Consider the following 144,179-nt stretch of genomic DNA (forward strand, 5'->3'; position numbering starts at 1 on the left):
TTAAATAAGCTTCCCAAATTGTTAACATCGCAAATAAGATGACATACATGTGTTGAGACTCTTAAAGTTTTATATATCAGTGTGAAATCTTAACATATAAAACACTTTCCTTATAAAATTTCTATCTTAATAAATTTAAAAATTATTTATTAGGATGAAAGATACAAACAAAATCATTTTAATCTGATGCAAAACCAGAAAACATGTTAGAAAAAAAATAAACTTAGATAATATAAAGACATAATGAATTAGCTCAGCTATTTTAAGTTATAGCACAACTCCTGATATGAAAGCAAATACTTCCTTGCATATTTAATGTCATTTTCTTGTACCCTAATTGTTTTTTCAATCTTTCACACCACTTTTCTTACCATAGGTACCCGGTGCTCCACCAGCTTATGAAAAAATTGATGCAGATCAGTTACCACCACCTTATTCACCATGATAGCAACAGACCTTAAACTTTGAGAACATTAATACAATTTCTTCATGCTCCCTCTTAATTCCCTGTACAAGCTTAACTTTCTTAAAGATAAAACAGTAATAAAAATCACATGCTTTCAAAAGCAACTGCTGAAAATTATTCCTGCATAGTTTACAGAACTAGTTCTTGAAATGCCTCAATAAAGCTGAACGTGCTTTTGTTTTAAGTTCTTCATTTCCTATGGTCAGATTAATTCACTGTGCTGAACTGTGGTCATCTTGCCTCCTTCACAGATCTACCAACAGTAAATACACACCATAAGCCAGATAGAAAGTGCTGGCAACTTTGTTTACATCTTCCCCACTTACTCCCCCTTTATTTTAAAAAAGACATAAATAAACTATTACCTAGAAAGTAATATACAAGAATCTGTCATAAAATGGAAGAAAATATTTGACTACATGTCCTATTGAAAAAAAAAAACAAATGATTTTCCCTACCAGCAGTTCTAAAAATTAACCTGCCCAAGGACGACTATATGTTACAGCAGTCTTGTACAGCAGCCTCACATCACTGGTGTCTGGAAAGAAACAATTCTTCATGAAACATAAAATAAGATACAGGCATTTTAATAATTTCTGCTCACAGGCCATATTATTTCACACCCGTCAGTGGGTATAAAGATGATCGCACTGGTGTCCTGGCAAGAAAGGAGAGCAATAACAGAAAACAAAGAGTTGTGATACATGTAAATTAAAGTACATTACTTTGGCAGCTATTGCTTACTTAGCGTTTAACTAAACAATTGCCAGATTATTACTTAATATTATACACAGATCAGCAAGTTTATAGCCAAGGCCTGATATCTTACAATAGGAGGCAGCTAAAACTGTACAATATTCATTAAACAGGAAAGCAGTTATAGAAAAAAACTATTTTAACAGAACAGTTATTAAATGCAATTAGTAAATAACCCAATTCATTCTCAGTAAATAAACAGGCAAACACAAACACCTTAATACAACAAAAGAGTTTTAAACACAAGTAAGCCTATGGTGATAATGATAGAGAATCACAGAATCATAGAATGGTTTGAGTTGGAAGGGACCTTAAGGATCACCCAGTTCCAATCCCCTGCCATCAGCAGGGACACCTCCCACCAGACCAGGTTGCTCAAAGCCCCATCCAGCCTGGCCTTGCACACCTCCAGGGATGGGGCATCCACAGCTTCTCTGGGCAGCCTGTGCCAGTGCCTCACCACCGTCTGAGTGAAAAATTTCCTCCTAACCTCTAATCTAAATCTCCCCTCTTTTAGTTTAAAACCTTTCCCCCTTGTCCTGTCATTATCCGACTGAACAAAATGTTGCTCTACATCTCTTTTTAGGCTATCTTTAAGAACTGAAAAGAAGCAATAAGGCCACCCAGAAGCCTTCCCTTCTTTAGGCTGAACATCCCCAGCTCTCCCAGAGTTTTTTCGTTGGGAGAGGTGCTCCAGCCCTCTGATCATTTTCATGGCCCCACTCTAACAGGTCCACATCCTTCATGTGCTGGGGGCCCCAGATCTGGATGCAGCACTCTGAGTGGGGCCTCACAGGGGCAGAGCAGAGGGGCAAAATCCCCTCCCTCACCCTGCTGCCCACTCCTCTGTTGATGCAGCCCAGGATGCAGTTGGCCTTCTGGGCTGCAAGTGCACACTGCTGGCTTGATGTTGAGCTTTTCATCCACCAGAAACCCCAAGTCCTTCTCTGCAGGGCTGCTCTCAATAACTTCTTCTCATAATAAGACATAGAGTTTTAGAAATGTTTCTTTTTTAATATTTTTATATAGATTAGTAAATTATATACTTGCTCAAAGGTAATAAATATCTGTAATTGCTGTGAAAGATTATACTCAATATATACAGATTTAGAGGATGGCTGCCAAACCATTAAAAAATACCAGTAAAGAACAGGGCAGAACTTAAAAGCAAGAGACTTGTAGCTGCCCAAGTTGCAGGCTGCAAGAACCAGCTGTTATGTACCCAAACTGTTATTGCACTGTTATTGCACGCAAACGCTCTGCACTTGCCCAAAGACAAGCTGAAATGTTCTAAGAAGTTTGTACCCTTATAGAGAAAGAGAAATATATAGAAACATCACAACTAGCAGAAATGGAGATTGTGGTATGGAGTTTTCAAATGTCCAGGAAAGACTTTCATGTGAGACGAATAGTTGCACAATGTTAGTAACAACTGGTCTCCAAAATTTGGATTTAGAATTCCCCTGATATGGTCATGCAGAGGGAGGGTGTAAAAGTCAAAAATCTACTGCTCCATGTGTTTTTATCCTCTTTGCAATCAGGCTGCAAACAAACCACCTGTAATACGACTATAATTCTCAACAAACACGGACTTTGTGCCAAAAGACAGAAGATATATACCACATACATCAGAGAGCTATGAGAAGAAAGCACTGAGGACATTCCCCAGGAAGCACTTGGTTTCTTAGAGTCTCACAAATCTATGGGGACAGGACGGGCATATGCAGCCGGTTGCCAGGACAATACAGGAATGTTCACCTCAGTAATCTCCATTGGCTTACTACCTGCTGCAGCTATTAACCATATTGCCTGTGACTTTTCAGTTAAGTAAAACATTGTCAACATATCTTGATTCATGTTTATGCCTAATATTGGTAAAAGATCCATCACTCTCTTGATATATGTCCATATATTTACACAACATACAACTTTTCCATTAAGGAACATGCTTTTTCTTGTCTTTAAAATAAGCAAACATTTTCACTTTGTACGTAAACGGAAAGGTTAGTGAGTTTGTCTGTGCTTCGGAGAAGCATTGTTTAATAAGATGTATATTTCTGTTGACTGCATACTGAACTGTGCAGCAAAGCTGGAAGAATGACTTGTTCACACCATTTCGTTAAATATATTTTTTGTCCAGTAGAACTGACAGGTGCTTCCAGTGTTGTCTGTTGGCCCTACTTCTGCACTGAACTTTACATACAGTAAAAAAGATCAACTAGTAGCAGTGCAAAAGTTAAACAAGATGTCTACAGCTACTGTCTAACAGTTAACATCCAGCCCTTGTGCGCTTTTTGGAATTGACCCTCTGTATTCCACACCCTTACACAATCATCTGATTTGACTGTAGTTTCTTTCCCCAGAAAATCCATGGCTCAAAGAAGGTTCAATTTCCAGCAAACGGAAAGAACTACTTCTCTTACTGCAAAATTGTAGTTCTTCAAGAAATTTTGTCCACATATGTGCCACTCTTGGGCCAGCGCAAAAGACGTTGCAAAAAACACTGGGGTAGCCGTGTCCCCAGGTGCCTGGTGCTCATGGCAAGTCTGAATCACCTCTCAAATTCCTTCATCAAATGAGACTTGGAGACTGCAGGTCCCCCCCCCTTTTTTTTTTTTAACAAAGAAAAAGGGCACAATGCAGAATCCACCAACAACACATGTTTAACTATTGACATCTAAGCCACAAGACACAGTTATTGACTTCTCTTGTTCCCCTGCAATAGTGATAGCAGGTGATAGCAATGCACTCCACTCTTTCTGTGCTCACAGGGCCCAAGAACTGCAACAGTGCTTGAGCATCAGATGTGCTCTCACATTTCTAAACCATTTTAGTGGTACAGCCCCTATCATGTGCCTAGACCACATGCTTTGTTTGTTCCTTCCCTGAGAGGTACACTGTATCAGTAAATGACATCATGGGACCACGAGTGATGGCCTAATACAAATACTTTAGCCTTTTACTACTAATTTTGACAGGTCTTTTCAACTCAGCTAGCTCTCATTTCAGGATGGGAGAAACAGACTGCTGTGCTGAACATCGTGTTCACTGTGTTCTTGCTTACGCAGAAAAGCAGCCTTCCTCCTTCCTGATTTATATTTGAATTTACCTTGTCATCATCAGCTGCGTTCTTGTAGCTATTTTGGAAAAGAACTCACTCACATTTGGTGGAGAGTATTTTTAAATGAAAGGTCTAATCCTTCAATATATGCCAGTTTACCATTTACCGTGGCAGAAATAATTGATTTCTGTTTCTGTATACCATCACTTATGTCCCACATAACTTCACTGACCCTCAGGAAAAAAATAAATAAAAACAGCTGCCCCTCCTAGACACAGAATCCCCCCTGCTCAAGCAGGGACATCCACAGCAGGCTGCCCACAACCACGCGCAGTCAGGTTTTGAAAATCTCCAGGTAGGGAGACTCCAAAACTCCTCTGGCCAACCTGTGCCAGTGCTCCATCACCAATACAGTACAGAAGTGTTTCCTGGTGTTTAGACAGAACCTGCTGGTGGTGCTTCCACTTTGCCAATGCAGCTAAGAATACCTTTAGCTTTCTTAGCAGCAAGGGCACCCTACTGGCTCATGTTCAGCTTGGTGTCCACCAGGAGTCCCAGATCCTTTTCTGCCAAGCTGCTTTCCAGCTGGGTTGCCCCCAGCATGTGCTGGTGCCTGGGTTTGTTCCTCCCCAGGTGCAGGTATCTGCACTTCTCCTTGTTGGACTTCATGAGATTCTTAGCCCACCTCTCCAGCCTGTTGAGGTCCCTCTGGGTGGCTGCACAGTCCTCTGGTGAATCTGCCACTCCCACCATGTTTTGTGTCACCAGCGAATTTACTGAGGGTGCACTCTACCCCATCATCTACATTACTAATGAAGATGCTAAACAAGACTGGACACAGTGTTGACCTTGCTCATACTTCAACAGCTTCTCCCTGAGGATCTTTTGGTGGACTGTGTCAAAGACCTTACTGAAGTCCAGGCTAACGCTTTTCAGTGCTAGATTTTCTGTCTAGAGTCATTTACAGCAGGAGATTTAGTCTTGTTGTTCATCTGGTAACCCTGTTTACAAAACTTTTAAACCAATTCAGAATTTTTGGTAAAACAGCAAAGTCATATAGTATGTGTGAATATTCCCTCAACTTTAATTTCCAATAGAGTCATCCTTGCAAGGATTAAAAGGATGCCTGTCTTGCAATAAGTTACTCATATTTGTGTATCTCCAGCAATCTTTTCCTGAACTCTTCTGGTGTCAGCACAGCTTAAGAAGGCTGTCTTTCTTACAGCACTGGTAATCCCCAGGATATGCACTCCATGTACGCTACATTTCTTGCTTTTGGCCTCACCAACAGAAGGGCAACAACAGTGTTTCACAGTCAACTCTTTTTTTAGAACTTGTGCTTTTTAGCAGGCATTCATATGCCTCTCCCACCATTGCTTTAGCTAAAGAAGCAGTTTTAGCTTTTTATGCCTACATTTTTTTTTCCTGCTCTGCTTCTCTGAATTACTACACACCTTTTGCCAGTCCCCAGTTCTCTGGCTGCAATGTCTATTTTTTCATGACACAGATCGATCCAGGTTAATTTCACATAATTTTGCTGGAATTACTGCTGGAGGCTATGTATGCATACTGGGGAAAATTAACTCATTCTTAATCTATTTGTGGTCCTTTCCACTAAGCATTCTCTACTGGGCACTACAGTGAGAGGATCCTGGGATAAATGCACAGCCCAAACCACATCTTTCACAAGGGCTGGGCTGCTGCACCAACCATGTCGCTGGTATTCCATGGAACAAAGTAAGAAACTCACGTTTAAGTGTGAGCTGTTCTTTGAACAAAATACTACAATTTTGCATCAAATTACTAGGCCAAAGAGGGAAAGAAAACTTTCTAGAAGGAGCTTTTACAGCTCCTTCCTATACTGTACTTTTCTCATGACTTGGGGAAGAGATAGTTGTCTAATCCGTTGCCAGATTTGAGTACTGAAGATCTCTCTCTCTCATAAATGCACGGGTTTGGAATCAAGATGAAATTCAAAGAAACACCAGCTGAAGAGTTTTGTTTGTTTGTTTTGGGGGATCTGAAATATCATTTTCATTTTGGGCCAATAAATGCAGACATCTAAGGAAAAATCTTTAGGACAAGCCTCTTCCATTTTTTGAGTCTCTCTATCAAAGATTATTCCAAGACCACTTTGCACTCTACAGGTAAAAACAGTATTTTGAGGGCATAACGTGTAATTGAATGGCAGGATACTGGCTAGACAAGCCTCAAACTATCATAATTTTAGTATTGACATGTTGCTGATGTGAATTCACAAGTCTGTTTTATTAAACAGATGTAAGCAGTTCCTTCTCCCCAGTAATTAAAAATTGTATGTTTATTATACTGCATAAACTGATACCATCACAATTCAGCTTTTCTTATCATTATAACCAAGACATCCTATGACTTCTTCATTATACCCAGTCATTAATCCTTCTTTGAAACTCTATTTTACTGCTGCAAGTTATAAAAAAGGGGAGTGAGGAACGATTGTGTCAACAGCAGCACATAAGTGGACAGGATCTCAATGTATATCTTGGCAGTAGGTGCCTATGGGCTACAGATAGCAAAAATATTCTGATATTGTACTTGTACATTTACTAGAAGGAACCAGTGTGAACAAGTAATTAGTGAAGAATCTTGTCTTCTTTTTATGACACCAATAGTGACAAGCAGAGTTCTAAAGCTTAAGGACAATCACAAAAATCAGTTACAGTGGCTCATTTCCTGCCTTGTTTTCTTGTACTTTTTATTTTCTATAAATACTACCTGTCAGTGCCACTCACATTCTTGAAAACAATTTAATTTTCCAATTCATTTTTCTTCTCTGGTAAAAAGCAATAATAGGGAAAAACAGAGCAATAATCTAGTTGTCTAATATTTACTTGTGGATAGTAAAAATAGTGGATAGTGGAACAGGAGTCAGGAAGAAATCTGTACTTCATTTTCACCATTTGCAAAAGGTGGAAAGTTATATTTATGCACATTTTAATATACTTTCTGTGTAATAAATTTCATCATAAGCAATATAATTAATTACATTTCCTTTACTTACCTTTTACATAACATTTCCATTTAATGTGTAGCTGAGACTGAAATAAAAGACACTGTAAGAACACCGCTTTCCTGCAGAGTTTCTGAACCAATCATATATGTAACAACGAAGTATTCTGTTTTCCAGATACCCTAGTGAGAAAAAGAGAGTTGTAAGCAAATTTAGTATTTTGAGAAAGGAAGAAAGATCTTCAAGATCTTAAAGATTATTTTATGTTTCAAGGCAAATATTTGAAATAGAACATAATCTGTCACATTTGTAAAAGCAGCCTCTTAACTCAAAAACTTTTATTTGGGTTCCAATGAATAGAGTGATCATGCACCTAATATACAGACTTAACTTTGTATTCTGTGTCCAAAAGCTTATGCACAAAAATCATTGGAGTCCAAAAATCATCGTGTTCTAAATCACTACAGAATTTAGCTTGTTCTACATTTTCAAAGGAGCTAAACCAAATGGAAGCAGGGACTACAGAGAGAGAGGAGAGCACCAGACTTGCATTGGTTTTAATAATCTCATTTAAACGTCATGTCTTCAAAATCATGTTTTGTAAGTGAGTGTAGTTTTATAGAATAAGCTAAATCTACTTTGACAATTAAGTGTGTTTGGTTTATAACTGGTATTTCTATGAAGAGGTCAGTACAGGACAGATTCATAGTGCTCCTGTATCTTTAGAAATGTGCACTATTCTAATCCCACATCTCAAGAGTAACTGAATTGACTATGCCTCTTTATTCTGGAAAAGAGACATCAAGAGACATGGCAAAGGTCCACATAAGCTGCACGGAAAAATTAATAAAGAGTGAAGGTTTATTGTCTCCCACTAGAAATACTACTAGCATCAAATGAAATTAGCTGCTGTCATGTTCAGAAACAAACTGATTATTTACACATTATGTGGAAAACTCTTTACCACAGGATGCTGTGGATGGTAATAGCTTATCTGTGTTTAGGCAGAATTCTAGCAAGGATCGATCAATTTCATCATGAAAAGTACATTGAGAGCCATTGAATAAAATTAAAAAAAAATAAAAAATAGAACAAAAACAAACAAACAAACAAAAGAAAACAAAAAACCACAACCAACCAACCAAAAAAACACATTTGGCTGAGGGAGAGATGCTGGGTCACAAATTATTGGATACTAGAAGAGTATTCAGGAAATATGTCACTAGCTGCTTGCCCTGTTATTATACTAATTTGGACTGCTCCAAAAGACATGATGCCGAGAAAAGATGGACCTTTACTTTGATCCAGCACCAACACTCTTAGTTGCCATCACTAAAGTCACGTTTGCTTAGGGTGGCTAGCCACCATGTTTCAATACAGAGCAAAAGAATTTTCATAAAACTGTAGAATGATCGAGGATGGAGAAGACCTTCCAGATCATCAAGCCCAACTGTCAACCTAAGCTGTCCCACCAAGTCCCATCGCTAAACCCTGTGCCACATCCACTTCTCTTAAATACCTCCAGGGACAGCAAGTTTCTCCAGGACAATACTGTGGGAAGCAGTGTCAAACACTTCACTAAGACCCAGGTAGACAACATCCACCGCCTTTCTGCTGGTAAATTATTGACAATGGCTTGGTGACCACTTCTACCAGCTCATTCAGTGGATGAATCCTGTCTGGCCCCACAGACTTAGGAATATTCAAAACGTAGGAGATCACTTACAGTTTCCCAGTTTCATCTCGCTCCTCATTTCCATCTTCCAAATCAGGGGGTTGGGTACCCTAAGAACAATTGGCCTTGCTAATGAACACTGAGGATCTTCCAGAAATATGATGTTACAGAAGACACAAGTTGCTTCACCTAAACCATCTTTGACAAAGTCTCTCTCTTCTCCATGGACTTCATGTGCAGCTGCAGAGAAAAGGCTACAAGAATTTTAGCCTTTGTGAGCACCTCTGCTGTTCTCTTTAAAGAAAACAGCCTCATTATAACAAACATTCATACTTTAATCAGCAATTATATGTTTACTTTAAAGCCAATTAGGACTACTACTGTTCTGCACTACCACAAAACATAAGCAAAAACAGCTATGAAACAATCTCTGTGGTGAATACCTTGATGCTGTGGCATCCCTTCAAATATCAACATTCAGTAATTTTCTGACCTACTTAAATGAGGCCTTTTTTTTTCTTCACTTGCTTATCAGGAGAATTTTTGCATTTACATTTCCCATTGAACTCCTACCTATATTACAGTCAAATCAGACTGGGTTTGAATGACTTGACAGTAACACACTCAGTTTCAAAAGACACTTCTGTGAATGCCAAGACTGGTGAAATTTAATTGCTTCTAGAAGCAGGATCTCTAGAAGAAAATGGCAGCACACACATGCATGGATAAGTATACATCAATACTTGGATTGAACAGTGAGGTAAAATGAATATAATTTTCTACTCAAAGCAAAGCAAAATTATTGTATAAATATGTCCATTTAATTAAAAATCAAAGATACCATCCAAAATATTGAAGGTCATAAATAAAAACAAAATTTTGTATGTAATACCTGAGTGTTTAAAGTGGTCTAAATGCAAGGCATTTTACAAGCTCTGAAAAGTTGGACATGTTTTCTTCACAGATTGATTTCTATATAATTTATTAGTTTATATATGTAAGTGAATGTCTTTTTTTCTTCAAGTAAAAAAGCACGCACTTCTGCTTTTTCATTGCCCTTGTGAATACAGTCTTCCTTTATACAGTTGTTTTTGTGCTGTAAGTAGCACAATGCACTTGGTACAGTGAAGAAATGATACATTCCAAATTTTCAATGGCTACTTACTTTTGTTTGAAAGAAAGTCTTCCTTTGACCAACATATATATTATCAGTGAAGAGTGCTGGGATGAGGAATTTTATTCACAAAAAAATGACTCAGATTCGTTTTTCACAAAATAAAGAATCATTCAAACCATTCAAAATACAGTAGCATCCATCTTTTTCCCAATAGTATTTGGAATCTGAATGTGTGCCCAACAGAGAATAAAAGTCCATGAAAATTCCAGAGTCAAACTTTGCATGTTGTAAGGTTTATACTTGTCAAATTAAAAAATATTTATTAAAAAATTACAAAACTTTATCAGACCATCTAGAAAATTTCTAACAAGTCAATAAGTAACTTGAGTTCTCTGCTCCTCAGTAAAGCTTTTTGTAACTTTGCTTTTCCTTAGAATGAATTATAGCAGACATCTTTCTATGACATTGGCACAGAAAAATGTCAGGCAAGACTTGTTTTTCCATCCAAACAGCCTGCAATAGTAGAACCTACTCTTAAGTTTTCCTAACAATGTAGGTATTCACTCTACTGCAAATGTAAGAGGAAAACAAACAAACTAACAACAACAAAAAACAACTCTAAGAGAAAAGAAAAATCTATGAAAGTCAGTCCTAAAGTTCTACCAGTGAAATATAAATAAAATGCATTGCTGGAATACATGGTTTTATAGTACCTCATCTGTCCATGAAGAAACTGCCACCCTCTAGCACCCTCCTCTGTTTAAAAACGAAAGTCACCTATAGCATTCAACTGTACAATGTTGTCATGTTTAAAAAGCCTTTGTAAACTCCAGCATGCAGACACCATTTGCAATTAGGCATTTTCAAAATAGATTACAGAATGCCTGTAATGACAAGTAGGTAAGGTGTATCAGAGAGCTTTTTCTAAAAAAAAGCAAACCTTCCCACACACACCCCAAAATGACAATTTCTGTCTTTCACAGCCCTGAGATAAGATGGAGATTGCTGATCCACAAAAGCATTTTTTTTTTTTTTTAATTAGTGCAGGATGGGAAGATACGTATGGAAGGTAGAAGCTTTTCTTACTGCTGTTTTCCTAGAACTCCAGTAAACTAGTGACCAAACCGCTTTTCAGAACAGTATGAAGGGCAGCTGACACAAAGAAAGTAAGCTGCAGTTTTATTCTTCTACCCAAGATGGGATCCAAACTGTGTACAGCAAATGGAGAGGGGAAGGAGAAAACTCAAAAGGATAAGGAGCAAAAGCTTAAGCCTCATCTTTATGAAAATCAGTCTAAGAACGCTGCTAAAGGCAGATATCTAATCCCCCCCCCTTTGGAGTCACAACAATTAGAAAGATAACTGACATTCACGAGTTCTGGAATCTTCCCTTCTAGTTTCCTAGTTTCTAAAAATAAACAAATAACACCCCCCCCCCCCCCCAAATAAAATAAAATCAAAAAATCCTGCATATACAAAAATATTTGGCCTCAGTCTGGCTTCCAAGCAATCAACAGAAAAAAAACAGCACTTCTAAAATTATCATCTTCGACAAAATAAGTGCTTCATGAAAGGAAACCTTTCTTTGTCCCACCAAAATCTCAAAAGTTAACAAAAAACTTCTCCATTTCTATATGCACTGCAGCAGGCACTTACGAACTCTGCTGATCTGCAGAGAACAACCCAAGGGTTTTATCAGACCAAAAGCTGAACCTTAGCCAACATATTGAACATAGTGCATAAAAAAGGAAAGTTTATGCAATAGGTGAACTATGCCCAAAGCATTTACACCTCCTTTAATGTGATGTTTTAGCATTGTCCTTTCATAAAGATTTGGACTAATGAAAAGCTAAAGAAAATATACATACCATCAAACCTGTTGAAAAAAAAATGGGTAGTTCGACTAGACTGAAGAAGACCCATGAATGTGCTTGTTACAGTTACCACATATATAAAAATTAACACAAGGTTGCAAAAAAGGCAATAATGAATTTTCAAGAGATGCAAGAGCTCAGTGTAAAACAAGGTAGTCTTGAACAGGAGACAGTGTGATTTAGGCTGGTGTCTGTGAAACCATTTCTAGCCTTACCCATTCACTGGAGACTTCAGGCAATTTAATCAAACATTTATCAGGAATGGATGAAGTATGGGCTATGCCTCTGTGCCTGGTGGATCAACAAGATGGCCTTCCTTCCAACTCCCACCAACCCATGTGAAATGCAAGCCACACAGAAGAGCAGAAGATATTAAATAATTTCATTTGACCACATTCCAAAAACTGAGATGCATCTGCATTAGGAAGATTTGACACACATATATATGTGTGTGTGTTCTGCCATGGTTTAACAGATAGACACATTTTAAACTATTGCCAACACAATGCAGTACAGCAACTTGATTTATTATATGCAGATTCTTCTGCATTGCTGCTAAACAGTACACTGGTCCAAAGTTACTAAAATACTTAAAAAACTATACATTATGTAAACAAAACATAAATAAGACAGCATAGTTCTTTGTACATACAGTTTAGTACAGATTGTTAGGAATTTGTGAATATGTACAATTCTATAACATAGACTGCATTTTTTACAATGCATAAATATTTTATACAGAAAAAAATCAAAAATAAATTTGACAAATAAAAAGAAGACACATACTGTCATAAACACACTGCCAAACAGTCCATACTGTAAGATGGAACATGTGCAAAAAGCTAGATTTTTCAAAAATGTTTAATGAAATCATTGGTCATTTCTGACCTTTTTACTAAACAACTCTCTGACAAACTAAATATATTTTTTCTTCTTATCCCCATAGGTAAACTGTAAAGAATTGTAATCTTGAGTAATTTTGAGTAATCAACTGTTTTGAACAATGTAAGAAATTATTCGACAGTTATAACTTCCAAAGTCAAGAATGCCCCGCAATTTCAAAGTGGCTCATTTGCTCTAAATTCAGGATGCAGCTTTGTCAGGTTTATCAAGGCAAGATGATTGAGATGTTGGGAAGACAGTGGTAGGATTTCTGCTTGTGGACACAACCACAGGGGGCAGTGATGAAGACATTGAAGAAACTTTTGATGCTGGAGTATTTATAGCATTCAGAATGGCTCCCTCTGGACTAACCAAGAGTTTTTTGATAGAAGTGTCCAAGTGAAACACTGAAGTGTTGCTTGGTAAATGAGAATTTGGAGGATGAACAGCAGAAACTACAGAAGATGGAGCTAGAACATTAGCTGGAGATTTTATCACTGAAGACACAGACAGTGTTGTTGTGGACAGTGGAGTACATGAACTAGCTGGAGTAGCTAATACCTGGGGTGTTGCATGAACAATGGGTAAAGCATCTGCAGACCCAAAAGAGTTCACAATTTTTGTAGAGTTTTTCAAAGGATGTTTTGATGTTTGCCAACTTAGTGAATTACCTGGTGCTAGCATGATTTTCGAGGTTATTGAATTAACAATTGGTATACCTTGAGCCTCTTGGCCATGGTTAATATTTAAAGGAGGAGTCTGTTTTGTATTGTAAGACAGAAGAAGAACATGGCTGCCAGCTCCAAGGCCTTGTGGTGGCACAACAAAACAAGTACCATTAATCATTATCTGAGTTCCGGGTGCCAAAGGCATACAGGTGTTAATGACTATTTTCTGTTGAATGCTAGGTTCATTTGGCTGACTTCCTGCCTTGCTCATTACAGCCGGTGAAGCTGCACACATCTGAATGGTGGAAGTGTAAGCATGACTTTGTTTCTCTATACTGAGAGGCACCTGCTGGCACTGTAGTGACGAAAACGTAGGAAAACTAATGACTTTACCTGTATTTGCAGATGCAGCGGTCAACACACTTTGAGGTTTATGAATACCTGCATTACTTGGCACAGCAGCTGAAACTCCAGGTGACTGGAACTGAAGTAGTGTGGGCAGCTGGCTTTTTGGTACTGGAGGAGGAGCTGAAACTGCTGCCAAACGAGGAATTGTATGTAACACTTTCTGTGGCGTGGCTACAGATCCAGACAAGCTAATGACTGGAAACTGCAAAGTAGGTGTTAAGTTTTGAGGAGATACCACTGGCTGAGTTGTTGAAATCAGCACAGATGAAGCAAGATGTCCTGTTTTCACAGTTGATATACCCACAGTATTTCCAATATTTGCTGTACACAGTCGATTACCCAGAATTGGCCTTATTCTTGAGGGATCGTTTCCACCAATTAAGACAGTAGGCCGTGTCCCAGAAGAAGTCCCACTTGGTGTTACTGAAACAGATTCTGTACATGCATTTGCTGTTGTTACTGAAAAGGAATTTGCAGCTTTTGCTGCAACACATACAGATTCATTAACTGACACAGCACTTTGACTCACAAAACTTGAACACACAGGAACCAAACTACTACTACTTGTCACAGATAAAGCCAAACCCATGCTCTTTTTGTCTTCTCCCTTAGAAATGGCAGAGTGCAATATATTAACTGGTGGAGTCTGCTGTGCATTGCCTTTAGTATTTACAATGGTTTGGCCTATATTTAGTCCAATTTTCACATCTTTTACTTGAGCAATAGTTGGTGATGAATGTATTCTTATTGGTGCGCCCATTGTAGTCGGGATCAGAACCAACTGTGGTTGCTCTGTGGTGTTATCAAAGGTTTTGCTGAGGGAAGAAGGAAGGTTATGTTTCAGAGACTCTGCAACTAGATTAGTAACTGATGGGCCATTGGGAATTTGAGTGTTAATGAAAACTAACTTCTGAGCACTAATACCAGTGGATGCTAGAGAAGGTATAACATTGACTCCTGATGCCCCACAGGGAGATAAAATAGGTGGGTTTGTGACTAAGGTAAGTTTCTGGACTGGAGTACCACTGATTAAATCCCCATTTGTTGCTGAACTAGAACTAGACTCATATTGTATAACAGAATTTGTTTTAGTTTTAGCATCACCTTGTTGCTGCATGGAAGAATTTGGAGTTATGATGGTGTTATTTTGTCCAACACTAGTCACACTAGCAGGACTTTTTGGAGTTGCTGATGTTGAACTGCTAGCTGATGAAATGCAGGACAAAGGACACACTTGGCTGGTGTTCTCTATTACTTGACCCAAAGTGCCCCCAACAGCAGGCTGCTGTACTGTGAATTTGACGTTTTTTTCCACTGCCTGGTTAAAATCAACTGGGAAAGATGGAATGTTAACAGAAGAAGCTGTTGGGGGGGTAAATCCAGAAATACACGTTTGTCCAAAATGTGGGAGACCAGATGTGGCTGTTGCTACAGATGGAAGAGTAGAAGATGGTAATGCTGTAGTTTTTGGCACCAAAAAGGCCTGAAATTGAGGTGCATATGTGAAAACTGAACTAGAAGATATACTAGTAGATGAAATCTGGTCTGGGTTTGTCTGTACTTTTACAATTCCTGTGTTTCCACATCGTGTTGTAACCAGAATAGACTGTGATTCTCTAATACACACAGTCTTCAATTCTTGCCTAGTTTCAAAGGATTCAGTTGTCTGCTGTGAGGCAAGACAATGCAAGGCAGAAGCAGTGTTTGTGGATGTACTTAATGTTGTTGCTGATATCAAAGACTGACTGCCTGTGGAAATAGTAGGTGAAGTCGAAGACACAGGGAATGTGGTAGTTGAAACTGTAGTCTTGATTTTGTCAGGTTCAGTTTGGCAAACCTTAACTGTTGATAATAAGTTACTTGCTGAAGTTATACCAGGCAACGTTTGTAGGCTGTTCTTGGGACCAGTCCCTTGTGATGAGTTGGTGGTATTCTTGTTAAAAATTGTATTTGGTGAGTGAGTGACAACATTTGCCGGTGCTGTTACCAGTACAGGTGTTAAAGAAACACTGACATTTGTCATTTCTGGTAAAGTTGCACAGTGCAGCTCAGAAGTCTTTTGTTGTAGTGAATTCATGCCCTTGGACACAATTTTTCCTTCTTTCTGTTGAATAAGAAAATTCTTAGGTAAAATAAGAACTTGTTGCATGACTTTTTCTCCAGTTTTAGGGTCAATCACGGGTTGCATTTGAATTTTCACAGAGCTGTTGTTAAGGTCTATTGGTACACAATGACCATTTGGCATTTTGTATACCACTTGTAAAGGAGTCTTTGAGTTGGTCTGACAGGGCAATGCTGGTTTTATCAGTGATGATTCAACAGGTGATAACACTGGCTTTTCAGAAGTAGATACATTTATGCCTGGTGAAGGTGACACCTGATTTGTTAAGGTCACTTTGTTCCCAATATTCTTGGCGATCAAGGCCTGGATGGGTTTGGTCCCTTTCAGAAAGCTTGATACCGATGTTGCAGGATCTGTCAAGGAAAATGATTCTGGAGGTGACCCTTCAAACTGTTTCAGCTCGGTCAAACAACTGTCTGTCTGTAGGCTACTTTCTGAACTCTGGACCGCAGCCTCACTAGTGCTTAGCTTAGCTTTCTTCCTTGGTGAAAGCTCATTAGTGCTTTGATCCAGACAACTGTTTTGCTTGGACTGTCGTTTAACAGATTTGGGCAGTGTCTTCTGTATCTCTTTAGAAGTTGATTCTTTTTTCAGAAGTCTGCTTTTTCCTGCAGGTAAATTCATCTCTAGTAGTTTCATTTCATCTGCAAGGATATTAAAACAGAAACAGTGTTTTACAAGTTTCCAATTGATATCTCTATACAACAATTTTATAGTGTTTAGCTGAAGGTAAAATGCTAGTTTGTAAGTGTAAGGCTATGGGGAAGCAGAATGTCTGCTCCTTTAAGGGTATCTGGTCAAGGACCTTTTTCAATGCAAAAAGGGGATAACAAGAAAAGAAGGAAGCCATAAACAAGAACATACAAGGACAGAAACCTGATCAGCATGGGGGAAAGTGAGGAAAACCAAACCTGGTCAGACGTTCTAATTGATGAGGGCACGTGAGAATTGATTCAGGCAAAGTTACTTAATCAGGGACCTGGCCAGTTGGGACACTAATGGAAAAAGGGGGTACCAGAAACAAAATATACAGAGGCACAGATCTAACAAAACAGACATGGAGACAATGACAAGAAACAGTCTCACTGGTCCCATCAACTGATGGGCTATCAAGAAACTACAAGTGCCACTTTCAGGAGAAAAAGGACTTTACAGACTTTGCAACTGGTCAGACTGTAAACCAGGGGGATCATGGACAGAGGGCTGGAGTGTGGGATTCAGTAGAGCTAGACAAAGTCATGAAGGGATATGCAAGGTAAGGGGCAGCTGCGAGTAACAAAGATGGGGTGGGGGTACAAGGGTGGGCAGAAAAGGGAGTAGAAGAGGCTCATAACTTGTAAAACAGGGCCAGTCAGTACTCTCTCTTTTGGCTGAGCGCTCTGTCTGGTCACCACAGTCAGTCTCACCTTCTTTTATCTTCTTATTAAATATTTTCCTAATGATCTCTCTGTGTAATCTCATACCCCATCCATGTGCGTCTGTGCTACAAGGAATGAGTGCTAGCTACTGGGAGACTTGTGTTTGTGAGTGAAATCTGGTGCCAGTACTAGCACCAAAACAGGGCAGTAGGTGCCCCTGACCCAGTGTCAACTACTGGGGTGGGTGGGGGCCTAAGCATCAGCAGCTGGAGGGGGCACAGTCCCCTGAACCTAGGAGGTGTTCTGCAGACTTTGTACCTGGAGTGCCAGCTACTGGGGACACTGGGGTGATAGACTGGGGGCTAACTACAGGAGTCACACTGTGGGTGTAGGCGCTCCTGGTCTGCAGTGCCAGCTACTGGAGCGAATGTGGTGGGTTGTCTCTGCCTCCAGCCAGTAGGGTGGGAATGGTGTGTGTGTCCTGAAACCAGCTACTGGGGGGCTGGTGTGAATGAGGGACTCAGCACTGCCAGCTGGAGAAGTAGTGTGGGTCACAGATAGTGTGCCTGCTGACAGCCTCTAGAAAAGAGGGCCCAAGGCTCTTAATCTTCCCCAGACTGGGTGTGTGTAGGGGTGTGCACATATAATTCACTGGCAAACTTCAGGCTGGACCAGCTGTAGAGCAAGGGAGCCTGAGGTCCCGGCTGGGGTATCAGGTGGGTGGACAGTTTGTGCTGGTACATCCAGGGGAATTTGCAAGTGTGGAGTGCCTGTGGGATGAGGGTGTGAGTGTTTTGTGTTTGCAGCAAGCATCAAGCTGGACGAGGCAGTGAGTAGCAGGGATATGTGAAGCAAGTAAGGGAGCACGGGATCTGGACAGGGGTACCAGGTGGACAGAGAGGGCCACACTAGTACTGAGAGGATCTGCACGTGCTTGTGAACCTAGAGCGTGTTGTGTGTGCACCTTCACCAGTGGATTTCTATCTCTACCAGCCAAAAAGGAACGTGGACTCAGCTGTGTGATTATGTTTTATGCAAGTCTTTAACATAGGTGCTGCTGAAGGCAGCACCTTCTCTGTGGCAGCCTGTGTGACAGGCTGTGTCACTGTCAGTGTTGTGTGCATATGCATCTCTCTCTCTGGGATGCATGCTCAGCTTCGCCACATGCTGAACCTGCTAAGGGACAGCAGTAGCTGCACCCCTCAGCCTGATCAGAGACCCCGGGCACCTGGGAATACTGAGCTGGGCTTCAGTGGCCTGGTAAGGACTCCTGGGCTGGGGTTGCTGAAGGAGGTGGCTCTGTTCCTAAACCTTATAAATAAGCATTTGTCGTGACAACTGTGAAGAGCAGTCTCTGAAGTGATGACTGTTAATCAGCCTTACTACATCTTTCACTTTTCTTTAAACAAATTGTTTCCAATTTAGCTTTATATTGGTTTTACATAGTGAAGTGTTGGCAGTGGGGGAGCTGCAGGGCTGGTTTAACAGAGAAAAGACCAGGGGCTGCCCCTGTGCCAAACACAATCGGATCCAGGTGGCTTCAAAATGGACCCATGGCAAGACACTACTGAGCCCATCAGCCAGGTTGGTGGCACCACTGGGAAAACGTATTTAAGAAAGGGTGAAAACTTTCGCATCAAAGTGTGTGAGAGAGAAGTGAGAAAACAATGTCTGAGAAACAACTGATCCTGCAGACACCAAGGTCAGAGAAGGAGGGGAAGGAGATGTTCCAGGCATGGAGCAGATATTTTCCTGCAGTCCATGGACAGGATCATGCTGGAGCAGATATCCACACTGCAGACCATGGAGAACCCTACACAACAGAAGGTGTACACGGCCTGAAAGAAGTCACAGGCTGTGGAGTGCCTACACTGGAGCAGGCCCCTCACAGGTACCGGGGGCTGTGGAAAACAATGATACTGGACCAGTCTTACTCTGAAGGAATGTAGCCTGTGGACCCACACTGGAGCAGTTCTTGAAGGACTGCTGCCTACGGCAACAACCCATGCTAGAGCTGGGGAAAGGTGTGAAGATGAAGGAGCAGCAGAGACAAACTGCTATGAATTGACCACAACCCCCATTCCCCACCCACCTCATGCCACTCAGTGCAAGGAGGAAGTGGAGGAGTTGGGAATGGTGTAAAGTTCAGCCTGGGTAGGGAGAAAGTGGTTTAGTTTTTGTCTTTGTTTCTGACCATCCTACTTGAATTGGCAATCAATTAAATTAATTTTCCCCACATTGAGTCTGTTTTGTGTGTGACACTAATTGGTAAATGATTTCCCTGCCTTTATCTCAACCAATCCTTATCTTTTCCCATCTTATTTTCTTCTCTGCCCTGCTAAGGACAGGGAATGAGAGGGCAGCTGGGTGGGTATCTGGTAGCCAGACAAGGTCAATCCACCACAAAATTAAATTCTAAGCAGGCACATTATGTGATCACAGAAATAATTAAGCATTAAAAATGGCGAAAGCTTGCATTAATCAGAACTCTCATATTGGTCATATTCTGCCCCCTTCTAGCCCACACCTGTCAGATGTATGTCTAAATCTATTTTAATATTAACAAAATGGTAGCTAACGTAAAAATTATGATGCAAGCTCACATGGAGAAATTCATTTCCTTAATCAGCTTGATTCAGCTCATGGATCAAGTTCAGGCTATCGAATTCCATTAAATGCTTACCATTGTCTGGGTGATCTTTTCTGGGAATTTCCACATGTTCTGCAGACTCTGAAGATTTACTGCTTACTATTGCAAAAGAATCTTTGCCAGCATCAACCTCACTTTCATCATTACTCCACAATTCTCTGGTAAATTTATCATGGTCTGGATGTCTTTTAAAGTCATCGTAGTCCTTCTTCAATCTAGACCTTGAAAGTAACAAAACTAACTTTACCAAAGAATACCACTTTCTTTTAACATTCTTTTGTTTGTATTTGCTGCCACAGAAGAAGTTGGTGTAGAACTAATTGCCTGTGCCCTTCAAAATTTTTCAGGGTAGCACTGCAAGTCTCTAAACCCCATAAATATGAAGTAACAGTAATATTTCTTTCCTCACCAAAAAAATGAATTGTATGCCATTAAGTCCTCTAACTATAAGCAAAAAGACTGAGTCAATTATGACTATCAATGTTGAACTGCGTTAATTTTCTGTTTCTTACTTCATTTTGCACTGTGACAAACGTATCTGTATGAACTTGAGTATTAGCTGTAACAAGTCTACTCCCTCCTCTGAAAACTGTGTCAACTAGAGAATTACGTAAATTTTGTTTTCTTGAATGCATCATGCTTCTGGCCCAGCTACGGGACCTTAATGTACCTTTCTCCTTCAAGAGGACTTCTTATTCTCTGGGCCATTAGAACAGCTGCCACTGTCATTTCCACAGGTTCACACTCCACTAAGAACGTGCATGTGATGGAATTGCACAGCTGCTTTACTCACTTGAACACTCTTCAGAAACACATCCATTTTATAGCACACTTATCTTGACCCTCCTAAACTGCTGCGTATTTGCATTGTCCCTTCTTCTATGCAATTGTTTAGATGAGATCGAGGGATATTTTAGCATACAAATACAGTGAACTGCATGATTCAGCTGGTGGTAACCAATAAAATATTCAGGAGGATTAATTAGCAAAAGAATAAGGTGATAGCAATTAGCACCCTGTGTGGAACAGAATCTAGAATCCAGTCTGGACCTAAACTCAAGCCTCTGTCACAGTAAGAATAAAACCTTAATTTTACCCATTCTTATAGGTTAAAAACATAATTTTTTGAACAGAGTGCAGCAATGACTAGCTGTCCCCAAAGGGATGGGAAGGGAGGAGCTGAGCTGAGTATTGAAGATGGTAGGGCAGAAGACTCACAATCCAGGACACCATCCTACTGCCCCCAAGTGGGGGTACAGGGCAGGCCTGGAGATGGTACCTGGTTTCAGCCAAGAGCCCAAATCAACAGGCAAGTTCCTGGTGATGAGGCAGGTCTGAGGTCAAGCTGGGAAGTCAATTCACAGCTTCAGGTCAGGATCAGATCCAGTGATGGCCACCAGGGTTAGACCCAGTCCAGTCATTGTTGGACCCAATGATGATGCAGGACTGAGCTCAGTCTGAGGGTCAGCCAAGATCTGCAAGACCCATAACCAGACAGGGGCAGTGCTGTAGCTGAGCTGGAAACTAACATTTCTATGGCAGAGGTTGAAGGCTGCATAATGACCTGAAGTTGGGGTCCTGGGCCCATGGGCATGTGATGTAGATGGAGACCCAGGTGAGGTTCATCAGGACCGGTAAGACCTATCTGTGTACTCTCAGCTTTGACACTCTCACTGAGCGAAAACAACCTTGAAGACTGTGTGAAGATGCAGTGTGGCGATACTTCATCAACTCTATCATTAGGATTTTGAGCTTTAAGTCTAGGTGTGGAAGAACTACAGAAGTACACTGGGGAACTACAGCAGGATACTAGGCAAACACTACTGTATTAACATGTATTAACATTTCTGAATGGGAATTTCCTTCATTTCTTTAGCAAAAGTTATGGCGTGATGCTAGTAAACAAATCCGATCAGTAGGTACCAGTGACTTTTCCTTTTAAACCTTGCTGCTATTCAAATACCATTCAACACTACACTCTACAATTTTGAAAGGAATAGAGTACCTCTCAGAAGGGGAAAAAAGCATTTCAGTCATAAAGAGTACTTCTATTAATTAAAGACAACAAAAAGGAAGAAAGGAAAACTCCAGACTCTTAATCCATATTGAGGCCTTGCAGTGCTGAAAAGAGCTCTGCCCAGCAATTGAAAACCTAGTAGGCCAACCTAGTAGGCTAATTGTGATTCAATTAGCAGAAGTCAGCTGGCTGACATGCCCCTTGGACACTACAACGGCAGCTAGAACTGTGATGCTGCTGCTGCTTACACTATCATAAGCAGTCTTCACTCAATTGCTTTTTCCCTTTCATGACACCGTTTTTTTAAAATTGTCGTTGGTACTGTACAGCTGTCTTGCAGCTGCTTAATGAACTAGAGTGAGACACTGATATAGAATCCCCCCATACATCTCTATCTCCCTTACACCCAGTTTGTAAAGACTGTTTTTCAGCTTGAGCTTTCCCTGGTGTAGTATGAATCTGTCCAAAAAGTTCTGTCACAGAAATGCCAAGGCTAGTATTGCTGCAGAAATTGTGGTTACAATACAGAGCTTACATATGAGAAATACAAGTTCACCTCACAAACTATCCTCTACTTGAAATGTATGCTTCTACCAGCACACATATATGCCAGACCTCAGCTAACAGTATGAGTAAAATCACCATCAACATGAGTAAAACCCCTCATATTAGGCCTACCTCATACACAGTACTTCTGTGAAGACACTTTACACTATGAAGCCACTTCCACAAGCGCCAGAGTTAATACACAAAAACTAGTACTAAGCAGAAAACCACTCTACAGCAGAATTTACATAAAGGATAATATACATAAAGGATAAACTAGAGAGCCACTATACTGGAAACTGAAATTCCTTCTACCAGTATACCTGTATCTTTCCAAAATGAGTCTGAATTGCTACAGACAGGGAGAACAGTGACAAAAATGAATAGAAACCCAAACAGAAAAGAATAGAAATGAGTAGAACTTGTACTTTGATCTATTGTTTAAAGTGAAGTGTTCGAAAATATCCTAAATTTCCTAATAAGGAAATAAGGTCTTTCATTCATGAATGATACCCATAAAGTGACCTACTAAGGAACCACCTCTTACTGTCATTGGTGTTATATGTTTTGTTTCTTTTTAATGTAATATATTTTATGATTTTCAGAATTAATTCTGCACCATGTAACTGTGTAAGTTGCTTCCTTCACACTCAACATATAAGCAGGAGCCTAACTTTATCTAAAATTCAACACACACTTATATTTACTCTTTCAGTGTCTATGTGGCAAAACGGACATATCCAGGGCAACACCTGTATGTCTGTAGGTCAACACCTATACCTACAACAGACAAGAGTGGCACCAATCTTCAATACCAAATGACATTATAAAATCAGTATCAGATCTCTCCAGGGCTTAGAATATGGGTGCTAGATCTCAAAGAATCTTCACTGCTATTAACACCTTTACTTATCTGTCTCCACTACACTGACAAATATAATTGTAGATGCATTCTAAATTCACAGGGATACAACCACGTTTTAAGAATTGACTTGAATTGCTTTGTGGAGAATTCAAAAGCAATCTATTTTGGTAGCTTTAGACAGTATGTAGTCAGACATAAAGTGTCATAAGAAGTCCTGGTCCAGTTATGTAGATACAGGTTTTCAGAATCTCTTAGCCAAATAAACAGCAATACAAATCCTAGCTGGATTGTGGTACAACTATTGAGATAGGCATACTTAAGGATTCTAGACCATTTTAGAGAAAAAAAAATATTAGGAGTTAAACTTTACTTAGAGACACTTAGTCTGGAACATAAAATAATCCTTTCATCTAAAGCATTGACAATGCTTCCCTCCTATCCTCAAAGTATATTCACTCAGTTTATTTGAGAAGTGAACTAATATTGATTAGCTTTGAAAAGATTCATTTTGTTCTGTTTCACATCCCATGCACTATTGTTAAAAAAAGAGCAGCTAATTACCTGTTCCTTTGAAATGCTTTCATTAGCTTTGGTTCCCATGGTAACAGTTCATTAAGCAGTCGTATCAACGTACCATGCAATTCCTTTACTGCTTGCTTCCGGTGGTACCATCTTCCCTGCAAACATAAACACAATTTATGTATCATTGCATTAGACTTGAATCTTGTTTTCTTGTATTAATCCTACAATAATCATGATACATGTTAATACAACATCGAAAGAAAACAACTGAAAGAAAATATTAGTGAGTTTCACTTAGTCTATCTACCCTTAGCATATGTAAGACGAACGAGTATTTCTACATTTTTTATGCTACAGAGAGATAATATACTAGTTAAGAAAGTAATACTGTAAAGATGTTAATTTTTTTATAGCCAAAACTTAAAATCGAAGCAGAATCTTACAAAACCACTAAGTTTTTTAATTAACTTATGCCGGTAACTAATATATGTAGTAGTCTATTTCATACAAAACATGTATTTACATTTTTAGTAGGTAGAAACCAAATTCTTACAGGAGATCCTAGAATAATTTCATTTAAAGTAAATGATACTATTTATATTATTATTTGCAAAAACAATTTACTACAACTTTCAGGGAGAAAAATCACAGTTTTTGCATTATAATTTTGTATTTTATTCAAAGTTTTAGATAAAAGTATTTTTAATAGAAATGTATTGCAAATTGGTTGTTTATGAAACAACAGACTATGGACAGCAATTTCCTATCTCTACAGCTTTAAGCTTTTAACTCATGTAATTAAAATTTATTTTCTTATCCAAATTGAAATATGTCATCTTATGATCTTCCATAAAGAATTGTTTGTTAAGTCTGGAAAGGCTGAATGAGGATAAAAGATAATGGGAAAAAAACAATCAGAGTGTATATACACAGCACTACCTTTGTTTTGCAAAACACAATACGGGAAAAAACCCCGCATAGTGGTCACAATATGGCAAAACATCTTTCTTATCAGTGTTAGATACATATCTGTTCCTCCTAAGTATTTTTTCCAAGTAGCAGTTCTCTGGTTTATTACATAAGCAAATGAACAATGCATATTTTGACATAAAAATTTCAATCCTGGATATGGGGAGAGCAGACTTGAGGCTGGTCAGGAAGCTGGTTACTAAGGTCCCCTGGGAAACTGCTTTTGAAGGCAGTGGGATCCAACAAGTTGGGGACCAACTGGGGTTGGTCACTTTTTAACAGCCATCTCTTAAGAGTACAGGAGCAGGCGATTCCAAAGTACTGGAAGTCAAGCAAGCAGGGCAGAAAGCTGGCTCAGCTAAGAGGGATCTTTTTCTAGAGCTTAGGTGGAAAAGGAAAGTGTACGGATATTGGAAGCAAGATCAAGTGACACAGGAGGACTACAGAGACACAGAGATGATGTTTGCTACTGTGGGGAGAAATTTGGTGCACCTGAAGTTCAACTGGAGTTGAAGTTGGTCAGTAGTGCAGGGGACAACAAAAATGGCTTTTTTAAGGTATGTTAACAGCAAAAGGATGACCAGAGATAGTACCAGCCCATACCGGATGAGGTTGGTCACCTCACAAATAGGGATGTAGGCAAGGCAGAGAGACACTTAATGCCTTTTTCACCTCTTCTTTAGCGCTGATGCTGAGCCCTAGGACCTCTGGAGCCCTGAGCTAGAGGACCATGACTGCAGAACAGTAAAATCCCAGCTAACTCTGAACTTCTGCAGGACTTGCTGCTCCAGCTGAATGCACCAAGTCTATGGGGCCCCATGGGATTCAACCCAGGGTACTCAAAGAGCTGGCTGATGTCATCACAAAATCTCTTTCAATCATTTCTCAATAGTCCTGGGAATCTGGAGAGGTCCCAGTTGACTGGAAGCTGGCAAGTGTGGTCCCGGTTTTTAAGAAGGGTAAGAAAAAAGATTCAGGTAATTACAGGCTTGTTAGTCTCAGTTCAGTGCCAGGTAAAATTCTGGAGATTATTCTAGGAGTTACTGAAAACACCTGAAAGACAATGCAGTCATTTCTCATAGCCAACACAGGTTCAAGGGGGAAAATTCTGTTTAACTAAATTTCCTTTTACAAGATCGCTCACTTAGTTGACCAATCGAAGCAGTAGACGTGATCTTTTTGGATTTCAGCAAAGCTTTTGATACTGTCTCTCACTGTATCCTTCTGGACAAACTGTCCAGCATACACCTAGACAATTACATAATGTGATGGATGAAAATTGGCTGACAGGTTGGGCTCCAATGAGTTACATCAGGCAGATGGACAGTCACTAGTGGGGTTCTGCAGGTCTCTGTTCTGGAGCCGTTTTTGTTTGTTTGTTTGTTTGCTTTCATGAATGATCTGGACACAGGACTCAAACGCATACTAAGTAAGTTCCAGATGATAATAAACTAGGACCTGTTGAGAGGCCTTGCAGAGAGATTTTGACAAATTAGAGTTGGGCAATCACCAAATGTATGAAACTTAAGAGCAAGTGCCAAATTCTGCACCTGTGCTGGGGCAATCCTTGATTATATACAGACTGGAGGATGAGAGGCCAGAGAACAGCCCCAATACAAGGGATCTAGGGGTTTTGGTCAATGGTAAAATGAATGTGAGTCAACTGGGGTGTATCAAGCACAGTACTGCTAACTGGTCAAGGGAAGTGATTGTCCTGCTCTACTCTGTGCTGGTGAAGCCTAACCTCAACTACAGTGTGCAATTTTGGGTGTCACAATTTAAGGTGGACGTAAAACTATTGGAGCATCCAGGAGTGTCCAAAGGAGGGCTACAAAGATGGTGAATGGTCCAGAGGGGAAGACCTGTGAGGAGTGGCTGAGGTCTCTTGGTTTGTTCAGCCCAGAGCAGAGCAGGCTGAGGGGAGGCCTCATGGTGGCCTGCAGCTCCCTCACGAGTGGAGCGGAGGGGCAGGCGCTGAGCTCTGCTCTCTGGGGACAGCGACAGGACCCGAGGGAACGTCATGGAGCTGGGACAGGGGAGGGTCAGGCTGGGGGTTAGGGAAAGGTTCTGCACCCAGAGGGTGGTCGGACACTGGGACAGGCTCCCCAGGGCAGTGGGCACAGCACCAAGCCTGCCGGAGGTCAAGAAGCATATGGACAATGATCCCAGATGTATGGTTTAATTTTTAGGTAGTCCATTTTAGACTTAATGATCTTTGTGGTTCCCTTACAACGCAGGACATTCTGTGATTTAGTGATATATGAACAGCTACAAAAAGAGATGTGGTATGCCATAGTACTTTTGCCATTCTAACTAATTCAGTGCATTTTACATAAATGAGGATTAATTACATCTGTTGACTTGTCAGAGATGTTAAGAAACTAAAGAGACTACAGTTCTCCAAGAAAAAGAAGCAAGACTTGGGAACCTATGTATTTGATACATATCTTCAGCTTTTGATAGAGTTCATATACTTAACAGCTTCCTGTGGTCCAGCACACAAAGAAACCTACGGCAGAAAAGGTTGGATGAAGCTCAACTTGTCTGCTGTCCAGCAGTCTGTAATAATGACTTTTCTATGGACTGTGGAATAATTCCTTTCTACAAATTTCAGCTGGTCTCTCCAATGTGCAGCAGGGCCAATGAGGCTGAATGCTTGTTTCAAGACCAAATATCTTATTTATAAGTAATCATTTATACGTTACACAGCAAAATGAACAGCTACTCCTTCAAATTCTTCAATTAAAATTTAAAAAATCAGAAGGTTTTAACTAGGAAATTATGCCACATTACCGCATAACAGTGCTGAGCCCACAGACAAGCCAGGAAACTGCTTTAATTTTCCCCACTTGTGGCCAGTCATATTTGCATATGTAATACACAGCAGCATAAAACCTGCCACTGAGCACTGCAACAGGAAATAGCCTTTGTGTATACTGCAGCCTACCAAAGGCAATCATTATCACCTCTTAACATTAGCAGTCAACAGAATTCATTGCTAATTTATGAGAATTATGTGCACAGATTTATCTTTCCTGTAAAGTATATAAAACATTTTACAGAGTTTTAAGTGATTGATTATATACTACATAGTATCAGTGGATTATGTCAAAACAAAAAATAAATTATATCATTACTGTCAGAATATAGAAATGCTGTACATGATCTGCTATAGCAAAGAATGGGATGTATGAAAAAAAAGTATTAAAATGACTACAGAGTAAAAACAACAAGACGTGAATTTCTAAGAAACTCATTTATTGTTAAATAAGATTTGGTTTACACAGGAAAAAAGCTGTATTTATGAGCCAGACAAATACTAGCTGAATCACTGAGTAAACTTTGAAGTGATACCTGTATCATGCATTGAATAGCCGGACACAAGTAGAAGGCTTAATCAAGAAAAGACCTCAGAACTTTACCGCCTTCATTATCACTTCAAGGAAAGATTTTTTTTTGCTTTCTTTCTTTTTTTTTTTTTTTTTAAACAGGTCACATTTCTCCTTGCTTGAAAGAAAAGGAAAAAAATACACACAATTCTAGTGATAGTTTTCTAATGAAAATTATTCTCCTCTACTTACCATCTCTAGAAAACTCGATTTGATTTCAACGATTTTTACGCAATTATGTAATTACATAATTACAAATTTGTAAATTATTTTCCTGTATTTCAACTACTCACTTTTTTACTGGGGTTTAGTAGTTGGCATTAAATCTAGTAGTGACAACATACACAAATTAGAATATCTTTTCCTCAGAAAGAATATCATTCCCTCAGAAACAGCCGAAGTGCAGAACATATAGGGGCCAAAAAGTTTGAAAAAAAAGTTCCTTATTTTTTCAATGACTGTAGTTCTGTTCAATCTGCTATTGTTCCTTAAATTTTAAAATATAAAAAGGGAAATAAAAGATGTCTACAAGCTTGAGACACATCACTACAAAATTTAGCATTACATTTGTTACGCAATTTAATTCTCCAATATAGTGTCCTGGTTTCAGCTGGGATAGAGTACATTTTCTTCATAGAAGCTGGTAAGGTGCTGTGTTTTGGATATATGATGAAAATAGTGGTGATAAAGCACTGATGTTTTAGATGTTGCAGGGCAGTGCTTACTGGAAAAAGGACTTTTCAGCTTCTCATGATGCCCTGCCAGCAAAGAGGTTGAGGCGACACAAACAGCTGGGAAGGGACACAGCCAGGACAGGTGACCCAAACCAGCCAAGGGAATATTCCATACCATATGACATCGTGATCAGCAATAAAACTGAGGGGAGTGGCCTGAGGGCAGGGCGCTACCATTGCTCAGGGACTGACTGGCTGAGCATCAGTTAGCTGGTGGTGAGCAGTTGCGTTGTATATCACTTATTTTGTGTATTCTTTTCTTTTTTTTCCTCTCCTCTTCCTTTCCTATTAAACTGCCCTTAACTCACGAGTTTTCTTTTTGTTTTTTTTTCCCATGCTTCTCTCCCTCTGGTGTGCATGAGTAAGTGAATGGTTGTGTGGTGCTTCGCTGCCTGCTGGGTTAAACTACAACACAAATCTTGTGATCTTCCAAGAAAAAAGCAAATCAATGATTGATGAAGCTATGACTTAGCTCCCTACTTCAGCAATATGTAGCAGCCTACTGTCTATACAACATAAACTTCCCTTTACAAATATTTATGTATAATTCAGGAAAACGGCCATAAATTGAAGCTTAGGAGGTTTAAGATGGACTTTAGAAAATGTATTTTTATCAGAAACCAATGGCATTAGAACAGGTTGTCCAGAAAAGCTGCTGAGTCACCATTCCTTCATGTTTTCAGAATTCAACTCAGCAGGCCCCAGTTGACTTACTGCAGCAATAGCAGTACTGCTGCTTCAAGGTCCATGAAATTTGAAGGTATCTCTTCTATCTAAGGTATCTCAGACTAGAGGATTTCTTAAGATGAAAGATAAAGCCTCTGAATATGAACTAATGTGCTAACAGGATCAACAGATGAATAGAATGCAGCATTGTGTTGCTTTCATGGTTCTGCTTGACTTTCTTGGAGTTGGACTTAATGATCACTGTGGGTCCCATCCAACTCAGGATATTCTACGATTCTATGATCTTAGGGGCAAAAAAGTTGCTTATCAGCACAGAACAGCCATGACCTTTCTACTCAGAGTAATCAAAATATAGTTGCCCATGAAAATCCATGGTGAGAGGTTTAGTCGAACAGCAGGGTTTACACAACTGAGTAGCTATTACAGCTCCATAGTTCAGTCCTCTCATCAATGAGGGTTAAGTAGAGATGGAGATCTGGACGTACTACCTTCCGGTGTATACGAACTTCAACAGCATTTTATTAGTACACATGGAATAAAAATACACAACTACCTCAACCCAAGACAGTCTTTATTGGAAAAAAGGTCTTTCATTATCAGTGAAAGGCTTGCTCTTAACACATATACAAAGGAGTTGTTCCCCTTCAATTTACTTGAGCTAATTGTAAGTTCAATAAGATTTTACTGCCTACACTCCAAACTGATTATTTATGCAGAAATATCCAGTAACTAACTTGGATGTGTGCAGAATTACATTCTTACATTGCTGGTAATTCACATTCCCAATAGCACAGCTTCTATACTGCTATTTGACTATCTGACTGCTAGTTACGGTCTTGTTTCAGGCAGTGATGAACAAACCACTATTTTTTATATGCAAACACAACATATGGTATTAACAACAAAGCAAATGAGATAAAAAGGCCTAGACTGAGGCCGAGTACAAAATGTTACCTGAAGTTGTGTTAAGCTACAACTAAATTTTAAAAATGCAAACACAACAAAACAAAAAAAAAATCAGAAATGTGTTGAATGTTTCTACATAAGCAAAGAGAGACATTCAACACATTCTCAACTGAAAACTTACCTTTTAAAATTAGGTTTCTGACATCCAGAGCAGCCAGGGAATGCTGACTCCACTCTCCGTGATGTCCCAACATACACTATTCTGGCATATTCATCATGGAACCCCAAAGCAGACTGGAGCCAGGATATTGGTATATGGGGTAAGGACTGAACTTCATAAGGGAGTTTTTGTTTCGTTTTTTAAATAAACACACACACACACAACCACAATATTATGCAGTTTTATAAGGTTTTCTTTAGTCTTTACTTTATATCCTGGGGATATAAAATAAAGAAATTAGAAATCTTATAAAACCATGCAATATTGTTGAAAAGGGGTGGTGGTGGAGGGAGAAAACTTACCTTACCCTTAATAGGCCTGCTCCATTCTGCAGCGGGGTTCTGTGGTATGTGTGACATCACCAGTCTACCGTTTTCTAGTGATGTCACACGGAGAGGGAGTTGATGATCTGCAGCTGCTTTGGACATCAGATACCTAAAGAAAAGAGATTAATAACTTTTTCAATTCAGAGATGGATTGATATTGAATGCTGTTATTAACCAACTTATGGGCCGACTACTAGAATTTCAGACACCTGAGTGGAAGCTTTGACTAAATAAGAATGAATGGTGAGATCACTCATACTATACAAACTCATCTATAATTGAATGTGCTTTCATTCTGAAAAAGCTTGGAGTTACTTTCTATAGTTGAAGTTCCTGCAAGCCAATAACTTGTATTTACCCTAAGCAATGTCATTCTGAATTTTTTATCTATCATCTGCTAACCTCTGATTTTATTAGAAAACTGGGATGGAGTCAGGAAGACTGACTGGTAGTAAATCATAAAGCAAATTCACTCATGACATCTCTTTATCAATTATCTTTTTGAGCATTTACATGTAACTAATTAAAAGACTGGTGCACACCTTATGTCAGCCCTCAAACTTTTGTGGCTTTTTTTTTTGGTAAGATTTCAGCTTGCACTTCCATGACATGAATCCAATCAAACCAAGCTATATCCTGAAATGGTATCCCAAACTCTTATTAAACATTGCAAACAAATGGACTGGCAAAAACAAACAAACAAAACCACCACCCCACCACAAAAACAACCAAAACAAAACAAAACAAAAGCCCACAACAACCCAAGAGCACAAAAATAAGTTTCTTGCTACAGGATGTGTCTTTATCTCATGATTTAGCTCATTACTATGAAATGACTCTTCAGACATTCAGCCATGTCCTAATTTTCTTTGGGCAAAATTACTACATGATTATCATTGCATCGATTATCTCCCACATTTAAAGCTATAAAACACAAAAATGCGTGATAACGTTTATTATCAGCATGTTCATAGAATCATAGACTGGTTTGGGTTGGAAGGGACCTTAAAGATCACCTAGTTCCAACCCACCTGCCATTGGCAGAGACGCCACCCACTAGATCAAATTGGCCAAGGCTCCATCTAGCCTGCCCTTAAACACCTCCAAAGTATGGGACATCCACAACATCTCTGGGCAACCTGTTCCAGTGCCTCACCACCCTTATAGTGAAGTATTTCCTCCTAATGTCTAATCTAAACCTATCCTCTTTTAGTTTAAGACCATTCCCCCTTGTCCAATCATTATCTACCTGAGTAAGGAGTCCTCCTCCATCTTTTTTATAAGACCCCTTTAAGTATTTATCTTACTATCTTTGCCAGACTAACTCAGAAGACAAATTATATACCACTGAACTGTCACATTTTGCTGTTAATTATAAGAACTTCAAGATATTAATTAACTTATACTTCTGTAACTCATGAAGAAATTGGATGTATGCAGTATCTTAAACTGTTTAAAAAAGCTGTTGTTCCTTTTAATTAATTATCTCATCTGACTTTCATATAGCTGAATTTTTCATCTTTCTTAACTCTGGAGATATATATATATATATATATATATATATATATATATTTCACTATTCTTCAACCAAACACCTTAAAATCAACTGTTTTATTTCAACTCTGTGTGCTGACAGGAATGCCTTGCATGCTTTTTCAAAATAACATACTAACTGACCAAAATCCAAAGCACTGTGAAATGTCCTGAATACACAGCAGTAACTCTATGATGAAAATGTTCCATATTAAATGTATGAGTATCTATTCATATCTTTGATGCAGAACTCACACCTTCACATCTAGAATTTTAAAACATATATGATAGAAGTGGCTTAGGTGAAGCATCTTAGCAAACATTTATTGGAGGACTAGCCTAGAAACTAGGAAAGGCATGAAAAATCAGGGGATGTTAAGAGAAAACAGCTGTGAAAAAATACACCTAATATAGGAAGCAAAAGAGGTACTGGAGAAGCTATGAAAAACTCAAGACTGAGACAAAAATATGGAAAGCTAATGAAATAAGCACAAGACAGAAATTGCGGAGAAGTAATTGTTGCAGGAAATCTTTCAAAATTTGAAGCCTATAAATGGCTATATTCCTTCATGGCAAGCAACTAATTAGCTGCTTGGATTTCCAAAAGCTCCACGTGCTCATTCTTGCCTCCGGAGTATAAGAAATAGCATAAACATAAATGTGAATTTCAAAACCTTATTTCAGACTCCAAATTCTATGTTTTGGAATCATAGCAGTATTTTTAAAGATGCAGACAAGCCAGAAAGAAGCAGTAACAGACTATTTGAAAGTGAGTAAAGTACCAATCAAGTTTTTAGGACAAAGAATGGAAAAAGAGTATGTTAGATATTTTGCAGAAGATGATGCATAGTGATACAGAACCTGGGATGAAATTAAAATATTATGTTTCAGCTGCAAGACTAGATCTATTAAAATTACGTTATTCCATTAAAGATTTAGGATAAGGATCTCCTCATCTAAAGTTTAAATCAAAAGCATACACAGATTTCTCAGACTGTATAATTATCTGTTTGCATGTATATTAATACTATGCAAACAAGTATAACAGAGAACTCCTTACATCCCGAATTGTCAAGCACAGTGCATATTTCACTGAGGAGGGAATAGAAGAATTGGGAGAAGGAAGTCCACCTCATGCTAACAAGTGAAGAAAATTTAACCCAGTACCAATGAATTTTCCACAGAACCCAAATGAGAATACACTGTATTTTTTTCCAGTTTACAATTTGTTAAGCTGGTGTCTGAATCACTGAAATATTAGTAAAAGCCGTAATCTATTTTTGGTGGTTGCATATGTTTCTGCCAAGCATTCTTGGGAATACTTGTTCAGTCTTTTTCAAACACAGTTCCCCTACCAAACATTTTCAAACAGATGGCAATATTGCCCATTTCTTTACTATAAACAGAGGAAGTATTTTAGAAACATATTTAGTAAATTAGCCATTTTGCATTATTTCTATCTTTTTTTTTTTAATTAATGTGTGGCAGTGAAAAAAAGTCAGTCTCTTCTCTTACTTTGGATACTTCCATTTCCTATGAACAAATTTAACAACAACAAAAAGACACTGTTCCATCATACTGCCCTGGAAGATATATCTACCCCTAAAAATAGACCAAGATGTTCACCTGCGTTGGGAAACACAGCTACCTAATTTAAACCTTCAGGAACAACATTAGAAAACAGCAAAATCCAAAACCTTTATGAAGGAGGTTTTTATCTTTCTTATTATTATGTCAAGAACATTAGAGTGTTACACACCTTTGCAAAACAGCAAAATTTTCAGTCCTTTTCCTACAAACCTTAGCTAGTAGTGAACTTGGCTAGCGTCCTTTGAATAGCTAACTCTCCTTCCCCTCACCTTTGTCTGACTTTTCCTGTAGGCAGAGTCTGGCTTCCTACTCTGGAACATATTGCCCTTTATCATTTTAACCTTGTGTACTTAACTTCAGGAATCCTGGGCTCCAGTCTCTCTTCTCCCTCCGCAGACATCTATGCAGTTACCAATCAGACTTGCATGCAATGATTCAAATCCAACGGCACTAACAACCAAGTCTTGCATTTCAATAAACAAAAAATCTTTGAATGTTTATGCTCTCTTCAGATGATCTAAGCTCTAACACAGACATAGGACAGTGTCTAGAGTTAACTAATCATGTCGCAACCCAGTTCATTTTACAACAAACATGCTTACTATAAAGTCAGGTTAAGAAATAACATCTGCAGAAAAGCCCCAAATTTACTATCTGATACAAGCATCTGCAATCCTGTCACAGCTTGATACTACACAATGGCAAGAAGAGATTAAAAAATACTCAAGTTCTGCTGTACTATACAACAGTTAAATACATACAACTGACTTACAGAATAGCTTAACAGTTTCATGCAAAAATGACTTTAGATGACTAAAGAAAGTGATGATGTGAATGGCAGTAAAGAAATTTCTATTCACTCTGAAACTCTCCCTCATTTTACCTGAAACAGCAGAAAACAACAAAAAAAAATTGATTAAAAATTTCAGACTCTTAGTTGTTATCTTGCATACTGATCAGGATAAAAGGTGCTACCTTGCATTTCTTAATCAATTTGCTAGTTAGAGCAAATGTCTAAAAGCTCCCATTCAAATGAACTGTCATGCTTATATATACAAATTCTCAGCAAACATGAAATAAAAATGGAGTAAAATGTCAAGAGAATGATTTTTAGCCAACTGACTAGTGATGACTTCCCCTGCATCTTACCTATGATAGTATTAGCAACAAAACATACAATTTTTATTAAAATCTAATTTTTCTTGTTGTAAATTTTCTTTTCATATTCATTCCATTTTTACTCTACTTTTTATTCATATTGCTTTAAACTGAAAGGACATCACTTTTCAAATGTGACACACAGAAACGTTAAGAAGCACAGCAAAACATACTTTTTAAAAATATGTGCAAGGTACATGAGTGTGCACACATACAAATACACAAAAATGAGTAAGACTTTTTTTAATTTAAAAAAATGGAAGTTCCTCACTTAAAACAAATTCCTTACTTCCTGACTCTTCATATATGCTGATTTGTAAAGGTTTCATTTGTTAACTGCCATTTTTCACTTGGCTTCTTTTTGGTTCCTATTAGCCTATCTCAGATTTTAGATCTTAGATTTCCTTTGAGGATATAAAATTTTCTACATAGCAAAATAAAATCAAGAACTTTAGCCTTCAGATTACACTGACAATTTTAAGGCAATCCATCAGGGGCTGGCCTACTGTAACTCCATAATTAAAAAACATAGTGCTCCATGATGTCAAATAGAGCAGTATCAGAGAACAGTTTACAAACTAGAAATCTAAGATACTATTCTGACAATACCCAGCACTCAATGCAATAGATGACAGATCCAAATTACAGTTATATTTCAGCAGCACACAAGGCAGGTACTATTTGAGTGCTGGCAGCTTTCTGACTCACTTCCATGATGTATGCTGCATTTGACCTTCTGATGAAAACTTTAAGACATTCTCTGAGAATCATGAATAACGAGGGGGAAAAATGAGATTTAGCACTGTGTACTTTCCTGTAAAGACAGACTGAAATAAAGACTAATATCTTCAGTAGTCAAAAAAGAAATTCTTTACAGCTACAATGACATAATTTCAGAAAATGGCGATACATTCTTTGCCCAGATTGCAGGAGGTGCCTTGTGGAAAGGTTCCATCCCTTTCAAAGGTACAAAGGAGACTTCACCTAAGGAGATGTCACCTCCTGAAGTCTCCTCTCGAGTCACAGTATGCCAACTTCCCTTTGGTTTTCCTTCTACAGTTCCTCACACAATGTATGTGCCAGGACACATGCTTTAGGACATGCACCAAAGCCAGAAGTCATTCTATATTAGACATTCTTGATGGAGCTACCCACCATCATTTTACAAAATGGTGCACAGGGATTAGATTTCCTCCACTTGATGCAAATCCCTCAATTCCCCTTTATGCGTCTCCAGCTTTCTTTTTTTCCATCTAAATACTCTATAAATAACAAATCTGCCTAACTTACTCTCTTCTCTCCATCTTGAAATTCATAAGGTGGTGAGGAGATGAATTATTTAGTAGCTGAATGGATAGAGAATTTTAGAGCAGATGATTGTACTATCAGCATGTCTCAGATGATTGTAATATCCCTGACAACTTCAGCTGCCACAAAAGAGCACTTCTCATGACAAAAGCAGTCCCATTTCTTTTGCTCCCAGATGCTCACTCTTGTCCTTACAGCAACCCTTCAAGCTGTGGCAGAAGACAAGCAGAGAGGTATTTGTGCAAATGCACAAGAAGTTGCTCTAGGAAAATGATCTGGGTTAAAACCACCTCACCAGCTGTAGAAAAGAATGTTTGGTTTATTGCACACTCGATCTCACCATGCAGCTGAACAAAGAATTTTGCTGCCCTCTCTTATGGAATGGCAGAGAAAACAGAAGCTGCCGGAGTGATGGAGAATAGGAACTATTTTTTGGCAGCAGTTTTTGCTTATGTCAGTTGAAAGCATGTGTGAAAATGCAGCCTCACATCTGAACTGTGGCTAGAGTTCAACAGGAGAGCAGTCTGGGAAGAAGTAATACTAAGACTGAATTTCAGTTTAGCATTAAAGAATTGAGGTCAAATTTCATTTTTTTCTCTAAACAGTTACTGCAAACTGGCACTAATGCAAATCTCATCATTGTTATAAAAAACTCAACAGTAACGAAGCAGAAGTGAAATGGATAAGTTCTATTCATAGCTAATTCAAAAGGTATTGCAGATGTACAACAGAGTAGTGAAAATTCTTGCAAATAGGTTTATTATTACACTGTTGTGGGAGGAATTGGTAGTAATGCCTACATTTAAAATTATCCATGTCTTTCCTTTACATAACCCTGTTCTAATTTGCTTTTAACTTGCCAAAGAAATTTGTTTGAGCTAAATATCTCTCATGTCATTTGCTGGCTGAAGATGATGTTCTGAAAAGTGTCAGATACGAGTCCAACTATCTACAAAAATGCCAGCAAACAGTATGTTTACTCATGTTAAAGAAGTCTTATAGTTCAGCTCTCTCATTATAGACTCCAGTACTTCCAAAATCTGGAAAAGGAATTCCTTTTATGTAGTCTAGAATGATTTCCTTGGAAACAAAGGACAGTTAGGACAAAGAAAAAGGTTGTATGTTAAAGTCTTAATGTAAATTAGAAAAGCTATAGTTTTAATACACATTAGTATTTACCATAAGCTTTAAAGATTTCTATGAGAGTTTAACTCAGTAACATGTGTTAACAAATACTATAACTGGTATTACCAAGAGAGCTAGTCATGAAGAAGATTCACCATGAAAAAAAAAAAGCCATCAAGACAGATACCATGAAGTAGTAAGAACACCACCATCTCCACCATCTTCAGTTCCAAACAAGAAAAGGCCATGAACAGCCTCAAAATTATCATCATTTATCATATTAAAATGAGCTTTCACATTAGGCCACATTTGCATTGTCAAATCAGTTTCACTTAATATGCGAGGCACTACAGAAAACTGAAAGAAATTGTGAATGCTTCTGGAACTGCCAGTGCCATTTGTGTCAGAGCTGACAGACTAAAGTCTGCCTCTCTTCTAAAGTTATCTAACTTAATTATGCATGGCATTACTGGCATCAAAAATGCAACTCTAATAACTTCCCTTGCAAAGTGAAACCACATTTTGTCTAGCCAAGTTTGCTAACTTATCTTTTTATTTGTATTTTTTAGAAGTATGCAATTTCCCAATGTTTTAAATCAATACTTCACTGTTTCTTTATGATCACTTCTTCAGCAATCAATCCTAGTCTTTATTCTTTATGTAGTACTTCTATATCACAAGTGTTTAAAGACCCAGAATCATAATCAGATAGAGCTATACAAGCACGAAGAAAGATTGTCCTTACCTCACAACTTCTGACCACTGATTGAGTTGTATCTCAACTCCCCCGTACTTGAGAGTTTGTCTGGTTTTTAAGATGGTGTGATTAGAACTAAACATAGTATTCCTGCTGAAGTCATGCAACTTATTTACATAATGACATTATCAGATTTCAGTTCAAAGAGCAATTATGACATATTTAGCATTTGTCTACCCTTGAAGAAGTCTTGGTATGGTTTTACTAGTACGAAAAGTCTCACCTATACTAGGATTATGGATATGCTGATGTGTACTCTCATTTTTGGCTTTTTCTTCTATTGTTGACATAGCTTTTCTGATAACCTCTTGACATTCTTATCTTAAAACCAATCTGCAATTTAGCAACTACAAAATAACTTCAAGTGTAGTCACAATATCCAACGAAAGAAAGATAACTATTATGTTAAGTGTCTTCACTGAAATTTCTCTTTCAGTGCCTCTCCTGTACTGCGTCTCTCTCCTGTATTTAAAAAATTAGAAAGAAAGGATGTTTCTGCATGAGACTAAGGATATTCACATAAATTACCATCCTAATTTCTAAAGTATAGAAAAAGCAACAATTTTGTCTACTACTGCTCATAGGAAAGACAGAAATGCCTGCCAAAGGTTTAATAAAGAAAACTGCAGTGAAAAAATCATTACTAACAAGAGTTGGCTGTACAGGGACATTTAAATGAGCACAATTTATGTATTTAAAGCCAGCCCGCACCTTGGGGAGAATCAGTGCCTCCTAATGAAACCCCAAACATAGTGGATTCTCTTTCTAATGGTTATTCTTTTAAGTTTTTCAGCTGCATATACTCTCAGGGTACGTCATGGAAAATTTCTATCTCAATATTGTATCTAAAGCCAGATAGCATGCTTTCCTGTACAACCTACTTGAATACAAAACATAAGCAAAGCCAAATTTCGTAACTTATTTGCAAAATAAAAGTTAGGAATCCTAATAAACATCTTGACAGTCACGGCACAAGAAGATCTGATCAGTCCTGCATAGACAGATAAGAGAACCCTGCCCTGTAATTGCCTGTTGGCAAGAGTTTGTTCTCAAGGAACATATTTAACAGAAATGAACTGCTCCTTCTAAGGTATTACCACTACTCACATTTTATTCTGGCAGTGAAAAGTGCAAACAATTAGTTATCGAATTTACTTATCAAAAGAACATTGTGAACAGTGCACTACACACAGAAAAAATGAAGATTATGGTCTCCAACCTTATGAGGTTTCATGCAATCACTGAAAAGGCATAAAATCTTCAATCGACAGGCCTCAGCAAATAACTGGCATAGTTTTATACTCATACAAGAGAAAACTTTTTATGTCACATACCGATTTCTTTTTAATGTCCTCCAGATCTTTGAGTTCATTCTCAATCTTTGTGATTAATTCCCTGAGTTCATCAAGATTAGTGCAAATAAGCTAAAAAACAAATGAACATAAACACTTGGTAATGTGGGACTTGGAAAATGCACAATGAAGTCAAATAAAATCTAAAAGCACATGCTATTACTTGGTGCCAACCATGTGATTTTTATTTTCTTATATTATTTAATGTAAAAAAAACAGGACCTCTTCAAATCTAAGAAAGTACTTCACTTCAGATATAAATTGTATTTCTGCATATGAGCTTCCATTCCAAAATGTAGGTATTTTCTCAAAACTGCAGTGAATGACACAAATTACCAAATTTATCTCAAGCATAGCAATGAGTCAGAACAGGCTTGAGTACCAAACAATAACCTGGTGAATTAATATGTGCTAGCTTTGGACTATGCTGTGGTTATAATATTATTGCACTTGTTACAACTTTTCTATGAACAGAACCTTGTATGTTTATATGAAGTATTCCAGAAAGAAAACCTATGTCTATCAAAACTCTTTTGTTTTAGCAAAGGTAGTATATTTAATGCACTGGAATTTCTTCTTACTCCTGTTCTTAGCAAACAGCTTTTTACATTTTTCCTTTCACAATATGGATGTTATTTGCTTGAACAAATTTTCAAAGAAGCACAAATGACCTTTAAGTTTTGGCTTACTGTCACTTAGGGAAATTACAGGCTTACTAACCTGGAAATGATTAAGCTATTAGATTCATTCGGGCCGCTGCATCTAAAGACTTTTCCACCCTTAGGTGGGAATGTTTTCATTACTATTGAAAACATGTTGAAGTAACTTTAGAAAAAAAAAATCAACTCCAAGTAGGAAAAAAAAACAAAACACAAGAAGCCCACAAATACACTCTTATGATAAAATTGCTATCATTTTTTTTATGCCAAATCAGTAATTCACAACAATACATCTTTACTTCAGTTGCACATGATGTTCTAGATTTGGAGTAAATTCATACAAAAAACACTAAGTTGTTTCATTATTTTAACACAGAACAGACAATTTCAGCAAAACAAATTTCAGAAGCCTCCAATATCATACATACAACTATTTGCATAGTATTTGTGTACATTTAAGAGCATTAGGGAAATGGAGCAACTTCAACTAAAAGTTTAGTGTTCACATTCATAAGTTCAAAACAGAGAATGAATAAGGAAATTTTCACTGTGTTGCTGTAGACAAAGTGTGTAAAAATTAACTTCCAGACCGTTTCGCTCTTGATCCAGAAAATATTATTGCTATGGGAAACTCTATGAGGTTCAATATTGCACGTCTGTTTTACATGTAAAGAAGTTCCAAGTACATAAATGTAAAAGAGAAGCCAAATAATGTTTTTTCTTCTCCCATCTGGCCTGCAAACAAACCTATGATACAGCATTATTATACAAAAATGTGCAAGTTTGTCACATCAAGCCCTTGACGTAACTCAAAAAAGCCATAGGTAGAGATTTCCCTTTACACAATTATAACCCACTCCTTTATAACCACATATAACTCCATATGTAACTGACAATTCAGTTTTTGAATTGTATTGTTGCTTTTTATTTTCTCACATCAAACGTGTTTAATTCAGTGATCAAAGACAAAGCAAGAACTATGAACCAAAGAAAGATACTATCCGTTTAATTCTGTACTTCATTTGCTAGAAGTGCATGAACTTCTCTCTAAAAGTTCATTTGTAGTAAGGCAAGAGTTTTTTAAGAAGGATGACTTCAGTATCACGTTAGTTGAATGCTTTCCTGGAAATACCAATTTTATCTTTACCATACAGCTTCCACATGTCATCGGACAATTCAGGTTGCCAAACTTGTCACAGGTCCTAGTCCTGTTTCTCATTTTCAGAACAGTCACTTGAGACATAAGAATCCGATTTGCAAAATTGTCAGTGTGTATCAGTCCAAATTACATCAACATAAAAAAAAAACACAAAGCAAATATATAAAAATTAGTTGTCTTGGGGCTGGTAGTGACAGGGAAGAGTAATCAAATCTATGTCTCAATTTGGCATCAGAACAGATGTACTTTAAGGCTAATACCTGCGTACCACTTATCCACTGGTAAAACAATGAAGGTAGCATCAGTTCAGATTACAGGATGTATTGTCAAAATGAGTTTAGCATCTGAAACACTCCAACACTATGCTGAAAAAACTACAAAAGCATTCAAGAAGAAATCTGTATCTGTTTATAAAAAGCAGGATTTGAGATAAGATATTAAGGATATACACTGCTTGGGAAGGAGCTATTTCTGAAAATTCTATCATTTGGCCAACATTTTTTACACAATGAAGCCAGCATTTTGAAGTAAAGATGAGAAGAACAGTGATTTAAGAGTGGAGTGTATTCCGTACGTAAAACAGAAGGGAATTAAAGCTACAAAGATAAGTAGTTTGGGAATTTCTCAAATTTTAGATAACTGGCCTAAAAATTCTAATGCACTTACGGTCAAATTTTCATCATAGAATCATAGAATAGTTTGGGTTGGAAGGGACCTTAAAGATCACCTAGTTCCAACCCACCTGCCATTGGCAGAGACGCCACCCACTAGATCCAATTGGCCAAGGCTCCATCTAGCCTGCCCTTAAACACCTCCAAGGAATGGGGCATCCACAACATCTCTGGGCAACCTGTTCCAGTTCCTCACCACCCTCTGAGTGAAGAATTTCCTCCTAATGTCTAGTCTAAATCTCCCCTCTTTTAGTTTAAAACCATTCCCCCTTGTTCTGTCATTATCTGACTGTGCAAAGAGTCACTCTCCATCTTTTTTATAAGTCCCTTTCAAGTACTGAAAGGTTGCAATGAGGTCACCCTGGAGCCTTTTCTTCTGTAGGCTGAACAGCCCCAGGTCTCTCAGCCTTTTAAGGATGCCATTAGGATGCCTCAGCCATTAGGATGTATTAAGATCAGTAAAATTATCAGGAATTTCTAAAATTGTGTTGAATAAGTAATAGCTTATTTCAGCCTTTACGTACTATCTTACTTCAACAAGCTTAGCTTATGACTTCATTTATTTTGCAATATATTGCAAGAGAAAAAACAATGCTTTTCAATTATTTACATCATTATTATTTTAGGCACAGAATTTCAAACTTTTTTTTTCTTTTGCATTACATCTACTGACTGTCAGTAAACACAATAAAAGAAAATTTTCTTTACATCATCTTGATATAGAATCTAGCAGGTATTTCTCATAATGAGACTCTAATATACGTTTCAGGGTTCTTTGCTTATGGTTGTTAACTGCATGAACTTAGCAATTCAATTTTCTGCAAGCAATACTCCCTTTGTAAATTGGTTTATATGTTTAAACAGGTTAAGTGAAAGTGAATGCAAAAAGAAAGGTATTGATGTTACAATCTAATATTCCTGTCACATTCTGATAGTTCACTGTCGTTTCACGCACTGCTCTTGAGGAACACGCGTTCTAATTATCTATCATGAGAAAAAGAATCTGAAGAGAAAAAAAACATTTCCATCATGACTTAAAGGGAGTGAAAAATTACTCCCTACTCTCTAAAACATTACACAGTGACTTAAAGACCTGAGTTGTCAGTATTTCCATAAATGTACAAGTCACGTACATCAGTCATGTACATGTTCACTATACACAGGCATTTTCAGATCAGGCATGGGACTTACTACATATGGGCTGAACTTTCACAGGTAATAAGCATTCTGTTTTTCAACTGAACACAGAGGAAGCTTCACATATTGAGTTTTCCAGTAAATTTTCAAATTCAGTGTTGAACTTCTCCCATTAGGATACAATCTCAGATCCTGGTAATCTCTCAAAGACCCTCACTGCTTCCTAGAACCCCAAGGAGGAAAGACAGGAATAAGAAATCTCTCCAGATTTTTCTAAGGCAAGACAAGCACTATTCCAACTTGGGACTCTCCAGTGATCCCTTAGAATTAATAAATGAATTTTGTCGTTGTAAAAAAAAAAATAATGGAATCTGCGGATCTATTCATAAATACACAGCTAGTGCACTCCCCTGGATCATGGATGCTCCCTCCTTGACCCTATTTAACCAGTTGGAACTTCAGCCAAGCTTTGTAAACATAGAACACTTCAGTGTGGTTTTGTGCCTAAATTCAGGTTTTCTGCATGATTTTAAGTTACTTTCCCATGAAACTGTTCTTTTCTTACCACAATTTCCGAGTGGAAAATATCTAGATACCTCCTTTTTGAGCTCTGTATTTAATATAGACCACTGCTGATGAAAGTTGAAACTGTTAGACACAGTTACAGAAAAGCCAAAGTGTTAGCCCAGTTCCCTGAAACGTGTTCCTTCTTTAGTTATGGTACACACAGGTCTATATAGCTACGTGTGTATACAGGGATGGGAAAAGACTGGGAGGAAACACTACTGGACATAAAGGTACTTTGTAACAGGGACAGAGGTAGAAAAAAAACCACCTTAGTATCCTTGCTGTACAGGAGTATAATTATTGTCATTTCTCTAAAACATTAACAAGAAACAGTAACTATAACCTTGTAAATCAGAATTTATTTTAAAAGAAGTGCAACAACATTAAAAATATTAACAAAATATTAAAAACAGCATACGTTTTGTGTGCTTTTATTTGGTAAAGAGAATTTAATTGACAACTGCTTTTTTAAGAACAGCCTTGAGCTAAAAACTTGGTATAAGGTCTGAAATTACATATAAGTAGGGAGTGATGTTCATTGATCTTCACTGATCTGTGCTTTCACTGTTTTGTCCATGACATTCAAACTATGAGAGAATAGACAATCTGTGTGATGTTTCCTCAAAAGGATGTTTAAAACTGGCATTATAAACGTTAGGATTATTAAACACACTTATATCCTAATTTTCTTTGTTGTTGTTAATAATCAATTTTAATGTACAACTTGGGTCATTTGGTCTCTGTGACTGCATATATTAAAAAATGTAATAAGATTCATTTTCTCAGATTTAATTTTTTATTTATTTTTTTTTCAGTTAAAGGATTTACACTAAGATGCGGGATCTATTCCTATGAAATAAAGTACAGTATGGCTTTTACTTTTTTCTCTTTCTTACATCTGTAGACTGCAGGCATGTAAAACCGCTTATAAATTTTCAAAAAGGTTTCATTTATTTGCTTTCTTCCTTAAAAGAGCTAACGTTTAGATATGAATTGCAACATCTTTTATGGTTATACCCTCCCTTGCATGTTTCACTGTAAAGACTTGTCTTATTAAATATTTAAAAATATAGTCTCATCTTCAAATATTTACATGATCTTATGAAGTTTGGCAATCTATGTATGCAAAGTATCAAGACACATGCTTTACGCTGCTCTAAAGGTTTTAGGAGTATTGCAAATAGAAATGTTTTAATATTTGCAAGTGTTTGTAACACAGTCATAATAGTCTTGCCTGTCCTCTTGAAAAAGGAAAGTTAAATGTTTGAAAAGTTCCCTAATAAGTTCCCCTGTCATACTGACAGATCTTACCTTCACCTAAACCAGATCTAAAGCCTAGATTTGATCAAAAGAGATGGGATTATTTTGTTAAATTTTAATTAACATTTTACATAGGTAAATGTAAAAATGTTAATTTTGCATTTAAATAGATACAGAAACACACACTTTACCTTGGTTAGACAAGAAGTTAGGTTAAGTTTTAGATAATGTTTTAGACGGGCTATTTAAATGCAATAGTTTAATAATGTAAAACCCATTTCTAACTTAACTATGTACATCCATGGCATGCAATAAATGTGCTGAGAAAAAGAGAAATTTTTAGACACTACCTACTTTTTGGAGTTCTCTGGAATGATTTTAGCCACTACCACAGATACACAGATGAAAGTCAGAATACATTTAAATATCAGTCCTTACTCAATATTGACTACTAACCAATTTTACCACCGGAAATTCTAGTAACTCCACCTGAAACACACTGTCATAATGGATGAAAATAATTTATTGTGAGGATTTTACAGAACAGTTGTAGCTTAATGAGATTCTATTGACTCAGAAAAGCACAGACTGCTTTCTGAAAAAAAAAAAGTTTTATTCTTAAAACCAAAGGAGAACTTCAATTCAAGCAAGTATGCATACATAAATGGTGACTTACAACTTACGTACTTTAATACTTCTGTTACAGTACCATAAAAAACACATTATTATAATTACCACTCTCTGCATAGTGCTCTCTGGTCTAAAGGTCATGTGCAGATAAGAGGTAAAAGTTACAAACAGGATGAACACATGAACATACAGATTTTTTTTCAAAGCCTTCAGTAAATTAAGCTAGAATTCAATTCAAGGATCACAATGAAACACCTCATTAAAAAAAACAAACAACAAAACAAACAAACAAAACAAAAAACAATGACAACACAAAAAAATAACACACACAATTTTATCCTGGGAAATTATATCTACCTTATAAATTCCATGAACAACTACTGGTTCTCCATGTTTTGTCCTGCATCATATTTATCTGGGATCTTAAACAATACTGTGAAACACTACGTAAGCTGCATATAATAAAAGATCCTGAAATATTTTCTATTTAGAAAATGTGAAATGCATGTTTAAAAACATTATTAAATTAAACCTTTTAATCTGGAAAAGGGAAATTTACCTTTGATTAGGATTTCCAAGTTGTGTAAGACAGTAAAGGACTTAATATATAGGCATTCAGCTTTCAAGAATTTAAAACAAAAATTAAAATCATTTACCTGAAATTCTGGTATGGCAGTCTTTGTGACACCTTTCCTCTTCTTTGTGATTGCTTTTTTAGATACCGATTTTTTTCCTTTTAAGATTAAAAGAGAAAAGCTTCATAATGCTGTTGTACTTCATTAATAAAACCAAATTACATACAGACTTTAAAGTTAAACTATAACTAACAGATGGCTGACGGTGAGTCACGTAAACATGACGAATCAGAACTAGACGCAGCAATAGCAAACATTAAACTACAAGTATCTGTGGGGAAGTCTTTTCCCAAAAAAAAATAAAATAAAGAAAAAGAACAAATCCATTACAATGCTCATAATACACCACCAACAAATTAAGGTAACACTGCAAGAAATTTAATTCACGGAATAAACATTCACTTCAGTGTTCTGGAACAAGCAAAATCCAGAAGTTATGCCACAAACTTAAGAAATATAGTATCTTACCTGCAAGGTATGTTCTCTGACACTGCAAAGTGAACTACATATTAGGGTCTGGGACCTCTTTATGTTACAGTAAAAAATACCCTCAAAGCGCAAGCAATATCTAGAAATAACTAAACCGATATGCTAGTTACCAACGAAATCGGATTACTGATATGGTTACTCTGGCAGTGGCAAAGCCTAAAGTTTTCAGAAAAAAACACCTTCCTACTAGGGTCCTTCCAACTTAGCTATGCTATATTATGCTGTATATGAATGTAACAACAAAAACTTCCTGAAGACAAAGCAAGTGGTCAACTGCCTAAAGTACCAGGATTAACAGATTACACACATTTCTCAAAACAAGCGGCTGCATCACCCAGTCTTATATAAACTCAAGATAACGGAGATTCTTATAGTTATTTCTACATTCCTATGGCAAACTTTGACCTATTCATTTAGATTAAAACCATCACCATGAGATTATGCCAGCACTCACATTCTGGAGTCCTAAGCAGTAATTAAAAACCTAAGGAGTCATACAAACTATGCTGATTTAATTGTCAAATAGAATCATCACAGACTACTTGCTTTAACACAAATAAAGTCAGATTTGGTATTTGTATTTATGAAAAACAGGCAAGGATTGCATTTTTTTCTAATAGACGCTTGCTTGTGTTTGCAAAGATGTGCGTACATACACACACACACAATTAAACATGTATAATTAAACAAAACACATTGAGAAATTCTTCATATCTCAAGATAAAAAATCAATCATTAACCAATATTGGGTGGAGGGGAGGAATCAAATTTTTATTTTCCACTTACTACATTGTGAGGTTTCCTGAACATTGTACCTGAATCTGAAATAAAACACTATTAAGACAGGGCACAGGGCTAGATGGACTGCTGGTATCAACCCTGATTTGAAACTCCATATACTGAACACGTAACAAAATTTAAAGAGCTCTCAACTACCAAAAATAAGTGATCACAGACTTCACATTACAGGAAAAATGATAAAAATAAAGAAACATGTTTTATTAAAACAATGACCCAAACATTTTGACAACATGAAAAAAATGAATTATCAACATTTTTGTTATATATTTTAAGGAATCAGCTGCATTCAAAACATATTTGCTATGATTAAGAATAATGCTGTTCATTAAATGAACTAAAGCAGACATCTAATACAAACTTTCTTGACAGACTGACTAAAAAAGAAGTCTGGACATATGGTGGTTACTTAACACCATAAAACAATGTTATCTGGCAAGAACATAAAGAAATAAAAACATGGGGCTGCCAGACCATCTTGCTTCGTCTTTAAAGAAAGAATTTTAATCTCAATAGGATTAAAATTAAAATGAAAATTTTATTTCAGTATTTTCAACATATTTTAAAACAAATATTTCATATTTTCAGCTTCAGGTGCTGTACGATGCAGTGTAGTTTGAAAAATGTAATGTAGATAACAGACACGTGTTCTCTCTTTGCCCCACCACTCCCTTCTGAAACAGCGGAAAAATGAAGAATTAATAACCAAAAGCTTAAGTAAATATTTCTTCCTTTGCAGCAACACCTGAAGTACATGCAGTAGGAAAGATATGGGGTAACAGACAGAACAAGAAGAATGGAAAAACTGATTAGAAGCACAAGAAAATTGAGCCCAATCTACAGTGTAATCTGAATCAAGGTTTAAAAAAAAAAAAAGTCTTCTTAGAAAAGAAAGGGGTAAAAAAAAAGAAATGAAATATAGCCCAATCTATGCATTATCAAAATATGGCTAATAGAATATATGTACCATAAGACCCACACAATTAGTTCCCTAGCTGACATCCTCTGTGAACTAATAATATACCTGTACAGTGTAGCACTGCAGTCTCATTCCCACTTTAAGACTACACACACACCAGATGTCCTATATCCTGTGCTACCACATATCACAAAACAAAAAAAAGAAAACACAACACGTATTTGCACTACTAGAGAGACTTAATATATATATAGCAAACTAACTTCGAGAAACTCATCTTCTACCTTAATAATGTCCTTGTAAAATAACATATTTAAATTCAAAAGAAGAAAAGTTATAGCAATAGTATTGATAAGCTCTTAAAAAAAAAAAAAAAAAGAGTAATCCCTGGTTTTCCTCATTCACCAAGTTCTTTTGCTCCAAAATAGAACAAAACACAACAAAGGTGATAAAGGAATGATTTAAAAAAACTTTTACTTAGTACTTCCTGGGATAAACTCACCTGTGTCCAGTTTCCAGACTAACTTTGGTACCTACAAGTAAGTGAATTTGAATACTTTTAAGTGGGAATGTCTTTTAATAAAATTATGAAGGATTAGATTTCTACGGTAAACATCTATTGAGATCTTGGAGTTTAGATTCTAAAATGACAAGCAGATGCGTTCAGCAAAAACAGCAATGGCAAGGGATGTCAGCCTCCACCAGCTGCCTAGTACTGGCCCTGTCACACAAAGCATGGCCATGCAAACACGTCAGCCCTACCTCCACAGAGCACAGTCACTAAGCTAAACCACCAGTCCTGTATGGAGAGTAAGGGGTTGAATAGGCACCCTGCGAGCGGCAATTTCTCAAACCACTCCACTGAAATCTGCTAGAGCTTTCTTGCCCATAAACCTAGGTAAAGAGACTGTTTAAAAGGGCTTAAATGACTCACTTCAACAAAAAAAGTAACGTTACCAAGAGCAACTAGATGTATTTTGAACCATAGCCCACTGTACCTTTCAGAGCATACTCAATGTACACATTTAATTGCTGAAAAAAATCAGAGCCAGAAAAACACAACAACAAAAAATAATAATCAAATAAATAAAAAATAAATCCTAATGAAGAAGCTGATATGCATCCTTTCTTCATGTTATTTGTACTGACCCAACATACCCTGCCTGTTTCCCATTTCTCAGTCTCCTGTTTTTACTAACTGTAATTTAGAAACCGTTCAACAATAGTTCTACACAGAGATAAAGTAGTCACAAAATAACAGAATGGTTGAGGCTGGAAGGGACCTCTGGAGGTCATCTGGTTCAACCTCCCCGGCTCAAGCACTGACACCAAGAGTGGGGTGCCCAGTACTGTGTCCAAGCAGATTTTGAAGATCTCCAAGGAGGGAGACTACACAGCCTCTCTGGCCAGTTCGTGCCACTGAATGTCCAGTCATTTCAGTACAAAAATTCTCATAGGGGAACAGAGGAACAGTAGCTCAATAAATAGATTTCTATCTTTAGAGGTCTTCAAGACATAGCTAGACAAAGTCACAGCTGACATGATCTGGCATCTGTGACAGTAGTACTTTAAACAAGGAACCAGACTACGTGACCTCCAGAGGTTCCTTCCAACCAACTTTTCTATGCCCGTGGCTCTTTAAAAGAGTGCCTGGCAGGGTATACGTACATTAGTAACAAATGCATAGCAATCAGTAACTCAAGGAAACACTACACAGATGGAACATAAATCAGACAATGCTTTCACCCAATCTATTTGTTTACGCTTCTCCTCCCTAATCACATAAGAATGAAATGATAACACTCTCCATCAAAATAAATCAAGAGTTTCCCAAACCAAAACAAGAAGACTGAAGAAGATGATGATCTTGAAATACTGAGGAGGTCTTGTTCTTCAGTAGTTGCAACTACATAAAGGAAGTTACTGTTACACCTACCATCTGGAGGCACTAACAATGGCCTCCCATTCCAATCGTTACAAGTTATTTTTTGTGTGGTAGAGAAATACTTATTTGGACAAGTACTCAATAAATGTTTTATAAAGATTGATAATTAGATATTAGTGTATTCTTATTCCTGTTTCTGTTACATGGCAGTACTTGTAATGAAGATTAACACTGTACTGCACTTTTTTTTTTTATATAAAGTTCAATTTCAATTTCACCTCGAGTGCTGTGTTCAGTTTTGGGCCCCTCGCTACAAGAAGGACATCAAGGTGCTCGAGCGAGTCCAGAGAAGGGCAACGAAGCTGGTGAGGGGTCTGGAGAACAAGTCTTAAGAGGAGCAGCTGAGGGAGCTGGGGTTGTTCAGCCTGGAGAGGAGGAGGCTCAGGGGCGACCTTATCGCTCTCGATAGGTACATTAAAGGAGGGTGTAGCGAGTTAGGGGTTGGTCTATTCTCCCACGTGCCTGGTGACAGGACGAGGGGGAATGGGCTAAAGTTGCGCCAGGGGAGGTTTAGGTTGGATATTAGGAAGAACTTCTTTACTGAAAGGGTTGTTAGGCATTGGAATGGGCTGCCCAGGGAAGTGGTCGAGTCACCATCCCTGGAGGTCTTTAAAAGACATTTAGATGTAGAGCTTAGTGATATGGTTTAGTGGAGGACTTGTTAGTGTTAGGTCAGAGGCTGGATTGGTGATCTTGGAGGTCTCTTCCAACCTAGATGACTCTGTGATTCTGTGATAAAGTCAGCACTTCTTTTAAAAGAAAAAAAGCATTATTTCCCCTTAATGGAATTACACCATAACATTACTGAATAAGGAAGACTGATTTGTATTCAAATATATACAGATCAAAAATATATTAAAATAATTCTACTTTGCTACAAATGGAAGTATTCCAAAGCTAGGAAATGTCAGCCTACATTATTCCTGTATAAACTTTTATTCATCCACTACAAAGATTCAAGTGCGCCATGATTACTAAGTATGTCTCCACACTGATTCTTCCAACAGGCTCCATATCTCACTTGGGTTTCAGTTCAGACGAAAAGAGGATATGAGACATCTTACTTGGACAGAAGTTGCAACTCTCATCTCTTTTCCCCTCCCATACCACAGGAGAGGATCAGCTCTTTGCACTCCATTTCCAGAGCTAAGCCATTTGTGAGACTAGGGAAGGGACAACTACAGACATCTAAGGCAAGTGCCCTTCCGTGTTCAGTGAACAAATCAAGAACGTGCAACAAATGAGTGCTCCTTTCATTCTCTACCAGAGAATAAAGAGAAAAAATAAACAAACATCTTATTTTTCAAGCAAACTGCAACGTATTAACCTAAATTAAACTATAATTCAGTTATCTATGGATAGAAAATAAAAACTCTCTAGGAATTTGAGATAGTATTTCTCTCCAATAATGTGATACCAACCTACATCCAGGGCTGGTAGCATCACAGCACAAAAGCTGAATTGGTATATTTCCTGACTTCACCTGCTGACACAATGACTTGAATATCAAACTGAAACAAGTACACTGTCAATATGCTTTCAATCTACATTAAAGGACAGTGCAGTTGTGTAACACTTCAGCTATCACACCTTTTTTTTTTTTTTTTTAATGAAAACAAACTCCATCTTGTGGCAGGAATGCAGGAAAATACCTTTTTTTTTTTTTTCCCCACAGAGCAAGCCCCTGCTCACCCCTAGAAGCTGGAAACTATATTAAACACACACAAGTAACATTAACTTGAATACTAGACAACTTGGATACCTTAACTTGGATACTAGATACCTGTCCCACTAGACGAGTTTTGAAGTTTGAAGGATGATGAAGGAAACCTGTACATTGAGTATCAGCATAAGCCAATAACAGAGGTAGCTGAAAGCAATAAAGTAAATATGAAATAAATGCTGTTCTCTGAAAAGTAGATTTCAAAGTAACTGAAGGTTCTATCGGAGGGCACTCATTGAAATACTGCTTGAAACAATGTATTCCTGGTTTCATGTGTCACTCAAGTCCTTAGTTAAAGACAGTATTTAATAAACAAAAAAAAACAGAATTAACAAAAATAACTCAAAAGTGAACAATTTTTACATCACTGCTTTTTAATTTAAAATTCTAAATTAATGGTGATCATCAGAGTGAATGAAGCAGAAGAAATACAACTTCAGTGAATTACTTCTATTTTGAGCTATCATCTGTTCTAATCTCTATTCCAAGAGATAGGATGATTTCTGATAGTTAAGTGCTGACTGTAATTGATTTTCCTTCATCATTACTTTCCTCATCTAGCAATCCTGTCAGCAGGGATTCACGATTGACCAGCTTGATAAACTTCTGCAACAAAATGCCCAGCTTCACAGATGAGGGGAGAGCAGTGGATATTGCCGAGCTGGACTTCAGGAAGGCCTTTGACACTGCCTCCCAGAAGGTCCTCAGAGACAAGCTGCTGATTTGTGGGGTAGATGGGCAGACAGTGAGATGGACTGAAAACTGGCTGAATGGCCAGGCCCAGTGGGTGGTGACCAACAGAATGAAGTCTACTTGGGGGCCAGTAACTGGTGGTACACACCACAGGTTAATGCTGGGGGCAATACTGGTCAACATCATCATTAAGGATCTGGATGATGGCTGCAGTATATCCTCTCAGAACTGGGAGGAGCAGTTAACATGCCAGAGGTCATGCTGCCATCTAGAGGGACCTTGACAGCTGGAGAAATGGGCTGACAGGAACCTCAGGAAATTCAACAAGGAGAAGCGCAAAGACCTGCACCTGGTCAGGAACAACCCCAGGCACCCAGCTGGAGACCAGCTTGGCAGAAGAGGCCCTGGGGTTCCTGTTGGATACCCAGTTGAGCAAGACACAGCTTGCCTTTGCAGCAAATGGTTGCTAGCAGGTGGTAGGAGGTCACCCTTCCCCTCTGCTCAGCATTGGTGAACCTGCACCTGGAGTATGGGAGCCAGTGCTGGCCAGACAGATGTGGAGAGTCAAATTAAGGGCCACAGAGATGGAGGGACTGGAGCACCTCTTCTATGAGGAAAAGCTGAGAAAGCTGTGACTGTTCAGCCTACAGAAGAGAAGTGTAAGGGGAGATCTTACTAATGTATATAAATCCTTAAAGTGATAGTGCAAAAAAAACACAGCCAGGCTCATTTCTGTAGTGTGCAGTGACAGGACAAGAGGCAGTGGGCACAGAATGAAACACAGCAGACTGCCTGAACATCAGTAAATTTTTTTTTTTTAAACTGTGCAGGTGACCAAGTACTTGCACACGTTGGCCAGAGAGGTTGTGGAGTCTCTCTTCTTGTAGATCTTCAAAATCCGCCTGGACAACATCCTGGACAACCTGCTCTGGGTGACCTTACCTGAGCACAGAGGTTGGAAAAGATGTCTTCCACAGGAGCATTCCGACCTCCACCATTCTATGATTCTACAGATCTATGATTTCTGATCAAGTCATTTGTTAACAAAGTCATTGCTGAGAGTGAAAAAAGAGTTCACAGATCCTTTACATTTATTCCTTTTAAATAGTATGCTGTCTGAATACTTCTGTTCTAAGATTTATCGGAAATCAACATTTTATTAGAATAGAGCCCTTTAGCCAGCTCTGAGAAAATTCTTGGAAATGCTCTTGACATTTGTAAACTACCTCAGCAAGAGCAATACAACCCATTTATAGTTATCGTAATGTAAATCATCTTGACTTGAAAATGGGAATATTTCTAAAGATTGTGTAGAACTTCATTATGAATGTTCAAGACCTTATGGCTCCTGTTTGAAGATGTCAATCAGTGCTTTAAATTATAAAATGACAATATCATAGAGTAGTAATTCAATTTTTGCAGCATATGCAGCAGAGCCTTATTTCCCCAGAAGAAGAAAGGTGGTTTTAACATTAAACTGCAAAAATTCCTGCTTCTTCATTGCATTCTAGATGCAACTCCACTGTTCCCAAATCAAGAAAACAGCAAGAGTTTTCCTCTTTGCAAATTTGTAATAAATAGCACATCTTTCAAAGGTTTGTCAAGATCTGAACATGTCCTGCTTCCTTATTGCTTTCCTGATCTTCTATCTTGACCCCAGCATCTCTCCTTTCATAAAACGTAACACGCAGTGATCTGGAAAACGAAGCATTACTACAGACTTCTGAATCTTCCACATTGACCTTGCATATACTTTTATATAGTTAAAACAGCAATGCAGGTCTGAACAAGTGCATTAACAATGCTGACTTACAGAACAATGGAAGTAAATCCAATTGTACATGTTTCCAGGTTTATTAAAGTTGCATCAAGCCACAGTGTCTGTCATCAAGAACACTGTTACAACTTGCAAAAGAAAAGAAACCACAAGTATTTGTAGAACACCTCCTTTAAAGTTTTCAACATTGTTAATGGGCTGTTCCAGATATAGAGACAAGACACCATTACAACAAAGTTTTTTCCACTCTGAAGACAAAGGTGAAGACAAAACCCCCAAGGACAGTATACCAGATACTACAAAACTGCTGCCAGGCTGTTAAATTCATTCGTTCACATTCAGGTAGAGCTTTATCTCATACACAAAACTTAAAAAATAAATTTAAAAAAATACCCAAATACTTAAAGAAATACTCTGATGAAATAAAAATACTGTAAAATAAAGTTTAAGCAGATAGATTGCTATTAACCTTTTTGAGCACAAGTATAGGGTATAGAATTTTCATTAAGGTTCTTCTAAAGGATAATCTTTCAAGAAACTGCTGAAATTACAGCAGATGTGTGTTATATTGGGGTTTTCTATACCAACTGGAATATAAGAGACTGAAATTACACTTACTTCAACGTCTGCTTCAGGCACATCAAAGCAGCCTCTTATCCCTCCTGTTTTCTCAACCCCCTGGATGTTTTGAATTTCATCCAATCCCTGTTTCAAGTACACAGTTAAAATTCTTGTGCTTTTATATTGTGCCTTGCACTGCAAACTTTGCTGTTCCCCATGATCTACTTCAGCATAGCTGTCAAGATCCAACAAGCCTATTACTATTGACACCATCCGAACCATGGTTTTACATCCTAATTCATCTAAATCCAGTAATAACATCTATTTTAAATGGATATCCAATATGCTAGTTGCTTACGGAATTACCCTCATGTGTCTGTCCTTCTATCACAGACATTCACTTCTCAACCGTTTATAACTCATCACCTTCTTGAAAGATAAGAATATTTGCTCTTCAGATGCCTTTTCACTCCTTGTCTACATGTACAGCAAGACAAACGTTGAGCTTCCCAGAAGAATGTTATTACCTTCTAGGTGTGAAGATGTGGGAAGTCAAAGTCTGACTTCAGAACACTAAACGCTCTGATCTATGCTGAGGTTAGACCTTGATTACACTTCCCCTCTTATTCAGTACTACTGTCTGCAATACTGACTCAGAACACTGGCACAGTAATAATCACAACCTTGTATCAAAGATACAGATTCAATAACATGATTACATCTTCCATTTCATAACTTCTAAAGAAGTTCCATATCTGTGGCAACAGTTAAAACATGGTCATATTCTCCAGTAAGTTTTGCTCACAGTAGTTATGAAAAGTTTTCAGCTAAAAACTACCCAGCCAATCTACATTCATAAACACCATGTTTTGGGTATCCCCTTACCAGTGCTACAGCAAGTCAGTAATTTGGCAATCATGTTAATTGAAACATGAACTGTAATTCAAATTTAACTGCCTTAGAAAATCCATCCAAAAAGAAAATACCTTGTCAAAAATTAAGGAAAGGTTCTCACTTTCCCATTCCTGATGATCTGTACTATATTCCTTAAAAGTATAAGAGAGAAAAAAGAGCAATGATTGCTATGAGCATATATAAATCAGTATTTTTGTGAATTCAGAAGAGGTTTTACCAAGTCACTTTCACTGTTCTACACTGAAAGGATATTGTCAAAGAAAAAATAAAGTTTTAGAAGAGCTTTGAGGAATACTATTTAACCTTAAAAATGACAAAACAGTAAGAAGCAATTTCTGTTGCATGGCATTATCACGAGTTCATTCCTCCAATCTACTCCTCTCCTGTCCAGTTCAGCCAAATACATGTAGGACTAATGGAGATTTCACAAGCATAGGAAGGTAAACTATCACATAGATCCATAATCCTCTAAGAAAACTTTCCTCCAGCAAGGTCAGAATAACAAGGGAAATCCCCCAAAGATTAAGAGATAAAAAACAAAAGAGTACCAAATTTGTAGGACCTTTCATATCATGCTCAGGACTGCTTGTCACCTACAGGTGACAAACAATGTCTCACATTCTCCTTTGGAATGGAAACAAAGATGTCACGTCAGCATAACTTGGGACTATACAGCGTATCAAGTCGTTAGACAGGAAAAGTCAGTGGAGAAGAGGAATCTCCATTATTTGTTATTCACTGACACAAGAGCTCTGTGTTAAGGTTGCAAAACTCCAAGCAAGCACCATCAGACACATGGCAGAAAGCTTTGCTCATCTCTTCTGGATTTCCTCCTGTACTAACACACTTTTCCTGTTTGAAAGTGACAATGAAAGGGAGTAACTCTACAACCACAGTGTTCTCTGACAACAAAAATACGTATAATTAAAACCTAAGCTCAGATGACTAACTGCATTATTTCTCAGTAGATACTGGTCTACTGTCACAGAAACTTTAATATACAGGAATTGTTTTCTGCATTAAGTTACCTCTGGTGACATTAAGCTCCTTATGACAAAATATGGAATTGGAAAAACAGAAGCACATAGCATCCTACTGCTGAATTTACTCTTCATTCATGAAAGACACACATTACAACTGAAAGAACAACTGTTTTAACTCACATAGTTTTTGTGATGTAAAGTGTGTGAAATGCGAATATGAAAATATTTTCTCATAAAACTCAGCATAAAGCACAAAAATGATAATTGGATAAATCACCTCCATTACAACCCAGTATTAGACCAACTTTAGGTAAGTCTTGGAATTAAGAAACTGTAAAATCCAAGCTCCAGCTATACTGGTTAATATACGTAAGGAATAAGGAAAAGCCAGGGATTTCCATCTTTACTTTTACTATCCAGTGCACCAAACACAACATACAAAAACAAAAACTGGCTGGAAGAAGGTTCTCTTTTGAGAGAGTATCAGTTAAAGACAGGAATTAGAACTGAAAGACCTGTCTATACTCAGGAATTGCTATTCACTATATTAAAATGAGCATTACAGTTTCCACCAGCAGTGCAAGATTAAGTTTTTGATCTACTCAAGACCAAGAATTCTTTAATGTTAGAGACCACAAATTAGAAGTTAAAATAAGAAAGTATTCAGAAATTACATCGTCAAATACATACCAGATATATAAACACATTTGTTCTGTGAGAACTGTTAGTTACACATTTCTTTAAAAAAAGTCATGTCAGCATTTACAGTTCATCTAACATCACTTCAATTTTTTTCTCTTCATCCTTAATAACAAAAAACCTTGTAACTATAAGAGAATTCTGCTAACATGCTATTGAGTATATCAAGTAACACGACTGAGTAAAACAGGAACCTTTTTTGAACCTTCCATAGTTTTGTAAATGACATAAAAGCAGTTATCACAGTAAACCTCACCTCTATCAATTAACTTCAAAAGCTCCTTCCAAATATGACATTGTTTTGCTAACGGTAGTAGTCTTTCAAAACATAGTCTATTAAAAAAATAAACATTCCATTTGTTCTCAGGACTGCATAATTCATAGAAAGTAGACTTTTAAGCATACAACATACAATAAGGCCTCCAGTGAAGAAGGTGACATGATTTAAATACTTCCTCAGAAAAAAAAATGGTGCCCCTCCCTTTTTTTCCCCTTACAATAGTTCTCTAAATGAAAAGGCTCTTACCTGCAATTTGGATTGTTACTTATTTTGCTGTCTGTTTTTAAGATGAAAACAGTAATACATTTGGAGAGCTAACAGTCACAAAATTGAATACAAAATACACTACTTTTCCTAAATACTACATATTTGAAAATAAATTGTAACTCTTAAAATTTATGTTTAGATGTGGGCATTGACATTTTCTGGAAGGAGGAATTCATGATTTAGATGGTAAAACAGTTGTTTGGGTATTCCGCACAAATACTTGACATCTAAAATATAACCTGTTTTCTTAGCTTTAAATTTCCACTCAAGCTCTAGCTAAAATGCATTGGCAACAGTTCACTGAATTCTCTTATTCTTTAAGAGATGTTTTTTTTAAGTACAGTTTTTTGCTTTTGTCTCTTTGTTTTACAGCTGAAAACAGTATTTCACCTTCCAGTCTACACTGCTCTGAAACCAGGCCTGTTGCATCCTAAAATACAGTGTTTGAAGCAGTCTGCTAAAACCTTAAACAGGTAGCTTAGACCATGACTCAAGAGGATAGCAGATGAAGCTTTACGGTGACTCACATGACATCAGAAACACAGCAGCTAACAGACAATGTGAACTGACTCAAAAACTTTGTGACTTTACTATTTTAAGATTGTTTTAAAGTTAACTGAAATCTGGACTATGTATCACCCACCCAAAACACTTAACAAGATACTGTCCACATCGGTCATAGAGAATTTATGCAAATAGCATTTTAATCTCAATTGTTTGACTAAGCAGAAATATTATCAGGCCCACAGTCAACGCAGTATTGTTTGGTGACCTAAGACTGCACAGTTCTAGCAGTAACAACTTTAGAATCATGATCTCATGCAATTACTCTACATTTCTCTGTAACTTGGATAAAGTAGTAATATCAGAAAGGGGAAGAACATTGCCAAAATTTACGTGATATAACATAATATAGAATAAGTTGACACTACTCTCTGAAGCTAATCAGATTCATTCTCCTAAATATGTTTTGTAATACACAAACTCTTCCAATGAGTTATGTTCTCTCCAGATAAATTATAGAAACGAATCATGGTTTAATTACCTTACGAGCCTGTTTTATACGCTTGTGTTATTGCATGGAAGCATTCACACTAAAATTAATATCAGAACAACATCACACAATAATGCTGTCCCATTTCACAAAACAAAATACTGACAAATCTGCTAAGAAGGAAAGTTCAAAACAAATCAGTATCCCCCTAATTTTTATTATGGGGAAAAAGTGTCAACTTACCAGACTTGTGCTTCTTGTGTTTTGCTTTCTTTTTGATTATGAACAACTTGTTCTGGATCTCAGATTTGTAAGATTTGAATGGATGAAGATGAACTTCACGCCTTCTTTGCAAATCATCAATTTTTTTCTGTAGATTTTCATTTAGAATATCCTTCAACTTCTTTTTTTTCTTTTTCTTCTTTTTTGCCCGCAACTTACTTATTTTCTTATTTTTTTGAAGTGAGTTCTCCAGCATTGTTTCTTTAGCAGATTTGTGGTAATCTATCTCTTGGTTGTCATTATGAGTGCCATTGACAAGCATCTGGCAAGCTTTCAGCGTGTTCTCTTTGAATGGACTGATCTCAACTGTTACTCTGGCCATTTCAGCACAACTTTGTCCATTCTCTGCAGGCCTTCTTTCTCCTGAACTAAAGTCACCAGCCATGCCAACAATCTCTCCTGAACTAATTAAATTCCTCAAGTTCTCTTTATAACAACCAGTTTTTTTGATGTCACTGACTCCTGAGGTCTTCATTTCACAGTTAATCTTGATCTCTGTAGTGACACTAAAGCTATCTAAACGTTTATCTTTTTCTGGACAGCTAACAGTGGAATCCACACATTTCCCTGCTTCTGTCTTGGAATGAGGTAGCAGCTCTTCTCTACCACCAGAGCTGACATCCCCATTGCTTTTCCTTACATATTCATGTTTTGCTTTCTCCACTTTAATACGTGGCACTCTTTTAACTTTGATGGGAGGAGATGGGAATTCAGGAGCCCGAAAAGGTTTTTGTTTGTAAATCCGAACATCTGCACCACAGAACTGTGGAAAATGAACATAAGCATTCTCCAAGTAGTCATAACCAAGAATTACTTCTCTGCATTCATGGATAGGCTGTCCTAGAACAGCATCCTGAACATCCTTTTGTGTTTCATACACAAAATCACAGAGACCTTTTAGCAGCCACACTTTTTGGTAGAATGGTAGTTCATGAAATGGTTTTTCCTGTAAGGGATTAACTTCTCCAAGGACTTTAAAAAACTGGGGACACAATCCAAGTTTTTCTGCAGAGCTATTAGGATTGTCAGTCTGCCCTACAACATTATACCAGTGTTGAACTTTCTGTCTGAGTGCTGCTTCCCAAGTCCTGTAAGAAAGTGTTGGCCTGCGATGTAACGTAGATCTGCGATGAGGAGGACTTAACAAAGAAGTCATTATTTTAGATAAAAAAGCATTACACTGAGGCATCAGAAGACAACGTTCCAATTCATAGAATACTATTTCAGGTAGGTTTAAAATCTGTTGTGCTAAACAAAGGAAATGACCAATAGCTGGAATCTCCCACATTGTCTCCATCCTTGTAGGTGCTGCTTGAGCTAAAAGTGACTTTTCCCATTCTTCTATTTCTTTCTGACTAGCTTCTTCTGCTTCTTTTCTTTCTTGCTCTCTCATCCTATTAGGAGAAAGTTAACAAAAATTCAGGTTATCAGGTGGATTAAAAGAAACTGGAAGAAAAACAGGTCAGAACAGCATGACAAACACATCTTAAAGTAATAAAGAACACAATACATAAAATTTTCATCTAGTTTTGTATTACACAATGCACCACTGCACCAAAATGGGAAATTATAGACCCTGATTTCTCATCACCACTAGTTTAAAAAGGGGAAAACATAAGAAAAAACTGGTAGATAGCAACAGCTTGGATATGCTGAATTATTTATTCATTTTTCTATTTTTAACATGTATCCCCTTTAGTCCCCACATCTCTCCTTTTTGCCAGGATTCAGTATTACCAAAAACCAGTATTTTACTAGTCACCTACCCATACAAAAATCTCTTAAAACAAATGCCAGATAACTTACTTTCAAATTATTGCCCTGTGGCTTGTGTCATGTCACCTACCTTTTAACTCCCTTCTTCAGTATACAAATATGAATGCCTAACTTAAGTGCTTCATTCAAACACAAGAATGTGAATTTCTCTCCAAGGAATAGCCTTGTTACTAGTTTGTGTGCAATGGTGGTCAAAAAGGAAACAAATATTAGGATGCATGAAGAATGTGATGGAAAATAACACTAGAAATAAAACATCATTACATTATTAAATGGTTTGCCCTCACCTGAAAAACTGTATTCAGTTCTGGTCCCCCTATCTAAAAAAGGATAGAGCAGAAATAGTGGGTATTCAGAAAAAGAGGTTATCGGTAATCAGAGTCCCATAAAACTTCTGAAAAATCTCGGACTCTATACAAAACACTAGCAAGAGGAAACATGATAGCAATATACAAAACTAATATGAAAAGACTAATTGAGCACTTCTATTTACTTTTATTTGCAAATTCATCATGACATTCAAAAGCAACAAGTTTAAGAGGAAAAAATGCTGCCACTTCAGATAGTAAGCTAAAGGTAATTAACTTACTAGAACACAGGATATGTTAATTTAGTTCCAAAGTGACAAATAGGACATCCACATTAATTGTAACAGTATCAAGGATTACTAGTAATAGGAGGAATTTTACTTCCGTGTTTAAATTGTAAACAAACATTTTTGCCCCAAGGCATGACCAGAGCAGATAGGATTAGCATACATCTGTACTTACAGGATATTTTTTTTCAGAGCTATTCCAAAACTTCTCATATCTTTTCCTCTAAAGCTTCTATCACTGTCCACTGCTAGAAATAGTCACCTATGCATATTACTGATGTGAACTAATACTGGAATTCACGTCCTCATTTCCAGATTGCTAACCTCCAATTACTTCTCTTCATAGGTAAGTATCAAATAAATGTCATGTAACCATTTAAAGCAGCAACGCTTTCCAAATTCAGCCAAAGAATCATGGTATATTAAAATCTTTCTTTTGATGTGAACCTACCAGTGGTTTTGTAGCATGAAGAATAAGCATATTCTCATTCAAAGTAATATCTAAACATGTCAATCTCAAGTAGTGTGACAAAACTAGTTTGGTCCACATTTTGATATCATGCAGGAGAAATATGCCATGACCACAAACTATAAAAATTTGCATCCTCTGTGTGTTTAAAGTGACATATAACAGAAAGATTCCACTAACAGTTTTATCTACTACAAATAATTAAATTTCAAGTGACTTGTTACCAAAACTTGGTCAGAAATTTTTAATACCAATTATGTGCATCCCTGTTGTTTATGTACCAACCAAATGCTTAAGACAGATTCACGTAAAAAAAAATTAAAATGCAAATAGGTCAGTAAATTCCCAGCTTCACTCTCCCAATACATTACTAATCAAACTATATAACTACTGGTATCTAAAGGCAAAATCCCACTTTGCAGTACTGATTTAAAAATATAATGAATGTGACCTAAAGACAGAAATCTCACTTGCCATTTTAGGTGTATAAACGAGTAAAGTCAACAATACTACTTGCATTGGTAAAGTGAGCACCTTAAAAAAAAGGGGGGCGAAGGGGGAGAGAGAAAAAAACATTTGATATTTAGCAGGATAAACATCCTTACATTGAAAAATCCTCTGGACAAACATTTGGCTTTTATGCTGACAGCAATTATTAATAAACTGTTGTTTCCTACTTTTATTTACATTTATCAGGAATATGTTTGCAGACTTACACTGTGTTTATAATAACAACACAAACCATCCTAAGGTCAGGCTGACATTTCCAGATGAACAGAAGACAAAATATTCTTGGAACACATCTGCAGCAGTTGTTTTGCAGCTCTTGAGTGGATAAAAGCATAGTACCTGACCTTAAAACTCAGCAGTCATGCTCCCTAAGCAGAGGGATTACCTATAACAGAGTCCAGATACAACTCCCCACATTTCTTACCATTTTCTACCTTAAGTCAGCGGACACATCTCAACAGCTAATTAATTCTCACCTGCAACAAATTTCATTTGGATGTGAAAGGAGGCAAGATTATAGATACACTTTTTCCCAACTTACTCCTAAAACCACTAAGAGGTTGAATCATTTTTCATAACTCTCTTTTCAGTTATGAATCCATGTTATTTGTCTGACAGCTCCAAACACGGTAAACGTACTGCTTTATGCTAAAAGGTAACGCATTCAAACTTGGATGGCAAGGTACAGGAAGTTGTTTTAATTCTACAATAATTAGTTTCTCCAAACATTCTTTTAAAAAACAAACTAGTAAACTAAAAGCAAAATAGTAATATTAGGCATTATTCTAAATTAAATTAACATTTAATGGTTAGGAGGATGCAAATATGGGGATGCCTTTGTTACTTTAATTCTACACTCGTGAAGTCTTCCATCACATTATCACATATTCAGTATTTTTCCACAGGACCCAGTTCATTCCTTGCTCACAACATCCTCATAAAAGGCAAAATTGAGACTGTATAAGTACACCTAATTCAAAGATTTACTAATTTAAATGGTTGACCTGCAACCTAAATTGCATTCTTCAAATGTTTTAGCAAACGTGTGAAACAAGGACCACATTTTCAGAGGTCATAAAGACAATGAGGTGCCTCATATAATTTTCAACAATCCAAAGCCAAACAGAAACTTAATTCCCATTGAAATAAACCAGTTTACTTTCTATTATTCACTAGGGTTTTTAAACTATTTCAGTAAGAATCCATACCTATGCTTTGGTATGTAAGTGCCCCTCAAGAGGCAGGCATTTCCAATTATATAGTAATTCCTCAATTATTGTTACATAATATGTAAGTCAGTATCTGTATTAATATGCTACTAAAGTATCATGTAACTAAGCAGCTGAGTAGAACCTCAGAGAAATGTAACTAATAATTCAAAGAAGATATTTGATATTGTGATCATTAGAACATTTTACCAAAAAGATAGCTCCTAAGTAAGATTGACAAGAAAACTAAATCAGATATTTTTATAATTGTACTTGGAAAAAAAGTGCTTTTACTGCCATATAGAAACTACCAGCTGCAAAAAACAGTGAAATGCAAAGGCAACTTCTAAGTTGGATCTACCATGATAAATATATCAACTGGGGGAGGTTATAAATAAATAAATAAACAAACAAACTGTGCAAGAAATGGATAGACAACAAGAAAGAAAAAAATTATCTACAAAGTATACTTACATAAGAAATAACAAAAAGATTCAGAGCAGGATCTCTACAAAATTAACTACAGAAAAGAACAGAAGAATCACACTTTGGGATATTCTTCCAAAACATGCAACTGAAGAAAAGCTTGTTATATAAAAAAAACACAACCCAGCAACAACAACAGAAACCATCATAAGATTCCTGTGCCTTATGAGAGGAAGTATCTAAAGCAAAGGATTATATATTAATATGGACCTCAATTGACAATTTCTTTAGCAACATGGCTGAATTCTCTAGCAAGGCTCCAGCATTAGCAACCTTGCTCACCTGGGGCTAGATGTATGTAACTCAGGCAGCTAAATAGTCTAAGCTATTTAGCTAATAAGATGCTTATTAGCTAAAAAGCATGTGTATGCTGACAAGTCAGCTGCATAGCCAGAAAGTAAGTACTTTTTTTGTATGCCAAACTGCCCACTTTCAAACGGGGTAAACAACAGGTGTTCCTGTCCAAACACAACCAATTTGCCAACACACAAACAAGTTATACTACCACATTACAGACAATATTATGGGAAAAAATTATCAGCACATGAAGACTGGGAGGAAAGAAAAGTCCAGTACATTAGAAATTAAAAACTTAAATGCTTCACCCACCTGAGTTGAGCATCACATTCATTCATAATTATACTCAGACATGGGATAGCCTATATTACAGCAATGGATTTGGACATTCAATTTTTTAGGAACTGTGATAAAAGACTCAATGAAACAATCAATACTAATAATCAATAAAATAAACTGTATCCAAACAAGTAGTGCTTTACTTCTAAGAATATAGTTTACACCATAAATATTACTGTAATACATTAAAACAATTATAAATTCTTCATTAACATTTTGTGGCCTGAAGAACAGGTGGATAATTGTTCATTATCACATATTTTTGCTTAAGTTTTCATTGCTAATTTATGACAAGCTTTAAGTAGCTGAAAATAACTTCAGCTCAGCAAACTTCAACTTCATTACAAAAAACGAAGAGAGACTGAAAGGCAAATTCAGTAAGAAAATGGGCACCTGCCAACCAACGAATTCTGTAGCTCTATGGAATGCTGGCATGGGTTAACTAGAAGGAAGGCACTGAAAACTCCAGTAAGCTACCCAAGGCTGCAATCTTGCATGCTGTTTTGAAAAGTACCTGTTCTGTACTAACCTTTGTGTATCAGATTTCTAAAAAATAAACCGATTAACCGTTTTTTCCTTATAACAGATAAATATATTCAACATGATCCATTATTTTATCAATAATCCAAAATAAGCTTAGGAAGTTGCAATACATTTTTGAAGGAAAACAGTGTCTCACCTTAGTGTTGCAAGAATGTGCATCTGTATATATAAAATACTAAGGAAAATTGCGCATGTTGTCAATAGTACATGGATATAAATGATGTACTGCTAATTTTATAGGCCTTACAATTTCCAAATCTTTTTTCATAAAACACTTTCACAATGTACTTGCTGAACACCTGCATTATGGTGAGCATTATGGTGAGCTGAGAAGCAACTGGTACAGAGAGGTGTAAGTAACTACAGGGTCAATCTGTTAGTAAATAAGAAAAAAAATGAAAAGATATCCAAAGCATGATTATTTGAGTATATCAATATAGTCCAAGTAATATCCAACCAGTATTTACTGACACATTGTTTTTACTTACTAGTAAGTGTCATAGTGCAAAATCATAAGGCATAAGGAGGCAAGCTAGTTATGAACTTCTGCTCTTGTAGAAGATTCTGTAAGATCAGTGCCATGGAGCATCCTTCCCACAGGATCTGGGACTTTTGAGTATATTCAGATCCATGGATGTAACCAGTAATTATTACAGTTTTGTAGGAATGTGCTTAAAACAGGTGTATGAAAGGAAAAAAATTAAGTAGATAGGTTCTATTGACTGTATGGATTAACTAAAATCCTATCAGGATGTCCTCTTTCATTGCTGTGTGACCAAATTCAGATATCTTGAACACTAAGTTGAACACAGCTCACAGGAACTCTACCAGAAAAATAACAACCCTAGTGATCTTTGCTTTTCACAAAGCATGAGGTAGATTAGAAGAAAGACATTATCGTATCTAGGAAAGAAGTACTGTCTCACACTCAACTCAGCCAAACTGTATTGCTTCAAATCTGTTGAAAATGATGATTGCCTGCAAAATGAGAGTGTGTTGGTTATATATGGGAAAAATCTCTAAAACTATAAAGTTTGAAAAAGTTGGAAGCATTTTGCTTCCTAAAGCTAATAGTTATCACACTCCGCATTCAGAAACAGTCCGTCAAATTACTATTAAGGTATACACATTTATGAGCTTCATTTTCTCAAAGTGAAGCACATCACAAACAACATTACCCACTGCCTGAATTACATACCTCTTAAATTTAAGAGATTTGAAAACTGCAAAATCCCACTGAGTTTACTATGTACACACTGTAAATTTGTTACCTAACTGGCAAGGTGAAGTGCCACATTGGTGAGATAACAGGAACGGCACTTGCAAAGATAATTTGCCTCCAGCTATCAGAGGGAAGCACTGACAAGCATAACTACGGTCTAGTTCTGTGATCATTTTGGTAGTTTTTAATCTAATTTTTGCATGTAAAACAGCTGAAGAAGTACAATAAATCACGACTGAGCTAACCAGAAATATTGCTGTGGATGCTTTCAGTTACTATTTAAAGTATCAAAATCTGAAAATAATAGCACCCTTAAAGATTATATTATAGCACCTTTAAAGATTATTTTGCTTTATTATTTTTTTCAACAAGGTGATAAACCAAAAACAAATTCCTTTATTTGTGGATGCATTGTGCTGAAGTCTGGGTTCATTCATGAATTAAAGACAAAGAACATTACAAAGTTTAGTGATGTAAAGGAGCCTTGAGGAGCTACCTCTGTTAGAGAATTAAGATGATATAGCTATTTCAAGACAGAACAAAATAGTTTTCCCTTTTACCTTTTTTCTTCTTTTGCTCTCAGCTGTTCCTCTTGCCTTAGAACCTGAACCATCACAGACTCGAACACGCCCGCTGACAAGCCTACTAAATTGCGAGGTGTGGAACGACGTCTTGTTGAAGTGCATGGTGTTCCTTTCTCATCTTCCTGCCCATAGCATCCTCTAGATGTTACTGCTATTGATGTTTTCTCTCTTAAATGCCTACAAGAGAAATACAAGTGAATTCACAATTACAGTTTCCCTTACCAACCGTACTTCAACGTCATCCATAGATCAAACATATTTACTCAGGACTAAAACAGTTATTGTTCACCTGCCATTCACTAGAGTTGCCATTTTTTGGCTTTGAAAATTCCTTTATGAAATTGTAAAACTTAAAACAAATAAATTAACAAGACGTTTTCGTATCTGTTAAGAATGATGGATACCTATCTCAATTAACCAAATATTACTTGAAAATTGAATTTCCCACTTCAAGCCATGAATATTTGGAAAGAAAATACTTCCGCAAGACTTGAGATAAGAAACTAGAACTTTCAGAAGATACCTAAAAATACTGAGGAAAATGTATGCATTCATTGTTGTTGTTTTGTTTAAACAGTTTATTTCAATTGGAAAATTTAAAGATGTAGGCCACAGCACCACAAAGTTGGTTCTGCAATTATGTTTCATCTTATACAATGTTTCAAATTACAGCAGCACAGCCATTATGAGAAGTGACACTACCACATAGTCTCTGAAAACAGGATGGAAAAAAATAAAGTAAAATCCACCCCCAAAATCAACCTCCCCTCTGAGGTAATTTTCTGTGGTTTGTAATATCTGAGAATCATACAATCGACATTACTGCAGTTAAAGAACATTGAGTGAAACACTGATCTGAAAGGAAGCAAAGATGATCATTACAAGAACTACTTCTTGTATTTCATTTTACAAATAAACTAATTCTGTTAAACAAATCTGTCTGATACAAAATTTAAAAGAACTTTGAGACTTCTAGATTCCATAATCCTTTCCATTTCCTACAGTTCTTAGAGACCTTTTCCAAGCTAGTACACACAGACATTTAAAAAAAAAAAGCACTCCTTACGAATCCCTGAAATGTTAATAGAAGATTCACTATATATCAAGGTAGAATAACCTTCAGGCTGTTTAATATTTCTTGTTGATTAGAACAAAAGAATGTGCCTTTGTGAAAGAATGACAACAGCAATTTTCTTTTAGTAAATATACATATTGCTATTTGACGGCACGTCACATAAATTGACTTATGCGATTTCTAATAAAAAGGCACTGAGCACTCTCATGTCCTATCAAGTCCAGTAAGTATTCATTCAACAAAGGCTTCCACAAAACACCCTTCACTTCAGTACAGCTGAGACACTGCCATCATGCAACACAGAAATGAACTTGGGGCGAATCTTTCAAGCTCTGCTTGATTAGCTATTTATTTTCCAGCAGTAATTCCTTTAAGCAAGGATTTATTTATTTATTTAAAAATTGATATTGCTAATTTTCTCAAGTAAAACTTCACATCCTATCAGAGGTTCAGCTCTTCCCATCTACTCCCAAATTGTCCCAAAGCTACTGTTATGCAAAAGCATGGTGGCTTATACACCAGCACAGTACATGTTCACAGAGTCTTATTCAATTGAGTTCTGCACAGTACTCAAGTGTTCCCACTGTACAGACAAGCTTCTTCTTACCAGCTGGCAGCAAAGCTCTGTGTTGCTAGCAAGTTTAAGCTTGATGGACGTGGACAGCTTTATGTATTTCCTAACACCATTCCTTCTTGTTCACCTTCACCCTCTCCCAAAAAAAAAAAAAACATCTCAGCTTTAATGTGAGAAACATTAAGTCACATGCAAGACTACTGGACCTTTCACTGTAAGAAGCCACCATATTTTTAATGAGACTGAGCTATGCTTATGTCAAATTCAAGAGAAAACGTGTATTTCAGTTGTGACTTTAATTGGGCTTTGTACAATATGGCTTGAAAACCTTCCATGGTCAGCTGCTTTGGCTGAGAAACAAGCTCCTGCCAAGCATTTATGCTTAAACATATCACAATTTCCATTTTGCCATGTAAGCCTGTAACTACAGTATGCCAGGTGTTACCTTCTGTTTTATCGTGTATATTTCCAAAATACATTCTGACACTAAATTATCTATCTCAAAGGAAGCGCTTCAGCTCAGCATTTTATTCTTATTCAAAGGCAGTAAGAAATTCACAGACTACAGTAACTATATAAAATGTATCATCTACTTTAAACTGAGAAGGGTATTAATTTTAAAGAGACAGTCATACAGAATTTGGGCAGCGTCAGTTGCTTTTACCAGCATAAAGGAAAGAAAGAAGCATTTGACATCTTGTCCAAACAACTGTGTCTCCATAGTCTTAAAAGGCTTCTTTCAGAAGTAAAATCTTAGGCAGGAAATGCTAACCCCTATTTTGCATTTCAGTATGTCCAGCTTTGGTGTTTCCAAAACATTTTTAATATTTGAATGGTCCCAGTAGGCTCCACTCCTCTTTGTAGAAGTGCTGAAAGCTTGAATGTTTGATCCTACCGGGAACCATTCAAATGTTTTTTGATTTTTTTTAAAATAAGCGATTCAAATAGTATTTTTTTTTTACATAAAGAGAAACAGAAGGTTATGTTCTACCAAAAAAAAAAAAAAATCACCATACCCTCCTGTTCTACTTTATGCAAACGGCATATACCAGAGCCGCTATAGAGTTTTCTACACCTACCGGGACAGCAGCGCCAGTTTCTGTTCCAGCATCATCTCCAGCTTCTGGGCCTGTTTGGAGAGCCAGTGATCCACTCCATGCAGCCGGTAACATGTCTCTAGCATGAGCCGGAAGTCACCCACGAAATCTGCTATCCCTGCGTACTGCCCACCGAGGAATTTCTCTTCCATCTTCAGCAGCCACATTCCAGCCGGTGGAAAGGAGTGACTGCTACAAGGACCCGCGAGGGAGCCACCCGCTCCTTCCTCCTTTATGGACGCCTGATCCGCGAGCGGCTTTAAAAACGGTGCTGTCAGCGGCCGGTACTTCTCCAGGAGGAACTCGCGCAGGATGCGGTACCCCTGCTGCAGCTCGGGGCTCAGGCTCTGCTCCCAGCCGCTGCCCAGGCTCTTCCCTCCCGCACCGTCTCCATCCTCGCCCTGCTCCTCGGCGGCGGGCCGCTCCGGGTCCATGTCTCCCGCTCCTCTCACGCACGGGGCCTGGGCGGCTGCGGCGGGGCGGGCCGACAGCGCCGGGCCGGCTCCGGGGGGCAGCTAGGGGCCGCCGGCCGGGCGGAGGGGCGGCATGGGCCTCACCGAGGCACCGAGACGCGCGTCAGGCCCTCGCCACGCTCCCCCACGGCGGCGGCGGCCTCAGCCCTGCCCCCAGCCGCGGCCGGGCGGCGGCAGCAGGAGGAGGAGGAGGGGACGGGGGGGGGGTGGGGGGAGGCCTCCCCCTGCCCTGCCCGGACCCGCGCACGGCCCCGCCCGGCGGCCGCTCCCTCGCCCTCGGCGGCCGCCCCCGCCCGCCCCGAGGGGGCTCCCCCGGCCCCGCCCCGCGCTGAGTGAGGAGAGGCCGCGCGCGCAGCGCCGGCAGTTAACGGCCCCGCGCGGCCGTTGGGGGGGGACGGGGGGGGGGGGGAGGGGGGCGAGAGAAAGGGACGCTGCGCCTCGCCTAGCGCGCATGCGCAACCAGCCGCAAAAGGGGGGGGATGTGTTATGGGCGCCAGGTGAGGTGGCGTCATCAGAGGGCGACCGCGCGCGGCTGCGGTTGGTGCGCGTGCTCGCGCCGGGTGGGCGGGTCACGGCCTGTGGCGATGGCTTGGCGCAGGGGCGTCGCCGTTGCGCTGGGTTTGCAGCCTCGGGCTCTGCCAGAAGTTGCAGCTTCCCGAGCGAGCGGTGTGCAGAGACGCCCTCTGAGGACGGCTCCCCCCCCCAGCGCGTGTTCCGAGTTAACGTTGTGCGTGTTTCATTAAAGGTGTGTCGCTGCTGTTGTGAGCTGGAGTTTGTAAAAGCATTCGGTTCCAAGTGTCGAAGTACTTGAAGAGATGCTGTGTGAAACAGCTGCGGCTTCAGGAACAGAGACTGCTAGAAACAGTAAATGGAAAGATGGAACTCTCCCTAGGGTCCGGTTGCTGTGCCGGGAGCTGGGGGTCGGCGTCTTCTCGCAGATAACCAGTGACAGGTATAGAGGGAATGACCTCAAGTTGTGCCAGGGGAGGTTTAGGTTGGAAATTAGGACACATTTCTTCTCGGAAAGAGCAGTCAGGCGCTGGAGCAGGTTGCCCAGGGAGGTGGTGAGTCACCATCCCTGGGGGTGTTTAAGGAAAGGTTTGGATGTTGTGGTTAGGGACATGGTTTAGTGGGTGACATTGGTGGTAGGGGCGTGGTTGGACCAGATGATCCTTGAGGTCTTTTCCAACCTCAGTGAGTATATGATTCTATGATCTTCATATTCGCCCTTAGACACTTTCCAGTCCTACTCCACCACAACGATGGGCAGCGACTTACTGAGGAACATTGCCTGGGCTCCAGAGGGCCCTGCAGTATTGTTATCAAGTGTCTGTGAGAAACGTACTGTACTCACAGTTTCAGGATAATCTCCTCTAGCATACATGGTTATGTGAAAAGCGTAGGCTACCTTGTTATGAGAGAAAATGACTGCACAAAAATTAAAAAAAAAATCAAGGATGTTTATTGTGTGCAGCCCACTGCACCTTTAGGGCATTACTGTCTTCTCCGAATGGTAACTTTCTGCAGAGATCATTGCAGAAACCATGGTCATGACACACTCTTGACAGGAATAGATCATGCTATATGACAAAGTAATGCAGCACCATTCCTCTATCATTATTGCCCTTTCCATTCTAAGGACACCAAGAAATTTCCCTCTGTTCACCCCTGTTTGGTCAGAGCCAGCTTTCGTAAGTGCTCCTGTCAGGCTGTTTTTCTAGAAGGACTGAAGCAGTAGGTATAGCAGCCAGCTCACGCTGATGTACTTTCCATGCAGGTTTAGGCTACAGGATGGGACTTTGGGGCTGAGAAGATGAGCAAAAGCCCCCTCTAGCTTTGTTTTCCAACCGTAGTCTGTGAAGCTCTGGTACAACCCGTGCACTGAGGTTGATTTGCCTAGGTCCTTCCATCTCTCCTGATCACTTATGGAAGCTGATATTACAGCTATGTAGCTTTATCCTCCAAAACCTCTTGAATTAAAAACTTGAAAGGAATGAGATCAGACACCCCCAAATTCAGGAAGTGGTAGTGGAGCTGAGGCAGTGGTGTACCTCCAACATGGAGGGCGATGCAGTGACCCTGATGAGAAGACCCTTTTTCATCAAGCAGTTAGCAATCCACAGATCAGGTAAGGTGAGCGTAGCCATGCACAGCGCCGTGTTGGGGCCTGCATTGCGCTGTGCGTTTCCCATCGCCTGAGGATAAACCCAGACAGCCCATTGTGAGAATGTACTTTGTACCAGCTGCTATGCCACCTGCATGGCCGTGCCTTTGTCTAAAACTGCAGCAACAAGTTCCCATGCCAGTATCTTGTTTCAGAACAGAAACGCTGTATAGATATTTTCTTGTAAGAAAATCCTGTTATAACCTGGATAACCAAATAAGGAGTAACTCTTCCACAGACAGGGCCTGCGTGGTGTGATGTGCTCTAACTGGGAGCCCATTTGGGGCTACCCTAATCACAGTTCCCAGCATGTGAAGTGCTGCAAGATTACTGTTCTCTATTGCTTTATAGTGTTAACTGTAATAAATATCATAATGGACCAGCGTGTCCCAGTGAAAAATGGAGAGAATGCTGTTTTATGTTTTCTCTGATAACTTGGTAAGAGTGCTCAGCACGTCTAGTTCCCACTCCAAGCTGCAGGTGCAGGGTCAACATCACAAGGACAGAAGTGGTGGAGGTCTTCCGGCAAGATATACGGAGATTAAATCAACTGCAAAAAAATAAAGTATGGGATTTATGAATCATGTTCCTCTTGTTAGGGTACTGTGTGACTGCACCCCCTGTTAGCGAGGGCTCTGCCCTTTGTGCCTTGCAGTGTCTCGACTCCTGTCTAATGTTCTGCTGTGGAGCTGCCACTCCTGCTGCTCACTGGCTCTTGCATTATACCAACCTATATCCTCTTGCGATTGCCCAAAGTGTGGCAGATGCACTCCAAAAGGCTACTTTCTTCCTGACTTGATAATGCCTTCACAAAGACTAGAAGTAAAGCTAATGGAGATAAATTTGTCTAGAGATAAAGTGAATTTGACTTGTTTCTGGTAATCAGTGATCATCTCTCCAGCTGCAAAAAACATCTCAGTGCCCAGGTGCCTATAATGATTTCTTTGAGGTGGCTCTCTGTCTTAATGAAATAAGAAACAATTGTTAGGCTAAGGAATATGCATCTTTGTGTTGGGAAGAGAGACTGTAATGAACTACAAACTCAGTATTTTCCACTTTTGTTTGTTTGTTTGTTTTTGTATTCCTACAAGTTATGAATTTTCATTCAATGCTTCTCCTCTCAAAGTGTTTGGTAGGTCTCTCCTGGGAGTAAGGACTGAGACAGAATTGGGTGGTTATATCATATTCTCTGTGTCTAAGTAAATAAGAGCAGTTTTTTTCAATGTATGTTTAGCTTTCAACTTTGTAAGTTGTTTTTTTTTTTTTTGGTTGGTTGGTTGTTTTTTTGTTTTGTTTTGTTTTTGGATTTGAAGAAGGGCTTTTTTGCCTGGAAGCTCCTTTATACATTCTCCAACAATACCAGGTAACCTAATAAAAGTTATTGCTCTTAGCTACACATTTGGCCTTGCCTTCAGGCTGTGAGAACTTGTAGTCAGAATTTCACATTTAATTCATGAACAAATACCGTGCCACAACAAGTAATTTTCTCCATTTGTGGTGTGATAACATCTCAACCATAGTCAGGTATCACTTAGAAAACTGATATTTAGTCTTTGGTGGTGAGTGAAATATAAATATCAAGATTACACTCTGAGGTTAAATTGGCAGTAAAGAATGGAGGCAGATTAAGGAAGCAGAGATCACAAATCAGGATAGTACCCTTTATTGGGAACAGTGACTTTTATAACCAAAACCATTTAAAAGAGAAATTTTTCAAAGTAAGCAATCATAGTAGGATAAAAGAGTGACAAAGTGTCCAGTTCTGTGTCCAGTTCTGGGCTCCCCGGTACAAAAAAAGACAGGGATCTCCTGGAAAGAGTCCAGCGGAGGGCCACAAAGATGATACGGGGCCTGGAGCATCTTCCCTGTGAGGAAAGGCTGAGAGACCTGGGTCTGTTCAGCCTTGAGAAGAGAAGACTGAGAGGGGATCTTATCAGTGTTTACCAGTATCTTAAGTGTGGGAGACAGAGAGATTTGGCCAATCTCTTTTCAGTGGTTTGTGGGGACAGGACAAGGAGCAATGGCCAAAAAATGGATCACAAGATGTTCCACACCAACATGAGAAAGAACGTCTTCATGGTGAGGGTAACGGAGCACTGGAACAGGCTGCCCAGGGTGGTTGTTGAGTCTCCTTCTCTGGAGATATTCAAGACCCATCTGGATGCCTACCTGGGCAACCTGCTCTGGGGAACCTGCTTTGGCAAGGGGGTTGGACCCAATGATCTCTGGAGGTCCCTTCCAACCCCTACAATTCTGTGATTCTGTGAAAAGCTGTCTGAAATGAATTATACTGGAGAACAGATTATAGTATCTACCCATAACAACTTTAATGTGTTGTTTTTGTCTTCTGTAATTAAAAATATATTGCATTCAAAGAATTGCAAAATAGACAATCAATGCACTTGAAAATCTTGCCACATGAGTGCACTGTTGTATAAAAACTGCACCCTCTGTCTACTTTAAGTTAGACTTGGAACTCCATTTCCAGCAAAAGCAAACAAAAACTGTAGAAAATACGTAACAGTGATAAAATGGAGTTGTGTTTTGCCACATCCAGTATTAAGAATAGGGGCTATCACCCACATAACAGAAAATAACATAGTTCAGAATAAATATAGTTGAACACTTAATAACACTTAATAACACTTATAAATTGAACACTTGAAGAGGCTGTATACTGATTTCTTTCCAAAACATCCCAATTATATATACAATTTTTGTGATATATTGTGATGTAGATTTACATAATTCTAACAATTAAAAAAAATGAAAATGTGACTTTGGATGATCTGTAAAAGACAGAATGGCACACTAAATGAGTCCATCTACCTTCATGCATACAAAGATGGCAAGAACATTTGCAGTTGCAGTGTTATCCACAGTGCATGAAGTTGTTATGGAAAAGTTCAGATATTCGGTGGATAAAGGTATACTATAAAAGGGAGAAATGTCATATGTGCTTGGGAAGGAATAATCTTCCATACACAGTTCACAAAGGATAGGATAATCTTGCAAAGGAACAGAGGCAACTATCAGACGTGACCATATTCCCTACCTGTGGTATAACTGTTGGGTAAGGGAACCGTAGCAGGTCAGGTAGGTCAAACTCAGGGATCTGAATTTAAGAGAGCATTTTAGGCAGAGTGTGAAAGGATCCACAACTTCTATAGACACCTACTGACAGTGTATATACTTGGTCTCTTTAGAAATAAGGGCAATTCCTGCAAGTTGATTTGGGTGTTATCACAAAGATTTATTGTGCACCCTAAGCTGATATTTTGCTTTCAGATTTGGTCTCAAACTGAATGAACATCTAGTGGCTACAAATATTGTACAATATGATGAATTGCAAGACACATACAAAAAAGTTTTAACTCCCTAATTTACTTGCTGGCATTGTCTGTCTTTAATAACAGAAAATACATACACTCTCACAGATTTATACATAATTATCAGAAAATATGTGAAATAGTTTATAAAAACTACCCCAAACCTTGTGAATTCACAGGCTCTCTCCAGCTCCAGTTGTTGTCTGTCCTAACCTTTTTAATGGAAAATAGCCCTTTTATAAAAGAAGTTACCAGTTTACAGAGGGTAGAAGCAAGGACAGATAGCCTGGGAGGAACACAGGGAAATTGTCGAAGCAGCCAGAGGTCAGGTTGGAAAGCTAAAGCCCTGTTAAAATTAAATTTGGTGAGGGACGTCAAGGGCAACAAGAAAGGCTTCTATAGGTACACCAGTGATAAAGGAACAGTAGGGAAAATATGGGCCCTCTCTAGAAGGAAACGGGAGACCTGGTCACCTGGAATCTGGAGAAGGCTGAGGTACTCAATGACTTTTTTGCTTCAGTCTTCACCAGCAAGAGCTCCAGCTGCATAGCCTGGGCCCCAGAAGGCAAAGGCAGAGAATGATGAACCACCTTCTGCAGAAGAAGATCAGATGTGAGACCATCTAAGCAACCTGGAGGTGCACAAGTCCATGGGACCTGATGAGATGTATCTGTGGGTCCTGAGGGAACTGGCAGATGAAGTTAAAAGCCACTATCCATCATATTTGAGAACTCATGGCAGTCTGGTGAAGTCCCCACTGACTGGAAAAGGAGAAACATAAACCCCATTTTTTAAAAAGGAAAAAAGGAGGACCTTGGGAACTATAGGCCAGTCAGTCTTGTGAGAAACCAAATTGTGTTTTTGCAGTACAACAGATTTTCGAAGTAGAATGTGTTTTTGCAGTAGAAAACCAACCTTCTGTATTCAAAGGTAGTTGTGTAGTCATAACAAAGGGAAATGCTAAGTAGATAAGTGAACAGTAGAAGGCCTCACTGTTCCAAAGTAAGGAGGAAGACTGAGAAAAACAGGACAAGCAGTGCAAGAACAGTAAAAAACAAAAATCACAAGTTCTCTAATCACAAGAAAAGAGAAAAAAAAGAAAAGGGAGAAATTAAAGGGTTGATCAAATGAAATGTACATATATGGTATAGAAGGGTGTCGAGTAGGTTGTGAACCTGTAGTACTCAGCCAGTGAGAAAACAGGAGAAATCAAGTGTCGGGTAATAGCGAATATAAGGTTATGATATGCTTTCTATGGGGTGCTCCTGTTTGCAGGACGCCCGCCATTGCAATCATGAATAAAATAGCTTCACAAAAGATCCTGTCTGATGAAAATTATTCTCACAGTCTTACCTCTGTACCTGGCAAGATCATGTATCAGATCCTCCTGGAAACTATGCTAATGCACGTGGAAAATAAGGATGTGACTGTCGACAGCCAACATGGCTTCACTAAGGGCAGATTTTGCCTGACAAATCTGGTGGCCTTCTACAATGGGGTTACAATATTGGTGGCTAGGGGAAGAGCAACTGACATCATCTACCTGGACTTATGCAAAGTATTTGACACAGTCTTGCATTATATCCTTGTCTCAAATTTGGAGAGACATGGATTTGATGGATGGATTACTTGGTGGGTAAGGAATTGACTGCATAGTCACACTCACAGAGTTGCAGTCAACAGCTCTATGTCCAAGTGGAGATCAGTAACGAGAGGTGTTCCTCAGGGGTCAGTACTGGGACTGGCACTGTTTAACAACCTTTTTTGGTGACATGGACAATGGGATCGAGTGCACTCTCAGCAGGTTTGCCGATGACACCAAGCTGTGTGGTGCAGTTGACACACAGGAGGGAAGGGATGCCATCCAGAGGGACCTGGACAGGCCTGAGAGGTGGGCCTGTGCGAACCTCATGAGGTTCAACAAGGCTAAGTGCAAGGTCCTGCATCTGGGCTGGGGCAATCCCAAAGACGAATAGAGGATGGGCAGAGAATGGATTGAGAGCAGCCCTGAGGAGCAGGACCTGGGGGTGTTGGTTGACAAGAAGCTCGATATGACCTGGCCATGTGTGCTCGCAACCCAGAAAGCCAACTGTATGCTGGGCTCAAAAGCAGCGTGGCCAGCAGGGTGAGGAAGGTGATTCTTCCCCTCTGCCCTGCTCTTGTGAGACCCCACCTGGAGCACTGCATTCAGCTCTGGGGCGCCAGCACAAGAAGGACATGGACCTATTAGAACAAGTCCAGAGAAAGGCCATGAGGATGATCAAAGGACTGGAGTACCTCAGTTGTGCAGACAGGCTGAGGGAGTTGGGGCTGTTCAGTCTGAAGAAGAGAAGGCTCTGGGAAGACCTTACAGTAGCCTTCCAGTACCTAAAGTGGCCTACAGGAAAGCTGGGGAGGGACTCTTTGTCAAGGAGTGCAGTGATAGGATAAGGGGGAATGGTTTTAAACTAAAAGAGGGAAGATTTAGATTAGATACAAGGAAGAAATTCTTCACTCAGAGGGTGGTGAGGCACTGGACCAGGTTGCCCAGAGCAGCTGTGGATGCCCCATCCCTGGAGGTGTTCAAGGCCAGGCTGGATGGGGCTTTAAGCAACCTGGTCTGGTGGGAGGTGTCCCTGCCCATGGCAGGGGGGTTGGAATGAGGTGATCCTTAAGGGTCCCTTCCAACCCAAACCTTTCTGTGATTCCATGATTGTATGATATCACTGTTCCACCACAGTCAAAGCATCATTTAGGCTGGCAGAATTAAAATACGTGTATAAGGACACCGCGAGATCATGCTGCAGGTCAGAAGCTGCCTGTGTCAGGGTGTGGGATGAAGAAAGAAGGGTGATTTCTACAGTAGCAATACAGAAACGGGTCAGGGAGAAGAGTAAAGTTTTCTATTTCTTTCTGAGCGATCCCTTGACATTCCGAATCATGATATAACGCTGTTTGCTTCTAGGAAAGGAGAATCTAAAATTATCCCTCACCTTCAAGTTTATGTTATGCCAGAACATAAAAATCTCCACGTGCAAAAAAAAAAAAAAATCCACTTTTCATATAGTACACATCCACTGAGTGAATCATTTTCTTCTTCTCCTTTTATAGTGGCAGTGTCATAAGTAGTGACTGATTATCTTACTGTTACTTTAATTCTGCTTCTTCTAGTTCATACATTAAATCCAGAGGTCAAAAAATTCAATTTTCTGCTACCGATGATCCCCACAGAAACATAAATGACAACCCACACACCAAGGGTCCGTGATAAGGTGACTGAATTAACACTACCAGCAGAAACAGTTAAGCTGTGTGCCCAAATAATCACATTCTCCTTTTACTAACATAAAATAATGGTAAATAAAAACAACACCAAACTCTGGAAAGCACGCTCAAAGGTCTTTTCTTCTGAGGATCTGCCATCCCAGTTTTTCTTTCCATCAGCTGTGCAAGAATTATTGAGGAACTGGCACGTGAGGAGAATAATCAATCTTTGAAATGTTCCAGACGAATCCTGATTTTTAATCCTCTCACACATCACACCACCATTAGGGACCTTACATTTTAGGGATGCAGTACTGCTGTCTATTGCTAATACTATCCTCATTGCCAGTTAGTTACATAAGCTGACAGAAAACAGAGTATGTGTCCTTGAATTTTAAGCTTTAGAGACATTCTCCTTTTCTGAGTTCTCAAAGCTGTAAGCTGTTTTGCACACAAAGTTATGCAGCATATTTGGCTGAAAAACTACAATTATCCTTAAAGTAGGTCTTTTTCAGCAACTCAAAGTAAAGCAGAAGTGAATTTTACTATGTGTTGTAATACGCCAAAGATCCATTATCTCACAAACAGATCAAGAACAGGTATTTACTTTTATTAACATGAAGTGTTGTGATTCAAGTTTCCATTATGATCTCTTCTTAGAACTAAAGAAAGAATAAAACATTTGAACAAAATAATCTTTTTCTTTATTGTTTTTCATATTTTTTTTCTTGATTCCAGATTACCTTTGAAGTTTATTCCATGAGCTATCTAATTCTGGTTAGACTGCTAAACCAGGCTCCTCCTGAAGAGCAGCGTGATGGAACTTGTCATCTTTATGCTAAAATATTATAATTTCATAATTTTAATATATATATATTAAAATGTATAATATTAATTATAAAATTTTATAAATATATAAAATACTATATTAACGATAAAAATTTTATATACTTCTACATTTTATAATTCAATTACCTAGTGTCAGCTGTTCTTTCTCCATAGCAGTGTAGCGGAATTATTTTTTAAGTGTGTGATGGGCAGAACAGACATGTTGCTCTAACAATGGCTTCTGAGCTGTCAGTCTAATCTCAGATGGTTTCATGTGTGCTGATGTGTACTGGTAAGCAGTGCCCAGTTACTCTGCTACAGTATCTTTGGTTTGTTCCAACATCCTCATTCCCTCCCATACCTTCAACTGACAGGGAGGGCTCAGTGCCGTGACTTGTACAGGTATGTACATGCCTTGGCATCACAGATGAAAAAATAGTTTACATTGTGCATGCTAAAAGGCAGAAGATAATGTCTGTGTGCTGGGGGTATGTGAATATATGCGGCTGATCTTTGAAATTCTGAAGCACGAGCCTGCTACTTGCTCACTGCAGTTGATAGAGGCTGGCTGTAAATTTTTATAGTAGCTGGACTAAACCTTGGGCAGTAACATCCAAAACTGAAGCCCGTGAGAAACAAAACAGTAGGAACCAACATGACTCTCTGCCAAACCATCCTGGAACGGCAGAGACCTTCCTGTGGAGAAAACAAGTTGAGACCTAGGAACGGTGATGCTGAAGGCGAGCAAGTGAGCCAGTATGTCAGATGATCAAGTAAGACAGAAGCTCAAATCTCTTTGGTTCTGAAATCAGCTTCACTGTTCAGATCCTCTGTGGGTTGTCGTTTACTGTTGCACCTGGCCAGCCAGTACATACAAGCTGAATAATTAACTCCTTAGTCAGAGAGAAGGCCTGTTGAGATCAGACTGCAGTTTTTCATTCAGCAATACATTTCAGACTCTCCCTCTCAGCTATTCAGCTTCTAATTTTCACAAAATATGAAAGAATGTGCATTTTTTTCAGTTAAGCTAGCTCCTTCTTCCGTGCTCTCACCAAACCTGGTCAAAATAATCCAGGAGTTTCAAAAGTGATTGGAGAGGTGTACTGGGTCTGGCTGGGATGGAGTTAACTTTCCCTGCAGGAGCCCATACAGTGCTGTGCTCTGCACCGGTAGCTAGAACAGCACTGGTATCACACCAGTGTTGTGTCTACTGCTGAGCCGTGCTGGCACCGCATCAGGACTTCCTCCAGCCCCTCCAGAGCCAGCAGGCTGGGGTGGGCAAAAGGTGAGGAAGGAACATCACCAGGGCAGTTGACCCAAACCAACCAAAGGGATATTCCACACCATGTGGTGTCACACTCAACAATAAAAGGTAGAAAAAGAAAGAATAGGGGAGGGGTGGGCTATCGTTGTGAAAATGTCTGTCCTCCCGAACAACAGCTATGTGCATTGAGGCCCTGCTTCAAAGACATGGTCAAGCATCGCTCAATGGTGGGAAGTAGAGAGTAATTTCTTTCCTCTGCACTTCCACACGGCCTTTGCTTGTTTTTTTTTTTTTTTTTTTTTTTTTCCCTTTGCCGTTTTCCCTTTTTTCCTTTTAGTTAAATTATTTAATTAACAATAATTCTTCCTTAATATTTATTTCTTTTCCTTTAATTAAATCATTCTTATCTCAACCCGTGAATTGTTTCTTTCCTTTTCTTCTTCCCCTCCTCTTCGGAGGAGGGGGAGTGAGAGAGCAGTTTGGTGGAGTTCAGCTGCCTAGCAAGGTAAAACCCCCACAGAAGGACAGACAGCACAATTGCCTAATCCTCAGTTCTTTAGGAAATCAGGTAATGGGAATTTATTAATAGTAATCTCCAACATTTTGAATCTTTCCACTGTAACTGTGCGATATGAGACATGTAGCCACAAAATTGCTTCATACACAACATTTATTTATGTTCAAGTTTTTGCAGTTATTACTTTCAATGTCTTACTGCAGAGCTGAAATTTGTTTGTCATTGTCCTGGTATTATAGTAATGGCAGTCATTTCCCTTTTCTATTGCAGAAGAGCAGAGAACAGAACAAAAGGGAAAAAAAAAAGATATTTTTAGTTTAGAGAGGACATTAAATGTGCACAGAAAGGTAATATTTAGATGACTAAAACATTTGATCTGTTCACTGGCCATTTCGTTCGTTTTTAATCATTAGCTATAAAGACCATGTTCTACAGTGTTTGAGAAGACAAACCACTTATGCACCAGGGCTAAAACTTCATGTGACTAGATATGAATATCTGCTTCAATTAGGGGAAAAGAGAACTCCCAAAATGTTCACAAAATCAACAGTTATACAGTATGCACTCTATGTCACTGTGTCTATCTGGTGGCTTGTACCAAACAAAAGAAGCTGTGGCAGTGCTTAGGCACCTGACACATTGAAAATCAGCATAAGATGGCACTATCACTATTGTACCAGGCTGTCAATGAAGGATTTTGGACAGAATTGGCAATGCTTGAAAGGTAAGAACTAAAAGGAAGATACTTATTTCTGAATAAATACAACTATTGCTGCCTGTTCTGGTGTGTTTTCTAAAAGTTGTAGGAAACAACCTGTAAAATTTGTTTAAAAGGTAGTAATCTTCAGTCTCATCCAATCACATCTTGTCTGTATATCTGTTTTGACTCTATATCTAGAGAAAAAAATACAATTACTTCCAAAGAAATCCTGGAGTAGATAAATAAAATAATTAATAATTTCTGGAATATTGATTTCACAGGACCACTGCATAGCTGAGGTTGAAACAGACTTCTGGAGGTCTGTAGTCCAACATCTCCATGCTGAAAGCAGGGCCAGCTCAGGGCCTTGTTCAATAGAGTTTTGAGTATCTTCAAGGATGCAGGCTCCTCAGCCTCTCTAGACAACCTGTTCCAATTCTGCCAAGATGCTTTCCAGCTGGGTTGCCCCTCAGCAGTATTGGAGTATGTGTGGGGATTTTGTTGGGATCACAGAGACTTAGTGAGGTGGCTCCCATGACTGAAGTGTTGCAATGTGTAGGCTTATTAGGAAGGACGATCTGGGGAGTTGCCCTCTATGTAAGAGTGTAGCTGGAGTACATGGGACTCTGCCTGGGGATGGATGAGGAGCTGATTGAAAGCTTAAAAGTTAGCGTTAAAGAGAGGTCAGATAAAGGTGACATTATAGTGGTTGTCTGCTACAGGCCACCTGACCAGGAAGAACAAGTGGATGAGACCCTCTATAAATAGGAGCAGCCTCAAGTTCACAGGCTCTGGACCTCATGGAGGACTTCAACCGCCTTGATACCTGTTGGGGGGTCAATACAGCAGGGTGCAAGCAATCTAGGAATGCATTGACAGTAACTTCCACCTCTGAGTGCTAGAGGAGCCAAAGAGAAGTGTTCTGACCTCATACTCATCAACGAGGGGCATGTTGGGGCTGTGAAGGTCAAAGGCAGCCTTGGCTGTCTCCAACATGAGATGATGGCGTTTAGGATCCTGAGGGTAGTGAGGAGAGTGAAAAGCAAGCTCACAGCCCTGGACTCCAGGAAAACAGGCTGTGGCCTCTTCAAGGATCTGTTTGGAAGACTCCCATTGGATAAAGCCTGAGAAAGTTGGTTAATGCTGAGGAATAATCTCCTAGATTAAGAGATCCATCCCAACAAAGAGGAAGTAAGGCAAAAATGCCAGGAGGCCTGTGTGGAACACAGAGACTTTGCCCAAACATTCAGGGATGAAGCTGGGAAAGCTAAAACCCTAATGGAGTTAAATTCAGCCAAGGATGTCAAAGACAATAGGAAAGGCTTGTGTAAGTACCTCAATGACAAAAGGAAGACTAGGGAGAATGTGGGCCCATTGCTGAATGATACAGGGGACCTGGTTACACAGGACAGGGGAAAAGCTGACATACTGGGTGCTTTCTTTGCCTCAGTCTACCAGCAAGACTGGCCTTCAGGAATCCCAGGTCCCAGAGATGGGGGAGGAAAGAGTGGAACAAGAAATATGTAGCCTTGGAGGAAGAGGATCAGGTCAGAGAATGCTTAAATAGATATACAGAAGTCCATGGGCCCTGATGGGATGCATCTGTGAGCGCTAAGGTAGCTAGCAAATGTCACTGCAAGGCAATACTTGAATATTTTTGATTTATAGTGGCAGCTGGGAGAGGTGCCCAAAGATGAGAAGAAAACAAATGCCACTCCTAACTTTGAGAAGAGCAAGAAATAACAGGCCTGTCAGCCTCACCTTGGTCGCTGGGCAGCTAATGAAGAAGCTAATCCTGGAAACCATTTCCAGGCTCATGAAGGAGAAAAAAAAACATTGGGAGTAGTCAGCAAGGATTCATTCACTAGGGGGCAGTCACGCTTGACCAGCTTGATAAACTTCTGCAACAAAATGCCCAGCTTCACAGATGAGGGGAGAGCAGTGGATATTGCCGAGCTGGACTTCAGGAAGGCCTTTGACACTGCCTCCCAGAAGGTCCTCAGAGACAAGCTGCTGATTTGTGGGGTAGATGGGCAGACAGTGAGATGGACTGAAAACTGGCTGAATGGCCAGGCCCAGTGCGTGGTGACCAACAGAATGAAGTCTACTTGGGGGCCAGTAACTGGTGGTACACACCACAGGTTAATGCTGGGGGCAATACTGGTCAACATCATCATTAAGGATCCGGATGATGGCTGCAGTATATCCTCTCAGAACTGGGAGGAGCAGTTAACATGCCAGAGGTCATGCTGCCATCTAGAGGGACCTTGACAGCTGGAGAAATGGGCTGACAGGAACCTCAGGAAATTCAACAAGGAGAAGCGCAAAGACCTGCACCTGGTCAGGAACAACCCCAGGCACCCAGCTGGAGACCAGCTTGGCAGAAGAGGCCCTGGGGTTCCTGTTGGATACCCAGCTGAACAAAAGACAGCTTGCCTTTGCAGCAAAGAGAGCTACATTAGGCAAAGTGTTGCCAGTAGGTGGAGGGAGGTGGTCCTTCGTCTCTGCTCCGTGTTGGTGTGGACACACCTGGAGTACTATGGCTAGTTCTGGGTCCCCAAGTACAAGAAAGACCTGGACATACTGGAAAGAGTCTAGCAGAGTCTAGCCACTGGGATGATCAAGGGACTGGAGCATCTCCCTTATGAGACAGCTGTGATAGTTCAGCCTGGAGAAGAGGAGGCTCAGGGGGAATCTCATCAGTCTATATAAATACCTGAAGGGAGGGTGCAAAGAGGATGAAGCCAACCTCTTTTCAGTGGTGCCCAGTGCCAGGACAAGAGGCAACAGACACAAACAGGACCACAAGGGGTTCTGTCTGCAGGAAGCACTTTACTGTTTAGGTGACAGAACACTGGCACAGGTTGGTCAGAGAGGTTGTGGAGTCTCCCTCCTTGGAGATATTCAAAAGCCACCTGGAAAGGTCTTGGGCAACCTGCTCCACGTGATCCTACTGGAGCAGGGGGGTTGGACCAGATGATCTCCAGAGGTCGCTTCCAACCTCAGCCATTCTGTGATTTCTGTGATTCTTCATGAATGCATGTTGACTACTCCCAATCATCTCCTTGTCCTTCATAGTTTAGAAATGGTTTCTAGTATTATTTTCTCCATCAGTTTCTCTGGGATCAACATGGGGCTGACTGGTCTTTATTTCACGGGATCTGCCTTCATGTCTTTCTTGGAGGTAGAAGGTGGTATTTGCTCTGTTCCAGTCCTCAAGAACCTCTCCCAGTTGCCATGACTTGTCAGAGAGAATAAAGAATAGCCTCACAATGATATCTGCCAGCTTCTTCAGCACTCTTGGATGCACCCTGTTGGCTCCCAAATGTCTTTTTTATATCCTGTTGTTTTAAAAGTACCGCAGCTGGATTCCTTCTGTACTGAGGAGAAGTCTTCATTGCTGCTCATTGAAAATCCTCATTGAAATCAAGAGAACTATGTAAACAAGAACTGACCTTTTTTAAAGATACAACATGGCCTCCCTTTGTGTAACTTTTAATATGAACATGCGAAATTTTGGAAAGTCCCTTAATATTTTGTCACTCTCAGTGTTCTTAGGAATAGAATGGCTAAAGCCAAAATTAATGTTACTCAATTTTGCCTTTATGAAAGAGAACCTGTTGTGGTCCAAGGAGATATCCTGACAGCCCCCATGTTTTCTGTATGCAATGAAAGCATGTGGCTTCTTTCACTGCTCTGAATTGCAGCGTATTACTGTGCAATGAACCACTTTTGCTCAAACCCATCTGTGTACCTGTGTGTCCCTAGGGATTGACTAGAGTGTAGTTCTCATGATCTCTGATTCAAGCGATGTCAGCCTTCTATAATTCATGAAAGTATCAAAAATGATGTAACCTATAATGAGTAAAAAGCAATTGCAATTACATCCAGTACAAGAACTCTAGACTTTGAGAAATATTTAAAATATTAAAATGGCATTGGAGCAAAAATAGCTTCCATTTATACCGTGCTGTTTTTCACTTGTGTGTGTTTTTAAGAACAGAGGTTTCTCTGTAGCAGTTTTCAGTGTAGGCATTGCTAAGTCAGTAGTCTTTTGTTCTATTGAGAAACACACAGAGGTTTAAATAAGTGCCTAAAGTTTTGAGTAGTAGAAAACTTCACCGTAGAGTAAAACAGAATTAATTAATGACAGTTTGGAAGTACTGGAAGCAATAGATAGGAGACAGTAGACTCAGTTAAGTCCTATATATGTCTTTAGCACGCCATGTGAACAGGATATGAAGTAAGATAAAATTGACTGTTACTTGCTAATGCTAAGATGTACTTAGAATATTAAAAAAAACCTACAGTTTCCAAGAAAAAAAAATGTACTTCTACATTGCTGTGAGTTTGTTCCAGTAAGCTGCTAAATATATTGAATTTGGTGTCTTCATGACTTTGGGGGAGAAAAGACTTCAATGTGAAGAAAAACATGGACTTTTGATACAAATATTAATATGTCCTAGTATAATGAAAATATAACCTGTATTCTCTGATAAGTCACTAAGTTTTATATTAGAAATTCTATGTTCAGAACTAGAGCTAGTATTTTTAACCTTTTGTCTCCAAAATCTGAAATTGCTATCTTTCACATCTATTTGGAATTTTTCAATCATTTTCACTGAAAATATTTAGGATAGGCCTTATTTAGAATGGCACTGCTTGTCATCAAACTTTTCCCCAGTGTAAATCTGTCAATACACTGTAGTCATGTTTAAAAATAAGTTTTTATATCTGATCTTTTTTTCTAGTACAGTCCACTGGCTATGTTTCAGTTTTGTTGCTGTTTGAGAGACCTTGAGTTATTTCACCTGCAAATTCTTTGCAATTTATTGGCTGTTAAAATGTAGTTGCTGATATTTACTTTATGCTCAATATTATTCAAGCATGTTGTAGCATGAAATTTTTTCCTCCTTTTTATTACAGCAAATATTGACTTTCTGTAGATGATTGCCCTTTTACCTTAAAAAATAAATAAATCATACTATCATCCTATGTCTTCCTCTATCTCATTAATGTAGCTAAAACTAAAGTAGTAGATTGTTTTAACTGCTGTCTTAGGCAACCATAAAACAGTTAGCATTACCTGGCCTAATAGCATAAATTATAGTGAAAAGTTTTAACAGGCTTTTATAAGAACTTTTGTTAAAAGACTTTAAAAAAAAAGGGGGGGGGGGGGGCTAATAATTATATTAATACTGACTCATATTGACTCTATAGTAATCTTGTTGAAGTTTTTCCTCAATATGAACTGTTTACTAAAGGTTATTTTTTTCGAATATAATTTGATTTGAAGTATTCATTTGAATTTGAAGATATGTCCAGTGATGGACTGGACATAGTATTGCAACTGTAGGGATACAAAAAGTGTTCTTAATACATGTGAATGAAGATTTATTAGCGGGGTCCACAGCTGATGAACCACATTGACTGTAATGATGAAGTTACTGCTGTGGGAAAATAAGAGAACAAGAAAGAAGAGGGAGAGATGGAATGACAGAAAGGAAGGGGGAGGGACATAGGCACCAAGGAGGAGAAAGAGGGAGAGATGGAGGAGGGGAGAGAGAGGCAGAGAGAGAACAGAAAAATGCTCCCCAGGGGCTACCCAGATGAGTATCCTGCCCTATGCACCCTTCCCACAGGAGCAGGTGTTTCTCCTCGTAGTACTTCCCCCACAATAACTCAATAGTTTTCATCAGGATCTGCACAAATTCCCCGTTGGTATTTCTGCATGTGATATGGTAGTTATGATATGATAGTCATTGCTGATGGGAGCATGTGTTGAGTGGGAAAGGTGCTGCAGGGCAGATTCGTTGCTGAGCTTCCTGCAAACATGTTTTTTGGGCCATGCAGTGCAAAGCAGAAGCTGCAGCCAAATGACAGGTAAAGGGAGGAGAAGAAGGGGTGTTTCCAACATGAAAGGCAATTGCTTTCTGTGGGACCTGCTGTAACAACATCAGTATTGGGGTTTTCAGTTACAAGTCTCCGAGATTATTAACAAGAGCATAAGAACAGCACAGCAGAAATACTGTTGCAAAAGGTCTGGGGTAGACCAAACTAAAACTTCAGTTTCTTGTTAAACACCTCTACTGATGTGGACTTAGCAAGTCTCTTCAGAGTCTTTCAGATCCAGAAATGATCAATAGCATTGCCAATTACAGACTAAGCAAGAAAAAAAAAAAAAAGTTTAAAATGAATTGCAAAGGCTAAGATCAGCTGCAATGTTGATGCATCCTTAGTATCTATATGACTTAATCTACCTTGTATCAATTACAAGTAATTTAAAATAGTTTCTTTTTACGGCTGCTGATCTCATACGTTATTATTCAGTTATTCTACAGTAGTGTTGGTGTAGTGCATGATAATGTTTGTACGTTCATTTGTATAAAATCAAAAATTGTTCTGTGCTGTGGCTGTAGAGAGCACAAACACTTCACTTGGACCCATAACGTTTCCTTGGGGCCCAGAGTCAGACACAGCCTGCCAGAACAGCTCTCATGACATACAGTCTGCATCTTGCAACCTGAATCCATCTACTCTAAAACAACAAACATAGCTGCTTCAAGCTTCATCAGATCCGGCCACAGTGCAGCCTCTGAAAAAACATATTTTTTAAAAAAATGCATTTGCTATATTTTTCATTGTATTTACCCTGCACTGAAATGATGATCTTACGCCATGACATTTAGAATCATTCCCACATTTCTATGTCTGCCTGAGTGATAGACAAAGACCTGAGATTTCAAAGTTTCACATTGCTTTGTTGTTAAGTATATCTTCTAGCAAATTCTTTCTACTGACCTGGTATAGTTACAGAGTCTGGTGGGGGCTTAATGAACTAAGAAAGGTATTTGCTACACCAAATACATGTAAAATTGAGAACTTTCTTGACACAGTATACAAATCCTAGATGAAAAGAGTAGCTTTGTTCAGATTTGCTCAATCTTGATTTTAAGAAAACTGCCAAAAAGGAAGTAGCAATTGCTTTTAGACGAGTTTCATTACTTCAGTGACATATGTAAATGTCTGATTCACTCCTTTATAAATGCAAGGATTACATTAAGACAAATATATGTGTATGGATAGAGGGGACTGATAGGTGACTGAAGGGATAGGAATGTAGAAAGATAAACTTAACTAATGTGCACGTAACTAATGTGATAATTAATAGAGCTAATTCCTTTATGACAAAAAAATATCTGGATTTTATGGGCAAATAAACACAGCACATCCACTTTAAGCAAGTTCACTCCTATGTTGGAAGCAGTCCAGTTATTGCAGTTGGCACAATGAACTGCAAATCCATTTTAATAGCTGGGAAAATATTTAAGCAGTTAACTTGTTTTAAGCTCCCTGAAACTGAGGCTTCACTCCTACTTTTAATATGTCAATATTGTCAGAAACCCACCATCTGCCCTTCAGTCAGCCCTTGAAGGAACAGTAGATAGTAACAACACTAGTGACATAGAACATCTGAACAGTGTTTATGGAGATACTCGAGCACTATGCAGAAATACTGGCTAAAAAATTGCATGAAGTTTCAGCAAAGACAGCTTCTACAGTACCTTAAAGAAATAAAAGTTTAAAAATTTGTTTTTGCTATTTTCCGGAGTCCTAGAATTACCTCACCAGTGAAAGACAGAAAAAATATTGATTTAATTGAGTGGATGTAAAGATCTAAAAGATTGGGTCTACGTCAGACTTCTCTTTTATTGTGAGGTTTGGCTTCCTGCCATGTGTTCAGGCAATAAATTGGCTGTAGCAGAGCTGCTTCTAGCATTCAGCTGGGTGGAAGTATCCCAACAGAGACAGTAGCAGGCACAACAAGGTAAGCAAGAGTGGAAGATTGCAGCAGACTTTTAAATGGGTTCCAATGCTTCAAATTAAGATTTTATTTATCATGCTGCTTGTTTAGAGTCTAGCAAATACAGATTTTTTTTCAGTTGACTTTAAATTTTTCTTCTGAGGGCTCTTCCTTTAGTCTAGTTTACATCTTATTTCATATATTCCTATATCTAGTTTATAGTCTGTAGATTTTTTTTGAAGGCTGGCTGATTTGAAAGAAATGATGATCCTGTTATTTATTAGCTATATGGGATGGCAGCAGTTCCTTTCAATCTACTGTGAACATGTAAGACTCTTTGAGGAGTTACTTATATTGTTTGGAAGCAGGACTGTCAGCTGCAACCCAGTACGCTCAATAAAGACAGATCTGATCTTTTAGAGATAGCTTGCTGTGAATGTACCAGTACAGAATGGGATAATATATGGATCATACTGCTGTGTGAATGAACTCCACATTTTTAAAGTTCTGTTTATATGTACTGAGATGTGTCTGGGACAGCTGGAAGAGTGAATAATGGCTAAGAACAAAAGAGAGCACTAAGGGAACAAAAAAAGTTATACAGATTTTATATATATATATGTATATATATACAAAACAGATTTTCTCTGCTGCTTTCATGTAAATAAATTGATACGGTCTATGGAACAGGAAAAATTTTCAGACCTTGTATGCTTTCAGGGTGATCTTGTTACAACTGACCAGCAGTGTACTCAAGTATATCTGATTTTAGCAGCATAAAGAGGCAGACCTCAACTTTTCCACTTCCCTTGCACTTAGCATAGAGGTGAAACAAAATGAAAGAAACAGAAATCTCCAAAACAAACAGTGATTAACCAGGTCTGCAGCCAAGAACACTATGCTGTTCTTTCTAGCATTCTTCGAGCTGCATATACCTTACAGAAGAGGAAAAGAAATGAGCTGAAGAAATGGGCATGAAAAGACATTAAAACAAAGAAACAGACACAGGGAGAAACACACAACAGTAACAACTGTGAGTAAAAATGTAAAAAGCAGGAGCAGGTGACATGTATGTAAGAACATGGTGGGAGAGGAAAGGTATCAGAATGGGAGTGTTTATATTGCACACAAACTTAGGGGTCACGTGAGGAAATTCAAATTAAGGAAGCTTGGAAGTATGTGTTTTTAATTTACTGTAGAGAGCTGTATTTTTTCTAGAGAGCTAACAAATGTGAAGGTCTAACATAGGCATTTATATTTTCTCCATTTTAGATGTGTCTGCTGGTTAAAATAGCCCAAAATAACTGAACTTATGTACAGTCCTTCAGAACTTAGAAAAGTTATTTCTAAGTTCAAAACTTTTCTAAGATAGTTTTCTAAGAATTTGTGCACTTTTTAGAAATGCTTTTGAACATTTCTTGGAACAGCCCTGCCCTCCTCAGGGTCCTAGCTTGTAATCATCTTTCTTTTCTTACAGAGATGGTGGGTATAAATAACACAGATGAAGGACTCTGAATCTTGGTGGTTTGCATGATACCATATTGGTTCTCTATAAAAATAATTTTCACTTCATTAATCATTTAGGACTAACTGAACATAAGGTAGCATTAGTAACTGTGGTATATGAAGGGCAGAAACAGGGGAAGACAATTCCCTGACTGCTTCACTAGATACAAAAATCAGGAATTTGGATCTTCTGAATTCTGATCAACTGCAGCCAAATAGAATTGTACTTATATTTTCCTTAGAAATGTTCAATAAGGGATTAAATGCCTGTTTTTGAGGATCCCCAGGTCTTAGTCTCAATGCTTTATTAATGCTGAACACCTAGCACACTAACGTCTCTCAAGATCCAAAAGCTAGTATTATTGCCCACATACTCTGTAGAGCCTGATTTGGTTAGAAGTTTGCAGAGGTCAGGTCCCGGTTAGGTCTTTGCACAAAATCAGAGTCTTCTCTTTTGATTAGCCTGCTACAATGATAAAGCAGTATCAGCAAGATGAAGAACCTACCTTTACTTTCTACCATCCGACTACAAGTTATCAGACGTTTGAAAAATGAAATAACTTTAGTAGGTTAGAAAAAGTTAATTCTTTTCAATAAAGATGTTTCACTTTCCAATAGCCTAATTCAACATTCAGTTTTATCTGAGACAAAAAGTGAAAAAGAGCCTTAGTTAGCCTTCATAATTAGTATCAGGAGAATTGCCAGTGAAAGAAGTCGTTCATTTCTACCATTTCACATAAATATTTAATGTGAAATTCTGCATTAGAGAACTGAATCAAGCTAGAAGAAAGAACCCCCCTTCCCAAATTCATTCATAAATTATTACACATACGAGAGCCATGATCTTTCTGACCTAGCTGATATTCAGTTACTCTGTGCAAAGCTTCATAGGGCCAATATTATAATTGTCTTCACTTAGTTCTTTCACCCAGGGTACTGGAAAAAATTGAAGCTAGGTGTCTTCTTTGATCTGCACTTTGTTACAAATGGTTGACTTTAGGAGAGTGCTTAGACATAAGAAGTCCAGTTTCCCTTTTTTCAAACCAAAGTTTGGTCCTCAGCTTTTCTGATATGCAGTGTATTAGGCTGTGTCCTCAGTATATCTTATTAGCTGGCGAGGTGGTTCATCAGTCAATGTAGCTCCCGTTCTTAGACAGCAACCTTTCTTTAGGATAGGTAATTCTTAAATCCTTTTACTCATCTAGCCTTATAAACTAAAGAGCATTAATTCTTCTCAGAAAGAGTGGTCAGGCATTGGAATGGGTTACCCAGGGAAGTGGTGGAATCATCGTCCCTGGGGGTGTTTAAGAAAAGGCTGGACGTGGTGCTTAGGGACATGGTTTAGTGGGTGATAGTGGTGGTAGAGTGATGGTTGGACCAGATGATTTTGAAGGTCTTTTCCAAACTTAATGATTCTATGATTCTATGAATTTTGTAAATATAGTCATAAATGCAGCATCATTTGAAAAATGAAGAACACACTGAAGTCAAATGATCAAATTGTAAATGAGACATTTGTAATCTGAAAATATGACTGGTTGGGAATTGATTTTTTTTCTAGTCACCTGTATCATTAATGAATGAATATTTCTAATATACACCTCAAATCTGCAAACTCCAGTCCTCATTCCTGAATCTCATTTTAAGATTACAGTATGGCTGCATCTGCATGTCTTTACTGAAGGCCGGATTACACTATGTTGAAGTTAGCATCATATTCTATCATTTATGAATGCTTCAAAAATAATTGTCAACTGAAGGAATTCTGAGGGAGAAAAAGAATATGATTTTTCAACTCAGCTAGAAAACTATGGCTAGATTCCTATGACTGAGAAGTGTAAATAAATAAATAATAACAAAAAAAGTAATCACCTAAACTAGTTATAGAATCACAGAATCATAGAATATCGCGAGTTGGAGGGGAACCATAAGGATCATCGAGTCCAACTCCTTATATTTTATTTAGGAGGAAGTCTTTTACAATGTGCTCCTTTAACAAAACTATGTATGCATCTTAGCCTAAGTTTAGATATATCACCTGAATCGCCACCATTGGAAACACACCATTTTTGCCTTTCAAGACACAGGCTTGAGTCATGCACGCAATCACACATTTATTGAGTTTATCTTACTTCTGTTGAATGTCACATATCAGAATGATACACTTTGTAAACTTGTTTCTCGACTGAATTATGAAGTTTTGTGACTAATTCTATTTCCTACTTTAGGACTGGGAAGGTGAGGCAACTCAGGTTATCAGGGTTTCTCAAGGACTTCGACAATGCTGCTCCGCTCAGGCCGCCAAAAGCCGTATGAAGTGCTTGCCTCTGGAAGGCAACTGGCTAAAGGCAAATCTCTGCAGTGCAATACAGCAGCAGCTTCTGAAAAGTCAGGTAACTCCTTCCTGTGACTGAAAAGTGTGGTTGTAATCTTGGGAAGGTAATGATGCCAACCCAAGGCAGAGTTCAACTAAATCAAGTATCTAGAACAGCTAATAGATAATAAGCTCAAAAACAAAAATACCTGAAGGAATTAAAAAAAAAAAAAAAGAGAGAGAAAAAGCTGGCTTAAAACAACCAGCAAAAAATACTTCCCAAAGGCGCAATATTAAAATTTTCATATGACCAAATGCAGACTGGTAATTTCTAAAGTACATGTATGCATCCATTGAAGACAGTGAATGTCATAGCAGGCCTACCAACCATTTTATTTTCTGTACTGTACTAGTTCTTATAATATACCATAATTCTTACAATGTAAGTGTTGTGATATATTATAATGTTTTTGGTTTTGTTTTTAAATTTTTTCTCTATTACTTATGATAGTTGCTGTCCTGTTGCTTCTTAGAAAAACCCATCCTTTTTTTGGAGGTCTGAGAGCCCAGGTTGCCAGACCTGTGCAGAGAAGGCCTTTGCCCATGAATGGGTCAATCATGTGCATGCCAAAGGTCCAATACAGTATGTGTCAGATCTGCCAGTGCTGGAATGTGTGACTTGGGTCAGGGTGTGTCAAGGATGTTTCCTTTAACTTTTTTGTTCACTGAACTTGCGGTTTCTGCTCAGCTTAATCAGGGCAGAAAGTAAGCTTCCCCAAAACAGCTCTATTTTTCAAAATGTCTGCTGAAACAGATTTTTCAGAGGGTCTATATCAATATAAAAGGAGTAGTAAAATCTTTCAGTGAGGTCAAACATTTCCAGAGTATTATCTCATTGCTAGTGCATTTGAGTATCCTGTTGATTTACTTGCCTAAGTTTTCTGGCCAAGAAAGGACTGTTTGTCTTACAGCACTTGTTTATCCTAGAGGTCTGTGTTGTTCCAGAAATTTCTTGAATTCTGTAATGAATTTGTAAGCAGAAAACACATTCCAGGAAAACAATGCTTAGTCTAGCATAATCCAAATTACGCTTTATAGTGATACTCTGATACACCCAGTCGGCTCAACTTCCTTACTGACACCTTTTACCTACAAATATCTGTTGTTTTATTTTTTGTTGTAGTTGGTGGTGGTTTTGTTGTTGTTGTTGTTTTTGAGGGGGGTTGTTGGTTTGTTTTTGTTGTTGTTGTTGTTTTCCAGCAAGAGATGCCAGGTATCGCCCAGAAGGCTGCTATTTTAGGTAAACAGATGGACCCTAAAACTCTTGTTTGTATGCAGATCCAATTTTCAAAGTGGAAATTTGGGAGACAGGCAGGTACTTACCTATGAAAGGAAGGAAATTAATCTAGAAACAGTGTGCTGCAGAACTGTTTCTCCTGTTTCAAAAACTTATAGCTTAACCATGTGCTCTTTGCTGCTCTCTCCATGTGCAGGCTTCTGTACAGAGCATTGCTCTGTTTCTGCCTCTCTACACCAACCAATTGCTAATTCAGGTCCGCTCTTTTTTCTTTTTTCTTTTTTTTTATTTGTCCAAATTCCTCCTTTCCCCATTAGTTTCTTCCAACACAGCTATCTGCAGGTTGTCCACAACCCCTATTTGTACCCCATCCTTCAGGCTTACATGCACCTCTTGAGCTGGAAGCCACTTCTACAAGATCAAGTTTTTGCACATGCTAACTCTGCAGAAGGCTCAGAATAAATCTCATCTTCTCACTGAGGTAACCTTCCAAGCAAAGAAATCTTTGCTTTCCTTCTTAACAGCACCACCAAGCTTCCAAAACAGCAGCTCAAGCCCACTATATAATTTCCATTATATGTTGCTTATACCGTTCTAAGGTAAATCTACTTTCTGTAAAATATACAGTAATTATCAAGCAAAGATTGATATAAAAATACACTTGATTTATTTTTATTATGGAATTTTACCATTTTTCTGTTGCCAGTAAAATTGCCAGCGTTTAGTCTGCGAAAAACAGTGAAGTGCTATTTACTGACTGAAGATTCAAAAACAGTGCATTTTGACTTAGATGAAGATGGTCATCATGAAATATCAACCAAAGATTCACAGTCCCATGAAGGTAGTGTACTTTTTATACCAAGCCACACCAAATGCATGTATAGTACCATACAACATGTTGAATGCACTATTATGTTTTCCGTCCATCAGCCAGTAGAGTTAACATTTTATTGCATATTTCTCAATATATCGATAGTGATATAAGAAGACTTGTATTCTGCTTTACAGTGGGTACATACTATACTTAAACAAAAATAAGATTATTTTGTTCACTCCAATTTGAGGTAATGGGAAGTCTAGATATTTGCCTGTTAATAGAGGGAAAGAATCATAGAATGGCTTGGGTAAGAAGGGACCTTCAGGATCATCTAGTTCCAACCCCATTGCTATGGCAGGGATGCCACCCACTAGATCAGGTTGCCCAGGTCCTCATCCAACTTGGTCTTGAACACAGCTTCTCTGGGCAACCTGCTCCAGTCCCTCACTACCCTCTGAATAAAGAATTTATTCCTAGTATCTACCCTCTTTTGGTTTAAAACCATTCCCCCTTGTCCTATCACTTTATGACCATGTAAAAAGTCACTCTCCATCTTAAGCCCCCTTTAGGTACTGGCAGGCTGCAATGAGGTCTCCCTGGAGACTTCTCTTCTCCAGCCTGAACATCCCCAGCTCTCTCAGCCTCTCTTCGTTAGGAGAGGTGCTCCAGCCCCTTGATCATCTTCATGGCCCTACTATAACAGCCCCACATCCTTCTTGTGTTGGGGGCCCCAGACCTGGACACAGCACTCCAGGTGAGGCCTCACAACGGCAGAGCAGAGGGGCACAATCCCCTCCCTCCACCTGCTGCCCACCCCTCTGTTGATGCAGCCCAGGATGCAGTTGGCCTTCTGGGCTGCAAGCACATGCTGCTGGCTTACGTTGAGCTTTTCGTCCACCAGATCCCCCAAGTCCTTTTCCGCAGGGCTGCTCTCAATGAGTTCTCCCAGTCTGGACTTATGTCTGGTGTTGCCCCAACCCAGGTGCAGCACCTTGTGAAGATAACCATCAGAGACAAGGAAAAATGAAGAAAAATAGATAAAATTTAGGAATTTGTAGAATTATTCTATTTTTTCATGTAACTCTTCTCTTATTTCAAGTGGGGCTTCTCTAATTGACTCCCCAAATGTTATCACAACTAGCATAAAAGAAGTAGTCATTAGAGGGTATTCTTTTGGTGAATAAGAGGCAAATAACAATTGCAGTTATCCGAGGCTATATATTTTCCAAAGACATGATAGAAGGGAGAAAAACAAACAAATAAAATACTTCTAACCAAACTACTGGAAAAAGAAGAAATTTGTAGGATAACTATTAAATTACTGAAGCTTTCTTACAGAAACTCATTTTTTACAGGAGTTAGAAGTTTAATATGTATGCTTCAGACATAAAAAGGCTTGGTTGATATATTTGTAAACTAGATTAATATAATTTTTATTCTATTAAATTGTGAATAATGACAGCTACACTGATAACTAAGATATTTAAGTGATATCTTTTGAAGTGACTCTTACATGTATAATAACTTCATTGAGTTTTAAAGTAACCCAGACAATTAGTGCTTCTAATTTATGAACAGAAGCAAAATCTCTATTGGTTTTGCTTAGAAGAAGCAATTTGTAAATAAGTTCATAGATATCAATAGATTCTGGTATAGAAGATACTGCTGTTCCTAGAGAGAGAAAAAAAAAAAAAAGAAAAAAAAAAAAAAAAGGAAATGCTATGTCATAAACACAAGTACCACACACAAACATACATTCATGATGATACAGTTAAGATGACATCCTATTAGGAGCCAACTTTAATCTGCGTGTTTGTGGCTTTGAGCTGAAGTGAGTAATGCTCTCAACAGAGCTGACTACTTAGTTTAGGTTGATGTGAGAAAAGCCAGAACATCCATGCTGTGGCTACCTGTTACTTTCCAGTCTAATTTATTTTGTGTCAGGGTCCTCACATTTGTTACCAAACAATTTTGGGGCTTCTCTTTGATAGCATTTAATATCTTATGTTTCCTTACTCATCTCTACTTTGGCAGGTGAATTCTCTTTTGTAAAAGATAATTAATCAAACAATACATTTATTAGACTAAGAATTCAGACCTCAGGGTATATATATACAAGTTTAACTGTACAGTCTTAGTAGGATCACATGAATTCAGAGACCTGCAAAAAAATGAAGTCTGATGCCAGTTTTGCTATTACACACTCTTTGTCAGACGATACTTCAAAGCAATTCGTTAAATTGTTAGTGAAGTTTTTTTAATTTGAAGAATGTTACTGTCTAATTCCAAATCTTTGTTAAATGTCTTCTGTTTTAGATATCGCATGGTTAAGCATGTTCACAAGCAATGAACCAGCAGTTAGTGGTAAGACTTGCATGACTCATGTGGGAGCAAAATGTATCATTCTCTTTGTTAGTGTCTGGTTTTGAAGGGGTCTTTGAAGGTAGGAAAAGAAGTTAGTAATGTTTCATATACATCATATTAGAAGTGATATCTAACACCAAATTTTCATTTAGGTCAGGTTGCTAGACAATGGACAATTGAGACAGGCTGCTAAGAATGAAAGATCTGTGAATTTCTGTGTTCCACAGGAGGAGATTTTAAAAGCCACAAAACATACCTTAGCAAGTTATGAGAAAGGTCTTGGACTGAAGACAAATGTACATGAGGACGTAGAGTTTATATAAGCTGGAACCAATATTTTTTGAAGAAAAGCATATGTGCTATATTGCTGGCGTTTGGCTCTTAGTTAGAAAAGACCTATTTTAACAGGAGGGAGAAAATAAAAAGAAAGGATGTGAAGAAAGAAGAGACGCTTTTTTGGAACTTTCATATTGTAAGCATAAGAAATGAGTGGGAACAAAGATATGTTGGTCCAAGATATTCCAGTAAAAGACAAATCTAGTCCAATTTCAACCAGAAAGGGCTGCTGCAAGGTCCAGGATTGTACCTTGAACAATAGTCAAATGGGGGTTTATAGAGAAGAGTATAAAATCTTGATCATTCAATATTTACCTCAATCCCAACACTTTGCATTTCAGGGACACCCCAAACAAGAAGTGGCATCTTGTATTTCATTAATGTCAAAGCATTTCATTTGCATGAATGTCTAAAAAGGCCCCTGAAACTCTGGTTTTAGAAGCCAAGAGGTCAGGTAATTCATCCAAAGGCTATCAAAGAGTGGAAGCAACATTTATGAAAACATGGAAAGGTTCCTTACTTTCCTTACCAGCAATTGCATGCCTGACAGATCATTTGCCACATTTTTCAGAGGTTATTTGGAAAGTTTGAGTCCCCTAAGTCAGCACACTGTTATGACTTAGATATGAAATATCTCTTGCCACTGATGTGCCACTTACATGCTACAGCTGAAGCTGGACAATTGCAGCTGAGACAATATGAACTGATAACACAAGTAAAATGAAGACTTGTAAACCTCCTGCATTCTACCACATTTATCTGATGCATTAATAAATATATAAACAGTAAAGCACACTATGCTGGATTTTAAAAAGGATTTGTATGCTGTTTTCTTGCTGTAGCTGGCTCAGACAAATTTTTTTGAAAAATTTCCACAAAAGCATTATAGATAGGATAAGTTAGGGTAACTAAAATAAGGGACAGGATCAAGGGACCCGAACACAGCCAGATGGAATGAGAAGGTTCTGCTTATTCATAACGTACTTCAAAGGCTGAAAGATACCCTTGGTAACAAGAAAAAAAAAGTATCTTCAACTGCAACTTTCAATGAACAATTACCTAACCTCTGTTAAATTTGTCTTCAGTTTTTGCATTGGTGGGCATATAGATCAACTGCTACTTGTTTGTTTGTTTGTCTTAATCTGTACCCTTGAAATACTTTCAAGAGCACAGCTGATATTGGTTGAAATAAATCTGCAAGGCGGTCAGATATGGCATCACTAGATAGTTATTAATGCCAATGGCTCTTCTAGGTGATGCTCTTGTATACCATGCTAATTGACAAGAGGTATCTTTAATTATTTTTTGCTTACATGGGTCTGAGGCTTCAAAGTACCAAAAACTGATGATTATTTTCAGTTTATCAGGCTGAGCATTATACTCTGTTATACACTGTTATTTCCTGTAGATGAAAAAACAATATTATTTCCAAAGGGACTAAATCCATTGCACCCATTGACAACAGAAAGATTTTGACCTACAAAGCACACAGGAGATAAAATAGAAAAAATCCTGTATTTCCTGTATTATATTAACATGTGTGTTACACGTATGTCTAAGTACTAATACATATATGCGTTCATCATTCATATTATATATATTCATGTATATCTGATATTCCATATATAATCAGAAATATACAGAGAAAAATATAGGTTAGTATAGAAAACTTAAATCATCAAAAAGCCATAGACTTTAAACACTTTGAAGAAGAGATCTGTATCAAGTGAGTATATTTGCTTCTATTCCTATGCCTGTCAATGTAAAGTGAATCTGAATATTGTCTATTTACAAAATACTTTTAGCTGTGCTTCATTTTACAAAGTGATACAAATTTTATTACAATGTTCTCCCCTAGCAAAAACATGCTCTAAAAATGTGGTGGTCCTCACACAGAGATCAAAGCATAACGAATTTGTCCTTTTGTGCAAGGGTAAAAAGCAGCTCTGTCTGAAGGTAAGAATTAGTTTTTTAATTTGTAACTTGTGGGTGCTCTTTCCCACTAGAGAACAATTCCCAACAGCCCTTTTCAAATGCATTTTTCATCACGTATCACATTTCACATTTCACAAATTCTGACTGCCTCCCTCTATGATGTCCGTGGAAAAATTTAAAATAAGCTATTGCAAAAATTGGATTACATAGCTGACTTCTGCCATGGAAAGAAATGAGTTTGAGAGGGGAATTATTTACTCCTCCTCAATCTGAGTTACAAGATAATGAAAGAATATTTGTGATGAAAAGAAATTACAGCTGAATGTACTAACCTGCTCTAAATATTTGCATCTGTTGTCAGAACATTCTCATTTTCTACATTCTTGCAAAGGTTTGTTTATAGTGGAAAGAGCAGGCAAGGGTAGATTTCCGTACGGTGCCCCCCCCCCCCCCCCCCGCCCTTTTTTTTTTCTAAATTGGTTGGAAACAGAAGTGCTGAGGTACTAACAGGCCAATTCCTGTTCTTACCCCTGCCATCAAAGCATCGAAGTTGTTCCAAAGAGTGTTTATCAATGTGGTGATAGGCATTTTATATATATATAAAATATATAACTTTATATATATATATATATATGTATATATATAAACACTTTTACTACTATCTGTCTGAGGAAGAACTTTATGTTAGAATTCACCCTCTAAAATAGGGCAAAGGTCCAAGCTGCTCTGTTTCAACAAGTCATATTGAGATTAAGAATGACCTTACCTAACCTTGGCCTTGCATCACTAAATGCTTCCTCAGATTAAGTCTTTCATATTTTTAATTTATTTTTCTTTTCAGGACTTTCCAGAGTCAGTTTCCTGAAATTATCTGGGGAAATGTGTGCTGTAAGATATATTAATTATGTTTACAGTACATTATCTCACTGGAGTTTTCATTACTGCCCTTGGAAGAACAAATATTTTTAAAGATTTTATATGATTCAGAGGTTATTTTTTCATAAATTAATTGTTTGAAAGGTGTTCCACCAAATCAGAGAAAGAACAGTGTTGAGCCCTAATAGATTTTACTTCCCAATCACCTATTTTGAAAGTGCTGGATTATACAAGGTTATGTTTCCTGGCATGTTTAAAAGCAGTTTTTCTGAAAATGAGGTGACACATATTTACTGTGTCCAAAATATATAAAAAATCTGGAAAGATCACTGACCGCAGAACATAACAATTTAGACGTCTCAGATAACACAAATTTAATCATTAGTGGGCTTTGTAAACAAAGGAAGTTTTCTTTGGAATTAGTACTACATTTGGTGGATTAAAAGTGCAAAATGTGAAGACAAAATAACCAATCTGCATTGTTGTAAACACAGGTCTTAAAAGGATGTTGTTCAGAGCCAGATTATCCTTCAATGAGAAGACACAACAGGAAAACATGCAAGCACGAAGATCCTGACTTCAAACAGGTATACAATCATGATCAACCAAATAGAAACGTATTTATGAGGGAGAGTAGATACAAACATAGCTGTACAAAAAGTGCAACTAGATGCGATTCTGCTGTTAGCTGCTAAATGATAAGTTGTTTACATTCTTATTTTTAGTACGTTCCTCAGAAAAGGAAAAACAAGAAAAACCTTTCCTTGCTTTTGACTTGACTTGTGTACACCAATACATCCTGCAGTCTACAGGCAAAATACCTGAGGTTACATTACAACATGAAAGACAGAGATATGTTTCCAGCATTATTGTGCTTCTGTAAAATGCAGGGAGATCCGAAGTAGTTTTTATCTGGTACAACTCCTTAGACAAGATCTAGAAAATTTTTATGAGTATATTAGCAGATCCAGAGTCAAATTACAAGAATAATGATGTTTTTAAAGAATAGTGAATCCATCAGTCAAAAACTTACTGTATTAATAAAACCACAAAGTATAGAGTACTAAACATTTCATATAAATTAGAATTTAAAAGTAAGTAGTCCTAGAAGTACTTTCAGAATGATTTCTGTATCAGCAAACCAATATAATTCTGGAGAAATGTATTGTGTGTTGAATACAGGTAGCCAGGTTGATTCTTCACATGCTTTGGTGACCAAAGTTTGATTTTGTTAGCTCTTCTCTAGACAGAAATGACAAAACATTGTGAGCTCAGGAAGGAAATTACTTTAATTGTTATATGGTATATTTTAAACAGATACTGTATCCCACAGAAAATAAAAAACTGAGAAAATGTTGAGAAAATCATTTTTGTTAGGGTTATGCTCCAGCCAACATACTATTCAAGACTGATTAAAAAGACAGTATTTCCTATTTCAGTAAGTACATTTAAAACTATCTGGGATCAGATGGCTTTCACAACTTCATAATATCAGATCTGAAACATTAAAAACCTAAAATTCACAGCCTCATATTTCTATCATTTCTAACATTTCTCCTAAGTCAGAAGGGAATTCTGGTAATTTGAAATTATACTGATTTTCTTGCTCAAAGTCATTCTGTAATGTTTTTTCAAAGGTATGAGCTACACATCTATTATTTATTTATTTATTTATTGTATAATTAATTAACCAGTCTCCAGCATTATGAACCTGGAAAATCCAGCTGGGTCCTTCAGTTTATGTTCCTGCTGAGGTACCTTTCAGAAATTTCTTTGGCTCTACCTAGAAGCAGAAAGCAATGAGGCTTAGAAAATTTAGGACAACTTCTAGCCACCCTCCTTGTATGATAAAAATATCAGAGCCATTTTTCATTCTTCTAAAATTTTTATCATAAGCTTTTCATAAGAAATATGCCTTTTTTTTCTATAGAGCTGTTCATAGGAAAAGGATTAGTCTTGATAGATCCCAGTTTTGGGGGATAGTTAGAAAGAAAAAAAAAAGTAACTGTCGCCTGTCAAGACCTGGTCATCACTGTGGGTTTTTAAACAGATTGTTAAAATTAAAAATTAATTCTGAGAACCTATTTGCTACAAACCTAACAAGGAAACCAGTGAACTACTCACTATAGTTTCTTGCTGACGCATTTAAGTAGAAAATAATACATTACTCATTTCAGTGAGGAGAAATCAGTAGCCTGCACTTGGGTCACATCTGATTAGACAAAGAGGCAAAACCATAGTCAAGCCTGAATTGTGAGATTCTTATAAACCTTCTAGAAAGAATGCAATGAACAAGAAATAATTTCTGGTGTGATTAATTAAGCCTCTATTGTCCACAGGACAAAGAAGTGTGGGAGGGGTTGACTGAGGTGGGGAAGTACTTCTCGTGGTCAATCACAAAACTATGTGGTGTTGCAGTGTGATATTTTGTCTGCTAACTTTAACAATAAGTCTCAAAGGGTGGAATTTTTGTTTACTTTTGGAAGGCTGCCAGTAGAATTACCAGAAACATGAGAATCTGTGGTGCCTGCTGTTACAGCATCAGAAAGAGTTGCATACAGTACTGTCAATTTCCATTTCTGTAACCAAAGCTTGCGGAGACACAGCTCACAATCAACATTTACTAAAAGATCCTTTATTAATTAGGTTATTATTAATGTAGTAAAATAGTAACAGCTTGTAACAGCAAATAATGGTTTATAGTAACAGCTTATAATGATAGGGAACTGAATCAGGAGCGTAACAGTTCACAACCAATATTTATTAAAACACTGTGCTGGTAATAGCAGAAAACTGTTTGTACAGCACATGCCCACACAGTACGCCACGCAGTGGTTACCCAGCCCCAGCGGTTCACTGCAGAGCAGAGGGTCCTCCCCTGCTTTGGAGGGTCCCCAAAGATGGATCTTAAAAGAAGGTGTACTGTGGACTTGAGATGTACAGAAAATTGTATGTAATAGGCTTTTTTTTTTTTTTTTAAGAGTACTCAGTACTGCAATATTCTGATTTCACTCCAACATAAGCAACAGAAACTGTGACTTGGTATTTTGTTGCTAGTGGCAGCTGACCTGGAAGGTCTGAGAGAAGAAAATAGCCGGATGAAAATCCTAAATTATCCCAGTAGCAGGTACATTACAGAGCAAAACCATACTGGTCTTTTTGGAAAGCAAGGGAATACAGCTATGGGTCTGGAAGCAGTCAGTCCTCTGAGGAAGGCAGGTATTATTTTGTTTACAGTCCCCATAGAATCTGTTCCAAACTGATTAGGTCTTCCCAAAAATTTATCATAAAAAATGGAAAATATAGTCAAAATATACAAGGCTAGCAATATCCCTGAGTTTTTCTAACATATGAATTTTTCTAACATAACTTAGAGGCTTTAAAAAATAACATATGTTCTTTACTTTGTGTATTTTCATAGCTGAGCGAAGATAATCACTTTTTCATCATGCATTGTGAAGGAGAGTCAGTGAAATTCCAGTGCTATGAAGACACAAATTACTTTCTGCATGTGAATGATGACTCACTTGATATACGCAAGCCAGATCACAAAGACCCCAACGGAGAGAAAAATTTTTTCTTCAGGGTGTCATACTTATAGAGAAAATATTTCTTCTACCCTTCAGTGGCCTAAGTGTCCGTACAGCTCCTACAATAATTTAACAGGAAAGAAGAAAGGTTGAGACAAACTAATTTCCATTTTGCCTTATTTTTCACTTTTTTTTTTTTTGGGGCGGGGGGTAATTTCTTGAATCACCCTTCTGCATGAGTAATATCCCATATTTCTGTACTTATGAATAGGAAGAGAGAATGGCAAAGTCTGAAAAATATACTAACTAATTAGTCTCTTCATATCTTACCTGCATAGTTATAGTTTTAGGGAGCTGAATTCTCCCTGAAGGGGAAAAACACACAGGGCATATCTCAAAGACAGGAGAAAAAGGAATCATGCACAGTCATGGAATACAAAGCACACAGGCATGAAATACAAAGAGCAGCTAGTTTTCTATATTGTAAAAGCTTTACTTTTTAAAAACATAGGTCTTTTATGAGCTTGCCTGAACTTGAAAAGAAAACCCTTGGAAGTCATTAAATGCATACATACATGTACTGACTGACTGACTGTGGGAAGGCAGTGAGGAAGGCATCTCTCATCTAAAGGAGAGCAAAGGAAGAGGTTACGGTTTGGCAGGCGACGTGTCTGCCTCTGCAGGTCGCAGTAAGCCCATACTCCATCCTGCAATTTCAGCGTCCGTGCAGCACAGCAGCTTTCTGAGAGCACGGAGCATCAGAGTCACGGTGGACTGGTGAAACTGACTGGGCAAAACAGATGCCTGTGGACACAGGCAAAGAGTTATTCTGGCTGACATACGGAGTCCTAGGGGGAAATGCCGTCAAGTTTTCAGCCACAAAGCAGAGGCATAACAACATCTGGAAAGTAATTCAGTGTTCTAAGTGACTTAAAGAAATAATAATAATAATAATAAACCTCTGGGTGCTTACATCAGGGACACTGAAGGAGCAGTAATGGGCTCTGTCAGTGTGAAAGGAAAGATGTTGACCGTTAAAGTTCATACACTGTACTCTGCAAGGCACAAAACATTTGAAGTACAAGAGGAAATAAAGCCAAAACTACGCACAGGATTAGTAGGTGTTTAAAATGTGGTATTCCACTGCTGTACATGTAGTCACACTGTGATTTGGTGGCATTTTTCTTTGATGCACTGCATCTGTGATAGATGCATACTGTGAATGTATGTGTATGAATGATAGGCACTACGCACCTATGCCAAGAAGTTGCAGTGGAACAGTGTACAATCTACACAATACTACAATTGCAGGAATTTTTATGTGTAACTATAATAGACGATAAATGTCTGAAATAGGAATCCTAATGTCAGTCAATCATACCAATGCACATTACAGCAAGGCAATTTCTTCTTCTTTTCTTTTTTTTATCTTTTTGTCAATAGCAGTGCAGAATTTCAGTGCTGGACTCATATACTCATAGTGAAATAGTGAAAATCCTTTTGCTGCTTCCAGTGCTGATCGAACAAAAGAGAGCTTTTGAATATTCCTTAAATAATACTTATTTTTATGGATCTGTTAAGTGTTCACTGCAGTCAGTGGGTGGGAAACAACAACAATGACAAAAAAAAAAACAAAACAACCCAGATATCGACTGCCAGGTATTGACTGCAGCATACATTACACTAGAACTAAGCTATTTTAGAATGATCTATTACTTTATATAAGAATAAACTGAACTGTCTATCAGGTACAATAATTTCACTAGCTGAGACACTAACACTTGGAAATTAGTAAATGGATGATTGTGATTACTCAATTGCAGAACATGACCTCCAGATGTTACGCTGATTAAACTACTACAACTCATCATAAAACATGTACAAAGCATACTGAGCAAATACATTATCATTGCTGACATCAGCAAAAAAGTAAGTGTGATCTCAGTGAACACTGAATCTATTTTGTAGTTAACTGAAATTATGGTTACATGCAGATTGTTGTACTTTACCATCTACCTTAAAAGTAAGAACTTTTTAACATTCTGAAGCCCTTGTGGAAAGTAGCAGTAGTAGTTTTGTAAAGTTTTAGATTTGAGATAAGTGATAAAAAGGTCGTTTGATTTTTTTTTTTTCCAGAAAACAATAAATTCAGACAGCTCTGTAAATATAAAAGCATATAGAAAACCAGATTGACAGGTTATGGATACTAATGTTTTCTGGACTCCTATTTTGCACATACAAAAATCTGTAAACTGACATTTTCAAATTCCCACTAATCTGAATGAGTGGCAGATAAGCTTTTATTTTGTGAAGCGGAAAGCATATATTAGTTTTATTTAAAAATAAACAGGGAATGAAAGCCAGTGAGTTTTTTGAAATATAGCCGCTTAACACTTTATAGTATGAAAAACATTTATCCAAGGTGTCTAACAGTTGAATATGAAATATAATTTTCTAGTTTATTTTCAAAACAGTACTGATATTCTTAAATTTTACTTTGCAGATATGATAAATATTACAATATTAACAGAAATATATATATATATATTTTTTCCTGCTCTTCTGAAGCTGTTCTCTAAATAAAATACTGCATTCTATTTGATGGGGAACAATTTAATGCAAGTGTTCTTCATATGTAGTCTTATGGACCTCTACTATTTTGACCATATTTGCGACTTGTTAGAATAAAACTTGTAAAAGAACATCACTAACTCTAAAGGAAGTGATTCTTATGCTATTTAATCTGAGAAAATCTAACCAAATAATGTATGCAAAAGAAGTGACCGTATCTTCCTGGGATCTATTCGCTAGTTTTTTCCAAAGAGCAGAGTTCTGTCATCCTTGGAGAAAGGAATGGTCATTTACAGTGAAAAAATACTGAAGACTGGTAAAAGAGTCACTGCATCAAAGTGTCTGTTTAGGAACAATTGTTGTATATTCTAGCAGGAGATTGATACCCAACCTTGCTAGACATGAAGTGTGTGCCCATCTAACACTGTTACATACCAGCTTCATTATGGGTAACCAAAAGAACTAGAAATCAAAATTAGAAATTGTTAGTCTAATGAATGCTTTTAGAGTTTAAACAAAATATAACAACCTAGCTTGAATGCAGCTACGATAGTGCTAAAACTTGTAATTCATTACCCATTTTATATTAAATGAAATCTATTAAATACTACGCTTCTATTAATTCTACTCTTTCTATTTAGTGATACAATAAACCAATAGACAAAGATTCTCTCATAGCTCTTCTCTGGTGTAAAGTTCATACCCCTCCAGTCACTCCCAGTCTGAAGTCACCCTTTTTCTTAGATAAAATGATCTCACGACATTACCATTACAATAGGTATATTAGTATATATACCACAGGGTTCTCTACTTATTGTGACAAAACACTATTCTATCTTCCATATTGTTTTTAGATACGTGACATGTATTTTGAACTATAATGTGTGTATTAATAGAGATTTTTTTAAACGTCAACTTGGTTTTGTTTCTATTTGTCCATAATTTGTCTTACCGAAGAAATCATAGGCAGGCCAAATTCCTGTCTTTTAAACGCTGATCCTCATATTCCTTCGTTTGGAAACAGCTGCAGATGAGCAGATTCTCTATTAGCTCCTTTCTTCATTGTTTTCTGCCAAATTTCATGTGCTAAAGACAGCAGCTGTCAACATACCTACAGGCCGTTCACTGTAATTCATTATCCTCTAGCACCATCTAGTGGACTTCAGGCGAGCAGAAGTATACTTGTAGTCAAATTTTATCACAGCAGCAAGCTGCAAAAAAAAAATTCTCAGCGGCTGAAAACCAAAAACACTCTTCCTTTCTTCAAACAGTGTTATTTATTTGCAACTGATATATGGCTTAGATCTTCTGTTTCTGGAATGATTGAAGAGGGCAGCCAAGCAGGTCAAGGGAAGGAATTTTTCCTCCCTATTTTGCATTTGCAAGGCCACATCTGGCCACTCTGCTCCGTTTTGGGCTTCCCAGTACAAACTGGAATAAAGAGAAGGGAGAGGCACTGTATGCCTAGGGCGAGAGAGCATTTAAGGAGGAGAGGCCTGGAGATGAGAAGGTTAAGTCTGCACCTGACTGAACAGGATAGAAGAGAATGTAGAACCGAAATTTCCATTGAGGTGTGCAGAAAAAGGGCAATAAGCAGGAATCACAAGTTGTAGCAAAGGAAATTTTGTCTGTCTGCAATAAAAAAATCACAAGAATATGTAGGAATTTCAACAAGATTTGTGATTATACAATGCCCATCCTTTGATTTTGTCAATATAATTTTAGATATAAGGAAGAAAGACATCCACTTTAAGGAAGAGAAAGGGACAATGTCTTAAAATCTCTGGATCAGACCCCAGGCCCTTTCATCACAGCACCAATACTTTCCCAAGTGACTGCAAACCACAGTTCAAAGAAGTCATAAGAGTATGTTTAAACATCTTATTTTACTCTGATACACAACTCTGGACTCAGGTTATTATACAGTTCTACATGAAACGGTGCCCTGTGATGTATTTGTGAAATAGCAGGTATGTGCTCAGACATGACAAGAAGTAAATTTATTGCCTTTTGTTTGCAGGCTTTAGCTCCTTAGAAGATATCATGTTAACTCTCTAAAGTGGCATATCAAAATACATGTGGTTTGTTTTTTTTTTTTGTTGTTGTTTTTTTTTTTTTTAGCTATAGCTAGGTAATCTTTGCTGATGATTAAGCATCATTGTTAAGCATCACTTTTGTAGGTTTGGAAACTTATGAGTAGAGAGATCAATCACAGAATCACAGAATTGTTTTTGGAAGGGATCATCTAACTCCAAGCCCTCCTGCCATGGGCAGGGACACCTCCCACCAGTCCAGGTTGCTTAAAGCCCCATCCAGCCTGGCCTTGAACACTTCCAGGGATGGGGCATCCACAGCTTCTCTGGGCAGCCTGTACCACTGCCTACCACCCTCTGAGTGAAAAATTTCTTATAACTGATCTGAATCTACCCTCTTTCATTTTAAAAGAATTACTCATTGTCCTGTCACTACATTCCTCACCTTCCATTTAGGCCTCTTTTAAGTACTAAAAGGCCACTATAAGGTCTCCCTGGAGCCTTCTCTTCTCCAGGCTGAACAATCCCAACTCCCTCAGCCTGTCTCCATAGCAGAGGTGCTCCAATCCCTCGATCATCTTTGTGACCCTCCTCCAGATTTGTTCTAATATTTCTGTCCTTCTTGTGCTGGTGGCCCCAGAGCTGAATGCAGGACTCCAGGCAGGGCCTCACAAGAGCAGAGTAGAGGGGGAGAATCACCTCCCTCTCCCTGCTGGCCGCACTACTTTTGATGCAGCCCAGAATATGGTTACTGCCATCTAATGTTGAGCTTCTCATCAACCAGCACCACCAGGCCCTTCTCCTCAAGGCTTGTCTCTATCCACTCATCAGCCTGTATTCATGTTTGGCATTGGCCCAGCCCAGACGCAGAACCTTGCACTTGGCCTTGTTGAACCTCATGAGGTTCGCACAGGCCCAGCTCTCAGGCCTGTCCAGGTCCCTCTGGTTGGCATCCCTTCCCTCCAGCGTGTCAACCGCACCACAGAGCTTGGTGTCATCGGCAAACTTGTTGAGGGTGCACTTGATCCCACTGTCCATATTACCAACAAAGATCTTAGATAATACCAATTCCAATATTGGTATATTCAGTATTTTATCATGTCATACTGAGGTGTTTTTGCTGTGAATTATTTTCTAAACCCACGTTATTGAGATGGTAGCAACCAGCTATGCTTTTAAAGAACTAAAAGTCAAAAAGCATTTCAACATCTGGACAGTATTTGTTCTTATCAATTAGCTATCATTTAAATGAGTCTGATAGCAAACAGGGGTAATTGCTCAATGTTTTTTGAAACTAGAGTTTACAAAAAACAGCGGAGCAGTTTGTGAAGGAGTGTATGCTGTAGGAGGGGAAGGAGCATGATGATGAAGGAACAGCAAAAAGCATTACAGACTGGCTGCAGTGCCAATTGCCCACCCCCTGCACTGGGAGGTGTAGGTGGAAAAATCAGGAGCAGATTTGGGCCTGGGAAGAAGGTGGGGTTGGGGGAAAGGTGGTTTTAGTTTTGTATTTATTTCTCACTATTCTACTTGGTTACTAATTGGAACTAAGTTATTTATGCTCCGCAAGTCAAGTCTATTTTGGCTGTGACGGTAACTGGTAAATCATCAGCCTGTCCTTATGTTGATCCATGATGTTTTCTTCTTATTTTCTCCTCCTGTCCTGTTGAGAATGGGGAGTGAGAGAGCAGCTGGGTGGGCACCTGCTGGTCAGCAAAGGTTAACCTAGCACAGATACATATCATGCTTCAAATGTGCTGACTAGGTGGAAAACCACTGCGCTTTTTCTACTCACTCCATATCACAGAACCGTCAAGAAGCAAAATGTTTGAAGGTGTGGTGTTGTGAAGAGTGATGCAGCTTGCATTGCTATAGCCTGCAATAACACTTCACCTTCCCAAAGTACTTTATAAAGTCAAAATTCTGTAAAATATTTACATGCGGTAAAGGTGAATGCAACTTTGCATAAGTTTTGAGCAGAGAAATTTAGACAGAGCAAGGATTAGCCAAAACCAAGCAATAGCAAATGGCAAAGCCAGAACTCTAAACCATGGTTCCCAGCCCTACACACAACCCTCCAGTGTTGTGGTAATGGCAGCTTTGTGGTATGTCTGACATCCATATACACATTCTCATCTCTAAAAAATATAAGAATAAAGTAAGACACCAACATATTTTCCATGCCTACCAGAGTATGAACACTTCAGATATGAACTGCAAAACAAAGCTAAGTGCCTTGCAAATGTATTGATCAGGATCGAGTTTGACCTTTTAGTATTTACTTATTTTTTCAAAACTGAAATGAATTAGTTTTTTTGTTGTTTTTCCCTAAATGAAATGTAACAACTTGTGGGTAGGAAGCTTGAAATGACTCTAACCTGAGTGTTTTTTGTAACTGATTTTTAATGGATGAGATGATATAGAGTTCTTATGTGTATGTGCACTACAGAAATCTCAATAAAGATTTTATTAATTTAATTAACTTATTAAACTTTAGTAACTTTTAACTGTGGACATGGACTTGCCAACATTGTACTACAAGGTTTCACACATTATAGTTGTCAGAAACAGCTTAAAGCCAGTAAAAGTCTACCTTTACTGTAATGCAGAAATTAAGATATAAAAAATTCAGACACCAGAGAACTGGATAGTTTAACACAAGATTCACAAATGTTTTTCAGAAGGCAACCAATCAAATTAGTGTTTGTTAGTGTTCTAATTATAATCTATTCAGCCAAACACTATTGAAGTAAACCTGATCTCTCTTTTCAAATGTAGCTTTCAGTTTCAGAGAGACTAAGAACTTATTGCAAGACTTTATCACAAGTCCTTTACTCAGAAAGATTTTGATCGATTCATTTAGGTTGACTTGATTGTGAGACCTACAAAAGAACTTGCTGGAATATAAATTTACTTGTAATTAAAAAGCTAAGATACAATTTTGAGGCACTAATAATATAGATATTTGGACGAAGAACTGGCTGATAACCCACCAATGAGCAGCAAGAGTTGTCTGCTCTGCTTGGGAAAATGAGCTGACCTTAAATGAAAGCAGTCAAGCACTCAGTGAGAGAAAGAGATTGCAGAGGGGAGCTACAGAGAGAGATGGTTACAGGATTCTCATGGGAATTAGAGCCTGCTGGTACGTTCAAGGCCCTGCCACAATCTTCCTTACTGAGACATAACAAAGAAAAGGTTTATTATAAAAGAGCTAGTTGATTATGTGCAAGCATATTTAATGTATTTTGTATTATTAGACATATTTCTGTTTCCTTAATCTTATTTTGCTTTAATTTTAGCCATAGGATTTAACCATCATATATTTAAGTCTGTTACAGTAGATTTTTTAATAGGTGAGAGGGAAAAATGAGCTCACTTTATGCAGCTTTCCTCTTGACTACTCAAAAGACATTTAAGGCTTTAATAGCTTAGAATTGACAATTTAGAAAAAAAGACACATCATGTCTTCATTATAAACCATCTGGAAATCTAAGTGTCAGTATACTAGCTTCACAATGAAGTGTGTATATCTTATGCTTCAGTCCTGTTGTCTTAATGGCAGGACAGGTTCTAGTGTTTTTACGGGCAAATAGACAATACGACAATGTCTTATTTCAGCCATCTGTTCAGTTTCTGAAAGCACTGCTTTAATTCATAATGATGAATTAATCTTTTTATTATAATCTAAGATTAATCTCAATGTATGTCATCATTTTTCAGCTTCTGTCTGGTTATACCATAAACCTAGTAGCATGACTTTAAGTTGACTTTGAAATTGAATTTCAGTGGGGTAGTGTCCTGGTTTCAGTTAGGACAGAGTTAATTTTCTGGGCTAAACCACAACAGTCCATTTGGCGCCCAACGTGGGGCTCGAAGGGTTGAGATATCGACAGATTTGACCAGAGTGTGTTAAACTGAAGTTGGTATAAGTATTCGACCTGCTTAATAGTTGCTAGTCACAATGTTGATTGCCTTAATCTCAAGTCTGCTGTGCCTGTTTCCCAAATTGAGTTTTATAGCAAGTTACTTTCTGTATGTGCTCCCTGTCGTGCTGTTTATCCTTTCCGGGCCCTGGTTTAAGATTGTTATGGTACTGTGTGGTGTAACGATGGCTTATGAAATGATGAGGTATCTGGTCATGACTCTAACCTGGTATTTGTACTCAGCACTGTCGTCGACTCTATACTTCGGAAACCATATCTCAGAAACTATTAGCAATTACACCTATTGCCTTTTTTCATCAGGGAGTCAGTCTCTGGAGGGGACAGGGGAAGATATTTTTTCCTACCTGTTCACTCTCCCTTCCTCCTTCACCACCCTCTTATCCCCCGAGCTAGTTACAGTAGCTCTCCAAGATGTTGAATATCCTTGGGATACTCAGACCAGCATGTTCTTGTTGTTATGTCTCCTGAATGCGCTTCAGGTTTTGTTTAAGGTTAAACAACTACTTAGGAATCTCATCCGGAGATCTGTCTTGAGGCGGGATATTTGCGAGTGGCAGGGAGTGTGGGAGGATATGGGCAGGTTTCTAGGGCAGTGGGCACCTCCAGTGTTTTAGACATTCACCCCTGAACAACTGCAAAATCCTAAAAAACTGGTAGAATGCTTGAAAAAAAGGTGTCATGACTCTGGCAGTTCCAAAGTGACACAAATCACTGTGGCGTGCTGGGGTCTGGCTTGTGCCTATCGAGCTGCAATTGATGCTACTATCAACCTAGTGACAGACCCTGCGGCCATTCCAGTCCCGGCTCCTGCAGCCGTTCCAGCTCCAGCTCCCGCAGCCGTCCCGGCTCCAGCTCCCGCAGCCGTTCCGGCTCCCACAGCCGTTCCAGCTCCTGCAGTCGTCCCGGCTCCAGCTCCCGCAGCCGTTCCAGCTCCCGCAGCCGTCCTGGCTCCAGCTCCCGCAGCCGTTCCGGCTCCCACAGCCGTTCCGGCTCCCGCAGCCGTTCCAGCTCCTGCAGCCGTTCCCACTCCTGTGGCTGGGTCAGAGAAACAAACTGTAGCAGTGCAAGTTGCCCCTGCAGAGGGTATTCCAACCCCTGTGGCAGACCCTGTGGCTGGGTCGGAGAGGCGAGCTGTAGCAGTGCAAGTTGCCCCTGTAGAAAAGGTGAAAAAATGGTATAGAGACTCAGGTCGTTTAGAACGCAGAAAGTCTTCTGCTAAGTCTGGGTGTGGAGAAGACGAGGCTGGGCCATCAAGTGTGCAGGAGGATGAAGATGAGGATGAGGATGTCAGTAAGTCAACAGTAACTACTCGAACCCTATACCAGTGTGAGCTATGAGATGTGCGAAAAGATTTTGGTCGCTGTATAGGTGAACAGCTTGTCACCTGGCTGCTCCAGTGCTGGGACACTGGAGCCAATGGTGTGAAATTAGAGGGCAGGGAAGCCAAGCGGTTGGGATCCCTTGCTAGAGATGCAAGCATTGACAAAGCAACTGGAGATGGAGCACGATCTCACAGCCTCTGGAGACGTCTCCTGTTAGCTGTGAAGGGAAGGTATCCCTACAAGGAAGAACTTGTATGTCTACCAGTCAAGTGGACCACCATGGAGAAGGGAATTCAGTACCTGAGGGAATTAGCCGTATGGGAAGTAATTTATAAGGACTTAGACGATGCACAAACATCCACAGATCCAGATGAAGTCCAGTGTACTCAACCCATATGGCGGAAGTTTGTACGGAATGCACCATCAACATGGGCCAGCACATTGGCAATAATAACCTGGAAAAACGGTGAAGATCCCACAGTGGGTGACATGGCTAAACAACTCCAGGAGTACGAAGGAAATCTCTCCTCTTCCCTACAGGCCTGCGTCTCGGCTGTGGAGAAACTCTCTGAAGAGTTCCACCAACTTAAAGAGAATTTATCTTCCCCCCCACCTGAACAAACCAGTGGCCACCAACTAAAAGAGAATACTTTGGAGAACCTTTTTGAAGAGGTCCACCAACTTAAAGAGAATTTATCTTCCCCCCCACCTGAACAAACCAGTGGCCACCAACTAAAAGAGAATACTTTGGAGAAACTTTTTGAAGAGGTCCACCAACTTAAAGAGAGTGTATTTTCTTCCCCACCTGTACAAACCAGCGTCTCGGCTATTAGGGGTAAACGTGCATCCGTGCAAAGAAGACAATATGGTGGGTACACACCCCGCACCACCCTGTGGTTTTACCTACGTGACCATGGAGAGGACATGAGAAAATGGGATGGAAAATCTACTGAGACCCTAGAGGCACGGGTACGTGAGTTGCAAAAGAAAACAATTGGGAGAAAGGGGTTCTCTGAAAAGTTTGCTGCTCCAACTTCTAGCAGGCAGTCTTTTAAACACAGAAATGAAGATTCTGACCAGGACTAGAGGGGCCTTGCCTCCAGCCAGGGGGAGGAAAGGGACAACCGAGTTTATTGGACTGTGTGGATTCGATGGCCTGGCACGTCTGACGCACAGAAGTATAAGGCTCTAGTAGACACCGGTGCACAATGTACTCTAATGCCATCAAGCTGTAAAGGGCCAGAGCCCATCTGTATTTATGGCGTGACAGGGGGATCCCAGCAGTTAACTGTATTGGAAGCTGAAGTGAGTCTAACTGGAAATGAGTGGCAAAAGCACCGTATTGTGACTGGCCCGGATGCTCCGTGCATCCTTGGCATAGACTATCTTAGAAGAGGATATTTCAAGGACCCAAAAGGGTTCCGCTGGGCTTTTGGCATAGCTGCCTTAGAGACAGAGGACATTAAACAGTTGTCTACCTTGCCCGGTCTCTCAGAGGACCCTTCTGTTGTGGGGTTGCTGAGGGTTGAAGAACAGCAAGTGCCAATCGCTACCACAACTGTGCACCGGCGGCAATATCGCACCAACCGAGACTCCCTGATTCCCATCCACGAGCTAATTCGTCAACTGGAGAGCCAAGGAGTGATCAGCAAGACCCATTCACCTTTTAATAGTCCCATATGGCCAGTGCGAAAGTCTAATGGTGAGTGGAGACTATCGTGGCCTGAACAAAATCACGCCACCACTGAGTGCTGCAGTGCCAGACATGCTAGAACTCCAGTACGAACTGGAATCAAAGGCAGCCAAGTGGTATGCCACAATTGATATTGCTAATGCATTTTTCTCCATCCCTCTAGCAGCAGAGTGCAGGCCACAGTTTGCTTTCACTTGAAGGGGAGTCCAATATACTTGGAATCGGCTGCCCCAGGGGTGGAAACATAGCCCTACCATTTGCCATGGACTGATCCAGTCTGCGCTGGAGCAGGGGAAGGCTCCTGAACACCTGCAGTACATCGATGACATCATTGTGTGGGGTGACACTGCAGAGGAAGTTTTCGAGAAAGGGAAGAAAATAGTCCAAATCCTTCTGAAGGCCGGTTTTGCCATAAAACAAAAAAGTTAAAGGACCTGCACGAGAGATCCAGTTTTTAGGAATAAAAAGGCAAGATGGACGTCATCAAATCCCAATGGATGTGATCAACAAAATAACAGCTATGTCTCCACCAACTAGCAAGAAGGAAACACAAACTTTCCTAGGTGTCGTGGGGTTTTGGAGAATGCATATTCCAAATTACAGTCTGATTGTAAACCCGCTCTACCAAGTAACTCGTAAGAAGAATGCTTTTGAATGGGGCCCTGAGCAACGACAAGCCTTTGAACAAATTAAACAGGAAATAGTTCATGCAGTAGCCCTTGGGCCAGTCCGAACAGGACCAGATGTAAAGAATGTGCTCTACACCGCAGCCGGAGAGAATGGTCCCACCTGGAGCCTCTGGCAGAAAGAACCGGGCGAAACTCGAGGTCGACCCCTGGGGTTTTGGAGTCGGGGATACAGAGGATCTGAGGACCGCTATACTCCAACCGAAAAGGAGATATTGGCAGCATATGAGGGAGTTCGATCTGCTTCGGAAGTGGTCGGTACTGAAGCGCAGCTCCTCCTGGCACCCCGACTGCCAGTACTGGGTTGGATGTTCAAAGGAAGGGTCCCCTCTACACATCATGCAACTGATGCTACATGGAGCAAGTGGGTTGCACTGATTACTCAGCGGGCTTGAATAGGAAACCCCAGTCGCCCAGGAATCCTGGAAGTGATTATGGACTGGCCAGAAGGCAAGTACTTTGGGATATCATCAGAGGAGGAGGTGGTCCGTGCTGAAGAAGCCCCACTGTACAACAAGCTACCAGAAAATGAGAAGAAATATGCCCTGTTCACTGATGGGTCCTGTCGTATTGTTGGAAAGCATCGGAGATGGAAAGCTGCTGTATGGAGTCCTACACGACGAGTTGCAGAAGCTGCTGAGGGAGAAGGTGAATCGGGTCAGTTTGCAGAAGTGAAAGCCGTTCAGCTGGCCTTAGATATTGCTGAACGAGAAAAGTGGCCAGTTCTCTATCTCTATACTGATTCATGGATGGTAGCAAATGCCCTGTGGGGGTGGCTACAGCAATGGAAGCAGAACAACTGGGAACGCCGGGGCAAACCCATCTGGGCTGCTGCATTGTGGCAAGATATTGCTGCCCGGGTAGAGAACCTGGTTGTAAAGGTACGCCATGTAGATGCTCATGTGCCCAAGAATCAGGCTACTGAAGAACATCAAAATAACCAGCAGGTGGATCAGGCTGCTAAGATTGAAGTGGCTCAGGTGGACCTGGACTGGCAACATAAAGGTGAATTATTTATAGCCCGATGGGCCCATGACACCTCAGGCCATCAAGGTAGAGATGCAACATACAGATGGGCTCGTGACCGAGGGGTGGACCTGACCATGGACACTATAGCACAGGTTATTCATGATTGTGAAACATGTGCTGCAATTAAACAAGCCAAACGGTCAAAGCCTCTCTGGTATGGAGGACGATGGCTGAAATACAAATATGGAGAGGCCTGGCAGATTGATTACATCACACTCCCCCAAACCCGCAACGGCAAGCGCCACGTACTTACAATGGTGGAAGCAACCACCGGATGGCTGGAAACATATCCTGTGCCCCATGCCACCGCCCGGAACACTATCCTGGGCCTTGAAAAGCAAGTCCTATGGCGACATGGCACCCCAGAAAGAATTGAGTCAGACAATGGGACTCATTTCCGAAACAACCTTATAGACACTTGGGCCAAAGAACATGGTATTGAGTGGGTGTATCACATCCCTTATCATGCACCAGCCTCTGGGAAAGTTGAACGATACAATGGACTGTTAAAGACTACACTGAAAGCAATGGGTGCTGGGACATTCAAAAATTGGGAAACACATTTGGCAAAGGCCACCTGGTTAGTCAATACTAGAGGATCTGCCAACCGAGCTGGACCTGCCCAATCAAACCTGTTACGCACTGTAGAAGGGGATAAAGTTCCTGTAGTGCACGTAAGAAACATGCTGGGTAAGACAGTCTGGGCTACTCCCGCCTCAGGAAAAGGCAAGCCCATTCGTGGGATTGCTTTTGCTCAGGGACCTGGATGCACCTGGTGGGTAATGCAAGAGAATGGGGAGGTCCGGTGTGTACCTCAAGGGGACCTAATACTGGGTGAGAATAGCCCATGAGTTGAATTATAGTATGTTAATTATCATATAACACTGTCTGTCATCGCTACCATGGTTGCTATATATCATAGATGAAAATGGTGATTAATTAGAAGGTATTGGAAAGAGTGTAACCTGAGCATGACATAAATGGTAAGGAATAAGGGGTGGATATCTGTCCTGGTTTCAGTTAGGACAGAGTTAATTTTCCTCCTAGTAGCTGGCAGGGTGCTATGTTTTGGATTAGAATGAGAAGAGCGCTGATAACATGCTGATGTTTTAATTGTTGTAGTGCAGTGCTTACACCAAGCCAAGGACTTTTCAGCCTCTCTCTGTCCTGCTAGCGAGCAGGCTAGGGATGCAGCAGGAGCTGGGAGGGGACAGACCCAGGACAGCTGACCCAAACTGGCCAAAGGGGTATTCCATACCATTTGACGTCATGCTGAACAATATATAGGGGTGGCTAGCCGGGGTGGAGGGGGGGGGGCCGGCTGCTCGGGGATAGGCTGGGCATCGGTCAACGGGTGGTGAGCAATTGCATTGTGCATCACTTATTTCGTACACATTATTACTATTAATACTATTATTATTATTATTATTGTTGTTATTCTTTTCCCTGTCTTAATAAACTGTCTTTATCTCAACTCACAGACTTCACTTTCCCGTTTCTCTCCCCCATCCCGGAGAGGGTGGGGGGAGGGTGAGCGAATGGCTGTGTGGTGTTTGACTGCCAGCCGGGCTAAACCACAACAGGTAGGAATTTATCACGGATTGCTGAAAGTTACTCACTAGCTGTATGGAAATAGGACATCTATGGAAATGGAAGCGATCAGCTGAGTTTTAAAGTCTGGTTGTGCTCAACAGACATTTAGTTTCTAGATGTTTAGCCTAGAAGGATTTTTCTCCCTATGCTTTCTCTTAAATCACAAAATGCATCAAAACCTGCAGAAAGTATCAGGCTCTACAGAAAAGATCAGGTCAGACAGAAATACACTATAACTCTTATCCTGTATTGCCCATAATCTCTTTATCATTTGTTGTATTCTCTTGCCATTTTGTTGAATGTAGCCTTACATAGAAATCCAAACAAAATGTGCTTGAATAACATCTCAGTGAGGTTCCAGTTCTGACTACAGACCCTTAACTACTAAATAAATATAAAGAACAAATTTAATTACTTAGTGTTTTTGGAACTCTAATAATGTTTTCTAACAACGAGGTTGAAGCAGGCTGTTGACAAGCAATTCTCCCACTCCCAGCATGTAGTTAGTGCAGGAATATTTCTATGGCAATCCTGTAGTATTAGCGGTAATGAGCAGAACAGCTACTGTTTGTCTAAAAAGTTGCCAATATCAGAAACCATGGAAATACTAGTGTAATTCCATTGTTAAACCCAGTAATACCATACTGGGATATGCACTCGGCAAAGAAAATAAATTATTGGCTGTACAATGAGATGCTAATTTATAAATGGTTATTAAAATAATCTTATTGCAAAAATTTATCATGCAAGTTACTTATCTGTAGATGAAAGTTGATTTGGGGGTGAAGACAGAGAGATTCCAACGTGACCTGCAATCTGAGAAGAAACAGTGGCACTTGAGATGCCTTTTAGCTGCTCCCCACCTCCCAGAGGCCTACAGCACAGTCCTTTTTTGTGGTTACGATGCCAAGCATTTGGACTGCTTCTTTATACGTTCAGTACAAAGAAAATAAAGATATTACCAAGGTGACGTTTGGTAAAATCATGGTTGTAACAAACTCCATTGTCTGTAATAGAAGAGCTGCCACTGAATCCTCTACCTTCTGCTGCTGAGCTGCACAGTTTAGCTACATTTAAAGATACCAAGTCCAGCACTGCTGCTGAATGCAGTGGTACTGCTGCCACCAGTTTCCTTCGGTCTGAATGTTGAACACTGCTGCTTTTTGTGCTACTCTTACTTTGGCCTAAATATTTTAAACCAATTGCACTTCTTAACAAGTAGTGCACAACAGTAATGTACAACTGCCTGAGAGTGACCAGGGGTAGGGCTGCAGGGCTGAGAATTGGCTCTAAGAAGAAAGCAACTGTGAGTTTTTCCACTGGAACCTGCTAATGTTTGCAGAGGCAGGCTCTAGAAAGGCTTAAGCACTGCTTTGAATTATGGTTTCTTAGATCTCCTAGTAACCACTCTGTTTCTTAAACACTGTGCCAGCTCAGCTGCAGAATGAATACTGTACTTCAGCACTCTTCTGTCTGAATGCATCTCTAATACAGCAACAAGAGAGTAACTTTGCTTAAAAGAAGAAAATGCAATGCTAAAGCCTTCTATTTGGCAGCAGGTCAGAGGCAGATGTAAAACCTGACAGCAATTTTAATTGCTGCTTTGCAATCAATTTTCTTTGAAAATTGATGCCTAAGTGGAATATGATTTCACAGGCTGCAAATTTAATCTCAGAAATAAAGTGCGCCCTTTTCAAGGTACACAATAAACATGCTTCATATTCTCCAGTAGCTGGTAAATTCAGCAAAGGGGTGAATCAAACATAGCTTGGTACTGCCACTTAAAGTCTAGGAAAAGATCAGCTATTCCTCCTCACTGTTAACAACTGAATAGGGAGATGATACAAAGTCTGAATTCCTAGATGGAAAGACGTGCCCAATTTTGCTTTAGATGCTGGACAAGACTATAAGAAGGACTGGTTCTACATTCTTATCTGGGAGTTTAATTTCTATACAGGAGTTGCTCAACTAGTAACCATGAATCTTATGCTGATATATTTCCGATAGTAAAACAAGGCCAACAAAATATGTTCTACAACAGAGCAGTCATTTTATTTTGAGCATTTGATTTATCAGCCCCATTGTGGAAAATGATTATATACTCTCAAATTACCATTTTTTTATGAACTATTACAATACAGTCAGACTTCTTCACCATGCCTAGACCTTTACAAACAGATGCAATAGGGATAGGTTTGGGATTACTTCCTCTCAGTTCTGCTGGAAACCAATACAGAAAGTCTATTTGTTGATATTTCCTCCCTCAACTCAAAAAGCCCAGCTTTGGCAAGAAACTATATTCTTCTAGCCAATACTAAAACAAATAAACCAAAACCCAAACCAAAACAAAAAACAACACCCTAAACCAAACAACCAATCATGAGAAAAGAGAAAGCACGATTTTCTATCTGGTTTGAATTAGTAGGAAATGTGGCAAGCAATGTATGCAATACCAGGTCTGATGGCCTCATATCTAGTTATAGCATAAATTGTTTTTCCAGCATTAATTAAATTATCAAATCGTTCCTTTTAATTAAGTGTTGATACTCAAAATTCTTTAATGTTTGCTTTAAAAGTGAAAACATTTTAAACAGCAGAAAACATATTTTAAAACAGCATAAACTGGATTTTGTTGGACTAGCAGAAAGAAAGAACAAAATAAAATGGTACTGTTTTACTCAAAATACAGAACAGGACTTCCTGTCAGATAAAATGTCAATGAAATGCTTATCCACTTTGCACCACATTTCAAGAGATCCTAGATTAACAGTATAGTGAGATAACTATGGGAGGCTGTCCCTGGTGTAGAGGATCCTGATCCATGACTCCTACCTCACTTTGTTTAAATTAAATTAGAGAATTCAGTACAGGGTTGGATTGTCCACATCAACAGATGCACAACTGTCCAAACACAATCCATACCTACTGGAACAACAGTTTAGAAGGCCTTGCTTTTTCTGATCAGAGAGATCAGCCTACATACTCTAGCTTTCTTACAGAAAGGCAGTTTTCAGCCTGGACTTAAAGAGTACCAGCAAACCACCTGAGCTGGACATGGAATTCCTTTGGTGGTCATGTAAAGAAAAGGGATCAATCTTCCTTTAAGAGCAGCACCTGCTCAGTTCTGTTACCAGTCAACCATCCCCAAACCACAGGACAGTAAAAAGGTGAAAACAGGAGACTTGTTTCTTCTGGAAAATATGACTTTCAAGAGCTTTAGTTTCTCACTGAAACAAATTATTAATGTAATTATTAATGTTAGCATAAGTAAAAATAACTATCCAATCCAGTCTTTCTCTCCTTTCCTGTCTGACATTTAACCAGCAGTAACTAGCTGTACTTTGAATGCAACGGAAGCAAACACTCTTTCATAAACTAAACAGGTGCCCTGAAAATAGTCCAATATCTTTATTAAATATCAAATAATTATAATTATCCAATGTTAAATATATTGAAAATATCTTGATACATTTTTATACACTGTGTAATAACATCAATATTCTGATATTGTAACCTCACTAAATCCATTTTTTCACATACTTACTTATTCATGAAAATTACCCTTAATTTGCCTAGTCTACCTTTTAGTAAAAGGTGAATAAAAACCCAACAGAATACTTGAAGCTGCCTCATATAGAAAGATAAGGACATGATTACTTCATAAACTACATCTGCTGCTATGCCAGGTGAGCTTCAGCTAAAGATCCAGTTTTTAATGGTACTGACAATTTTTAATGGTAAACAGAAGAGTGACAGACATCTCAGTGGACCATAATATGCAGGAAGGAATAAAAATTTGAAAGCTATCCTTGGTATTGTGCTGAATTCATCTTATCTTTTCAAATAACAGTTGTTCAGTTGCAAGTTTTGCTGAATTTTTGATTATATCTAATATCATAACTCTTTAACACATTCTTTACTAAGAAACAAAGTCAAGTGTTTTTACTGAAAATCAATCCATGATCAATAAGAATGATAGGAAAAATCCAGTAAGTGCTATGTTATTGGGAATAATGATAAATTTTCATTTTATTTTCAATTAACATTTTTTTCCAAGCCTTGGAATGACTGGCAATTTCTCTTTACTCCCTTATCTGTAATCTAAACTTTTCTGGATTGTAAATCTTGTGCTGCTATAAGCATTAAAAGGCTAATTTTCCATTGCTATTCATTTTATTCTAGTGAGTGAACAAAACACATTTAAATCATCCATAAATCATCTGTAAGTATCTGTGATAAAAATATAAATAAATCTCCAATTAATAATTTGGAAACACTTAAAATTCAGTTAAAATATCACACATTTAAAACAAAATACATTAAGACTAAACTTTATTTCAAAACAGAAATCAAGGCGATAAATGAGCATCTTTCACAAGATGCATAGACTGTATCACTGTACATTTCCATTTCCTTTGTGTAAACTGAAAAAAATGGAGCCCAGTGTTCACAATTTAGTTGTACAAGTATTGTAAAAAATGCAGCTCCATAACTTAAGCTATTAAGACTATCTTAAACTAAAGACATTTCACATCTTTGGGAAAATTAGTTCTTTAAAATGAATGCCAGAAGTAAAGGAATTTGGCATTTAATAGTACAAGCAGGTTTTGAACAAAAGGGACAAAACCCAACATCTTGAAATCAAAAAGGCAGAAAAACCTCCAAGATGATTTCTAATTTGTCTTGGCTGTGTGTTTCACAGTAGTCCACTGGATGGCTCCCTTACCACTGTGTGTTGCTGTTTCATTGACCATATTACCATGAGGCAAGCTCTACTGCTGGAGGAAACTTCCCTTAGAACAAATGAAAAAGTATCTCCATTTGTGGTCCACGAACTTGCAAATGCAAGGTGTTCTCCCAAAGCAATAAACTTCAGTTTCCTGTGGGAAAAATAAATAAATAAATAAAAATAAAAAAGATGAGCTGAAAATCTCTGAGTACATAAAACTGGAACAGGTATGTTTAACAACAACAACTACCCATGGAGTATACTGGAAAACAATTAAAATGAATTGGGGTAGATTCTGACACTACCATGCTCTTATAATGCACTACAGCCAAGGACAGACACAGTCATCCTACCACTATGTAATCCTTCCCACTGAGAAAACGTTGTAAAGGCAATACAGCAAAGAAAAATCTGGAATGGAGGCATGCTGAAAACGCTCGGGTTCTGTGCGTCTAGAATGATAGAAAGAGGTATGGGTCAGTGTACAGTTTGCTCCTTGCAGCCACTCAGGTGTGCAGTTGTGGATTCACATTACTTGTAAGAGCAGGTTGACCCCAAAACAGACAGCCCTGCTTACTCCTTTCTTTAGTTAGATCTAACGACTGTTAGATCTGCAGGATATGTCAGATCAACAGGTTGATTAGACTGAATTTTTCTGATGTACTAGTTTTAGATCAGATGGTAAAATCTGACTGTATGATCTCCACAATATATCACAAGGCATAGTCTGCAGTTATAGTGGGTAAAGTGTAGCATAAACCCATATCCTCTCTGTTGTAAAACTAAAGTAATTTTCTTTTTTTTTTTTTTTTCCACTTCAGTTGCATTTTAGTTGTATTTCTAATGGGATTTTATTGCAAAGTCTGTTACCAGATAAAACCACCTATGTGTCATAAAATTCCTAAATGTCTCCTAAAACAATTCCTGTATCATAATAAAACAATTCCTGTGTCATAATCATTTGTGCCAGATCAATTTATCAGATAGAACTGTCTTATACTGCCTTTAGGAATTGATACTTGATAGTACTCAGGCAGAGAGTTTAGCTGAATAAAATTTCAACCTATTTATTGCAAACTGCCAGATTCCACACAAAGAGAGAAGAGCTGCCTGAGGGGCCGGCTCGGCTACAGAGTTAGGCTGAGCCTTTGTAGTGGTTTTACTCAGGTGGGCAGCGGAGCTCCACCACAGTCGCTCTCTCACTCCCCCTCCTCAAAGGGAAAGGGGGAGAAAATACGATGCAAAGGGCTCGAGGGTTGAGATAGGGACGGGGAGATCGCTCAACAATTATCATGACGGGCAAAACAGACTCAAAGTAGGAAGACAGCAAGATTTATTGCCTATTACTACCAAGCTAGAGAAGTGAGAAACAAAGGAAAGAAACCAAAAACACCTTCTCCCCATCCACCCTCCTCCACCTCCCTCCTCCTGAGCAGTGCAGCAGAATGGGGAACGTGGGCTGCGGTCAGTCCCTGACGCTTCGTCTCCGCCGCTCCTTCACGGTCACTCTAACCCCTAATCCCCGTGGGGTCCCTCCCACGGGATGCCGTCCTTCCCGAACTGAGCCTGCAGGGGCTGCCCACAGGCAGCAGCTCTTCAAGAACTGCTCCAGCATCGGCCCATCCCCCAGGAGCAAACTGCTCCAGCACGGGTCCCCCACGGGCGGCAGCTCCCCCCAGACCCCCTGCTCCTGCGTGGGCTCCTCTCCACGGGCTGCAGCTCCGGCCCGGGGCCTGCTCCTCCGGGGGCTCTCCACGGGCCGCAGCCTCCTCCAGGCCACATCCACCTGCTCCACCGGGGGCTCCTCCACGGGCCGCAGCGTGGAGATCTGCTCCATGTGGGACCCATGGGCTGCAGGGGGACAGCCTGCTCCCCCAGGGGCCTCTCCACAGGCCACAGGGGAACTGCTGCTGCGTGCCTGGAGCACCTCCTGCCCTGCTGCTGCACTGACCTGGGGGTCTGCAGGGCTGCTTCTCACTCCTCTCTCTCGCCTAGCTGCTGTTCCTCACCAGGTTTTTATTCTTTCCATTCTTAAATCTGCTCTCACAGAGGCACAAACAATATTGCTTATTAGCCTGGCTCTGGCCAGCAGCAGGGCCCTTATCTAACATGGGGCAGCTTCTGGATTCTACTCACAGAAGCCACCCCTATGACCCCCCGCTACCAAAACCTTGCCACGTAAACCCACTACAGCCTGCTTCACAGCTCCCTCGTAAACAGAGCGGATCATTTATAGAATAAAATAACCGGAGATGGAAACAGAAGGTCAATGTTGTTATAATATGAACAAAGGCAAAATCTTGTCTACCTGCCTACTGTTCTGTCAATGTATATTGAATACAAACTGAGGTAATATCTTAGTCTATGCATGTACAGAACAGCTGCAGTAACAGTGGCAAGACGTTGGTTCTGACAGGCAATAAAATCCTTTACTTTCCACTGTGGAGAGACTTTGGAATGAAACTGGACCAAATCCCAGAGGTTCACAAGCAGAACAAAAGCAGAGGAGGTCCAAGAATGAGTCCAAGGATGGTCCCATACTGTCCCATTCTACTCAAAGGCTTCAAATATCTTTCGGATATCTAGCGGCTGAGGTCACTGGGCCTGTTCAGCCTGGAGAAGAGGAGGCTGAGGGGAGATCTCATCACAGTCTACAACATCCTCGTGAGGGGGAGTGGAGAGGCAGGTGACCTATTCTCCGTAATCACCAGTGATAGGACCCACGGGAATGGTGTTAAGCTGAGGCAGGGGAAGTTCAGGCTGGACATCAGGAAGAGGTTCTTCACCGAAAGGGTGGTCGCAGACTGGAACAGGCTCCCCAGTGAAGTAGTCACTGCACCAAGCCTGTCTGAATTTAAGAAGCGATTGGACTGTGCGCTTAGTCACATGGTCTAAACTTTTGGATAGACCTGTGCGGTGCCAGGAGTTGGACTTGATGATCCTTATGGGTCCCTTCCAACTCAGGATATTATATGATTCTATGATTCTATGAACTATATTACACCTTTTTTTTTTTTTTTCTGTAGGGCTAGGTCTGTTGTGGCTCTAGCTATGAATACCAGTTATGTAAATAACATAACAGCTATGAAGGTTTCATATATCTAAGCTTATAACCCAATAGTGGAACTAAGTACAGTGACCTTATGTGCAAACAGACATCAGAGTAGTCATTTGTTACACAAAACAGGGTGCTTAATTTTCTCTCTCACAGATTTAAAATGGACTGTCATGGTGGGCATGGCAATGTGCTGTAAATACCATGACAGTTAAATATTTAAGAAATATGGTTCAATTATATTTGCCATTTCAGACAAAGATAATGCCCAACTCAATGTTCATGGCCACTGGTGTGTTTACAAACGATGAACATGGCAGAGGATCCTCGTCCTACTTCTTGACTGAAAACATGCCTCCTGCAGAAGTGAGGCCTGCAGGTTCACCTAATGCTGACTCTAGTCTGAGCAACTGTGAATGTTACTCTAATTCATATGCACTGTTTCATGTACTCGCCTTAACTTTCAGTTACATCCAAGCTGCACCCTTAAAGCTGGGTAGATGTGATGTCCCATTGCTTGTGATGGGACACAGACTTCATGTTAAGCTAGGAACTCCGGCCTTAGGACTTCTGGATTTATCTTGGTCTACGTCAAGTTCTGTTTTAGCTTGCTTTGTACTATAAGCAATTACCTAACTGTTTTGGTAATTATCTAGTATTAGGTAGTAGGTGACTATTCCCTATTACTATATTTTACCTAGATGATGACTACCATACTACCTCTTATTGCACTATATTTTACCTTTTGCTTAGCTTTGCACTGTCATGTGTTGTAATGCCTCTTGTAACTAATTGTTGCCTTCTGGAAATAATAGGTAGCAACAGGAAGTAGCTATCTTCTGTAGGAAGAAATATCTGAGAGCCTACAATAAAATGCAGTATAGTGAAGAAGAAAAATCAGACAAGAGCAGACACCTTGAAAGTCTGGTCACAGAATCATACTGGGGTCCTCAGGATATAAACAAGTCACTAGTCTATTACTGATCAATAAAGGAGTAATGGCCATGAAAGAACAAGTATCCAACATATGTAAAATACACCTTATATTAAATTTCAATCTACCTTGGATTTCCAGTCTTATAAAAAAAAAAAAAAAGCAGTGCATTGAATGTTAACAAACATAAAAAGTTATTCCAAACACACCCTAAGGTGAAGAGAAAGGAACCATTAGCATCAATATTTTACACCTGCTAGCAAGAAGGAAGAAACACCCAACCATCAACATCATGCTCCTCTCACTGATAGACTCAAGATGAAGCCCCCAGACTGAAGCCATTAATGTTTCAGACTCAGAGGGTGAGTAGAAATATTAGGATGCTGTCAGAGAAAGGTATACTAGAAAATGTGCATTTATCAATTTTAACTGTACATAGTCCAAACTATGAGTGCTGGTACCAACTTAAGTGGACTGATAATATTAATTCTTGATCGTCCCACTAAGATTTTTTCTGGACTAACAGTAGATTCTTGGCTTTGCATGTAAGGTATGTTCTTTGGCTCACAGCTGCAAAAATCGCGCAACTAAATGAGGGAAATTCATCCTGGTCTACTGTTGCATACAACAAACAGATCATCAAACACACGTATATATACATAAAGTCTCATTACATAGATAATGAGGAAATTTTATCTTGCAAAATATATCTCAGAACAATGATATCGAAAACAACAGCATCTCTTGCCATCCTAGTGTGTATATATATTTTAATATATGCATGTAATATATATATATATTTAAAGAAGGCAAGTTTTGTCCATATCTGGGAAAAAATAATGAAATCAGCCTTTGATTTTGGAAATCAGTTCCAGTACCTAACTGAGGATCCAGAAGTAGCTGTTTGAGCTGTTTGTATCCTCCGCAAGATAGTATTTAAGATTTCCCTTACTCTTTCTGTGCTCCTAACTCTAGACAGATACAAACTGTCCACACGGAATTTAAACAGCTCCCTATGCATCATGCTGCCTCTTTCAGATGCCCATCTAGGACATCTAATTTTAGCACATGATGTGCAGGAAACTTAAATGCTTCACTCACAGGTCTAGGTTCTACTCCAGAAGTGCTAGGTGCTGCATTGCTGTGAGAATACTTCAACTTATCCCACAAATCATTATGAAGGTCTAGCTACATTCAACCAGCGTTCTGTGCTGTTCAGTGGTTCCTGAACTACTGGCAGAGTAGGGGCCTCCAACTTGCTCATAGGCCCCTGGGATAGCCACAATGTACAAGAATGTTGTACGTTTGGGTTGTGTATAGTTCATGAATTGCTGCTGTGATGGACAGTCAGGATTAGAAATATTAATAGAAAGATATAGCCACTATTGCCACTAAAAACTACTTGGCAAAATTATAAATCTTATTAGGAGATACAGAGTCATACAGATTCTTTACACTTTATAATCTGTTAGTTTTCAGATTTGCAGTACTTCGTCTTTTTCAGCATACAGCCTCTTCGTTTTGGTTGCCTTTCATTTCCTTATACTGAAACAATACACAGTAGCAGCAAACTGACTATGGAAGATGTTACAGTAACTTACATTTTCTGGAGTTTACAATGCTGAGACAAACAGTCTTTTCTGGCCTGGGTACCCAAGGTTTCAGCTTTGAAAAACTTTTCTCCCTGGCATTTTATTAATAATCTGACCACTGTATATGGAGAAATAGACCCATATAAGTGAATATAATTTTAGCAGATTGAGTCTTGTGTTTAATTATGCAAATAAAAAATAACTGTATTAAAAAAAAAAAAAAAAAAAAAAAAACTATAATTTGGCAAGCATGAGCTTCCTAATGAGGACTAATTGCTTCAGCTTTCACAAATACATATTTTTATAATTAGGACGTAATTACCTGAAATAGTCTTCCTTTATGCACTTTTTACTTTTATAAATTGCTAGACAAATAGGATGAGAGAATCAGTCCTTTATTTTTCCTGTATTTGTAAGCTTGTTTCCAGGTAAGTTGGTAAAATGTTGAAAGTATTCTTTGATAAACTTTATCTTCAGTCCATATATATTTTTTTTTCTTGGAACAGCAGCACTAATTTTCACAGATGAAGATATGCACCAATGTAATTGCAAAACCAGAACATATGCAATTGCTCCTAAGGATGCGATTTAAGGCAGTAAAATGAGGGCTAGGGTTAGCATTTCCATTAGGAAATGGATGGTGATGATGTACTGTTAAGGCTGGGTCTGGTACAGATAAAAGTTTGAGTCAGGCTGGAAGCTGACCCTGCTGGGCCGAGGATTCAGGAGGATTGGCAGGCGATGCTGAGCTAGTGAAAGACCTAGAATTAGACTGATGTGATCCATGCTAAGACAGTCTCCTTACATATTTAAAAATTACTGAAGCATGTTCTTAGGCTGAGATTTAGACCCAGAAATGGTTTCCTGATGTGTTACTGCTAGTGCTTGCACTTGCAGAGTTTGGTGTACTAGGGTTATTGTACTATTAATCTAGGAATAGAGTTTGGTCTGGTGAGCTAGGGTTAGTGCTTGGTTTACTGGGAGTTAGGGTTAAAACTTTAGTTTTGGCTCAAAAGACCAGGCTGAGCTACATTCCTACCTGGATCCACAAGGAATTTCTGAGTTGGGTTAAATGTGGTGCTATCATGTTGAATTTAATGGGTGGGGGTTTGAAATGTTCTAAACTGACAATGTTGAGTTATGCTGAGTTTGGACAGCTTCAGTCCTGCAGTCAGTGATAACTTCATAGAGAGATGGTGGTATCTTCGGTAGTAAGGCTTCATTCAACCTACCAGAAGATTTTTAAAGAAAAAGCAACATTTCAATTTCAGACTAGAAATGAGTCAGTGGAAATAATGATTTTCTGGTGAGAAGTGTTTTGCCATGAAGAAATGACTCGATTTTGTGTTTTGCTCCAGCATAAATTTCTGGATTATCTACTGATAGCCGATCCAGTTGCTTGATGTAAATAAGCCACCAATCATGCAACTAGCTTCCAGATGAAGTTGTTGTATATTCCTTGGCAAAGTACAGATGCTAAAAAAATATATACTGAATGCTACTGCTGTATGATAATCTAAAAATAAAGCCCAGATGCACTTCCAACTTCTGGTAATTAGAAACTACCTTTTAGTTTCCAGCCTAAAATTGATACAAATTTTTCTGAAACTTTTATTTGTTCTTGTGTAACACTGTACCTGAACTCACATAATTATCATTTGTTCATTGCGTTTACCTGTTGTGCTTACCCTTGAACAAGCCAACCCTTCCAGCCTTCCAAGACAGGTCCTCTATTCTGCACAGTATTCTAGAAACAGTTTTCTTTACCTATTCCTTAGTCAAATTAAACTCTCCTGACAATGGTAAATAGTATTTTAGATAAAGTTTCATAAGAGCTTTCTAGAGATGGTGTCCCCACTTGAGTCCTTTTGCATGCATGGAAAAATAGCTCTATCAGAAAAGGTAAGATTTATGTATTACAAATATGCCTTCCCAACCTTTGGAAACTTTACCTGAGCAGTGCAAGTGACAGTGCTACCATGCTTCACTTTTTGTTAATATAATCACTTAAAAGATTATTTTCTGACTTATTTCTTTAGAAGTTACCTGCAAAACTGGTAAAGCACACTTTTTTTCTGCATTACTAGGAGCATAGAAGAATGCAGGGGTCGCCTATTACATGCATGAAACAGTAATTATGCACAAAGTCTGCAACAGCCTATAAGAGATAAATTCTTAAAATTTATTGAGAAATAACACTAGCATTGGATCTCACTACAGTCAATTACATTTACTTTGCTGTTTCTACTGCTAGCCTGTTTGTGTAGGCTTCTTGTTTTACAGTAAAAATTCTCACTGTGCTTATTTTATACATACTCTCAAACCAGAATTATATCTCCCCATTTCTGCCAACTCACTAACTATCTGAAGTACAGTTCATGACAGAGCTGTTGAAGGCAAGATGAGTGTTTTCATTAGCCATACAAGAGTTGAATGGCATGCCAAGAGATGTCAGAAACACAAAGGAGACCATAAAAGGTTTTATTGATCACCTCCACGCAATTTTATGGATGTAGTTCTTTAATCTGAACTAAAGATCTGGACTGATCTTTTAAAACGATTGGGAAACTGAAGCTCAAACCTCCACTTTTCTACATGTCCTATATATAACGAATTTAGCTATAAAGTTCTTCTGCCTCATGAATCCAGCTTTACCCAGCCTATATATGAAATTAAAGGAGATGAACATTAGATGTGCTACTTGTGACAATTCAATAGGAATGCCTTGAATGGTTTACAAGAAGGACTTTTATCAAGTGATAAGTCAAGACAGCTTTATGAATGCTCTACTAATTTTACATGAGCTTTTCCATACTCCTTGGCTAAGATGCAATACAGTTTTCCTTTTAAATTAATGGAAGATTTCTAACACAATAACCTAATTCCTGACTTACTGGAAAAGTTCAAGTAAAACCAATGGAAAACTTGATTCATTATACTTTTATGAGCTTTACAAGAGCTACTTCCAGTTGCTCATACTCCTGAATCAGTTATGTTATCACAACTGCATCTCTCCTACCTGTGTAATGTCAACAACAGTGGCATATACCCTGCTGGTACCACAAGATGATGAGCTTCTCACCTGAAGCAAAATATGTAGTAGAAAAATGAAAATCCATGATGTGAATCATATAGGTTCAAATATAAACGGAAATATGAGTTTATAAAGAAAATAATGTTTTCTTTATAAATCCCGCAACTGAACAATAGATTACAGTAAAGTTCAAATTTTAGTCACATGAAGACTTTATTAACTGCTATGATTTTTTATTTATTTATTTATTTGTTTTGCTGGGCTGAGCTATCTAATAAGACCACCAGCTACAAATTCAAATAGCATTGCTTACCCACATTATTTGGAAACAAGACAACGTATTTACCCTAACTCCAGACCTGCAACAAGAAAAACCAACCACTGTTTATTGCTTTAAAGTTTTACCACTTTGGAAGGCAGTCTGTTACAATGAGAAAAAATTAAGAAAATACGTAAGAAGAACTGTAAGAAAAAAAATCTCATAACGCTAACGCCATGGAGAGAAAATACACAAACTCCTAAAAAAGCCCAAGGCTTTGTTGTTTCCTAAAGTTTTATTTGTTGATTACTTTGTTTTATTCCTAACGTTTATTCAAAGTTTTGAGGACTGGATACGACTTAGGATAACACTGTGTTTACACCACTCTGTCTTTTACAGGGACATCCCTACGTACCTAAGCAATAACAGTACTACTGAAAGCATTAAATGGCCCCAAAAGTGCCCTCCTTTGACATCCTCTCAAAAAGCATAGAGGCTGAACCTCCCGAGGACTGCCACTTCTGAGTCAGAGCAAGAAAGGACAATAAAGCATAAACTAGATATGCATCTCTCTTTCTGCATAACACAATGTGAATGTTTTTGACCAGGTCTACTCTAGATTTTCAAGCTTCCATGCTTATATGAAGAGTTGGGAGTTCATCTTTCATACCTCTAAACCCCTGGTTGCCCAACTGGCATCTGTAGCATTACTTAGCATTTATATTTCTCAAGTAGCTATTAAATAATTTAACATTTATCTTCTAGCTATAGAAGGCTGTTTTTATCACGCACATAAAATATTTATCTATATCATAACTATAAGCCTTGTAACTATAAATACTATATTCAACACCATTGTTTCGCTCATAAGCTAAGTATCATTTTAGAAGGATGCACATAACGGATGCAATAACTTAGATGTGGAAAAAATAACAAAGAAATGATAAATAAAAACTTGAAACAAAACATAATGTCTCATTTCAGTAATGCAGGATTTGTAACACAATTATAGTACAATAAGTCTTGATAAAATCACTGCATTGCCATGAGAAAATCAGCTGCTTTCACATGTTGATCTCCAACTTGTACAAAACAAACTAAGAAAAAGCATCAAATCACGTACAGGCTGTGATCCTGTCAGGTAGTAACCTTCACTTTAGAAATTACTGACACCTGAAAAAAAATATAGGATGACAATCTTAATAAAATGAACCACATAGCTTTTAAAAGACAAAATCATATAAAATAAATTACTTCTTAAAGCAACTTTGTTAGAATCAGCTGAATTATGTGAGGAAACAATTTAGACTTCCAATTTGGCTCTAGCTAGGAATATTAAAATGACATAGTATCCTTCTATTTAGTTCTCATTACCTTTTTCACAACAGAAAATGAATAAAATTATATAAATACAAATTATATAAAGTATAATTTAAGGCTCCTGTCACTTCACTGAGCTTTAAGTAACTCGGTCCACAAACATGCACAACATATTAAAGAAAAAGGTAGAATCTGCACTGGGCTGTATTGTTCTCAGGACAGGGACTTTTCCCACTGCAAATAAAAATATACGCTTGCTGTTTCTCAGTGAGGACAAAACACTCACTGCTTTGTTGCCCAGGACTCCTGCTTAGGGTAAGTCTCTTATTCCAGCTGCCACAGAACCCACACTTTCTCATGTCTCAGCCCTTCAGGCAGAAGAGAAGAAACATTGTTAGGTGTATCACCTTTAGTAGGACAGATGTGTTAGCAGTTTTTTCCCTATCATAGTCCAATAAGAGAATTGATGTTAGGAATACCTACTCGCAACATTGCTAACTTCCCTTATATTGACGGAAAGAAGTGTCAGAAGTATGTACAGGTTATCATTCCCATGCATATATGCTGCATTATCTGTGACAAAATATATTGCATTTGATTTGCTCTCTCTTCATCGAGTTTAAATCAGGTTAATTAAGTCAGCTGGCCTGGTCTTCTCCCCGAACACATTTATGCCAAAATAGTCACATTGACTTCATGGGAGCTGAGTGATACGTTTCTAGTAAGTTCAGTTGATGGACAATTTCAATTTTCTTCCGCTCTTCTTCCCTGGAAGACAGATGAGCACGTCAGAGCAAAACAGTAATGAAGAAGCCCTACAGGTTATTGCATTGCCTGCAAATCACTGGAAGGCACCCAGGTGTAAAGTCTGCTAGAAAAATAAGCCTGTAAAAAGATTTCCTGTCTTTTCCTTCCTGGCTTGCTGCTCCTCTCACACAGCTTCTCCTTGAAACTCAGTGGCATGTGCTTCCCTCTTCTGCTGGCTTCTTTCTGCTTCCTTTGCTTCGTATTACACTTCTGTTTTTCCAACCCTGCCTCACGTGTCTGACACATCTGTCTCTCTGTCAAGCTCATCTCTGGGTGTTCCTGTTTATCCCCATGACTTTACCCCTGTTAAGGCCATTCAGCCATATAAGTGGTCTCCTACAGGTAAATATAAAATTTATAGGGCAATCTCCAGAATTTTTACTATTTTAGAAAGGACTTCAAATACTAAAACAAAGAAAATTTCAAGCAACTAATTATCTTTATTTACATTCTAGAGCAAGCTACCTAAGGAAAAATATGAAAATGCCAACATGTGCAAAGGGCCCGTTCTAGTAACTCCCAAACTTCACACTATACTTTTAAACGATTGGCTATTTTATCTCACCAAAAATCATTGGCAACATGGTAAAGAAATTCTCAGTTTTTCGAAACAAATTCATGCTTACAGTTATCAATTTATTAAATCTTCGTTTAATTTCTCACTCTTGTTCCTCAGTTTTCTCCTGAGAAAAACAGCATGGTCTTCTCTCCTAAATTCTTGTTTCAAATTTTCCTTTTCTATACACCTTTATGCTTCTTTGCTACTAATTTCTCGTTTAATTTCCCATTAGATCTTTGCACTTTCCTTGCTAACCCTGTGTATTATTTTCTTATTTTTGACTCTTTTTCTCTGTTCTGCTCATTCTAGTCATTCTTCTGCCAATGTCACTCCAGTCCATCACTTGTACTATGCTGCTCAGTCACTTTCTGCTTTACCATTACATAATTTTCTCATCAGCATACGCATGCCTCAGAGAGGACATAACTGACTTCTAAAAAACTACCATCCTTTACTCTAACCTTCTCAGTAACTGCCCCTGTTCACGCTGACTTGCAGATTACCAGTCAGATATTATTTACTCACCATTTTTCCTTTTATATTATATTCTCCAGTCCATAGGACGTATTATAAAACAGGACTCTTTCTAATCAGTAACTCCTGTGCCAGCAACCTGATCTGCTTTTCTCTGCAATCCCTGCCAGATAATGTATTTCCAGGTAGAGTTTTAACAAACTGATCCTCTTTCTTCTTCTCTCTCCCTATGAAAAAAAATGTTTTCTGTTCCAAAATGTCCATCAAGTGCTTTCCATAGAGTTTCTCTAGAACAAATTGGCACTATTCTCTCTAACGTGGCAAAACATATCCCATCTCAGAATCCTTTCAGATCTTTTTCGATTGTTGCAAGAGAGACACATTTCAGTGCCTACCTCAACTGAAAAGACCATTTTCTACAAATGGATTTATAATGAGACTCTTTTACTGCAGAGGTGGTGTGTAACTAAGATAAATCTGAAGACAACTTTTTTTTTTTTAATTATTATTATTATTTCAAAAACCACACTCAACCTCTGTGTTAAATAATAATTTAATATTTCAGGGAATTCAAGAAGGCTGGGGCCAAAAGATTCAAAACGATTGCATGTCCTTCATCAGTTGAGTCTGAGCTTGCATTACAACCACAAACTATAAACCAAACTCTGGATTTGTGTAAAGGGCAATTTGGCAATTTGCTGTGGTAGCGACAAGTAAAAGAAAGTTATATGCTATCACAAAAACAGAAAGGGACTAGCAAGGATAAAAAGGAAAGGAAGGGATTTTCAGAACAATTAAGAAACTTTTAATTGTTTCAGCTGCCTTTGCACATACTCAAGACTGAAGTTCATCGCTCGGAACAGCAGTGAGAATTCTCAAAGCTGAATGTAGAGTACAGGAATCTTTGCAACCATAGTGTCACAAAATCTGTTTCTGTGAATGGGCTGTATGGGCTGCTCTGGTTGTGGATGAAGAAATAGTTACCAGACAACAGCAGGACGGTGAGAAGGAAAATACAAGCTGGGAGGGAACTTCTGGAAGCCTCCCAAGAACTGACAGCCATCTTTGGAGCAGATTTTAAAGTCGGGATACCACGGAGGTGACTGGCTCTGCCCACGGCCTCCAGCACGCCCTGGCGCCCCCAGTGGGTTACATAACCCATGCCGCATCCCAGAGGGCAGTGGCTGTTGTTGGTGGGTGACGGCTGCAGGGCAGCACGTGTGTGGGCAGCTGCTGAAGGAGGGGACCCAGGAGGGACCCTCCGAAGCAGGGGAGGACCCTCTGCTCCACAGTGAGCTGCTGGGGCTGGGTAACCACCGCATGGCGTACTGTGTGGGCATGTGCTGTGCGAACAGTTTTCTGCTATTAATAAAAAGTCTAATTGATTAAAGATGTTCTAATAAATGTTGGCTGTGATCTGTTCCTCTTCCTGACTCAGTGCCATGTCAGTGATATTTAGAAGATATAGTATAAAAAAGCCACAAAACTACAAAGGTGTCATCTGGACTTTGTAAGCGTGTTATCTTAATCAAGTTACCTAAGTCTTAAACTTAGGCAGTAACAATGCTCTGAAGTCCTCTAAAGGGCACCCATCAGCCCATTTCCTGGTTTCTCCTGAGCTCTGTATCAGACAGATTTCTATAGGACCATTTTACCAGTGTGCATGCGTACTGGTTTGGGCCATGGTAAGTTTCCTCATAGGAGCTCCTATAGTGCAGTGTTTTGGATTTGTGACTGTAACAGTGTTGATAAGTACCCACATTTCAGTTGCTGCCAAGCAGCACTCGCAAAGATTCAAGGCTTTCTTTGTTTCCCGCTGTGCCTCCTCCAGCGAGGAGGCTGGGGGTGCACAGGAAGCAGGGAGGGGACAGCGCTAGGACAGCTGAGCCAAACTGACCCAAAGGATGTTCCATGCCACATGGTGCCGCGCTCAGCAATAAAAGCTGGCGGAAAGAACGGAGCAGTGGCACTCAGAGCAATGTCGTTTTTCTTCCAAGTAACTGCTACACTGAGATGGAGCCCTGTTTTCTTGGAAGTGGCTGAACATCTGCCTGCCAACGGGAGGCCGTGACTTAATTTTGCTTTGCTTGCACGTGCGGCTTTTGCTTTACCTATTAATCTGCCTTTATCTCAACCCACGGGTTTTCACACTCTCACCCCACCCAGCTGGCAGGGAGCAAGCGAGTGGCTCTGCGGGGTGTCGCTGCCTACCAGGGTTAAACCACAGCAGCGTGGCAAATCCGGGTTTTTCTCACGCCGAGTTGTAGGATTACACAGTTTAGAAGAACACATACAGCCCGACCGACATCTGATCTGTGGTAAAAACCAGGATCGCTGCTTCTTGCCTCGGCCGCACGCCCTTCTCTCTAACGTAACGGCATCACCCGGGCTTGACCCGCACTGTGGGGACAGACAAACCGGGCCGTGACGGGCTCGCACCCCTCGGCAGCGCCGTACCCTCGGTGCCTCACGCCCGGCCCTCCCGCGGCCCGCCAACCGCCGCCCGTCAACCGCCACCCGCGGGCGGGGGCGGGCCCACCCCGCCGCCCCGCCGCCCCACCGCCCCACCGCCCCGCCGCCGCCATGGCGACGCTAACGGTCGTTTCCCCGGCGCGCGCCAACCCCCCCACCTCGTCCCCCCCCCCGCAACGCCAGCAGAGGGGCGGGGCGCGCGGGGAGGGGAGGGGAGGGGAGGGGAGGGGGCGGTGGGCGGGGCCGCGCGCGGCGCCGAATGCGGCGCGAGGGCCGGCGGGCGGCTGGCGGCGGGAGGGAGGGGGCGTGGCGCCGCGCGCTCCCCTCGCCCCCCCGCCCCCGCCCCCGCCCCCGCCCCGGTGTTGTTGTCTCCTTACGGCCGGGCCCGGCGGCTCTCGCGAGATCGGCGTTGGCGCCGTGACCTCCATGTGAGAGCGGCGGCGCCTGGTAAACACTCCCCGGGGCTGCGGGATGGCTCCCGGCGGCGCCCGTTAGAGCCAGCCGCGGCCCTTCCCGCCTGCCCCCGCCCCGCCCCGCCTCGCCTCGCCTCGCCTCGCCTCCGGGGCCCCGCGGCGCGGCCCAGCGGGGGGCGGAGGGGGTCGCCGCGCCGCCCCTCGCCTCGCCTCGCCCCTCCGAGCGGGGACGGCGGCCCGGCGGGCGGGGAGCCTCGCGCCCGCTCGGCGGGATTCAAACCCCCTGCCCCACCGAGCCGAACAAAGGGCGGGGGGAGCGCCCGGCCCCCGCCGCTGCTCCCTCGTACGCCGCGGAGCGCGGGAGAGAGCCCCCGGTGCCGCCTCGGCAGCCCGCCCGCAGCCGGCCCGGCCCGCCGGAGGGCGCGCACCATGTGGATCCAGGTGCGCACCATCGACGGCACCGAGACGCAGACCATCGACGACCTGAGCCGCCTGACCAAGATCGAGTGCCTGCGGGAGAAGATCCAGGAGACCTTCCGCGTAAGCCCCGACCGGCAGCGCCTCTTCTATCGGGGCAAGCAGGTGAGGTGGAGCCGCCCCCAGCCGGGCGGGGACCGGGGGCTCTTTGTGCGGCCGGGGGCCGGGACCCCGTGCCTTCCCCCGGCTTTTGTTCGCCCCGGTCCCGCCGGGCCTGACAGGACGCCCCGAGGCGCGCCGCGTGTTTGTGTGGTTTCTGTTATTTTTTTTTCTTTTAATGTTTATTTATTTTCGCTGGTTCCATGCCCCCGCCGCCCGCCCGCCGTTCCCCCCGCGGCCGGGCGGGTGCCGGCGAGGCCCCTTTGTGTTTTTGTTTTCCCACCTGAGCCGCGGGAGGCTCCTCCCCCGCCCGCCGTCTCCGCCGCACCTCGCTGACAGGGCGCCGGGCCGGGCAGCCCCGCCGGTACCGCGGAGCTGGGAGGACCAACGGCCGCCGTCGACGCCTCCCCGGCGGTGCCCGGGGCACGCGGGGGGGACACGAGCACGGCTTCGCGGCGGGCGGTTTCCCCCCCCTGCCGCCCCCACGGGCGCCGTCCCGTCAGCGCCTGGCCGGCCCCTCCCCGCGGCGGATTAACGGTTCTCGGTGCCCGGCCGTTGTGCGCCCCTCCCCGCGGGGCGCGTCACGTGACCGCGCGGCCGTGGGGCGGGGGGGGGGGGGGTGCCCGCCGGCCGTTACTTTGCGCGGGCCGGAGCCGCCGCGGTCCCGAGGCGCGGCCCCGGGGGGGGGGGGGGGGGCCGAGCCCGACGCGGGCCCGCCTGGTGTGTGTGTGGGGGGGTGGATGCCCGGAGCGGCTCCCCGCGACAGGCAACATGGACCCGAGGCGGTGGGGTTTCTCCCGTGAAGCTGATGTGTGGCTGCGCGAATAAAAAGTAACAAATCACAGAACAAAAAATTTCCCTTAGCTGTGACCAGGAGATGAGCATGAGCGCGGAGGTGCGGAGCCTGCCTTCTGGACCAAGCCCATGACGAATTAGTAGACTTTGTGTTACTCTAACTGGCAAGAGGGAGCATGTGTGAGGACGGCGTGTGTCCAAAACCGTTACAGACAACCCACTGCCCCTCTGGGGGGGTGAATCGAGGCACATTGGTCTTGAAGTTGTGTAACTTGCTTACATTTGTGCTGCACCAGCATATCTCTTCCAGTGCAGGGACTGGTGCGGAAGACAAAGCTTACCTGAGAAGAGGGGAAGATGGGCCTGCAATGAATTGTGCTTTTCTGTGTAGTCCATGAGTGGTCAGCCTAACTAACTTGAACACTTAATGTCGACAAATGTCTTTCTTAAAAGGGAAAATAGTGAAGTATGGCCGCATGAGCAGCGTTTCTTCATTTAGTGCTTAGTTTATCGAGGCTGGGATGCAGTTGGGGTGGTATTCGCTAAAAAGGGTTTTTTTCAGTAGCTTTACTAATTCAGCAACCATTTATGTCCATTTTCTTGCAGCTACCATAATTAATTCTGAAGTTTCCTTGATGGTTATGGATTGCTTTTTCTGATCCCGTGGTGCTAGTAAGTAGAAAAAAGGTCAGAAGAATTGTTCTTGAAAAGTAAAACTGAACGTAGAGAGAGACATGAGGAGAGGAAAATGTAAACAATTGCAACTCCTTCAGGGATATGATAAAATTAGGAAAAAAGGGGATATTTCAATTAAATGTGAGGTGAACAGAAAGCAGTAAATTGATGTAAGCAATGTGGAAAAACTAGGAAGATTCCTTCATCTGTGGGGGGGAAAAAAATGAAAAAAGTCATCTAGTCCACACTTCCTTTTCTTATCCGTTCTGCACTCAGTGTGGTTAAATCTTTGCAGTCTGCTAGTAGAGCTGTGGTCCTGCTACTGAGCAGTGCTTACTCTAGTCTCTCTGTGACTTTGTAGATACTTTGATCTTTCAAGTGCTGGGTGTAGGCAGACTGGCGAAATAACTGTTTCTTCTAAAAATGGGAGGTGTATGAGGTAATAGGGATATAGAAATCTAAAGAAGCCCCAGTTTATGGGCTGAGTATCTACAACTCCATGGCCTTAGCTTGCAGCAGTTATGAAATCAGCTTCAACTAACATTTTAAGCTAGAGCCGCTGTTTTGCGTCTCAGGGGCTGTGAGTGTCCATGTCCAGTTAATGTAGCTTACCTCGGATGCTGGAACTCGTTGGGTTTGATTTTAAGTGCAAATGCAGGGATGTAAGTGGATTGTTCTTCATCTCCTGCTTTCGAGGGTTAGAACGCCCTAGGACTACTGGTGAAAACCTAGTGTTGTGGTTAATGTGATACTTAGTATTACATTTTTTCCCTTGCATAACTGGGAAAAGCAATACATGGTTTAACAGATTGTTTCCAGTTTTTAACTCCTCCTGCCAGGAGGACCTACGATGCACATCTGGCATCAAAGAGTGAACCAGAGTACTGTTATTCTGTAACTTTGTTTGCTTGGTCTTGTGGGGACATCCTGGACTCTGAGGATTCATTTTCCACAGAGCTAAATAACTGTCAGCCAGAGAAATAAAGTCATTCTATAACTTAAGGTAGAATTTCCTTAGGAAAGGGGACAGAAGCGTATGCATAGTTCTTTGCTGTGGTGCAATAACCTAAAAACTCACAAGTTACAATGCATCATGTGGAGCCTCTGTCAGAACATGAAGACGAGGCAGTTTGACTATTGGCAGTGTGATGTCTGTCTGTCATAATTAGAAAACCTATGAAGCACTTTTTAATGAGGATAGTAAGTTTGCAGTGTTCATTAAGAAAAGTGAAAGAGATATCAGAGTAGATGAATTCTTGGCATCTTGACCTAACAGGGCAGACTTTCAGCAGGACCAAGTAATAATCGTTAGTAGGATTCCTAGACTTCAATAATAATGCTGGAAAAATTGAGTGGTAAAAATATTTTGAGGTTTAAGTTTGGAAACTTGCCAGAAAACTTAAGGTTATGTAGAGAACCACAGGAGTAGGACTACAAACTCAGGTTTTGTCTATAACTGAGTATGAACAA

The 144,179-nt window shown here is 39.4% G+C and overlaps 4 protein-coding genes and 2 long non-coding RNA genes across 19 annotated transcripts in view; 4 read left to right on the forward strand and 2 right to left on the reverse strand.

The window, feature by feature from the left end:
* Positions 1 to 650, forward strand: part of MLANA (melan-A) — a 5,457-nt gene extending 4,807 nt beyond the window's left edge. The window contains exon 5 of the mRNA XM_040541928.1: positions 377 to 650. Within this exon, the coding sequence (XP_040397862.1) occupies positions 377 to 445 (69 nt within the window). The 3' untranslated portion in view covers positions 446 to 650. The remainder of the gene's footprint in view (positions 1 to 376) is intronic.
* An 11,793-nt stretch (positions 651 to 12,443) lies between these two features.
* Positions 12,444 to 71,525, reverse strand: KIAA2026 (KIAA2026 ortholog). Of its 3 annotated transcripts, none has more exons than XM_040541929.1 (8): positions 70,830 to 71,525; positions 68,078 to 68,278; positions 60,034 to 61,466; positions 46,769 to 46,845; positions 40,012 to 40,101; positions 24,015 to 24,130; positions 20,059 to 20,246; positions 12,444 to 16,661 (listed from the first exon to the last, which is right to left on the reverse strand). In XM_040541929.1, exons 1-8 carry the CDS (start codon positions 71,279 to 71,281, stop codon positions 13,021 to 13,023), a joined length of 6,198 nt encoding a protein of 2,065 aa, XP_040397863.1. In that variant the 5' UTR covers positions 71,282 to 71,525; the 3' UTR covers positions 12,444 to 13,020. The 3 variants fall into 3 exon arrangements, with proteins under 3 accessions (XP_040397863.1, XP_040397865.1, XP_040397864.1); XM_040541931.1 differs by lacking the exon at positions 70,830 to 71,525 and adding an exon at positions 62,136 to 62,168 and having other exon boundaries at positions 68,078 to 68,194; XM_040541930.1 differs by lacking the exon at positions 40,012 to 40,101.
* Positions 71,526 to 91,140: 19,615 nt separating this feature from the next.
* LOC121062204 lies at positions 91,141 to 107,759 on the forward strand. Of its 3 annotated transcripts, XM_040541933.1 has the most exons (8): positions 91,141 to 91,193; positions 92,084 to 92,202; positions 94,904 to 95,068; positions 96,993 to 97,127; positions 99,420 to 99,467; positions 101,662 to 101,759; positions 103,109 to 103,201; positions 106,036 to 107,759. In XM_040541933.1, exons 3-8 carry the CDS (start codon positions 94,957 to 94,959, stop codon positions 106,213 to 106,215), a joined length of 666 nt encoding a protein of 221 aa, XP_040397867.1. In that variant the 5' UTR covers positions 91,141 to 91,193; positions 92,084 to 92,202; positions 94,904 to 94,956; the 3' UTR covers positions 106,216 to 107,759. The 3 variants fall into 3 exon arrangements, with proteins under 3 accessions (XP_040397867.1, XP_040397866.1, XP_040397868.1); XM_040541932.1 differs by lacking the exon at positions 92,084 to 92,202; XM_040541934.1 differs by lacking the exon at positions 91,141 to 91,193 and having other exon boundaries at positions 91,828 to 92,202.
* On the reverse strand, positions 97,863 to 109,897 carry LOC121062206. Its single transcript, XR_005815461.1, has 3 exons — positions 109,668 to 109,897; positions 106,142 to 106,263; positions 97,863 to 98,094 (listed from the first exon to the last, which is right to left on the reverse strand). It is a non-coding gene; the product is annotated as an uncharacterized LOC121062206 (long non-coding RNA).
* A 161-nt stretch (positions 109,898 to 110,058) lies between these two features.
* Positions 110,059 to 121,790, forward strand: LOC121062207. Its single transcript, XR_005815462.1, has 2 exons — positions 110,059 to 114,538; positions 121,006 to 121,790. It is a non-coding gene; the product is annotated as an uncharacterized LOC121062207 (long non-coding RNA).
* Positions 121,791 to 140,861: 19,071 nt separating this feature from the next.
* UHRF2 (ubiquitin like with PHD and ring finger domains 2) overlaps positions 140,862 to 144,179 on the forward strand; it is an 84,854-nt gene continuing 81,536 nt past the window's right edge. For 5 of the 10 annotated variants that reach the window (XM_040540495.1, XM_040540496.1, XM_040540493.1 and 2 more), the window contains exons 1-2: positions 141,113 to 141,245; positions 142,641 to 142,706. Coding sequence is in view for 3 of the 10 variants with exons in the window: in XM_040540490.1 (XP_040396424.1) it covers positions 141,093 to 141,245 (153 nt within the window). In the remaining 7 variants the exon portion in view is untranslated. Of the gene's footprint in view, positions 141,246 to 142,640; positions 142,722 to 144,179 lie in introns of all 10 variants that reach the window. The other 5 variants (XM_040540492.1, XM_040540501.1, XM_040540498.1 and 2 more) reach the window with 4 other exon arrangements.

Source organism: Cygnus olor, chromosome Z (genome assembly GCF_009769625.2).
Source record: "Cygnus olor isolate bCygOlo1 chromosome Z, bCygOlo1.pri.v2, whole genome shotgun sequence".
In the NCBI taxonomy this organism is placed as follows: Eukaryota; Metazoa; Chordata; class Aves; order Anseriformes; family Anatidae; genus Cygnus; species Cygnus olor.

What these genes read in the sequence shown, in the direction of transcription:
- KIAA2026 (XM_040541929.1), bottom strand. Translation starts at nt 71,281, where the DNA reads ATGGACCCGGAGCGGCCCGCCGCCGAGGAGCAGGGCGAGGATGGAGAC. An exon ending in AGGACATTAAAAAGAAATCG is followed by an intron (nt 24,131 to 40,011) that starts GTATGTGACATA and finishes TTATGTTTGCAG; the next exon opens with GGAAGATGGTACCACCGGAA. An exon ending in AAAAGATCACCCAGACAATG is followed by an intron (nt 16,662 to 20,058) that starts GTAAGCATTTAA and finishes ATATCCTTGCAG; the next exon opens with ATGAAATGAAACTACTAGAG.
- LOC121062204 (XM_040541933.1), top strand. Translation starts at nt 94,957, where the DNA reads ATGCTGCTCCGCTCAGGCCGCCAAAAGCCGTATGAAGTGCTTGCCTCT. An exon ending in AGCAGCTTCTGAAAAGTCAG is followed by an intron (nt 95,069 to 96,992) that starts GTAACTCCTTCC and finishes TTCTGTTGCCAG; the next exon opens with TAAAATTGCCAGCGTTTAGT. An exon ending in AAGATCCTGACTTCAAACAG is followed by an intron (nt 103,202 to 106,035) that starts GTATACAATCAT and finishes GTATTTTCATAG; the next exon opens with CTGAGCGAAGATAATCACTT.